General features: G+C 35.7%; 1 protein-coding gene across 1 annotated transcript; it reads left to right on the top strand.

Moving 5' to 3' along the window:
* The first annotated feature begins 40,995 nt into the window (after positions 1 to 40,995).
* On the top strand, positions 40,996 to 110,769 carry Csrnp3 (cysteine and serine rich nuclear protein 3). The gene is made up of 4 exons (XM_076866506.2): positions 40,996 to 41,143; positions 92,840 to 93,099; positions 107,152 to 107,448; positions 109,720 to 110,769. Exons 1-4 carry the CDS (start codon positions 40,996 to 40,998, stop codon positions 110,767 to 110,769), a joined length of 1,755 nt encoding a protein of 584 aa, XP_076722621.1.
* Positions 110,770 to 144,179: the final 33,410 nt, after the last annotated feature.

The raw sequence follows: 144,179 nt of genomic DNA, 5'->3' as shown, positions 1-144,179 counted from the left end.
TGTAGAATATTCTGATAAAGAGCAGTTCTGATAAATAGAGAGCAATTCAATATCTCAGTGAGCCCATGGATGAATTATGATTTGGTCCTGTGGGAGAAAGAAAAAATCAAGAGGAACACAGTGGACAATTTATTTTGAAAAGAGTGGGAATGATATTAACAGCTCAATTAAGTGCCAACAGTTTAGAATTAGCTAAGAGTCATTGTCTTCCTGGGACAAATAAATTCTAGCTGTTCTAACTTGCTTTATGTTTCACATAAATGCGAACTAAAATGTGCTTATATTGTTCCTGTTGATGACAGAACAAACCAAAGAAACCTTTATTTGCTGAGTGCAAAGGAAGATTCATTCATCCTTGTTTTCTAGAACATTGTCAAGGCATGGATTCTTTTACATTTCTATATTTTGACTAATGTAGATATATTTCCACTGGACATATTTGGCCCAGTTGGGCCAAATATCCTGAATCTTGCCCATTCCTTGCTGTCCTACTTTCTCCCTCTGTCTCTTGCACATGTTCGCTGGCTCTTCCTACTGTTGCTCCTTAGGTGAGAAATGTTTTCTGAGTATGGGCTCTAACAAGAAGAGCCATTTGATAAATGATGAAGATCAGGTTTTCCTCAGTTTCTCTGCATTGTTTGCTTTATCACATAATCTCCCTCTGTGCAACTCACCTCCTAAGCAATACTTACTTCCTTTCTGAAGGTCATACTCTCAGATCCACCCTCTCTTACCCTTGTCTATTATCTGCTTCCAGTCTGGATAGCTTTTATGGTCCCTGGCTATGCTGTCATGCTTTAATTCCAAATCTGCCTGAGCTTTAAATTTCATTCCAAGGTCATTCCTGTATGGAGTGTTGAAGTTCCTGTTTCACACCTGCTAAATCATGCCTACACCCCCTCCCCCAATCATTTCAACTCTACTCGGAGCCTAAGGGAGACACACTCCCATCCCACCCCAATAAGAGCCCTCTGAATGAATGTTGAAACAGACATCTTAAAATTCCTACTAAGAGAAAATGAAGTATCCTTCACACCTTATTTCCATGGTGCCTTATCCTAGTTCCCTGAAAATCTTTGTTTTCCTGGATACCCAAGTGAATGGGGGGATCTCCCACTGTCTGTCTGTCTGCTGCTTATCTTTCTTTCTCTGTTGTCCCTACTGCTAAATCACAAGTCGAGATGGAGAAATTTCACATTAAAAACTCTCACTTGCTTCCTATGTGAATCCAATAATGGTAGGAGGCAGTTTGATAAACCCCTGCAGATCTTGATAATAACTATTCCTTCTAATTCTAACTGTTCTTTGTGAAAATAGAAAGCTGGGAACAGGACAAAATTGTATTCTCGGAGGAATCTAAACTATGGCACTTTATAATGAAATAAAAATTATGTTCACTAAAGTGCTGGTTTGAAAACAATATGACCATGTAAAAATATTGGGTTGCTACTCTGCTTCTGGTAACAGAAATAATATGTGGATTATTTCAAAAAGAATAGCTCAGAACTTTATACAACTTTAGGCTGTGATGTCAACTTATTCTTAAATGAGTCAGATACATGGAAGAAAACCTTCAGATAGCATTTTAAGATTGCTAAATAAATACAAATTTCAAAAAATATGTGAAGTGTGAAAAGGCATTCATATGCTGTGATCATTTCATTCCTTTTCCATGTCATTTAGAAGCATGTTGGACAGTGTGGCTTAAGTGGAAATTTAATTAAAATTAAAAAAAAATCTATTAGTTTTCCAAAAACAGGTCAATCATAATTTAACTGAAAATCACCTGATTACTATGAGCTTATTATATACCAAAATAACCTCAACACAGGAATTCCACTTCCTGGTGCTCTTAAGCCTACCCTGTTCTGAGTCCAGCAAGCCATCTCACTCAATTATAAGGACAGAAAATGAACCATCCATTCCAGCAAAAAGCTCATTCTTGATCAATCAATATTAAGGTGATATTTGCTTTGGTGTTAGCAATGGAAATTAAGTTATTGTCAGCTGTGGATATGGAGAAAAATAAAAGTTGTGTTTTTTTTTTTTTCATTTCATCATGGACTCAGCTTCAGTGATCACTTTATATTCTTTTCTAGTTCAATCTTCGCCTGGAAGGTACAAATTTTAGTTCTTTTGTCACTATTATTATCTCTAACGCCATGCCTTCATAATTCTTGGTAACATCCATATATCCACATAGATGATCCTTCCAGTGGTGGATTTGTGATGACTATTACAGCGGTGTTATTTTTCACTTTCTTGTCACGTATATAGCATGAAAATTTTAAAACAGAACATTGCAGTCCTTCCCTGATCTCAATCTCAAGCAGCCTGTTCTTCAACAACCACTTCTGATCTCTGTCTCTCTCCCCTCTACTGATAATCTGATTCGTGTAATTCTTCAACCTTCTTGGGACATATCATGTGTGGATCCTACCACCTTCCTAGTCACATGGTTCCTTCTTTCCTAAAATAAGATAGATTCTTGGTCCAAAATTATAATCATTTCTGTAAATTTATCCTTCACTGCCTTTGCTCATTTCTCTTGCTTTACAGTACGTATCATGCCTGACATGACCTTACCCCAGGTTCCATCAAACATTCTACATATTGTACATCTATTTTCATATAGCTGAATATGGCTGCAGGGAAATGTACAACTTTGTTAATTTATTTCCATCTAAATTAATAACCACAAGATCAGCTAAACCTGGGTAGTAGCCATTAACTAATCTTGTCTTATTTCCCTGGTCGGCTCCATTTCTCTCTACACAAGACTTTGCCTGTCTTCTTACCACAGAACTCTAATACTCTTCCTCCAGCATCCCCATGATCAATTTATAATCTCATTTCCTATTTCATTGAGAAAGTAGAAGCAGAAAAGAGCTTTCATGTGCTCTCCACTCTAATCTCTTCCTTCCCCTTGCCATTATGAATGTAAATGCTCCTACCCAAAGCTCACTGCTCAACCTGTGCAGTAGATCTCATTCCTTGGGCCTACCCAAAGACACTGCTCAAATTCCCTTCTCTTCCACATCATATCTCCTTTATTATTTCTATCACCAGGTAAGAACATTTTTTTTTGTTTTAATTTAAGAATGAGTAGTGTTTTTTTATCCACTACATTTCACCTACTGCTTCATTTCTATCCACCTACTTAGCAAAACTCCTTGAAAGAGCTACTTAAACTCTCTAATCAGGCATTGCTCTTACAACTTTATCGAATCTGTTTGTCAAGGTCATGTTGCCCTCTGTGTTTTTGAAGCTAATTGTAAATTCTCAGTCTTCCCCTTGCTTGACCCATCCTTAACTTTTGAGAGAGCTATTCACTCCCTCATATACATGCTGCACAATGCCTTGCCTTTTTTTTTTTTTTTTTTAACTTTGCTGCCTGGAAACGACTCACTTCCTGGTTTTCCTCTGTTCAGATTTGCTGCCTCTTTCAGTTTGCTCTGTCACTTCTTCCTCAACTTCCCAACTCTAAGCGTTGGGGTACACAGGACTGTCTTCAGAGTCACTCTCTTCTCCCTCCACAGTCTAGAGGCATTAGATATTATCTGTGCACTGGAAAATCTTTATCTTGAGATCCTTCCATGATATATATATATATACATGTGTGTGTGTGTGTGTGTGTGTGTATGTGTATATATACACACACATATATACATATATGTGTATATGCTATATATATATGAGTTACTTATGAATTTTTATCTAACTCATGTGAATATGTGTGCATACACATACAATTCCAGTTACCTCCCTGACATATCCTCTTGTAATATATGAGACATCTTAAAGTTAATTTGAACTAACCTGAGCTCTTGTTCTTACCCATTCCTCAGAAAATCTTTCAAAATTTCTAGCATATAGGGTTAACCACCATCCTTGTAATTGCACAGCTTAGAGTTATCGCCTCTATTTCCTCTCTTTTTTCTCAACCAACACCCAGGATATTTCTGGGGCTTTACATTTATATATTCAGAATAAGTCTTTTTGTTTGTTTGTTTGTTTTATTTTATTTTTTTTAATTTTTATTATTGGTTGTTCAAAACATTACATAGTTCTTGGCATATCATATTTCACACATTTGATTCAAGTGGGTTATGAACTCCCATTTTTACCCCATATACAGATTGCAGAATCACATCGGTTACACATCCATTGATTTACCTATTGCCATACTAGTGTATGTTGTATTCTGCTGCCTTTCCTATTCCCTACTATCCCCCTCCCCTCCCCTCCCCTCCCATCTTCTCTGTCTACCCCATCTAGTGTAATTCATTTCTCCCCCTTGTTTTTTTTTTCCCTTTCCCCTCACTTCCTCTTGTATGTAATTTTGTATAACAATGTTTGTTTGTTTTAAACCCCCTTTTCCTTCTCCTTTTATCTGAATTAGTTCAATGGTGTCCTATACCTTGCTCTCCTATAGTACATTTTCAAGACTACAGCCAGAGTTGTCTTGGACCTCATTCCAATCATTTGCCACTCCCACAAGACACTGTGATGCCTCTTCCTTGCATTTGGGATAAAAGTCAAAATCCTTACAATGGGCTATGTACAGCTCCTCTCACTTCCCTTGTTGTATCGCCCACTTCTCTGATCTCATCTCCTCACTTCTTCACTTGTTCACTCTTTTCCAACACTCTGGCCTCCTTGTTATTCCTTGAAAATGCCAAATTCTTTGCATTTGCTATTTCTTCTTTCTGAAATTCGCTTCACCCCACATATTCTCATGGCTCACTTCCATCACCTCCTTAAGGTCTTTGCTCAAATACCATTGCTCAGTGAGAACTTTCCTAACCATCTATTTAAAGTTGGTCAACCACATCCTCACATCCTGCATCCCAGTACCCAGCTCTCTACCCACCATACACTTATCCCCATATGATATATTGTATATTTTATTCCACTTTTATAACCGGTTTAATCTTCCCTCTCTTTTCTTTTCTTCAACTTCCCTTAGAATGAAAACTCCTTGGAGGTAAGAAAACATTTTTCTGTTCCTAAGGAATGACTGAGACATAGTATGTGCCCAATTTATAGTTTTCCATGAATAAAACCATTCCTTCTTATAGATAAGAAAACAGCCATCAAAAATGAAAGTTCAGGGGCTGAGGCTGTAGCTCACTGGTAAAGTGCCTGCCTCGTATGTGTGGCACTGTGTTCAATCCTCAACACCAAATAAAAATAAATAAAGGTACTGTATTCATCTACAACTAAATAAATATTTTTAAAAATAAATAAATAAATAAACAAACAAAAAAGAAGAGTTCAAACCATGTAACAAGTAAGCTGTGCTTGAAGTAGAAGTGGGCATTCTGACTCAAAGGGCACCTTTCCTTAGCCCTTCTCTCCCAGAGGCCTCTACAGGGCTGGCTGAGTGCTCTTCACTTAGGCTTGTTTTCCAGACACTAGAGAGCTGGAGAGTGCATGACTCACCGTACTTTGTTCATGCATTGATGGCAAAGTTGGGAGAGTTACAGAAGAGAAAAAGAAGTACTTCTAGTACAATTTGGTAAATAAAATGGAAACGAGGAGAAAAGGCTCCTAGCTCAGGTTTATGAATTCAGAGGCAGAATCTTAATAGATGAATAGGCATTAGTCAGGCAAAGAAGACATTTTAGATGATAGGAACATCACGTACACTATCACAGAGGCACACCGTTACATTTTGTGTTTATTTCTCTATTATTGAGAAATAAAAAAAACAACATACGATTTGACAAAAGATTTAGACAGGCAGGAAATGGAGTCAGGTGGTGGGGACATGTTAAGTATCCTTCTTAACTCGGGAGTTAAGCAGAGGGATTCCTTGGTTTATATTTGTGTTGCAAATTGCCTGCCTGGAGGCACTGAGAAGACAGATACTGGTGGATAGTGCCGTGGTCCAGTTAGGAAAAGAAAGCCTAGACTAAGACAGTAGAAGTAAGGATGTCTGAAAGTAGAGAACTGAGAAACATTTGGAGGCAAAGTCAGTAATGACTAATCACTAATTAAGTAGAACTGAAGATAAAGCAGGGCAACAGCAAGGGTGATTCCAGGTGTCTTGATTCAGCAAGTAGGGAGGTATTTGCTGATTAAGATATGAGATGTTGGAGAAGAGGTATGTCTGATGGGAATGACTGTGTTTCACTCTTTGACACATTGACTTTGAGATGCCTAAGGCAAATCCGAGAGGGTAAAACTAGTCTGTAATCCTGTAAAGATGATGTTAAGGCAAGAGATGTAGGCATAGAAACCCTCTTCATACAATGAAAACCAGACCCTAAGAATGGCCAAGACTAGAAGAACTAAAAGAGGAAGCAGTGGGTGGAGAATTCTGGGAGATCCCAGGTTCTGGGGTACAGTTGCAGGAGAGGGTTGCATGAAGAAAGAAGGACTTGGGATAGAGCCAAGAGTCTAACATTGGAGAGATGGAAGAAAACTAGGAAAATTTGGTGTGACCAAAAGAGCATTTTCAAAACAATGAACAATTTAAGAGACAGTCTTTCCTAAAAACGTCATTTGTAAAGGAATGGTGGGTGGAGATTCATTGAAAAAAGAATGAAAGATGAAAAATTGGAATATTTCTCAAAAACCCTGAATATAAAAGAGAATTAGAGCAATGCCAAGATGGTAACGCAAGAAGAACTTAGTTCATTTTGTTGTTCAAATGAGATGCAAGGGTGGGATCTAGACTGATATTAGAGTGAACATCTTGAGATTGCCTACTCTTTATGGCTGACACCAGCTAAGACTGGCTGGCTAATCTATTCTAACTAGTTAGAATACAGAGTCATTGCTAAATATTTTAATACACTTTTAAAATGGGATTAGGTGTTAAGGGGGAATAAAAGAAGGAAGATTGAAGGTGTGCAAAAGTGGCAGTCTTTTGTGGCAAGGGTCAGCAAACTATGGTGTGACACAAATTTGACCCACGATGTGCTTTCATATGGCCTTCAAAGAACAAACAAAAAAAAAAGGTTTTATATTTTAAATAATTTTTAAAAGAACATAACAGAAAGAATACAATTACATGACAAATAAAATTTTTATGAAATTCAAATTCCAATATGTATGTATGAAGATTTATAAGAGAGCTAAAGGTGGGACTCAGTAGTAAAGTGGTTGCCTAGCATTTGCAAGGCTCTAGGTTCAATCCCTAGCACCACAAACAAAACAAAACAAAGACAGAGAGAGAAACAGAGAGAGAGAGAGAGAGAGAGAGAGAGAGAGAGAGAGATTTACTAGAACATAGACATATCCATTTGTTTATATACATTTACATATTTGTATATTTGTTTATCGACAGCTGCTTTCACATTACAACAGAGTTTAGTAGTTATGACAGCAACCATATGTCTTGCAAAGCCTAAAATATTTACTATTTGGCCTATTACAGAAAAAAGTTTGTTGACCCTGTTATATATACAATTATATTCTGTGGTAAGCAATGTATACATTCTGTAGTACAATTTCTGTGAAGAGAGAGGGAGAGGGTGTCAGAGGGGAAAAATGGGATCAAGGGGACATACGGAAGGTATAGCCTTGAACAAAGTAAAAAGGATGCTTCATCCTATGAAACTAGAGGAAAGGGTGATAGGATCGGGCAAAAATAGATGGGCTTGTAGGTCTTGGAGGAGAAAAAAGCAGGTCTCCCCCCACAGCGCACACGCCACTCTCTAAGCTAAATGTGTTGAACTGTCATTGATCATGTCATTCTAGAGGACAAAAACTGTGTCGTGCTCGTTGCTGCCTCCCGCAGCTCTCAGCACAGAGTCTTTCTTTCAGCCACTCTCACTAAATATTTAATTGAATCCCAGGTGAAACTCTATTATAAGCACATTCCTAGAAACTTCTGCCCTTAGGGCCTTGCATTTAATTCTCTTACTATCTAGGCCCACATTTATTAAAGTTTGATGTTATGTTTAGAAGTGTGAAGGAAATGGGAGCTGGATTCTATTTAGTTAATTTTCAGCTTGCTAAACAGAGTCAGTACAGTAGGAGGGAGTTAACATATCTATTAAAATCAACCAATTTTTTCATAATTTTTTTTTAAGCCCAGTTCTGTAAGTCACTGAAGGGATTTGGGAATAAGTACTACACAAAAGTAAGGTAGGATGCAGATTTTTCAAAAGGCAATAATAATATAAAAAAGAAAATAAGAACCATAAGGAGAGTTGAGAATTTAAAAGAAAAAAAAATAATTATGGAGTAGAAGATATAGGTAAACAGTCATCTTAATCGATCAGGATGTTGGGCTTTTGGAGTCCAACTTCTGATGCCCTTGGGTATGTATTGCTCAATCACAGCCTGGTCCCTGCTGGCAGTGGACCCACCTGAACCAATTTGTTGTCAGCCTGGACTTTAAAAGTATTGAAATTTATAGTTACTGATGATGGGTTACCCTAAAGCACAAAACAGTCCACATAATCTGCTTGAGGCTTACCTTTTATTGTGGCATACATATTTTCTAAAAGGCTTTACAAAAATCACTGAGCAATTTCCACTGCCTCTAGGGAGCACACTATCTATAATTTAAAATTGATATTCACATTTTAAAAGGGTTTTTAGGAAAGAAGTCCATCATTTATTCTTTAATAAGGAGGAAATTTCCAGATAAAGTAATAGAAGAGTTTGTGAGATACACACACACACACACACACACACACACACAGTCTGTGTGAACATACATATATTCACCCCAGTTTTGGCCAGATAGCTAAGCTCTCTTGTTTAATTAAAAAAGTAAACAGCATATATGTAAAAGTATCAATGATTTTGCCCATTATTCAATTTATTTTGAATGTGAAAGTTAATTTTGCAAACACTCAGTTATCTAGTGTTCTGTATTCCCCCAATAAATCTTATATCTTAAAGGGAGTTATACTGTGATGACCTGTAATGATATTCATCTTGGCATGATCATCCTCATCATTAATCTTCTAGTAAGCATAGATTGCTGGAAGGGATTCTCTAAAGTGACTGATGATAGTGGTATAGTTCCCAATGACAGAGGATATATCTATGCACAAAACACATGATATAAAAGTAACAAGGCACATTTTCATACTCCCATGTCTCAGCCTCTAATATGCAAACTCATCTATTTTATATACAATATAGCATAGACTTTGAAGTAAAGTGAAGAAAGAGAGAAATGCAAAAAGAAAAATGCAAATATATGCCTATTAATCAATTCATGAGAATTGGAATGTGGGAGTTTTAATTTCTTCTTTCTGCTTTCATTATATTTCCACATATACAAAATTTTGATTCTTTGTTGCTTTACCACTTCAAAAAATCACTCTTGATACTAGAAAAAGACAGAGATTGGTCTGTGAGGGAGGAAGAAGCAGCAATAAAAAGTAGTCAGTCCACTGTTGATCTCTACATCACTTGTTCTAACTGGTATTCGACATCTCATAGATAAAGATAAAGATAAAGAAAAATAGGATAGGGTCATCAGTTGAACATGCTTTTTACTAAGTATCCTGTTTATTTGCTAACTAAAAAAACATTTAAATATATTAGACCAAGACAAATGTCGAGAAATTGACTTTAAAAAAAATAACAAAACATGATTTACTAGCACATTGTTCTTCGAAGTAGTGTCAGTGTCATCTACAAGTAAAGAAAAGAGATGTGTGATAAACCTAGCAGTTTTTCCCATGAGGAAAATCAGATTGTCTTGTCGCAACAGTTAGCTTTGACACATTAGAATTTAAAGGAATGAAACTAAACAAAAGATCTATAGCAACAAATACAAATATATTAAATGTATATTTTATTCATTTTCATATTCTCTTATATGTCTCATGTTATGGAATAACCCTGCATGTAGCAGTATTTTTAAACTAACAGTTCATTTTTATCCTCACTCAAAGACAAAAGATTCCAATTAGGTCCTATTACTTTCCTTAGGGAACTGACAAATTATTTTAATATTTTACCTAAAAATTTCCTCCTGCTAAATGGTGGAAAGATTTTTTCCTCCTAAAAAATTTTAAGTGAGAATATCAATTTAAATGGTATATATATAGTCCTCCTCCTGGAGGTAGAAGAAACTACTCAGTGACTTCCAGAAAGTCATTTTGAATATGAGTCATGGTGCAAGTGTAATGAAACAATTGGTCCATTACTATCCTGGGCTAGCACTCACCTCTTTTACAATTTTTATAACCACAGGGGAACAATCCTTATCTATCTGTTGTTTTCCCTACATCCTCTGCCATCGTGTTACTCTGGAACTAACCTGAGCTTTATACTTTTTTCTCTCTGCCTCTAAACTATCTGGTTCCTGTTGAGTGCTCTATGTATCCCCTATAGCCTTCTCATCTCCTCTGATGCCGTACAGCAAAACTGTAGAAAGCTTGACAGCAGTTTTGCAGCATTTGCTACCAAATTGACCTTCAGTTATTCAAATCTTTCGATTTTGGATGGGAAGGATTGTTGCTTAACAGTAACCAGGTGATGAAGTTCTATTAAAAGGCAAAACTCAAAATATCAATGTATAATTTTGTTAACTATTCAATCAGATATGAAATGCAGGTCCTTATGGAAAACCAGACTTTTTCTGTTTATGTACTTGGCTTTACAGATCTGTTTCTTTAGTGATTTGTCTTTAATCTCTTTAAACTGTTTGCTTCACTAGTGTTCATGATGTGATTTGGCTCACTGAAGATTACATTCAAGAAGCACAAAATGCTATTTCTTTTATAGTTAGTTATAGCTGTCCAATTTTACATAGAGCATTTAGGGCCAAAAAAACATGCCTTAAAATATACATTTGCCTCATATAGAAGGAAATACTTTAATTCCTTTTATTAGTTAATAAGAACTACCACCTGTCAAATTCTGCATTAAATAAAATTCAAATTTCTGTCCTTAACAAAAAGCCATAACACTTCCATGAAGAGAGCCTTAGTCCAAACTAAGAAAATGGCCACTTGCAATCTCTGTGCCTTACTTTTCCCATCAGTGAAACCCAATAAAGTTACAAGTGGTCTTCCTACCTTGCTTGACTACTTAAGGATGAAAGTAAATGTTTATAACTTCTCAGGAGAAAATTTAAGTTGATCCAAAGGTTGAGTAAACTCAAGTTAGGAAGCACAAACTCCCTGAAAGGCCCATATGAAATTGGGCTCATAAAGGGAGAATGGTTGAGATTTTTTTTTTTTCTTCTGCTCTCCAAGAATAATTTCTCACTTTTTCAATTCAGTAATGATTCTTCCATGTTTTTCGTGTTCTACAAAAAGCCATTTCAATTTTGGCAGTTTATTCCCTGTATCCAAAATGGACTGTTCATTTAGATTTTATTCTCTCTGCTAATATTACAAAATTACATTTATTCTCTTTTCTGTGAATTTAATGCCAGTGTTTATACAACTGTTGCAATTCAGGTCACATTAGAATTTCTCTTGTCCTCGAAAATTTTCTACCAAAAAAAAAAAAATAATAATATTTTAATAGTTTTCCACAGCACACTATGTTGTCTTTTTCCTCTGCGGGGGTGGGGGGTGGGGTGATAGGGGCGGGGAACAGTGTGATAAACACAAAGCCAATAAGGAATTTCTATTTTGTAAAGCCACTGTACTTTTTTTTTTTCCCTTGGTTCTTCTCTTGTAAGTTTGGTTGAGGGTAAAGATTTCTTATGTTAAATATGATTAAATCCCAGTGAAATTAATTGAATGAATCTAAATAAATAACTCTATATAACAGTACTTAGCACATGGACTTAGATAGTTTTATTTGACACATGCTATGAATTTGACAGAAACTTCTGTTGATAGAAATAGTACACTTAAAAGGATACATATTGGCAGATGTGTTGATCTAAAATGTGGACATGTTTGGAAGGACGCATTTGAAAACCTTGAACAGCCCTCCATGTGCTCATATCCCTATTCAAAAGAAATCTACCTGTGACTCCAAAGATATTGCTAGATTTCCAAATGTGTGCAAATTCAAAGGGACCACTCTTGGTCATGGGAACAAGCTGAGGCCCATCTTTTCTGCATTTGAAAGAGAAGAAAGGAAGGGAGAAGCATTATTGACAGTGGGGATGGTGCTTGAGTAAAAGGCCCAAGAAATTTTATCAGTAGGAGAAATTTTTAATAAGGCTGAAAATATGTTACCAGCTGTGGAACAGCTGCATGAAGGGAGAAGTTGCAAGACATCTTGTCTGATCCAATTCTTGTAACTAATGTTGAGGAAGAAAAAGGGTTTGAGCATCTCCAACTTTTTGTCTGTTTTATTTATACAAGTTCAAGAAACACAAACTGGAAGCCAGCGTTAAACAATTTTCTGTTCTCAATCAAAAGCTTACCAGCATTGTCAAACATTCTCAAGACATCTGTCTCAAAACACATTCATAGGAACTTGCTCAGTAGGGCTGAGCATTCCTATGAGGAAAGGCTCCAGGTGATCTCTCAGGGTGTAAATATGAATAAGGAAGGGGCTTTATCCTTGAGATACCAGCTTACCTGTGTCTTTAGAACTGCAAACACATTACAGTAATAAGAGTATAGTGATTAGAGGAAGAGTTCACTTAGAGAAGGAGAGAAGAGAGTGTGAGAAATCAAAGGACAGTCTTACAGCAACTACTGTGCTATCCACTGACAATGAGCTTCTGTACCAGGCTGTCCTATTTATAGCCAAAGGTTTATTGAGCAATTCTGATTAAAAGCTGCCCCTCACAATGTTGCCTGGGAAACATTCTCCAAAGAGGTAGTGATTGGTTCTTTTTCAGTATATCAATCACTAACTGTAACAGAACTTATGATAGCATGTTCGGGTTCAGAAGTTTTCAACATGTGGCTGCCCTGGGGAAACAAGGAGCAAGAATTAACTGCTAGACTTTTGCCTCCCAGGCACACTCCAAGCATAAGGGAAACTTAATATGAAGGCACTAATTTTCTCCCAATTACATGTTGCTTTCACTCCAGGCCTTCTCTCTCTCTCTCTCTCTCTCTCTCTCTCTCTCTCTCTCTCTCTTTCCCTCTTTCTTCTTCTCTGTTTTTTTTTCCTCTATTAAATAGTAACGAGGACCTCATAGTGTACAGCTGTAAATTTTCTAAACTCTGAAGATCTTCCTCCAATTTAAACAAATACCACATCTCTCTAGTTGCCCTCACCAATTTGTATGTGAAAATACAATCTCCTCCCTGCCCAGCCAAGTAAATTAATTTATTACAATGTGGGCTTTGCAGTTGAGAAGGGTCACTCAGTGACACCTTAATGTGTCATTTTCAATGGTCCCTTTTGGTCCTCGCTATTTGAGAAACACTGGGAATATATACGTGAACCTCTTTTAATACCTGGAAAGCTAATTTAGGAAGGCGGCCTTGTATATCGCTACTTGAAGAAAGTGTTAAGAATATTCATTGATCAAAAGCAATCAGGTCTTTGGGGATCCTAGCAGACAGTGAGGTATCCATCCAGCTTCAAATCCAGCCTAAGGGTGAAGTGTGGAAGCAGAAATCAATTTCCTTGAATTCTAAAAGCTTAAACTTACAGCGGTTGAAATTATTTAAGCAGCATTGCTATTTATAAATGCTTTAATTTTAGTATTAGAGTATAGCCAATTTCAATAAAATTATAATTCTATTAAATATTGCTTTTTATTAGTAACAGAAAATAAAAACTTGGAAAATACAGAAAAAGTTAAAGTATTCTATTGCCTAATTCCAAAAGATAACTTCTTTTCTAATTTTGATTAGATTTTTTTCAATTTTTTTTTTTTTTTATGCTTCTGTATATCTGGAAAAAGGTCTTTTCTTAACATACATAGGGGATTGATTGCAGGACCTCCCTTTGACACCAAAAATCTGGTTATGTTCTAGTCTCTCATATAAAGTGATAACAATATTTTGTATACAACCTGTACACAACCTCATATTTACTTTAAAGCATCTCTAGATTATTTATAACACATAATATAATGTAAATAGTATTTAGGGAATAATTACAAGAAAAAATTCTGTACAAGTTCAGAACAGATGCAGTTTTTCTTTAAACATTTTCTATCTGTTTGAATCTGTGAATGTGAAACCCATGGATCTGAAGGGCCAATTGTACTGAGATCACAGTGTGCATGCTGTTTTGTATGCACACATAATCCCTTAATTCTTTGAATCTCTTTCCAGTCTTATTCCATACATATTATTTGTAATCATATTTGTATTTGTGATAATTGTTTTCACTAATTGTTATTTTGTAAGCATTTTTATTGTTTTTGCATAATTATGATTGTGATTTTAATAGTTGATATTTCACTACGTTGATAAACATTTCATGTATATTTAGATGATTTCAATTTTTATATCATTATATGTGATTTCTTAAAGTATCTTTGTACTTAAAAACTTCATTCTTCTTTCATTAAGCCATAAATTCATTGCTTTCACCTGACCCCACAGTGGCCATAGAGTACATAAATTGGAGCCTCATATATAATCATAGGCTTCCCTGGTCAAAGAAAGAATGTATAAATATGATGTAACAAACACATGTAGACTTTAAAGTCACCTTACTGTGAGTGGGTGAAGAACAGTAGCAATGCAATGTCCATTTTTTTCTCAGCTATCATGGTTGCATGTCTTATAGATAATAATCCTCAGTAATGAAACAGACAAAAGTCTAAATCATGTTTAGGTCAACAAACAGTGCAATTGCTATTGTAGCCATGGTTGTCGGTAAAGTTATCAGGGATCATAATATTCCAATAAAATGTGTTTACACTTCCCCCTATTCTTAATCCCACATCTTTGACTATTCACAGAAGAACTTCTTCAACTATCTAAAGAGAGTTTATTGAGACTGTGATAAACTTGTTTTTACTAGTTTTTACTAGTTTGTTTTTACTAGTTTGTTTACAAGGTTAATTGCTTTTCTTCAATGGCATATTGATGTTCTAAGCTAACACAGGTGAGAGAAGAATCTTTCAACCAGACCACTCAAATTGAATTCTAATATTGAAGAACATCTTCTAATATTGAAGAACTGATATGTACTACAATAACATATGTATATAACAATCAAACCCCAGTAAAATAAGGCTGCATGATTTCATTCCCCCCATAAATAAAACCCAGAGCTAAACATGCTTGGATCATGGTTTCGTGTAATAGTGCTCTTTGATAAAAATAGACATGAATAATGAATACTAAATAGGAACCTGCCTATATGAACAAGAAAGGAAATGCATGCTTCATATCAAAGAAGCTGCCACTAGTGGTAACAGCAAGCCCCGGAATTAAGCTCATTAATACGTTTGCCTAAAGGAGAAATCTAATTTATTTCTTGTATTTATTCATGTTGTATGATTAATATAAAGCACGGAGGTGGATTTTTTGATCAGGAGCATGATTTTAATCTGCATAGAACACTTTTATATGGTTTTCTTACATAAACACCACAATTAAATTCAACTGATGCTATGCCAAATTCAAAATTGCTTTGTGAAAAAGGCAACCACTCATTTATCTTCCTTCCTTCCTTCCTTCTTTCTCACTGGGAATTGAAATTAGAGTGTTTTACCACTTATCTATGTCCCTATCCTTCTTTATTTTTTATTTTGAGACAGAATCTTGCTAAATTTGGGATTCTCCTGCCATAGCCTCCGGAGTCTTTAGATTACAAGCATGTGTTGCCACACCCTGCTCTTAGGTTTTTCTTAATCTTTAATTAGGTCCCTAAGAGAAATTCTGTTCTCTTAAGTTAGCTGTGTTGGAGAAAATTTGTATCAGGGTAATAGATTTTGTCTATGAATTCTTCTACCAGGCAAGGTGAGGCCAATACAACTTCTCTGTACTCTTGCCTGGTACGTGGTAGGTGCTCTAAGCTAATACAGGTTAGCAATGAATGGATCCACATATGTAAGCTGCTTCTTGTATGTTTAACCTTAGTTAATGGTATCATCATCCATTCCGCATTCTGTCCCCTAAATTAAAAATTCTCTATTCAGAGTTCTCCTTCTCCTTAAGTCTAAGCATCAGTTGATATGTTCTTTTCTCAATATTTTTCTTCTCTATCCCAGGGCAACTGCTATCTTTATTCATATATATTCATATATATAAATATTTCAATGGTTTGCTAGGCCTTCTCTTCAATTCTTTCTTCACAGAAATTTCAAACCTAAAAACCACAGATATAATACAGCCATTTAAATACCCTATATGACAATGGACTCTAAGATGAGTTCCAAACAGCCTAGCATTACAAATACACAAACCCATCAAGATCAAATGAACTTACCATTTTCAAATTGAATTTTTTAGTTTTCTTCACACATAAATTAATCATGCCTCCAAATCCATATATATCCTAGACCTTCTGCCTAGAATTCTTTTTCCACAAAAGAACTCCTACTATTCCCTTAAGATTTATTTCCCATGTCACCTCTTCTGCAAAGTCCACCATGATTATTTTGACTCATATGGCCAGTGGAGCCACACTGGTTTGAATACACTCTACCTGGGTTTGAATACTGACTTTGTCAGTTGGTAAATCACTTAACTAATCCATACACTCATTTAGGTCATCAAAGAGATGGTACAAGTAGCTATCTCAGAGATGCATTGTAATGGTTATTTTATTTAATTATTTTGTGTAAAGCACTTTGGTCTTAGTAAGTGCTTGATAACCATGAGCTTTTTTTGGATAGCATAGTGTACTCCTGTTTTTATGTTCTTATATATTCTTCAATTATAGGATCTACTTCTTTATGCTATGCTTCTTTATATCTGTCTGTCTCCAGATGGAAAGTCGTTTAGTTTGTAGAATACAACATTCATATCTCTAACATGTTAGAACACCAAACTCAGTTCTAAGCATTAGTACTCAGTAAATGCAAAGTGAATGAATTAATGAATTCATATAAATAATATGAAAGCTCTTTGTATGCGTCTATTATACAAATCAAATTGTATTTATTCTGTTAGCCAAGAATTTGTGAATATTTATTGGCAAAGTAAAATATAAACTTGTCTTTTCTTATGTTTTGACCATAAAGCAGTTTTGTAACCCTTTTCGTTATGGTGCATCATTAATATTGTCATGGAAAAGCCATTGGTCCTCTTAAATTATTCTTTTATTCTATGTGCTAAACTCTGTTTGATTTTAGTTTATGCCATTTCGCACTATTATTTTATTTTGTCCCAAGTGAAATTTCTAACTTTGCATAAGAAGAAATCATTATAATTATCTTTGATGGTCACAAAGAAATAATAATATCCTTGTGTTCTCTGAGAAGTATGCTTTATTTGTGCTTTTCTCTCCTGATAGATGTTGTTTTCTAATGCTTTTGTACTGACAGAGATTGAAGAGTGGGGTGGGAGAAATCAGGATATCTTTTCCTCCAGGTTACTTTGCATAGAGACTTCTTTACAGCCACATTCAAATGATTTATGTACATATTGTACATGCTGTGGCGGTAATTATAGAGCTGTTCCTACTATTTAACCTGCATCGTTCTGAGTGGCTGTTCACTGGGTGCTAAAATTAACATCGACTGCTTTGGTAGTCTTATATTTAAATATAATGAAAAATCAAAAGAATAAACCTCTAGTAGTCTTGTTTACTTTGACAGGTAATGGTGGTGTGCATGTGTGTGTGTTCATGAGTGTCTGTGTATGTGTTTCAAGTCTTAGTTTACACTACCCAGAATTACCTGTTTTTTTTTTTAACCTTTGCATATATATTTCCTTTCTCTACACTAACCCCCTAGCTTAGAAGAAAATATAAATAGTTTCCTCCATGTTCCTTATCTAAAGAAGGTCCTCTTTTAAAGTGACAAGCCTCCCAGTCACATTAATATTTGATGATAGCTGTTTTTCCACAATATTTGAAAGTTGAGAAACTGAGACCAGTAAAACTCAAAATGCCTGTGACATTATTCAATCTAACCAAACTAGTTTAGTTGTCTCTACTTTAGATCTAAAGGGTAGCGGAATCATTGAAATCATTGACTTTTCAAGGCTGTAAGTGAGATCAGAGGCCAGTTTATTGAACTGATTTTTAAATATCCTCTCTCTCTCTTTATTCTGGTTTCCTTTCTACTCTTTCCTCAGTCATCATCTCTAGTTCGGGACTTTATCAGTACTACCCATCTTTTTATCATACATCTGCTGCTTCTCCATTGCTTTACCTGGCTATAGCCTCTCCTCCACTGCTGACATTGTCTTGAGGCATTATATTGACCATACCTCATATCTTATCCTGTGGGACCTCACACATCTTATGCATGTAGTAAAAATCTCCTCATCTTAAACTTCAGGATACTCTAAAAGCAGACTTTTTTTTTTTTTTTTTTTTTTTTTTTGCTAGTTCTATATCCCAGCATGTGGCTCGATCTCATGTCGCCCAAGTCAGAGTTCTTCTCATGATAGTTGGAAAAGCTCTTGTCCTTGTTTTTGTGTATTTCTCAAATTATCTGTTTAGAGCTAGGAATTCTCTTTTTCCCAGAGAGCACAGGTGACTTCTCAGGGAAACCAGTCCATTTACACAGTAGCTCAGGGATCCTGGAGAGGGGGTTTCAAGAGGTTCAAAGTGAAAGCCTCAGTTTTTTTTTAGGAACTATCCTTGGACTATCCAGAACATCACTTGAGCAATCTCTGATGATTAGGCAAATCATGAAGGCCAACTACAAATTAAAGGGAAAAGATATTGGACTCTAGTTTTTGAAGGAAGAGTGATACAAGAATAGCAAAATATAATAGCTACAAATATATGCTTTATTTTGAGAGAAATACTATCTCTTAGATGATAAGATTCAAAGGAAAATTTACAATTGGACATTTGATAAGTGATATTTGATTATAGCAATGATTTTTCTGACTTTAGGTGACTATAGAAAGTAGAAAGTATTGATTTTCCATAAAATGCACATACAGTTATTAAAATATTCAAACTTGAAAAAGTCTCTACATAACCACCTTCAGATAACATGCTCAGCATTTCTTTTCTTTTCTTTTCTTCTCACTGTAGAGACTGTAATCTTCTTGGGAACAGTTCATATTTTATTTTTATATCCCTAGCAACTGTTTGGTACATGGAAACGTCTCAATAAATGTTTGTGGAATCCAATTGGTTTTGAATTTTGAGGCTGATTGGGCCAGCTTACTGACTTCTCTGAATTTGTAGTGAAGGAGGATGAAACGCAGCCTGTTCTATGTTGAATCCAACAGGAGGTACTGGGATATATCAATTAATATGGCTCCAGGAAACACAGGCAATAGTGTCAATAAATATTCTTTCATGCAGTAGAATGTTGAAGAGATCATTCATTTAGTATAATTTCCATGTCTGTGTTTCTGCAGGAACAGGATAGCAAATATTTTAGTTTATTTCTGGTAAGTTTTGGCTATTTTGTAGGTAAGGGGAATGATTCTATGATGCCAATTTCCCTGTAGAGAAAAAACAAGCTAATAAACATCAAGCCTGGGGAGGTTGTTCAGTGGTAGAATACCTGTGCCTAGCATGCCCAAGGCCCTGGATTCAATCCCCTGTGCCACAAAAGAGTCAATATCAAGAGTTTAAGTATTCTATCCAATTCACATTTTCACAACATTTAATATGGTAAAGTAAATTAAAACATCTTTCAATCTTGGATGTAATTTGCTTCCTTAAACTGTGATCTGTTTCTTTGTTAATTTCAAATTTAAAGAACACTTAGCTGATGAAATTGTTATATAAATCAGAGGCCTGGTTGTTCAGTGTATAATATGAGAATCTCTGCTGCAATTCTTTTGCTGCGCTGCTGAGAGAATTCCAGAATTTTGATTGGATAGATGGGTATGTTTTGTTGTTTAATCCTGAGGCAATTTTATGAAATTTCACATTATTTACTAAATGCATTTCTCTTTTTTTTTATCACTGCATTAGAAAAAAAATAATTGTATCTTCTTTCCAAATGTTCTATCTACTATATGTTTCTGTGGTATTAACTCATTTAGAAATTATTTTAAATATTCATTAAAACTTTATATCTTTTCATTTTATTACTATTAACTGACAGTGCTTGTTTTAGCTAGTTTAGAGAATTGAGGTTTAAAAATATTGCTATATATTTCCATGAAATACTTTTCAAAGGATTTCCTCTTCTTGGTTTTCAGACATGAAATCTAAGCCTTTAGATGCTGCAATAACTCACCAAGGTCATTTAAGACAATAGTAGACCTGGGAAGATTATTACTATTTCATGATTCATTCTGCCTTTTCCTAGATCCTTCTAGTTCTGGTATCTGCCTCTAAATATATTTTTCCACATTAATGAATATAACAGACTCTTACATTTAATACTTTAATAGATACAGTCTTTCCATTGGAGATTCACTATTCAACTGGTAATTTCTTTTAATTTTATGGTCATTATATTTACGTATAGTTAGTTATTGTTAAATTGTTTTTTTCACATATATGTACATAAACTTTGCACATGTGTATTTCTTTCCAATTTTACACCCTTTGTCTCCCCAACGCACATTACTCAATAATCAGAAATCACTTGGTTTTCTCCTGATTCTTTCCTTCCATTTGGAACCATTTTATTTCACTGTTCTGAAGTGGTGCAGTAAGAAAAAAAATGGCTGCCTTTTGTTTATTTCCTTGTACATTAGCATGATGACATCATCAAGGATATTAACTAGAATGTACACGTCTTTAAGAACCCAGAGGTATGCTGTAAGCTAGAAGCACTGTTTTCTTTTTGCTTTTAATGCCCCAAGGTTTTGTAGCTTCAGCATAGCTCTTGTGTGCAGAGGGGAAAATAAATATAAGCATTTTGGAACAAATGCATTAAAGTGGTGGCATTTAAAACATATCTGAATAAATGTTTCAATGTTAAAAAAAAACCCATTGTTTGACTTCTGAGACATTCTGGGTCAATGTTAACACCTCAAATAATATTATAAAGACAACTATTAAATCATTGTGTTTCAAAACTGAGCTATTTAACCACATTTGCCTATTCTAAACTAAAATTACTTTTAAATTTTTAATTGATAAAAAGTTTATATTATAATGTTTTTCAGAAAATAATTTCTTATTGACCAAAGGCTTTAGTATGTGATGTGTATATATGTTTATAAATATATATATATATATATATATATATATATATATATATATATATACATACATATATATATATTCAGTGCTTAAAGATTAATTACTGAATTATTTAGGCACCATTAAAATGCACTGTATATCTTACTATACAGAAAATTTACTTTCTGATCATTATTTATGGAGCTTCTGACTCTTCCTTCTGTGCTCTTTATTGCACTTTGCATGTATGACATGCAAAATTTTCACTGAGACTTACATGTAACAACCTTTCAAATACCTATTCAGTTTAGGCAGATTATTAGAGTAATAAGAAATAGATGTTTTTCATTGCATTTTAATAACTAAACTTTTTTTTTTTTAATTTGGAAATTCACAATCCATTTTCAATTTTTAAGAAATTAATTTAGGTAATTTAAAATTTTTTTAGACAAATAATATGACAATACACAGAAACACACATTGTAAATTTATTAATACAATATCTATGTAACAGAAAATTCCTGTAAATGTTGAGAAGTCATCTCTGAAACTACTTGTTAGCACTGAAATCAGATAAGATAAACCAAGATGCTTTATTGAAGTAAGCTGTCTAAAATAAGTTACTGCAATTTTAAGAATTAATATGAACCATATGTCCTTTAGATCTTTAACTTGAAATTTTCATTGTTCTTTTAAGTCAGCTGTTCTAGGAATGTGTCATCTTTTGAGAAGATAAATTAGTCATCTACCTCATTTATATACATCAATAAAAAGCACTCACTCTCTCATCTACCTTATCAAAAGGAATTAGTATATCCATTTTTATTCATATATAGTGTGTTTCAATGATTGAAATTTTTATTGAGGAGATATTGAGGGAATCAGCTCTTATTCTTTTATAGGATTAAAAAAAAACCTCCAAGAAAAAGAAATGCCAGCAATCAAAAGGTTAAAATGCCTTGTCAAATCATCCATTAGAGCTAGGCTCTTCAAAAACATTTGTACAACAGTACTTTCAGAAAGCATAAGTAGGAAATAGATTTTTACAAGTTCCCCTTCTTTAAAATATTATTCAGTCTCTATTAAAATAAAATCTAGTTAACTTTTTTGAATGCTTGCTTAAACATGTTTTACAATAATAATAATAATAAATCTTCTGCAGGGATTTCCATAAGTTGTGCTACATTATTGACTTAGAGCAGCTTCTTAATCTGTTATTTCTTCCTCCTAGTAGACCTCAGCTGATAAAAATATCCATAGACACAGCGGAGTCAGTGGCACGCCTGGCTTTCTCAGACAAAACTCCATGTGATCACATATAGGCAGCCTCAGCGAGGCTGATGCTGTGCAGCAAGCAGTAGGTAATGAGTCTTTGTGCAGAGTGAAGCTCTTGTCGCTGAACAATAAAGCATATGGTACCAGCAATAAAACACAGGGCTGGGAAATTTAAGAAGATTCCGCTGAACCAGGAAGGACAGTGCCTTCTGTGATACTGGCACATATTATAAAATGATAATCAATTTATTTTGGATTCTAATGAATAAAGAGTGCAAGGACTAAGACTACAGCTATTTGAACAGGTCAGTGATTTCATCAATTTCTCCAACACTTCCTTATATTAGATTGAATTTAAATTAGGATAAGCTGATGTGTGTTTTGCCTTAAACAAGAACTTTGCAAGATATTCGTAATATGTATTATGAAGGATGCACTTGAATTGACCCAACATGCTTAAATTTTTGATGGAATTAGATAAAACAGAATAATGTCAATAGCATTATATTAAACTGAAAAGTTATTTATTCTATTTAAAAATTCATAGCTAAGGAAAAATTCATCCAATAATTTTTAATCTTCTATGTATGCAGAGATTACATAAAGCATAATACTATTAATAAATAGCTCAAGTAAAAAGCTTCAAATTAATTTTTCCAGTATTAAACATTCCTCATTGTAATAGTTTATGTCATATAAATTAGAGGATAAATCATTCAGAATTTATTGGTGTTTTTGAGTATACTGGGAAAAGGTTTAAAATATTTAATTAAAAATTTTTTAAACAAGGAAATTTTGAAATCATTAAAATTTTGCACTTTAGTAATGTTGTCTATTAATTTGTGTCTTTTATTTTCTGAGTTATGTTTCTTTGACAATTGGAAAAGATTAGTGCATTAAACCTTGTATTTCATAGACATTATTCATTCACAAATGGAAGAAAACAAATTAGCTTAATTTTAAAAACAGAAATGGATTAATTATGTGATGATGCATATTTCTATTGGTTCACCATTTAGTAATGGAGAATATATGCTTTCAAGTATATTTATCAAAATATGTACCTATGACCTTTATTTAGAAAATAACCACTTCATAGGTTATAAGCAATAGAGAAGTTTATGTTTCAGATAGAGAAATTACTGTGTGTAGGAAAACAAGGGAAGAAATAGTTCTAGCAAATAATAGCACAACACTGAAAATCTTTGCCAAAGACGGAGAAGCATTACTGTTTTGTGAATTTTTAGATTTAAATACATAAACTTTGATTTACCTTTTTACTGGTGTATTCTTTTAAAGACATCTTGGGAACTAAATTCTTTACAATTAATTTTTGAACACCATTTAGGATGATGGTCTCTAAGGCACTTAAGCATGTTTAGCATTTTGTGGAATTACTGTAGTGACTTCATGTATTTGTATGGTGCCTAACATAAATTTGTTGCTGTTAGATGCTGTTGAAACCACAACAAAAAAGAAATACCCATGGGTCTAATTGTATTCATAATACATATTTATTTTTTTTAAAAAGCTATGTCTCCAAAAGAAAAGAAGTTAATGAAAATTTTAAATTGGCCTTCTACACATATTTAAATGAAGTATTTGACTATTTGGGTTTCCTTGGTTACCACAGTAGCTGCAGACAGCTTCTTATGGTGGGGAGAGGGAAAGTAGTGAGAGCAGGACTCCAAATCAAATGCTAAATTTGTTTATCCATTAACAGAGGTGGGGGAATGAGATGCTGAAAGCCCAGTATAAACCATGCCCACTCCCCATCGCATATCCCTGTTCTCCTGTGATTCAGGTACCTTGGCAGAACTGCAGTTCCACAATCCCTTACCCAGCATTCCATTTCAGCTGCTGGAGGACTGCCTGAACCTTATGCAAATGAGACCAGCTCGCAGGCTTTGACTGCAGAAGCGAAAGGAGGGGGGGGGGCAGAAGGGAGTTCAAAGGTCACAGAGCTGGTGGAAAGCTGGATCAGTTGCCTGAAAAAAAAAAAAAAAATGTATACTAGGCTTCTCTGCAGCAGGGTTTTGCAGCAGTTAAATGAAGTGTGCTTTATTTCTGAGACTGGAGATTTTACATCGTGTGTGCCGTAGTCATTTAAAGTGCATACAGGTATGGTGACATTTCGTGATGCGCCTGATTTTACTTCTGTTGAAAACACTGATGGGGATTGGCTGTTTAAATTCATTGTGACAACTGGCTGGGTGTTGTTGGTTTCCGGGCTTTCCTTAACTAGTTTATTCTTCATTTGTCTTTTTCTTAATGTTTTCTCTATTTGAAACTTGGTATTTTTTTGTTGTAGTTTTTGCTGTTCTGATGTAATAATTTCACATGGAAAAAAAAATCGGTTTGGGGCTCCTGAATAATTCCTTTTTGGTATAAGTTTTTGATTGTAGAGAGCTGTTTGAGTTGAAACATTTAAATAAATAACAAGACTTTCAATTTTTAGTAGATTTTCACATTTTCGAAGACATGTATTTTAAATAAGAACTGAATTCTTAGCCTAAAATTCTTGTGAGGTTATCTGGAATTAAATAATGGAGTTCTTTTGTTCATATTCTACACAACATCATAAAGACAGTTTTGATAAATTATATTTTCATTTCATGTTAAGAGCAGGTTTGGTTTTGAGAGATTTTGTTCCATGTTTTTATTGCTAAACAGCTTATCAGAGAAGTATTTCTTATTTCTGGGTTGGAGACCTAAAATCCTTCTTTGCTTTTTCTAATCGTTATTAATGTTCTTTGGGACTTTTCAAACAATTCTGTTTGATTCAACATGTTCAACTTCCTATCACTTCTCTTTTCGTTTAACTCTGGATTGTAAAGTGATCCTCATAAATATCACAGACAGGACAAAAGTCCTTTTTTTCCCCCCCCAGGCACTAAATATCACACTTTTGTAAAATGTGTGATTACATCATAGTAAAGCCTGTCCTGCACCAAACAAATGTGTACTCACTTTGATTGTTCATATTACCTTTTGATTTCCAAAACATATTTTTATATAAACTTAAAGCATCATTATCCAACTATGTTTATTCATATCATTAAAAATTCAAATGTATCAATTTATCAGTTACAATGTTTATGAGAAAAAATATAATTTTCATTTGCATCAAGCAAGTGTGCACTTATCTATATTACTTGTTATATATGTATGAAAATATGTTGGAAAGATGAAAAGACAGAATAGCATTTAGTCATGAAATTATTGCTTTATGCTTTTATATTTGCACAATGTATTTAAAACTGCATTTTATGAAGAACTACTGCATATTTAGATAAACTGAACTACTTTTTTTTTTTGTACTGAAAAGAGGGAGCTGATTTTATTTTAGTGATTAAGATGTGCTAGTTTGGCAACAATATCTTGTATTTTAAATGGAAGAGCGTTCCTCAGGGGTGGAGGGTGGGGGTGGGGGGCTAAAACAGGAGGATGACCATTTAAAACAATGGAGGACAATTATTTCAAATATTTAAGAAATTCACTTTGTAATGGTTATTCATTGCCAGATTCTCACTCTTTATCACTTTAGGGGACATTATGACATTTTTCCAGGGTCTTCAGTTAACTTAGGAAAAGGAATTCAGATTTTGTGTGTTTTTTAAAAATGCAGAAACTGACATTTTTTTCTAAATTCTTTTTCTTTTGAAACTTTCAAGGAAATATATTTCTAATAAATTGTTTCCTTGTTCAGTTGATCAGAATATGTTGACCTCTGGTCCAAACAATATTTGTAGATTTTGCAATCATATATACTATTGTGATTTATATGCATATATACACATATCTGTATTTATATACTATATAATATGTATTATATGTATATTATACAATATTGCATATATATAATATTAGTCAAGTAGACAAATAAGATATTTAAGACTGTTCAATTTAACTCAACAAATTTTAATTTAATTTTTTCTTTAATTTAGGCATTGCCTATACTTTGTGTATTTTAACCTGTGTGTGTGTGTGTGTGTGTGTGTGTGTGTGTGTGTGTGTCTCGGAATAGAGGAAAGAACAGAGGTTAATAGTCATTCAGGCAGTCTAATACTTTTAATTTTGTAAATTCAACCTCTACCAGTAAGCACACCCTGAACATAGAAATAAACGGAGAAAGAGCAAGAAAAGGAGAGCCCATGAAAATTCTTAGAGAAAACGTGATAATAGATAAATGTGAAATAAAGAGAATTGTTGTGCTTCTGTGAGCCACGAGAGAGCTATATATGTCCTGCAGCTAATTTATAGCTTTGAATATCCTGGATAATTTATGTCTCTATGCAAATTCACTCAAAACTTTGAAGTCTTTTTCCATTAGCTCAAGCCATAATACTTTCATACAAATCTCAGCAGCTTGCTCATAGTAAGCTTATGGTCTGGGAAGCTAAATGTATATAGAAAATGTATTTATGTAAATACAATTCAAATCAAATTTGAAAGTAAAAGTAAATAGAGTAATCTAAAGACAAATCCTTGGGGATGTGTCATTAGCATACTTAAAGAAATAGTGTTATATCAGACTTCAAAGGAATTTTAAGGATTTTTCAAAACTGAATTCCCTGCTTTCTGATTACCAGTCTGCCTTTGTCGTCATTTAAAACTAGAGACCATATTGTAGGCTTGGAAAAGATTTTTAGGGCAAACATGTTGTACTCAGTCTAGCAGCATGGAACATAGTCGAAAATCTACAAATAACTATTGTTACCTCAAAATTGGTTGTGTAGGCCTTCAGTTGGATTATCACTCTGTTTGTCCTTCTGAACTTATGGAACCTATGAAAGAGAAAAAATTAAATGACCTGTAACATAAATAAGGAAAGGCTGGAAGTAATTATTGAGTATTCAAAATAGTCATTTTATTTACCAAGGCATTTCCTAAGAAGCAATCAAAACAAGCAATGGCCTTTTGGTTGCCTACACTAAAATTTAAGTGAAATTTTGTCAATTTTGTTGATAAATATAAATAAAATAAGACTGCCAAAATATTTTAAGGATCTGATTAGACTTATAGTGTATTATAATGATACACCTTGTCTAGTAGAGCTGGAAAAATAATTTGTACAATATAAGATAGTTTTCTAGTAGCTAAAGTTTATAACTTTAAATGCTAATAGTTTTCATGGGAGCAAGACATAGTGCACATCATTCAGCCTTGTTGAGCAAAGTGGAAATTAATTTATGGTTTTTTTGTTATGGCAGAATCATATTGTCACAATTTTATTCACCTATGCAAAATGTAAAACTCTTCTCCACTGGTTCTCCCTTCCAAATAACCTTGTACTCTTATGTTTTTTATATATAATTTGATATGCTTTCTATTATTTTATTGACTCCTTTCTCATGTGAATATTTATTAATTTTAGCATAGTAATTGTTCTTTGTCTGAAAGCAATTAAAAAACCAATTAAAAACCAATTTTGTGATCTTTGTTTTGCATTAAATTCTAAATCATTTAGACTTTGCTGGGCAAAAGGAAAAAGACAAACATGCCTTCATGCTTCTCTTATATACTGAACTTATGACTATATATATATATATATATATATATATATATATATATATATATATTCACTATATATAGTAAGCATAGGAACATAGAAAATGAGCAAAATTTATTTTTAGTTTATTTTTATGTTCTGAATACTGAAAATCATTTGAATTTCAGATAAATGAGGAATTATTCTTATTGCTATACTAAGAATCCATCATATTAAACAGTTAACACTTATTTGCAATTATATTCAATAGGGAAATGACAAATTTCTTAACGAGTATACAACTGAGAACATAGAGAACAACTCTATGGTGTCATTTGACTTATCAGTGGTTATAGATATACCTATTTTTGCCAGTTTTAGGATTGTTTGTAGTCTGTCTCATTCGCAAAGCCTGGTGTCAAATTCACTGCCTTCCCCTTGTATGCTACATAGAAAGAGTCTGCCTGGGTAATCTTATCTCTATGCAAGTTTACAAATCCACATATTCATTCAAGATGCATCTGTATGCTTATTTATTATCTCTTATCAGATTTCATACAAGAAATGAAAGCAGACAATGAACCATCAACCCTCTTTTTTTTTTGCAAATTCACTCCCCATAATGCCATGATGTCCTGTAATACATAAGGTAGCTGATACTATTTTAGAAGTTATTCTAAAGAACTTTGAAGATCTGAAGGAATGCTGGTTCCATGAACTAAGTGTTGAAGATACTGCAGAATGACACCTTGTTCAAAATTGTTGGGGGAATAGCTTCCCCTTCTGATCTTCTTTTGAAATATCAGCATGACAAAATTCCTACTTTAACAAAACTGAGTAATTTTATTTAGTAAAATAAGAAACTTGTAAGTTCCTTTCATGACAACTCATGAAACCAGAAAAATATCATATAACACTATATGTTGTTTTCTTCATAGGCAGGTCTTTTTATCATATAGTGGATTGTGTGTTGTTTAAGTCCACATTGCAGAGTGTGAAGAGCAGCTGAAAGTTTAGGGTAAATCCTAACCCTAGTGTCATTTTCAAGATGTGTTTTGTTGGTGTTCGACATAGTGTTTGAAATCTTTAAGCCTCATCTTCTTCACCTGCAAAATGATAATAATAGTCCATGAGGGGGTCTTTGTGAAAATGGAATGGTAGGATGCAGGTCTGGCACATGATTAAAGCATTTGTAAACTGTAGCTAATAATAATATTTTTCAATCCTTAGGAATTGATTCCCTGGTGCTGATATGCAAGTTCAGCCCAAGTTTATAGTCATAGAGAATCCTGATTGAACATCTTAGATTTCAGCAGATGAAGAAGAGCTCCCCCGACCGCCCCCCCCCCCCCAAAAAAATAGAAGCCTATCATGAGTTCACTGAAGGTCATATAGTCATATATAAGTAATATTGAGCAGTTGATGTCTAGAATTCACGTTAGGCAAATCAACAAGGCTCTTACCAAGGTCATCAAGGTTCAGTTTCCATGCAGCTACATTAGTTACCACGAATGTCTCCAACTAGAAGCACAATCTCCAAAAAAGTCCTCAGATACCATAGTAAAATGTAATTTTCTGAATTTTTAAAGTTTATATCCTTTATGATTTTCAAATTTCCATCTTTACACTACTACTTTTTAAAAATATTTTTCAGTTGTAGATGGACACAATACCTTTTATTTATTTATTTATTTTTATGTGGTGCTAAGGATGGAACACAGTGCCTTACACTTCCTAGGAAAGCTCTCTACCACTGAGCCACACATCCAGCTCCTGTACTACCATTTTTTTCATGTTAACTTTGTACAGCTAAGGCAGTAGTTGTTTATTTCTGCTCCACCCACAGTTTTTGTCTTATCTCTAGACAAAGAGCTTTCTCATTACAAGGGAAGCCTGGCACATATTAGGTTTTACCTAATGACATAAAATGCTGATTTGTTTGATCATGAAAGGATCTTTATGCCACAGATTAACTTCTGTTTTAAACTTCCCATGAATCATGATGTTTAGCAATATTATACATCAACTGATTTGGACACAAGGTTTCTTCAAAAGAAATTTAGACAGTGTATTTGCATTTTTTAACTTGTAAATTATTTGACAAATATACTTTGGTAATAATTTAGACAAACTGAAGGAATATCAGGACTTTGTATTTCTGGAAACTGTTTGAAGGGCAAAACTTTTTAAAATATTGGTCAGCTTTTAAAAAAGATTTTATGACTTTTGCATGACTTACTCTTATTGCAAACAAGTTTAAATTTGTGTTAGTAGGGTGTTCACTGAGACTTGAAAATCCAGAAATGTAATCTTACACTATGTGTTATTTTTATTAATTACTGCTTAATTCAGTGTCACTGCAGGTTGAATAACTATTTTCTTTGCCTAAGATAGTAAAAATTTAAGTCTTCCCATAGGTGGTGATTTATCTTAAATAATGTCCAAGGTAGATTTTCCTATTTGTTCTAAATTTTAAAATCTCAATTTCCTGTGCACTCTTTTTGGAGAGATCTCAGTGCTTAAAAGGGTGTGGTTCTAAATCTCACCGTTATTTTCTTCCTTTGTCCACTTTAAAATGCTTTATGGAGGAATTTTTTTTTTAAGTTCCCTTCTTTTATGTGAGTCTGATGATTCCGCTGAAGGAAAGGGGTCTCATATCTCTTAAATACCCTTTGATCTACACTGTTAGTCTATATTTTCATTCAACCAGAATCCTTCTAAAACACTGAACAGAAACTTTAAGTGCTGCAATAACAATAATTCTAAATTTGTCCATGTCTTTCTGGTCTTTTTTTCCCCTTAATAAGTGGTAAGTTGCCAGTTGATCAAGAGATTAGGCTAAGTACTGTTCTTTAGACTTAAATAGCAAGCATATAAATTTAATTTTTCATTGACTTCACTTGGTGCTTTCATTGTTAGAATGGGAAAAATAAGCTTAAAAGAGGCCCTTGATCAATTTTCAACAGTTTTAAAAGCCTTATCAGGTTTTGATTTGTTTTCTCAACTTTTGCTACTAAAAGGGCATCGTAAAAGTTAGCTTTAAGGGAGGACTGTTGTTGACTCATCAACCAACATGAAGTGAATTGTATTTTTTTGTGTGTGTGTGAAATATCAAATGATGATCAATGTTCAGGACCAAGAGGTATCAAAAACCAGGTTCTGATTTCCTTACATGAATGTGGATTTCAATGGCACACAAGCTCAGGTCACACAGTGAGCTTCTAAGGTGCCTAGCGAAGTCTGGGGGGAACCCTTTTACCCTTAGCAAGAAGAGTAGCCAGCCATCCCTTTGTCAGCAGGACATAAGTCAGTTTAGTTTTGCAGTGTGCATGCAGTGGAGGGAACGGGCATGAACACCATGCATCCATGCTTATACAGAAGTCATAGTTTTATTTTGTTATTTTTATTTTTGGTACCAGGGATTGAACCCAGGGGTGCTTAATGACTGAGCCTCATCCTCAGGCCTTTTTATTGTCTTGCTAAGTTGCTTAGGGCCTTGCTAACTTGCTAAGCATAATTTTATGGTTCTTCCAACAAATTCTCCCAGCAAGCATAAAGCACTTGAAAACTGTGATGACAAAGTTCTATTCCAATGACTTTGATAGGTAAGAGCATCACTTCAATCAGCAATGGGCTTAAGGCCCATGAAACACCAGTGTTGGGATGGAGCCTCAGAACAAAAACTTTTCTTCTTCAGCTTAACTCGGGATGGGAAGTAATTCTGATGCTTCTTCCAGTTGTTCCACCAAATTCAAATGCTGAGGTGAGAGCCAGAAAGACAGATTGATGAAAACACTGGAGAGCAGATCATCTGTGATAGTACGTAGGAAAAGCTTGACTGGTAATAGTGAGTGCATTTGCAATGTCAGATCATCAGCTGGCCTGTCCACTGGGCCAGACACAGGAGGCAGAGAGCAGTGGCTCAATGAATGATGGTGTGTAGGTTTTATTCCAATATTTAAGAAAGGAGAACTCAGTTAAAAGAAAAAAAAAATCAAGACACATAACATTTTATTTATTTATTTAATCTATCTATTTGTACCAGGGATTGAACCTAGGGGTGTCTAACCACTGAGGCATATCCCTAGGCCTTTTTTTATTTTTTATTTTGAGATAGGTTCTTGCTAGATTGCTGAGGCTGATTTTCAACTTGTGATCCTCTTGCCTCAGCCTTTTAAGCTGCTTGTATTACAGACATGTGCCACCACACCCAAATTATTTTTATTCCTATGGGTAATATCTTTAGTTACCCAAATGTTATTAAGTGTGTGAATAAATTTTTAACCAAGTTAGTTTATATTAAATCCTTTTAATATCCAATTTTAAACCATATTTTTGAGTAATCTATGATGTTCTACTCTTACACTATTATATTAATCAAACATTGACTACAATCAAAGTTTCTGCCAAATAAAATAATCATTGTTAAAACATTTCCCTTTTTAAAAGAAATGATTTTGGCAGATTTCATAACATCTGAACAATTCTTGATTTTTTTTCCCCCAAGGACTTTGACTCAGTTCGCTAAGCTTTTCTTTGTTCAGTACTTAAAAACATTCTTTCCCTTCTTCTGTTTATTGAACTCTCATATTTGTACAGTGGCCTACACAGTTGGGGGCTCGACAAAGTTAAAGAACACCTCTTCAATGCTGAGTATTATGTGGCATTATATTTCTCTGACATCTTCATAGTTAAAATAAACTTGATGTGTCATTTAAAAGACCCTCCCATTTGCTTTGTTCTATGATTTTTCCCAATGTTTCATTTAAAGCCATTCACATCATACTTGCATTTTTACATTGATTTTACTAGCAAAAAACCTATAAACCAGGAGAAATACAGGACAAGAGACTATAATGTAAGGGAATGGAAAAGATGAAGGCAACTTAAATTTCTCGAGATCTACTATGAGCCAGTTACTTTACAATCAATTCTCCCATTGATTTTTCACAACAATCTTGCCAATGTCATCCTCATTTTATGCTTAAAATTTCAGAGATTAATACTTCATCAAAGATTCTCAGCAAGCCGGGATTAGAACTCAGAGTATCTCTACACTATGCCCCCTCCCCTTGGAATTTTTTTTTTTTTTTTCAGAAAATCAAAAGTAACAACTGCAATGCACAATATTTTTATTAAAAGAAAAAAGTACATAAATGCGTGTGGGGGAATGCTTCTTCCAAAGCAATATTTACTGTAAATTTTTATTAGAATGTAAGCTGTCGTTTCTGGGACACTCAAACAATTACAACTGAAAGAGGGAAAAAAAAGGGCTTTAAACATTTATCACTCCACACATTCTGAGAATGCTTCTGTATTTTTCTATTAAAAAAATTTAAAAGATATCTTCTTTCACAATGATAGGGCCATTTTTGCCTAGATCCATTTGGCAAGACAGTAGCATATCTGCCGCCAAGAGGAGAGGGATTTGGCATTGATTTTACAAGGTAAAATCCTGCAAGGTATTTCCATGGGACACCACCAGCATGAAAACTGCTGCTGGTGGGTTGCCAGTGTGAGCCATGGAAGTTGCCCAAGTGCGCCTCTCTTGTCCAGGTGTCTGTTTAAGCCAAGAACCTTGGGAGCACTCCTGCCTAATAAGTAATTTTGTTGGAGAAATAATGATTGTAGGATTCCCCAGTGATGGATGAGTTCTTCATGCCAGAATTACCCGTGACTTTGAGTAAAGTTTTGAGAATGTGATGAAAGAAGAGAATGCTTTGCCCAGAAAAGAAAGTACACGTAGCACAGAACTATGTCATCTATTCATGGCTAGAAGCTTGCTCTGGCAATGAGACCATATCCCCAGCTTTAATGGATAGTCAGAGTTTGAGGAAATGATTCACTGTGAACACATTAGTTCAAAGGAACAAAGGAATTTGAGAATCTGTCGTTTCCATTCCCTTTCTCACTAGGTTCCCCTGCTTTCTAGGACATTACTTTTTGCAGCAGTTTTGTTATTTTCATTTGGCATGTGTGCCAAATGGCCTATGGTATCTCCTGGGAGCATTCCCTACCAATTTCTTCATTACTCTCTGGAGTGCCACATACTATTCTTAAAACAACTACAAAAAAAAAAAAAAAAAAAAACTGCCTGGTCTCTAACTTTGTGGTTTGAAATAGGAGTGGTTCTAGGTTGAGGTACACCTACATCTTCCCATACATTGTCTACCCTTGCTGAAAAACGGTCACTTTTGCCTCATTCCATTTATAATAATTACAAGTCAACATTTTGTGATCGGCTACTATGGGCCAAACGCTTTGTAACTAATCTCTGTAACCTTCCCTTAAATGCTGCAAGATATTTTAACAAAGCAAACTGAGCTTTCAGAAGTCTAGTTCATTTGTTCAAGAATTCAGGGCTAATCCTCTCCTTCTCTAAGAAATACTCCCTGATCGCCATACTGGGTTTTAGGTGATCTCTCTGCATCACAGAACCTGGTCCATCTGTTTATCACCACCTATTATTACAGTTGATGCTTTACCTGTTGTTTTGTTCACATTTGATTGTAAAGTTCTCTGAAGACAAAAAATATTCCAGTGTTTGTTCAGTAAATGTGTGGTTGTATCTGGGTCAGCTATTAACAAGTCACATAATTTTAAGTAAGAGGATTATTTCTCAGAGTGTCAGTTTTCTTTTTTCTTTTTTCTTTTTTTTTTTTGTACCAGGGATTGAACCCGGGGCACTTAACAAATAAACCACATTTCCAGCCCTATTTTTTCTTTTTCTAAAAAAATATTTTCTTTAGAGACAGGGTCTTGCTGAATTGCTTAGGATCTCACTAAATTGCTGAGGGTGGCTTTGACCTCTTAATCCTCCTCCTGGCTTAGTCTCCCGAGCCGCTGGGATTACAGGTATGCGCCACTATGACTGGCTTCAGTTTCTACTTCTATTATAACAAAAGACAGGCCATAACTAGTAAAATGAGACTCTGATGCAAAGTAGTCCACACCATCTGGGAATGAACAAAAAATGCCATAACCTTGCTGGGTATCATGACACACACCTGTAATCCCAGCAGCTCTGGAGGCTAAGGCAAGAGGATCAGAAGTTCAAGGCCAGCCTCAGCAATTTAGGAAATCCCTAAGCAACTTAGTGTTGTGTTGTAATAAAAGTTGTTTTTTAAGGTGCCTCTTGAGCAGATGCTATATCACAGAATTGGAAGGATGTTTGTTACTGATCTTTGCAGTCAAAAGTTACTTTTGCTTTGTTTAACTATAGTATTAGCAATGAAAAGGATAAATCATTCTCCCAGGTAAAAAGTAAATAGGGGAGGGGTTGGGCATATAACTCCATTGGTAACAGTGCTTGCCTCATACAGAAGGCCATGGGTTCAATCCCCACCACCAAAAAAATAAATAAATAAATAAAAAGAAAAGAAAATACAGGAGTTCTGAATGCCTCCCATCTTATTGAGAAAATTCTTCCTAACAATTATCCATGCACTAAAAAAGCTATATGGAATAAGGAACTACCAGATCAAATGAACCTGGATGTCTTAGTTTACCAGCTCTTCATTTATCAGGCCAGAAAAGACAGCATGTCACTAGAGGTACCATCCCATTACCATGGAAGGAATATTTACCTGGCCAAAGTTACTTCCTTTGAAGTCCATTCCTTCCTGCCTCAATGATAGGCTGGCCAGCCCTTACTCTGTTTGTTAGCCATGACTTACCCTAATGACCGACATGTTTTATTTACTGGGTTTCATCTGTTGGTAAAGGATAGACATACAGTGTTCATTTCATGACTCCCAACCAGTAGGTGGTTTATTTCTGTGTAGATGTTTTTCCTGACTGCATATTCAGTTAACAGGTTTTTTTTTTTTTTTTTTTAGGTATTGGACATTGAACCCAGGGGTGTTTTATGACCAAGCTCTACACTCCCAGTCCTTTTTGTATTTTTGTTTTGAGACAGGGTCTTGCTAAGTTGCCCTGGCTGTCCTTGAACTGAGCTTCCTTGAGTAACCGGGATTAGAGACATGTACCACTATGTCCTACTCTTGTGGTTCTTTTGCAAATCAGATAACCTGATCCTCAGAGTTGGGGGACTTATGATATTCTTTTTAGGTATACATGAGAGTAGTGGGTGTTTTTACGTATTATACATATCTGGCATGTAACCTCCAATTCATGTGGTTATACATGATGTGGAGTATCGTATTCATAAGGTGTATTTTCTCTGGTCCTTTCTTTACAATAGATAGCAAAACAGTAGGAAACAGGAAGAGATTGTGAGAAGGAAGGATTAAAGATTAGTTGAACATAGGTAGGATTGTAAGAACTTAGTGAGTTACCTGTGACAGTTCTGAAATTTTAACAAGATTCCCACATACACCCAAAGTTTAGCTTCAACCATTCTTCTAAATATGTTCAACTGTATGTTTTGTCCATCTTCTTGATTTGGTGTGTTTAGCCAACTTCTCCCTTACCTTCCCCTTACATCCTTTTGGCTTCTGATACTTTCTCCTTGGATCTCACCATTCTCTTTATTGTCTTAATATACCAGAATAAATGAAATGAAATAACTGGACACAGACTCATAGAAAACCTAGTGTTCTGAGCAGATTTTTTTTTTTTTTAATAAAACAATTCAGGAGCTTCTGAGTAGTGGTTATATCTAATACAAATATGGAATAAAATGGCATATTTGAATGAAAAACAACATTAATAAGAATATTTGTTAGTGTTTTAAGATAAAGTAGTTCTTAATCAAATTTGGCAATAAACAAGGAAGTGTTAGTGCAGAGAAAGGGGATTCCCAAGCTGAGAATCTGGTCACATGGTAAACTCATAAGCTGTAGCAAAAATGAGGAAATAAGATTTATTGGGTAAAGAGAGGATGTTGGCTTTGAAATAAAATGGAATTTGTTACAGCTTATGAGTTAGATTCTCTAGGGTCCTACCTACTCAGGGGGGGGCTCCTTGTTCCCAATGTTTCCCTGTCTGCCCTGCCCAAACAGTTGAATGATCAAGAGGCAGATGTCTGATCCACAAGAAGCCAAAATTTGCTCAGCCCTTAGAATGTTAAACTTTAGCTGAGACATCAGAGAATTTATAGGAGTACAGACATGTTAACAGCAGAGACATTTGATTAGTCAGAGGAGACAGATCAGTGAAGATCATGATTTCTGACTGCCTGGAGCTTTCAGTCTAACAGGGAAAACAGACATGATAAAATGTGAAAAATGAAATTTCATTCATTCATTGAACAAATATTTATTGAGCACTTATTATGCATAAGGGCACCATTCTAGGCAGGGAAGACAAAGATCCCTGCTATTCATCTTTCCCTACAGGATAGAAACAATAAGTAATAAACATAGAAGCACATAAAAATAATATGAACTTAAAAGATGATAGATACTATGGAAATAAAAGTTTAAAGGAGATCAGAAGGAAAATTATATGAAATGACCTAAAGGCCAGAGAAAAATGGCAGGTTGGAGAAACTGAAAGATTATTACAGCTGAAATATGAACAAGGCCAGTGGCTCCAAATGAGTGTGAAGAGGTTAGCCAAGCCAGATTGTTAAGGACTTCTTAAGGCATTTTGAGGATTTGATCTTTATCCTAAGGCAATCCAAAACCACTTAAGAATTTTAAACTATAGACTGATGTGATCACATTTGCACTTTAAATTTATCATTCTGCCTGCAACCTGGAAAACACGTTGGGAAGCCCACAACAGTGGGCAAGAGAGAATGGTTAGGAGGCTCTTGTCCTCATCCAAGCGAGACAAAAGTGTCCTTGCCTACTTTGTGTTTCCTGAGTCAGACGATGGTGGCGTTGATAAAATAGCTGCTATCTGTCATAGACATTCAGCTTCTCATGTTTAGAATAAGGTAATACCCATTGTTATGGTTTAGATTTGAGGTGTCGCCTGAAAGCGTCTATGTGAGACAATGTGGGAAATGTTCAGATGTGAATTGACTCAATTGTAAGCGCTGTAACCTAATTAGTGGATTGATCCATTTGATGGATTCATAATTTAAATGGATTAATGGTTGGTAAGTGTAGGCTGGTAGAATGTGCCTCAACCTCTGAAACCATGAGCTGAAATAAACTTCCCGTCCTTTTGGTCACAATGAAGAAAAGCTGACTAATATACCTGGCAAATTTTCTTTGGCCTTTGATGTGACATAAAGACAATTGGAAATGTCCACTCCCTTTTCATTGGTTTTATATCTAGCAAGTTTAATTATGCCTCCTCATCTTTAGGAAGAAAAATGTAATACGAGGTATTTCAGGAGCTATGGCAACCATTGTCTTTGCCGGAGTTTACCTTTACCCAGACGTGAATTGCCACTCTCAAGTTCTGAGAGAGCTAATAGAGAACACAGGTAAACAAGGCATGCATTGCTTTATTAACAGGGTCTTCGTGCTAAATCCTCATGCTTTTTCTCCTAATAAGATGGTGCAGACAGTGTAGGAGAAACCATATATTCCTTTTCCACTCTTCTATTAAGTTGATTAAAGTTATATACTGGTAAGCCGTGGGCTATTGGGCTTCTTATTTTATGATGATATTTTGATATTCTCATATAGTATTCTTAAAAGGCAGGGACACTAGGCAGGTGATTTACCTCATTGCTGCACAAGCAATTTAGCATTTTTGCAGTTTCATAAGTCCATGGAAAGGTTATCCTCCCTAGTAGTTTTCCGAGTGTTTGAGTTCTACCTTGGGTACTGCGCCCACCTTAAGAAACTAGTTTCTAATTTCATTTGTCCAGGATCTAGCACAGGTTCTTTCAGTTCTAGACAACCAGACAGAAATTACATGCAACCTTCAACTCCATTGCTTCAGATCTTGCCTCTCCCACATAACAAAGGGGGAGAAAAAGACTTTTCAGTTCTCATAACATCTCTACCAAAATTCCCCTTCATTCCTGAGGATGTGGAAAAGGGAGAGGAGGACTAAGTACCTCCTTCTGTGATGCTGGGACCTAGTTCCCTGTAGCCCAGTTGAATGTCCTTGATTCTTGAGAAATCTTCTTTTCCTAGGGATGCTGGAGGGAAGGAGAATGGAGCTTAGGAAGGACGTGGCTTTTAACTGTTCCATTGCAATATCTTATTACAAAAAATGTACTTTTTAAACATAGGTTTCCATCTTGTATTACTTTGTGTCTTGGAGTCTCTCCCTCGTGAATTACTTTGCATCTTGTTTGAAGTGAATCATTTTAAAATTTATATCCTGTCCTACTTCTATTTCAAGACTTTACTTAAAATATCTTTTTTTTTCCTCTTCACCCTGCTCAGATTTGCATGAACATTTTATGCATTTCACACTCTTTAAAATGAAGAAAATAATATGCTAATCTGAATAGTCATAAAATCAAACTCAGAATATTGGATTTGATTCCCAGCAGAGTGGACAATTCCTATTGCTATCAGCTATCTCTATTGTTTCTGTAACAATTAGGAAGAAGATATGGACTAATACAATAAAGGAGTAGAACACAGATTTGGAAATATTCTCTATTTGATGGAGCCCAGCAGAGTGGGCACCTGCTCCTTGAGGGCAGGTAACTTGCTTTAACTCCCTTTTGTATCCTCTGTTCCACTCAAGGAGTTAACCACACATATAGGAGTTACACACTGTATATAGATGAATCAAAACTAAGATAAATAGTACTATGCTTAATTTTACTAGAAATCCCATTAGGGATGGCCAAAGAAGATATCTTTGACTAGAAATTGAGTGCAGTGGTGGGATTATATGTATTTATCTAGCATTAGTGTGTGTACACAACCAGGGAAAGTGAAATCCAGGAAGGGAGGTACTGTAGAACTGACTAGAATTCAGACAAATGGTCCTCACATCCAAGTGTGCATCAATATCCCCTGATTTGGTGCTTCACAAGGTACAAAGAGTGCTAAGCCCTACTTCCTGGAAATCTCCAATTTAGTTTTTCTGGGTGGGGACTGACAATTTTCATATATCCATCTCCCTTCTGGGTAATAACTGCTGCTACTGATCGAAGGAGCATATTTTGAAAACTACTAAACCAGACCTTGAAGATTTGGCTCAGCTCATACAATGTGAAGAGGCTGCTTGCTCTGTGATTTGCTCAGAGAAGGGATGAGTTTCTAGATTTCAGAGAGCAGTACTGAGATAATGGAACTGAGTGGATAGTTTTAAGGGAATAGTTTAAGGGCCTTGCTTCCTCTTGATCTATAGGACTGAAAACTGTACTCTAGCAGCAAAAGAGAATGGCTTGGAGAATCCAGATGATAGTTAAAGTCAGCTGACAAATGAGGTGGATAAACAGAATGCATGGAATTGACCTAGTAATACTTTTAGCTAAGTTAACCTAATTTAGCAATGTAAAAGCATGTACATACATCTAAGCTAATTTATATACAGCTTTATTCCCTAAAATGTTCTTATGCTGCAAAAAAAGTTTATGCCCTTAAGCCGACTGTGCATGTCAAGAAAAAATGGAGAAGGTAGGAAAAGGGCCAGCCCAGGGAGAGGGGAAAACCTATTTATCTAAGAAAAATGATTTAAAAGGACTGTGCCCACTGGTTGCTCCCATCTCTTCCCACTCAGTTCATGCTATCTCCCAGGTAAAAAGACTTAGGAGGTTTCTGAAAAGTAACAACAGCTTCAGGAAGCAGGTGGCATGGGGACACGTTTCACCTTATTTCAGTATTGAAATGGAAACTACCTAAAATTCAGAACTGATTTCATATGCTTCATTATGCTCAGCTAATTAGGTTTTTTTGAATTTTAAATCATGAATATAAAGTTTTCAATACTGTTTTTAGTGTTTCTTCCAGATGAATGTTGTGTAATACACTAATTACTTTGGACTTTGGGGGACATCAACATTTATTTTCTTCACAGAATTTTGTGGACTCAGGTGGATTTTCTCAATTAGCCAACAAAAAACGGGAAGAGTGGTATGACATTAAATGAACTATGCCTAAAAAAGATAGAAATGTTTTAGTCATGTTTTAGTCACCAAATGGTCAAATAGCTACATTTCATTTTGTTTATGTTTTTGTTAATTTGAAAATAGAAAAAAAAATACCTACTTAGTGATCCTTTCAAGGAAAGCTATAGCTCTGCTCATGTATAAAAAGCCACATAAAAGTGACGCTGGAGACCTTGGCTACACGTTCAGCGGTCAAATATTTCAATGCTTCGCTGCTCCTGTTCCTGTTACAGGTACATGTGACAGCGCTGCAGCTATGAGTGGAATTTTAAAGAGGAAGTTTGAAGAAGTTGACGGCTCCTCTCCCTGCTCCTCTGTGCGAGAGTCGGATGATGAAGTTTCCAGCAGCGAAAGTGCTGACAGCGGGGACAGTGTCAATCCGTCCACATCTAATCATTTCACCCGTGAGTACCCAGACCGTTCCTGAAGCTGAGTGCATGGTGCTATGGTGAAGGAATGTGTCATCCTGGACACTTGTATTTTTACCTTTGTTGCTATTTTTTTTTTAATTGGCTCTTTTTAGTTATACATGACAGTAGAATGCATTTTGACATAATTATAAAATCATGAAATATATCTTGCCTCATTCAGTTCCCATTAATTTTTTTGAAACGATCAAATAGAAAAATAAAGTAAAATTGAAATATTTTTGAATGAGCTTTTATCACTCTCGGTAATTTTTGGCAGTAGAGTATTTGGTTGTGTTTTCCAACCGATCTAATGAGAATGGATATTTTATTATTACTATGTTTTTGAGGAAGCATCTAGGACCCTGAGATAAGGAGAAAATATGGAATACATCCAGATTTGAAAACATGTCTCCTCCAGAAACTGAAACCATGTTTGGGGGTGGAGTATGCTGCATTTAGGAGCCGAAGGCCTCAGTTGTGGGGAGAAAGCTTAGACAGCCATGTGTTGAAAGGAGATGGGGAAGCATCAGAACTCCCTAGTGTGCAGCCTGCAGCCTCTTCCCTGCTCATCCTTATTAGCCATAAAGAAAAAAAAAAAAATGCTTTCTCTTTGATTCATTTTTTCTACCACACTGTAAGGTAAGCCCTTCCTGTCAGACAAGGTAATGTGAAGTTGAAAGGACTAATGTGAAAAATTCTTAAGCTAAGGGACACTGACTTGTAATAGCTAAATAATCCTTTTGCATGTGTTTCCTAAGCTGGAAGGTTTTAACCTGTCACAGTATAATAATAGATAGCTTATTGGTTCCTTAATTTTCTTATTGCTTTATTTTATGAATTTATGGGTCTATAATACCAAATTTAATTTGGAAATGTGGCAACTCCCCCACCCAAAAAAAAAAAAAAAAAACCCAAGTGAATTAAAATGTGTTTTTTTTTTTATTTACTACTCAATAACTCTAGAGCATGAGCTAAATATACTAAAATCAATAGCATTTCTTTAAGCAATTAAACTAATTAGAAAATATGATGAAAGGGCAATTATAACTACTATAGCAGGAAAATCATAAACTATTTGGGGACAAAGTTATTGTGTCTTGTAGGTGATTTACAAATATGTATTTCATGATGGCATAAAATGAGCTTGTGCTTTTAAGAAAAAAAGACATATATATTTACTTCTGTGGTTTTAATACTAATAGTGACAATAATAACACTCCTCCAAGGTTTTGCAAAAATCAAGAACAGCACATGAGATGATATACATAAAGGAACTTTGTAAAATGTGAGGTACTAAGCACAAAAATTATGACATAGCTAACATTTATTGGATACATTTTATGCTCCATTGCTAACTAAGGCTCAGAGAGTCTAGGCTGCCCAGGATCACACAGGACTTGAGCCTGCATAAATGCACATGTCCTGCTCCATCGTCTTTACCTTTCCTGCTCATTCTGCTACTTAATTACATGATACTGGACCTATCTTTAAAATATTTTTTATTGTGAATTATAAAAATAAAAATTAGTAAAGAGGTAAATTATATTTCTGGTTATAAAGATATATAAAGCTATTAATGCTTTCTAGTTATTTATAAATATGAGCATACAATCTCAATAAAATCCTTAACCATATTTTCTTAGAAGATGATAGAATGAAAAAAATCTATTTGGAGAAATAAGCTAATGCTAATAAGAGGTTATTTTTTTTTAAAGGAAGGTATAAATGTTGAAAAGTCATTACAGGTATAAAATTATAGTCAAAAATTACATATATATAAATATATGTAATTTTATATATATATATATATATATATATATATATATATATATATATATATATATATATATATAACTGAAGGTTTTTTCCTTCTTCCAGTGTGTATCTTGTAGGAAACCATGGAAAATCCCAATATGTTATAAAGAGGAATTTTATATATATAAGAAAATGGTCATTATTGAGCAATGGGAAATAAAATAAATTTTTAAAATAAATGATTATACTATTGGCAAACTCAAAAAAGAAGTAATTTAGATTTTCATCTTATGATGCATGACATATTTTTTTAAATATTTATCTATTTAATCCATTCCAGATGGATTAAATAGATAAATATTTAAAAAAAAAATCATAAGGGAAGTTGCATATTTGTGAGGCATTTGGGATCACTACATGAGCTTTGAAGTAATAGGCAAATAAATCATACTGGAAAACACTTAACATATTTGATGATGTAAAAATATTTTAAACCTAACTGCTACAAAAAAATAAGTCCCAAAGAAAGAAGAGAAAAATTTATATTGGGAAAATATATTTCATATGGTCTAGGTTGATTTTTTAAATAGAATATTAAATACATATGTAAATATTTGAGATGAGAATTGAGATGCACCTTTTCAAAGATAATCCAGTAGCAGGAAATATGATTAGCATGAACTTTAAGGCATTTAACTACAATAATAAAAAAGCAGATTAATGAATAATACTGAGACTTCAGCAAGACCCTGTCTGTCTCTAAATAAAATATGAAAAAAGGGCTGGGATGTGGCTCAGTGGTTAAACACCTCTGGGTTCAATCCCCAGTACAAAAAAAAAAAAAAATCTATCTATCTATCTATCTATCTATCCATCCATCCATCTATCTTCACAAGTCTGCACTTCAGAAATTTTTGTCTGAAAGGAGAAACATCAAAAACAAGGGGGAAGTCTATAAATGAAATTTTTGATGTTTTTTTGGTAGGATTAGGGTTAAGGTTAGGATTAGGGTTAAGTTTAGGGATAGGATGTGGGCTGGGAAGGGAAAGTGGAAGAGTGGCGAAATGATCTGTTACATATGGTGACTCAGTGAGTATATTTTCATGACATTTATGAAGATTACATAGCAATATATAAAATGCTTATGAGATAATGTTGTGTAAGAAAAGAACCCAAGTTTCTTCTGTACTATTCAGCAAAGATTATAAAATGCACAAAGGCAAAGAAAGATTTAATGTATAAGAATTGGAAGCAGTTCGACTTGTTGAAGAATTAGAATGATGGATAAATTTTTATATTTACTAATTCTTATTCTTGTTAATAGTCTATGCATTCCCACACAAAACATGTTTCAAATTAAACAGCAAGAAATAACTGCAGTTCACATTGTGTTGGTGTAGGCTAAATAGCAAGGGTTTGATGAGTTGAATTATACAATACTCTAGTCAGCTCACAAAGACTTTTTTTTAATCATTTATATGCAGCAGGTATTATTTTTTCCATTGGAGTAAATAGGCTTCTTTTTATGATGCCCAATAATTTATTGAAATGTTTCAGTGCACCACATAATATCAGTGGTAGTGGCCTTGGTTAGTTTACCAAAATGCTGATTTAACTATACTAAATGGAGTCTGGTAGATACTGTCATTGATTTTTAAAGATAATTAAATAAATGCTTTACTTAGAAGTCCCCTTTTCATTGAATAGTCTTCTTTGTTCTCTGTATTATATTTTGGAGGAAATGATAAATTAGGAGAAAAAGAATCAAAATGCAGAAATTCTACCTAGAATATTTGCTCTATATAAGTGCTGAGCGTTTTAACCAATGCAAGAGGTATGGTTAGAATGGTTTCTTATTTCTAAAAATATATTTCACATTATTTGCTACTCCATAAATTCATATACATTTTAGGGACTATTTTATCTATTATATTATCTAGGTTAAGGTATGACTTTATATTCATTGTCTTTCTGATCTCAATCTATGGTCAACATCTTTCATAAATGTCGCCATCAATGAATTCTATTTCTTTACTTTTCCACTGTCAAAAATAAAGAATGTTTATTTTAGAATGAAGAATCTTTTGAAGACTATCACATTTATTTATCATTAGGAAACAATTTAGCTTCATATTGATATTTTTAAAAATGCAGTTACCTTTATTTAAATCTCACTCTTCATAGGGTTCATCTTTCAAACTAAAATATCTTATGTACTCAATGCTTTACAAGTGCTAACAGATTGTATAATGTAACATTTTGTTGTTGTTACACATATAGAAATTGATAAAATGGTTTGGAACATGTCAGCAGCTGCTGTAGTAGAAAATTCCATGCTATTCTAAGCTTTCTGTTAAAATATTCAATTTGTAGCACACCACATTATGATAATAACAGCTTCAAAATGTAAATCTGTAAGAGTATGTTGGCTTTTTACTTCATTTTTTTAATCCTGCTAGGCAACTACATACTTACCAGTTATTAACCAAGGTCATATCTTGCTCTTCCCCTGCGGTGGAAGCAGCAGATTCTGTGTGACTTTGGAATGCTTTGTTTCACCAAATCCCAGTGCTCTGTAGCCAATCAGCCTGTACTTGAGCACTGTCAGAAGGAGAGTTAAGGAGAAACTGGAGAAGGATGATTTGTTTTCTGCTTTCTCAAGGTTCTTGGCACTTCACAGGAGTAACAAGAAGCTGTATGATGAAACATGGTCCCAAAGGGAACATATTTTCCTGCAACATAGCATTTCTACAAATAAATGTATCTCAGATAGGAAGTAAAAAAAAAAAAAAAAAAAATCGAAAGCATGCGGTGGATAAGATTTTTAAATTTACAGAACAGTTTCACATTCTTGAGATATTTTAATGTTCAAAAGTTGCTGTGTGATTAGGAGTTATTACCATGTCCATTTCATATAAAAACTAGCAATCAGAGATGTATTTGTAATTTTTCCAAGAGCTGAGAGTTACAATCTATGCTCCTCTCCTTCCCTACCTCCCTGACCTTCCTTTTCTCTCTGAATACACAGCATAAGTGCACCCAGTCAGAGTGCTTCTTCACTGCTGTTTCTTACCGCTGATTCCACATTTCACAGTAGGAGTGGACATAAAGAATCAGTGGAAAACAAATTTTGATGTGAAACTTTACTGGACGTATGACTGACATCTGTCTAGCATGTTCTCTTTAACACAGGGTTAAAATACCTTGAAGATTTAGATACATTTTCAACAAATAGAATATATTATGTTACAGGCTCTATGCTAGGGTAGGACCTTTCATACGTGTCAAAGTGATAGATTCCCAATAGTAAATTGAGATACAGCGACATTTCATATCTCCTCACTATTGTGATATTATTTCAAGAACTTACTTTCGTAAAGGCAGTGGTAGCAATCTAACCCTCAATCAATGGGTGCCTAGCACCTAGTGAACACATAACATCTATTTGTGTATTTGGATGAATCCGTGCACACTTGTTAGACATTGGCCCCCTGCCATTCCCTGCACTACTACTAGGAACTGGAAGCACAGCAGTAAATAAGCATGCTCCATTTTCTGTAAAAACTCATAGTCTAGTAGCCCTTTAGCACTTTTCCAACACATCCTGTGTTGTTTTACATCATAGTTATTTGTGTAGACACCTTATCTTTTCTGGGGATTTATAGAGCTTGACTGTATTCTTCCCATTACTTAGACTAGTGCTGGTGCAATTACTGTTAGATACTTGATAAATAACATTCAGTCTTGGAAAGAACTGATTTTTTTTGGCGGGGGGTGGGGGGAGAGGGCATACAACTAAACTTTATAAAGTTGCAAAAAAAAAGATGCATTTATAGACTTCATAATGGCATGGAAATTAGTGGAAATAAATGTCAATTGAGAAGTTAATTCTGTAATTTATGATATTGATGGGTGTTCTTATGATATATCCCAATCTTGGTTTACCATTTATGATATCCAAATACATATAATGGTGAAATGTGCTTAAAATAAGGTCCCACTGTAATTATGCATTCTTAACATGAACCTTTTTGGTTTCATTTGCTTATATATAGCTTTCCCAGGCAGAAACATCACTGTTTAATTGGATGCTGTGCAGCTATTTATGCAGTAGCTATATAACACACTTGAGGGAATCCAACTTGCTTTCACCTTCACCATCCTTTGAATCAGCTAGGGAAAAAAGGCATTACTAAGTCAGATCACTAACATCATATAAATACAGTTCATTTAGCTCTTGTTTGATTTGTTTTAAATTCAGGATAGGGAACTTGCCTTAATAAATGGTAACATTAGATTTAGCTCTTTATTTCAGTCTACCGAGATTTATTCTAAAAACTCTTTTTGTCTTTTTATATATTCACTCTTTCTCCCACAGTCATATTCTTTATGGATATATCTCACATCCACTCATTTATCTCCGTTTGAGGTGTACACACAACTGTCATCTCTCCTTTGTCCTGTTGCAAAGCCTTCTAGTTGCTGTCTGCTTCTTTGCTTGTCCAAACCTCAGCCTCTTCTCTATGCAACAGTCCTTAAAACACTGCCAACCCTTAACCACTTTCAACTGGACTGCTTACTGTGGCTTGAAAAACCCTCAACAACACCATAAGATTGAACCTATGCTCTTCAGCCTTCTCTCCATCCCTAAGCTCCAGCCACACTGATCTCAGATCAATTCTTTAAACATAAAAAAAGCACCATGCTCCTGCCTGAAATAGCCTTCCCACGACTAACTCTTTATATTTCATAATACCACTTAAGATCAGCTCTTGAGTGTAACCATCCCTGGGCACCCCACCTAAAGTATGCTGGTCTGAAGTTGTTCTCTCTTAGTGATAGGTATGAAAATTATAAATATCTTAGAGCTTCTTTCATATATGCAGGAAAAAGAGACACAGATGAAAAGAGATTGGAAAAAATATGTTGAAACTGGGTATTTACAATTTTCTACCATTTTATATATTTTTTTTCCACAATGCATTAACAATATATATGTAGGTCCAATTTATTCTAAAATCCCTATAAAATAGTCAAGGGCTAAAATAGAAAAAAAATAGTCAAGTAAAATATTGAACAAAAATAAGGAAAGTGAGGAAGGGTTAGGCTTATTCTAACATTTCAATATTTAAAATTCTGAAGTAGTTAAGACCCAGGAATTAGCTCTAGTCTACACATGGAAAAAACAGCTTAAAAATAGACCCACAGTTGAATGACATCTTGGTATGCGACAGAGAAGATATTTTAATGATTTGGGAAAGAAAAGACTGTCCCAACAAAATGGCCTTTTAATTAAAAAGAGATAAAATTATATCCATGCCTCATACTATACATGAAGATAAATACCCGGTGAAGTAAAAATCTAAATGTAAAAATATTTAAACTGTAAAACTTGAAGAAAAGTATAAGAAAATGTATTTATACTGAGGTAACATGCAAAAAAGAGTAAAGCATAAATATTATATATGTACATATATATTTAGACATATTAAAATAAAACCTCATATATGAGAAAATATAGCATTAGGAAAGTAAAAAAATGGCCTATAGACTAGGTGATATTTTAAAATCATTAAATGACAAGGAATTAGTGTTTGAATATAAAAATAACTATGTAACTAAGGAACAGGTAATGCAATAAAAATAGACACAATATGAACATATAATACATGGAAAAATAGTTAATGTGATTATGAACCACTCTAGTAGGAATTGTAGAAATTAAAATGGAAAGAAGACATTATTTCATATACATCATCAGATTTAAAAAATCAGAATTTTAAAGTTTAACACCATCCTGTGTCGATCAGCTGACTGACTTGGGGACGTGGCTAACAATAACAAGAGTGTCAGAGAGATCAACCTCCTGTGAGACTCTCAGGAAGAGTTAAAAAATCAGACTAACTTTTCATTGCTAAAGGATTGCTTAGGCTGTAGTTTGATATAATGATATATTTGATACAGACTGAGTTGAATAATGAGGCTTACATGTATACACTGTTAAATAAAATACATAAGTTTTAAAATTCTACAGATGATAGTACTTAACGTTATTAATACACACATGGAATAACACTTTATTTTGCAGAATAAAGTCAACACAGGAAGGATGACACAAAACAATATAAGATGAAAAGTAGAATAATTTGCGGTGATGCTTCCATTCTGCTTTCTTTATGTTTTTTAACTTATTTTTTATTGATTTTATTTTTTTAATACATGACAGGAATGAAGAAGCAATCTGAAATAAATAGGGCAAAATATTAATGTTCATTAAATATGAGTATTAAAGTATGTGTTACTTTCTTGAAGTTTGAAATGTTTTCATGATTTTAAAATATAAAACTTAGAGTTCTTTTGTGTAAGTTTTAAAGACCTACTATGTAAGTTTTATATATAACTTTCTCTTGTAGTAAAAATCCATGTATCACCCTCACATCTCCCCATTGTTCTCTTTCTCGGTAATACCACTTTTTTATTCATCATAGTATATAATACAGTTCACAATATTTTATAGTATGTTGGTTCCTTTTGAGAACCTATCTGGTTTGTACCCATATTCCTATTAGGGAAGGGCAGACTTGTGGCACAACACTATGAACTTCCAGGCAAACTTGGTCATTAATGAGAACTAAGTTTCACAAGGTCGTTGGTAGCCTTCATCTTGTCCACAGTGAACAGTCACATGTAACATCATCAGTTATTTACTTGAAATCCTTTCACACGCATTCATTGCCTAAGTCCTAAAATGTAAGGAGCCTTACCTATTCCAGGTGTTAGACAATCAGCCCTGCAGAGACATTTCGAAAAATCACCCATAGAAGTGGCATCTGTGCTTATAAAATACATGGTACATTATCTTGCTATATGTGCAATAAGTCCCACATCTTCTCGTTCTCCACCCTATGGTGCTAAAACAGAATATTGTCTCTTTGATGATCATCAGGAAAGCATTAGTCCTTTGGGAGCTGTGATGAAGGAAAGAGATTTAGGTTTGCAATGATTTTTTTCCCCTAGTGAATCAGTTCAATGTGTGAGAATGGGATTCCACTGCAAATTTGTTTAATTTATAGTATGCCTCTGATAGTTTCTTTTGTTGGAGTTATTTATAGCGTGAGGACATCTTTCTGTTTTCAATGTTTATGCTTCCGTACTATTAGTGTTCCCACGTAGAGCCCAACTGAAAATTTTGTTTTGTGCTTTTACTTTGCAAATTCCACAAAAAGTGAAAAATCATATGAATTATTGTAATAAATTTTGTTTGCGGCTGTCTAAACGGGAAATAGACTTAAAGTTTATACAATTACAACTTTAAAAAAGTTTAATAATACAGGACAGAAAAATTGAGAGGTGATAGTTGGAGTAAAGAATTGTACGTGTATGTCATTCCCCTGGCAATGGAAAATTAGAGAAATAAGTCGAATATTCATGTATTCAATGATTTTTTAAAAACTATCTTTAAATCTAACTTTAGCTGAAATAAAAATGTCCACTCTGAAGCATCTCATAACCATAAAGGAGTACTCTGAGTTTTTCCTTAATTTTTTAAAATTTTCTATTGATTTATATTAGTTATTCACAACATTAGATTCATTTTGACATAATTTTGAATGTAGGTAATATAATTTGCTCTTATTCCCATCCCAAGTATTTTCCTTATTCTCCATTCCCTCCTCCCCCTGTAATCTTTACTCTACTGATCTTTGTGCTATTTACTTACAGTTTCTTTTTTTAATTAGTGTCTTGTGGATATGCATAATGGTGAGATTCATTCTCGAATATTTATATATGTTTATTAGAAATTTAAGCCAGATTCATTCCACTATTTCTCCTTTATCTCATCCTCCCCCCCACCTCAATCCCCTTCTTCTACTCTTCTGATCTTTCTTCTATTTTTGAATGGAATTCCTCCTCCCCTTTCTTTTCTCTTTTTTTCTTTACTTTTGAATTTTTACAAAGAAAAGCAGAGATGAATAAAGAACTAAAAAGTTCTTTTGTGTAGTTTCAAATACATAATAATTATCTGACAAGAAATATTGTTTGTAAAGCTAAATATCTACATTTGTGTCATTTATGTGCTAATTGTGTTTAAATATTGGTGGCTTGGGCTTGCTTTGTGAACAGAATATGCAGGCATTTAGGCAGTGTACTTTAAATGATTTTATCTGTCTTAAAATATCTTCTACCATATGAGTGAAATTCCCACCATTAATGTGATTCCCCTGGGGATGATCCCTGTGGGATGGCTATTAAAATTCACAGATATATAGTATCTCACTAAGTAGTTAAGTAGTTTAAAATGTAGTGTTGAAGTCAAGTTACCTGATTTCTCATAGAAGAATATCTACTTGGAGGCAAGTATTGTAATGTCTTTAATTTTAGGTTTTCTTATCTAAATATATTATAAGTGAAATTGAGTGAATGTAGGCAAAATGCTTTATATTGTACTGAATCTTTAGTAACTGCCCAAAAAGTGATAGCTGAGGTAATGATGGTGGTGTTATTAATAGCTGTTCTAAAACACAACTTGAACACAGAGTAGAACTTCAGACAGAAGTCAATAACGGTAGTCGTGGATTGGGTACAGTAGAAGAGAAGTCTGGAAGAGATCTTAGATGAGTAGTAAAACATCTTCAAATGCAGGCAGGTCATTTAACTGTGAGAAGCACAAGAGGGGATGAATCACAGCAGCTATGAAAGGAGGAATTCCAGTTTGCTCTTTCAATTCTTCCTGGCATTAGTTTTAAAAAATTATGAATTCAGAATAATTGCAGCAGTAATAACTGGCATTTATTGAACTTTCACAAGCATTCAATGGGAGTGACTGCAGTGACAGTTTACATGCATCACCTTACTTAATTAGCACAAGCTACGGGGCATCTGATGCCTAGATTTTAAGTAGCTTCCCAGAATCACACAGCTAATAAGCAATTGGGCCAGGTTTTGATCCTTACTGTGGATCCTGTACTTTATTACATTGCTTCCTGCACAGATATTGAAATCAGCCATATCAGTCATTCTTGTTCTAGATCACTTTTCAAATTTCTGGAAAAATAACATTTTACATCTAGTTCAGGAAATATAGCACAGTCTACTGCTATTTAACAAAACAGCCCATGGATCCCATTTTAAAATGAGACAGTTTCTACAATATTACATTAATTGACTTCAAACTGAATATACTGTTCAGTTTGTGCTAACTTTTCCTACATAAAACTCTTTGCAGAGGTATCATAAACCTTAATATTCAAATCAGATATTATGGCTGACATTTGAACTTTGGCCTCTTGGATTTTTCTGAAGCTGAACCGTCATTTTGTTGTTTGTTTTATTTTTTGAGTTGTATTTTTCATTTTACTCAAAGTCACAGGAAAAAAAGGAAAGAAGAGCTGCTGACAGTATTATGACTGAGGGGTAAGACTGGTGTCCTGGCCCCACTCAGCCAATCCTGTTTCCTGGCAGGAAGTGCTCCAGAGCTGCCGAGACAGGGGTGTTTTGGCAGCTGTCTCTCTCTTGATTGACCGCATCAGCCTTTAAAAATATCTATGGATTCATTAGTGTCAGCCATACGCAGAGTCTTCTTGTAGACCATCTTAATGGAAACATGTGAGAGCTTTTATGAGTGCACTCCAAGATGCGATTTATGGGAAATAGCCACAGCAAGTGTTTGCTTGATGTCTTTTAGACTCATTCCCCTGAACTCTAGCCACTATTAGAACATCAATAAAGCATGAGGTTTGTGTAAACACCAGGACAGATAAATAAGTGTTGGCACAGGTATTTCTGGAAATTTTTCTATAACTTTCAGGGAAATTTGCTAGAAGAAATAAATAGTAAGACGAAGCCCAATAAATTTGAGAGAGGGCGGTAAAGAGGAAAAGAAAAGATAATGCAGTTGATTGGATTGAAAATGAATATTTACATACTCAGATTATGGAATTAAGAAAATAAAAAGAATAGCTAAGAGGGGAAGCCTTGCAGAACAGTAACTGTGCTTGGCTCAGGTACACAGCACAGTCAGCCAACAAAGTGGGTGATAACTAGGAATTATAAAACCAATTGCTACTGTTCTACTTTGTGTAGTGTGTGTGTGTGTGTGTGTGTGTATGTGTGTGTGTGTGTGTTACTAGAGATTTGAACCCAGGACCTTGTGCCTGCTAGGCAAGAATTCTACCACTCAACTACATCTGCAGCCCTTTAAAAAACATTTTAATTTGAGACAGAATCTCGCTAAATTGCCCAGACTGGCATCAAACTTGTGATCCTTCGGTTTCAACCTCTCTTGAAGCTAGGATTGCAGGTCTGCACCATTGCTCCCAGCCAAATTAGCACCTCCTAAAGTTTCCAGTAAAAATACTGAATCTATTCATTCCAACCTCATAATAAGGGTAGGTTTTTTTTTCTCCCCCTTCAAATGGTTAAAAAAAAAAAAATGTAAGGTCTTAAAAACCCGATGCTTACTTTTATACCTTACCTATGTTAATATTCTCATTGCAATCTTATAAAATGGGTATTATTTTCAATCTTAACATTATAGATGATGAAACTATAGTTTCAAGAGATTTAATATCTTTCCCACGGTTCTGCCTGCCTCAAGTTCATCTTTTTCTTCGTTGATATGTAATTCTTAATCTAGCCTTTGTTTTAACTTTTGCAGAATTCTGTATGTGTGTAATTACATTTTCTAAGTATAAAATCAAATCATTGTTGAATTATGTAATTCAAGAAAGTCTTAATTGCATAGCTTTTATTTATATTGCCAAAAGGTTAACAAAATGTTTATGATTTAACACATTCTTTCTTTGCCTTTATTTTTTTTCTATAAAGATTACCTTTAGAATGCCCAGATAAAATATTTATAAAACCACACCAAGACACTTGCCAAAGTACAACATGTGTGGAGATTTTCTTTAAAACATTATTTTTGTGGTTATTCTTGGCAACTAGTTAGTTCTCCTGTTTTTAAAACTGTGTTGTGGGTAGGGTAGTAAAATCAATTACCCTAAAATTCCTGAATAATATAGTGTGTGTGTGTGTGTGTGTGTGTGTGTGAGTGTGTGTGTGTGTGTGTGTGTAAATTCAAATGTGAAAAAGTACTGTGGATATGGTTTGGATAAGTGTTCTCCCAAAGGACCATGTGTTAAAGGCATGCTTGTCATCCTGTGGGGCTATTTGGAGCTTGTGGAATTTTTGAGGGAAGGAGGTTACATCACGCAGGGGAGTGGGGTTAGGGGTGAAGGGAAATATCATTGGAGTGTAAACTGGAACTCCACGTCCTTGGTCCTTCTCTTTCTGCTCTCTGGCCATCATGAGATCCTCTTCCATGGGCTCCTCTACCATGGGCTCCCACTAGGGTAACTGCCTCCACAGGTCCAAAGCAACAGGGCCGTAAGACCTTGATCTGAAACTGTGAATCAAATAAAACTTTTGTCTTATTAAGTTAATTATATCAGGGTTTTTGGGGGATTTTTGGAGTGATACAAAGCTGACTAATACAAATACTATAGGACCTACATTGATTTCACTAAAGGTTTAAGGACATTTGATGAAAGTATCATTATAAAAAATATTATTTTACCCATATCAGGAATTTTGGGAGCTGGTTATTAAACATGGCCATATTAACATTAAATTAAATTTATAATTAATTTTTTGAGAGAATAATAAAAAACTCATTTATTTTATAATTATTTTAGTACATTTTACTATTATATAGTTTTGTTTATGGTTTATTTTCAGTACTGAGGATTTAGCCTCAGTAGTAGTTGTGGTCAACTAGCTCAGTTAATTAGTATCTAAAGTTCAAGTTGGAATTTGAGTTCCAAGATTAGGTTCAATCCCAGCCTGACAAGTGGACCAGCTTCATGAGCAAGCCCTAATTTTGAGAGAGTTACAAGGTCTGTTCTAATATAGAAACTGACTAAAGGATAGATAAGTTCAACTATATCACAGTAAATGAAAAATTCAGTTTAGAAAAAGAGATCTTTTTCTTTTTTCTTGTTCTTTTTTCTGGTGCATAACATTTGCACATAATGGCTAAATTTGTTGTCACATGTTTGTACGCATCACACAATATAAAATTATAATTTGGCTAATATCACTCTCCAGTGTTTCCCCTTTCCTTTCCATCCTCCCTCCCCTGGTCTCTCTTCTTTATTCTACTGATCTCGCTTCAATTTTCATGAGGCCCACCCTACGTTTTTTCCTTTTTTTATTTCTATTTTCCACATATGAGTGAAAACATATAACCTTTGACTTTCTGAGTTTGGTTTATTTCACTTAACATGATGGTCTCTAGTTTCATCCATTTTCCTATAAATGATATAATTTCATTTTTCTTTATGGCTTAATAAAACTTCTTTGTGTATATCACATTTTCTTTAGTCATTTGTCTACTGAGGGATATTCAGGCTGGTTCCAAAGTTTGGCTATTGTGAATTGTGCTGCTATATGCATGGGCATACATGTATCATTGTAGTATGATGACTTTAATTCCTTTGGATAAATACCAAGGAGATATAGCTGGGTCATATAATGATTCCATTCCTAGTCTTTTGAAGAACCTCCTTTATGATTTCCATAGTGGTCGTACTAATCTACAATCCTACCAACAGTATAAAAGTGTCCCTAACTGCTGTTTTTTTTTTTTTGTTTTTTTTTTAAAGAAAGAGTGAGAGAGAGGGAGAGAGAGAGAGAATTTTAATATTTATTTTTTAGTATTTGGCGGACACAACATCTTTGTCTGTATGTGGTGCTGAGAATCAAACCCGGGCCGCACGCATGCCAGGTGAGAGCGCTACCGCTTGAGCCACATCCCCAGCCCCACCTAACTGCTGTTGATGAACATTTTTTATATATATATTTTTTTGGCCATCTGCATTTATTCTTTTGAGAAGCATCTGTTTAGTTCATTTGCCCATTTATTAATTGGTTTATTTGGTTTTTTTAGTGTTAGGTTTTTGAGGAGACACACACACACACACACACACACACACACACACACAAACATATACTACATATTAATCCTCTGTCAGAAGAGTAGTTACCAAAGATTTTCTCCTATTCTGTGTTCTGTCTTCACATTCCTAAGGGTTTCCTTTGGTATACAGACTTTTTATTTGATGCTATCCACTTATTAAGTCTTGGAATTTTTCTTGAGCTTTAAGGTTCCTATTGATAAAGTCATTGCCTGTGTCTATATGCTGTAGTGCTGACCCTATGATTTATTCTAGGAGTCACATAGTTTCTGTTCTAATGTCTAGGTCTTTGAGCCATTTAGAGTAGATTTTTATTCTGGGTGAGAGAAAAGGGCCTAGTCTCACTCTTCTACATATGGATAACCAGTTTTCCCAGCTCCATCTGTATCTGGTTATTAGTGCTAGCAGTCTTTTGGTGAAGCTTTGGATCTTGTAAGTATTTTATTATGTCATCTGCAAACGGTAATAGCATAACTTCTTCCTTACCTCTTTCCATTCCTTTCATTTCCTTCTCCTGCCTAATTGCTCACTCAGGGATCCTTAGTAGTCCTTGTTATCATATTAGCTAATATTTACTAACCACTAATCAGCACTGACATTTAATGAGGCTCTACAAAGTTCACAAAGCTAGGCACACTTTCTATGGAGGAGTAATAACAGCAGGAAGATACTATGAACCAAGAACTAAACGATCGAACATTTTCACACATTATAGCACTTCATAGAAATGTATAGCCAGCATTAGGAAATCTTTGCTGTCTATTCACCTCTTCCACTTATCCAGGGACCACCTTAAACAAATTATATATGTAGAAAGATAATAGCCTAGAAATAGTACAGTGAAGATTAGAAATAATAACCTTCCTAAGAATGGAAAATGCTTGGAGAATTACAAAGGATATTTATAGGACATCCAAAATTTGAGTTGGTTTTGATAAAAGAATTGATAATGTATTGGAAGTTGGAAAAAAAATAAATTATACCAGGATTGTTCTCCATTATCCTTAAGAGTGTTGTTATTTATGTGGGGTGATATTTAGTAGGCTGATCAAAAGCACTGTGACGTGAGGAGCACATTCCTCTTCATTCAGGTACACTCTCCCAATTTTTCTTTAAGAGTTTTAAAATTATACAGATCTCAGTCCTACTCAAGATAGTGGGTGACTTTGTCTTTTAAGTTAGAAGGTGCACAGAGACCCCCAGTAGAGCTGAAGGTATCTAAATTTTGAAAAAAAAGAATAAAATATAGAAAAAGAACAACAAAAAGAGAAGTATACGCAAGTATCTTCTAATTCATCATTTTACCTAAACTTGTTTCTAGAAGAAGGCAGAATAACCAGGGATTTCTAAGGGCAAACCCCTCTACTCTATCCTACTTTTCCACTTATTAAGTTGTGACATTTAAAAACCACAAAGTATATTTTCCTCCTACCTAACTGCGTTTTGAATCAAATTCCACAAGCTGAAAACTACTGTGGTTCACATTGACTCTTCTCGTTACCAGAAAGTATTTCACTAGTGTGTAGATTAGGAGGCAGGCATTGCTTCTTTGTGAGTTAGGTTGTTGGTAGGTTGTTGGGGGTCACTTGTGATATTCTTTCTTTTCTTTTTCTTTCTTTCTTTCTTTTTTTTTTTTTTCTTTTTGTTGCTCCTGGGGATCAAATTTAGGGTTTCATATACGCCAAGCCAGTACTCCAGCATTGGGCCACCTCCCCAGCCCTAATATGTTATGTTTAAAAATCAATTATGACCACCCCCACACACCACACAAATCATTGTCAAAAGAAGAAGACTTAAGAGTTTATCATTTTGCCTGATATTCTAGAGTTTAGCCACTGGCCAATATCCTTGTATAAAAATAAAAAAAAAAAATGACTTGTGATTATTTCCGTACTAACTCAATTTGATAAATATTACTGAATTGCTTATACAACCTCCTAAGTCAGAAGGACTCTTTATCTTTAAAATTCTAAACTTGGACATTTTAAGAACAGAGTTTAAGAGTTCTTTCAAACTTACTAGAGAACCCATTTATTTAGTAATTAGGCTAATCTTGCTACTCTGATTGAGGAAGAGACTCTTGGAATAGTGCTTGGTAATCCAAAGACAAAGCTCAGATGAAGGGCATATAAGTGCACACCCAAAGGAAATGTACTTCTCTCTTATTTCTAGGGAATTTATTTGTCACCTGATTGGAAAACTTTTGAATACTAGAAATAAAGACAGCTTTGTAGTTTTAAAATACTTATTGGAGGTTTTCTATAAATGTTATAGAAGAAAGCATATAAGCACTATACATTTTGACAGTTTTCCCTGTTGTTAAATTTGATAAAGTCAGATCTTATGCCTATATAAATCTCACAAAATTATCTATCTAACCATCTACTGTCTAAAAATTTAAAGTGTAAAATAAGGAAGAACATCAAACTTTACAAAGTGAATAAAGACTACATTTTTTAAAAATCTGTGAAAATGCTGCTGTGATTAAATAAAACACATTTGCTTAAAATAATTCTAAGTTCAAAGTGGCTTTTTTCCATGTATTTTTCCAATTAAAAGCTAATATGAGGATAATAAATGTGACATTAAAAGCAAGCCCTTGTCTTGAAATATTGAAAAACCATTGCCCTATGTACTAAAATATAATTGACTCAGAAAATAAGAATATGTCTAACAGGGCTGGGAAGGTAGGCCATTTGGTACATATTAGCATTTCATAGATGTTTCCATCACCTACAGAATAGATTACTTTGTTAAAGTTAACGTTACATAAATGTTCATTTGGTTTAAGAATTATTTAGGATGTTAATAAAGCAGAAAACATTTAATTTTGTTACAGGATTTGTGAAATATTGCAGGCTCTCTTTTGATAAATTGAGACTGATTTTCCATTGTAACCTAAGATATCAGCTGGTGGTGAATAGTAATAGTACTGGTAGACCATGAATGCAGTAGCTAATATTTTACACTTAGTATTTGCAATATGCCTCATCATTCAATGGATCCTCACATATTTTCATAGAAGGTTATCTTAAGGATATTATATTACACGTTCTTTCTATAACCAAAAATTCAAGGTTGCCCATAGATTAAATGACTTCAAGCTTTATTTTCCATGCTCATTTTTTTATTAAATTTCTATCTTTATATATCACAATATATTTTTATCCTTTATATATAACCAATTATTTAGCTAGTCTCTTTCTTGTCTGCTTTTTCTCAAAACTATATTTTCCTGCTTGAATCAAATGTATGAAATATGATATGTCAAGAGCTTTGTAATGTTTTGAACAACTAATAATAAAAAAAAATTAGACACACACACACACACAAAAAAAAAAAACTATATTTTCCAAGAGAAAGGACCACCATATAGGTATCCTGGCCTTTTTTACCTTTTAAATTTTTTTCTTTCTCTATTGTAAAAGAATATAAGGATGTGGTCACGTAATGATATATCTTAAAACAGCTGTTCATGGTCTGCAATCCTGGATCATTATAGTCATAGTTATTGTGTTGTTTCTTGTCTGGTCACAGTTGTTCTTGGCAGCTTTTACAGTAGGTGTCCTACCAAGTATCTGCTGAACTCTTTCCTTTCTTTCTTTTTTTTTTTTTTTTTTTTTTTTGGAATATTATTGACGCCAACTCTGGCTTTTTATCTCACTTTCCTCCCAGCAGGTACAATTGTCCTCAAATATGTTTCCATTTGATATGCTCAGAATGAAAGATACAAAGAAATAAAACAGAACCTAATCCTCAAGGAACTCCTAGCCTTACTAAAGGGAAAAGGAGACACAACAGTTTCCCATAACAGCATGAAAATGAGTTAGTGAAAATAAGGCAGCACAGAGGTGAGGTATTACTTCTTAGAAGGGTTATGGGCCAGGAAGATCTTACAGAGGAGGAAATGCTGGAGCTCTTTTGTTTTTATTCAATTGCAAAAATTGATGCACCTGTATTTTAAGAAAAGTTCTCATCATTATCCCACTCTGTCTTTTTTGTTGTTGTTGTTCTTGATAAAGTTTCTCCCTTAGGGGGAAAAAGTCTAATTTTAAACAGTCTCCCCACATTTTAGTCTTATACCTGCATAGCTATGAACAGACACACACACACACACACACACACACACACACACACACACTCCATTCACACTCAAGCCGCATCCTCCTTCAATTGCCTTGGCCTTATTTACTGCTTGCTTGCCTCTTATTTTGATTTCCCACTTGCTATTTCTACCTATGTGTGCTATTAAATATTTTTACAGTTGAGAATGTTTATTTTGCTCTTTGGAGCCTTCAGCTTTGTCCTCTTTGGGAATTTTCTTCAGATCATTTAACACGCTCCTGTCCTCTCATGACCCTTGAAAGGCAGGCAGAGCTTCCATCTTTGTGCTGATCTCTCTTCTCTGTTTTGAAACATTTCCTTTCTAATAGGCATCTTACTCTATCTCTACCATATTTTCCGCATTAGAAAAATAATTCCTGAAGTTACTAAATTAGTCAAAAAAGAGGGTGTTTCTCAATTTGAATTTAAAAAGTTCTTCTTTGCAGGTGGCTGTTTTAAACCTAGCAGTCCAGTTCCCTTCTTCCGTAAGTGCATTTCACATTATGCTAATACGTATAGTATCTCAGCCTTCCTCATTCTCATTTTGCTTTGTAGATCTCTGGATGGATTTTTTCCTTAGGCCTATATATTTTTGTCAGAGTCAAAACATCTCTATTTTAAAAGATAATATACTAAAGAGAAGCACATATTTAATAATACTTTTTGGTTTTAGCATCTATGTAGTAGTTCAGCTGCTATAACAATATAATAAAAATTTTAGCTACATTATGGAATGTGGCTAAATCATTACGTATCCTGTGTAGCTTGAACAAAATAAGTATATTTCCTTCAACATAAGGGTCTAATCATAAGCAGTGCAGTGCTCATATGGAAGCTCAGTGGTTTTGGAAACTCATATTAACTTCTATCCTGTTGATCTGCCATCCTTAACACGTAGTTTCCATCTCATGTTTGAGGGTGGCTATTGGAGTGCCTGCCTCCACTTTAACCTTCCTCCAGCAGGTAGGCTATAGGAAGAAACTTAGAGAAAGGCACTTCTTTTAAAAATAAAGACCCAGAAGTTTCCATGTGCTGTTGTTTTTTTTCATAGGCCATTATTCAGAAGCTAGTTATTTTTCCCACCTAACCACAAGGGAGGCTGGGGGATTCTCTTAAAATTATATTAATAGAGAGTAAGTGTAGACATAAAGAAAAAATCTCTACGACAATGAATTCTCATACATGCCACTTTCTTCTACAGCCCGACACCACAGTTTTAGGTATTTATACTACAGCTTTGTGAAGCAGCTCCATACCCAGGCCTTCCAATATAATGAGTTTTTCAGTCACGTTTACCTATTGATCTTTATATGTCTCTTGGCAGCAATGTTTCCAGCCTTACGGTATTTGATGGTGTATGGTCATTGATTGTTTCTCTCCTGCCTGAGTTCCTACTTCTGAGCATCGGATTCTACTTAAAGATGGCTATTGCCCAGGCTTTCTGTCTCCTCGCTTTACCTTTCCTATTTTTTTCCCTTCTCTTTTAGAGCAAACACAAGTGAGGCGACTTGCCTCCTCTTTCTCTCCACACAGCCTATTATCTCTTTGCTGCCTTTTCTTGCCCTATCAGCACACAAAGTCCATTAGCTTCATTTTTTCCATCCTTCTCAGGAGCCTTCTTTTACTGCTCCCCACCCCTACAAGCAATAATGAAAGAGCCGAACTATCTAATAAACTGTTACTCCAACTCAACTACTGTTTCTCCTTTCATCCAGGTCCCTGTGGAAGACTCAGGAAAAGCAGCCTAGAATTCTGGGTGGAAGAGAGCCAAACAGTTATTATTTTATATAATTTTTAGAGGAACATTACTAAATATTTTATTGGTTTTTTTTCTATTCAGACACTAGAGGTGGATGCTCTTTATCAAAATACAAGTCCAGAACATGAATTTTGAATATACACAGACTGCCCCTTCCTGAAAGGCAGAGGATTCTGAATATATACACACTGCCCAGGTTACATGGGACATCCTGATAGGTAGAGACAAAAATTGTAGTATCAAGCCAATTCTTTCTCCAAAGTCAGTCTCCCCCATCCTTGACGCAAGCTCACAATTTCTTCACTTTAAATGACTACAAATGTCCTGTGAGATGTCATTTTGAGGTATACGGCACCTACATGGTCCCTTAATGACCAGCTGCTCTTGTCCACTGTTATACTGGCACCTGGTGGATTTCCCCCAGAGATTCTCCTTCTACACAAAAGCTTCATGTTTTATTTTTTCTTTCTCTTGACTAAGATTTCTTTTCTTACATGTATGAAGACACGAATGGTATAACTACTTTGTGTACAACCAGAGAAATGAAAAATTGTGCTCCATTTGTGTACTATGAATCGAAATCTACTTAATTCTGCTGTCATGTATAACAAATTAGAACAAACAAATAATAATTTTTTTAAGTTTTTTTTTTTTTCCTTTTTGTAGCCCGTGAGGAAAGCAAAATGTACTGAGGATCTCAGCTTTCCTTCCCTGCCTCTCCTCATTTCCTCCTCCTCCCTATCACCTCATTGCTTTTTCTATTCTTCCACCCAAGTAGACTCAGCTGTCATTCACTAGGATTCTCCTAGGTGCTGGAGGTCATGCTTGTTAACCTCTACAACCCAGTCAGGTGGATACTCTGATGTTACAAGGATAAAACAGGCATAAAGAGGTAATGAAGTCTAGAGAAAGCAGGAAACTAAATAGTGACTGAAATTCCATTTTAACATGAAACCAATACTATGTCACACTGCCCCCAGATGTATTTGTCACATTACATTTTTTTTTTTTTAAGTGATGCACACCAATTAAATAGTGCTAGAACCCGAAAGGTCCAGTTACAAATCCTGATGGCATCATTTTGGTTGTTTGCTCAGCAAGGTCCCAAATTTCTGAATTTATTTCCTTATCTATGAAATGGTGCCATCAATACATTCTTTCATTCAACAAATATTTACTGAGTGCCTGCTGTATGCCAGGCACAGAGTTATGGGAAGGAATGAGATAGACATTCTCCTTCTCAGGGAACCAACGTTTTAGCAGGACAGGTAACAAAATATACATATCATGCAGCTGTATGTGCCCTGAAGTAAAATGAAGGAATGAGGAGAGGGTGAGAGAAAGAAGGGTAAGAAAATGCTTTTCTAACCAGGTGAAAGTTAAGTAGAGACCTAAATGAAGTAAGAAAAGGAACAAAATGGATATCTAGGATAAGATTATTATAGCCCCTTCATTTTCCTGTGATGCATGCAGCTTATTAGGCAAAAGGAAAAGTGCAAAGATCCAAAGGCTGGATTTAATAGTAACTAATTTAAAAAGTTTGCAACACTTATATTAAACCTTACAGTGTATTAATTGGGAAATTGAAGGTATATGGACCTCTTATTTCCTCCTTCAAAGCGTTGCTAACACTCAGTAGTTTCTTTGTCCAAAGCGTGGGGATAAGTTTTTGAGAGCTGAGCATGTTTAAAACCTTATTCACTTGCCTCAATGCTGTGCTATAGTTTCTTTCACCACCCTCCAAGACAGTCATCTCCAATTGCCTGTCACTGTCCCCTTCATGATCTCCCAGTATGCATTGCTACTGCTCTCTGCTCTTTGTACCCAGTGACCAAGTGGCTTCGTCCCAGGGTGGACCACCCTCTGTTATAGGCAAAAGTCCTTGATATTTCCATACTTTTTATGGAAGAATAAAGTTACGTTTGTTCTTCCCAAACCAGGGGAAGTCCTCATACCAGCCTCTCATTTTCCATACCACCAATTACATTCTGCTTCCCCCTGGACACAATGAACAGATTGGCTTTTCCTCTGTCCAGCTGTATATCCATCATGTAGCCTGCATCAGTAGCCCCTTCATTCTCCTGTGATGCTTGCAGCTTAGTCTGGCTTTATGCTTTCATTTACTGTAGTGCTTGGTTTTCATGTCTTCCATTGAACACCGACACTTCCCATTTGATTATTCTCTTTTAGTTCCTGCTGGTTATGTTGGAGACTCTACTAATGAGTCCTCTTCTTTTCCTACCCAATGTGACTACTCTAGAGAGGTTGTGGGAAGCTGTATAACTGGGCTTGTGTTCTCTCCTCAATGCTTTCCTTTTCCTTCCAGCCTAAGAGGACCTTGACCTCTCAAACGTATCCATTTTGTATCTTCTTTTTAGCTGATGCAAAAATTTTCCTGCTGTATTCTTGATTTCTCTAGTATCTGTGCCAGATAGTTTGGTTCTTACTTCTTTTTTGTCCTTCCATTACCTGAAATTCTTTACCATTTCCTCTGGAAGCTCTTTTGCACAGACTCCTCTTTCCATTATAGCTATAGATAGCTTTCCTGACTTATTTTCTTTTTGATCTGGGTCCTTGAAGTAGACATAACCTACCTTTACAGAGAAATGATTTGTGGCAGTCTGCTAGAAATAGCCCTTTTTGCTTCTTTAAAGAATTCACTGATGTTCCCTGTTCTTTGAAACCTATCTTCCCCCTTCACCTTGCACTGATTACTTGAGCTACATGCAACCATGGTTTTGGTGTACTTCACTATTAAAATAACCTTTCCTCCTTTTAAAAAAATTCTCTGTCCAGTGAACAATGGTTTCCTCCTCTGCCTTAGGACCTTATTTTACAAACATCTCCCCAACCTGTCAGTAAATGTGCCTCTACATTCCTCACCTTCCAGAGATGTGAAGTCAGGGTCAGGGCGTGTTTTATTCTCATTCATAGATGAGAAACTGTGCTCAGAGAGGCTGTGTCCCTTCTCCCAGGGCACACAGTCATGAATGGAGCAGTGCTGCTTGAACCTGTTCTCTCTCTGGTGCCTCACTCTACTGGGGATGTGAATGTTCCAAAATGTTCATTAACACAAACAAAAAACCCTGTGAAAGGTGATGTTGAATTCTTCAAGAAAATGAACATTTTTTTTTTTTAGCCTCATTCTGTTTGATGGACTCACCACAAAGTTATCCTAGCAATCCTACTCTGCATGTTATACCAGATCAAAATCAAGCCATATTCTTTACCTCTTGTTCTTGTTTTTGTATATTTTCATTAAAAATATATACTGCCTGGTATGGTGGTACACACCTGTAACCCCAGCAGCTCAGGAAGCTGAGACAGGATCACAAGTTCAAGGCCAGCCTCAGCAACTTAGTAAGGCCCTAAGCAACTTAGCTAGACTCTGTTTCAAAATAAAAAAATAAAAAGGGCTGGGATGTGGCTCAGTAGTTAAGTGCCCCAAGGTTCCACACTGGTACACACACACACACACATACACACACACACACACACACACACACACACACACACAAAGGAATAGGTCCTGAGATATCGATATAGTCTTCAGGGATTTCCCAGTGCAGCCACAAACACATTTCTCTCAGGTTCACTGTGTTTTCTGATATTTTGTGCCTTTCCCCCCTTTTCTATTTGTACTGACCAATGTGTCACAGCATTTCAGTTTATTTCTATACTTATTACTCCCAAAGTTTCTCCTCATAAACCACTCATAAACTAGTGGTTCTTAAAGAGTAGCCCCTGAAATAGACATGGCAGTCATGTGGGAACTACCAAATCAAAAATACTAGGCATAGGACTCAAAATTCTATTATTTCTAACAAGCCCTTGCAGGTAGAATTATATTGGAACCAGCTGGTCCAGGCTTCTTTTATCTCCCTCAAATCTGTATTCAGTGATTCTATGTCGGTAGCTTAAAATTGGTCAAAGTGGGAATATTTACACTACAGAAATTGGCAAACACTGTAAATCAAGACTTTTTATCCTAAGAGCCATTTGTTAAACATTTCCTAAAACACAACTACTGCCAGATGATTCTGATATAAAATTGGGGAACATTTTCATAGATCATCTTAACACCCTACTCATGGGAAATAGTCTGTGCTTTGCTTCTCTGGGTTCCATCTATGTTATTCTGACATTCTTCTGTCCTTCATAATGAGAGTTCTGGGGACAGATAGAGGACAATAGTTTGTGCTCACTGTTTGCCTCTCCCTGCCTTATTACACAGAGTGCAAAAATAGCAGAAAAGCTCTGAATTTCTCTCACATCCGTTTTACCTGCAGGGGTCATGACTTCTCATGCTCTGGTTCATACATCTCTCTCACGTGTGTAAAGCTCTCATGATTTCCCCTGCAATGCAGTGAATTCCAGAGTGCACTTAGGATTCCCCTTTTTCTGTGAATGGCTGAAGCATTTCAGGCATGAAACATATTCAAGGTCATTTGATTCCTTGGCAGGTCAGGAGAGAAGGCAAAATCAGAAACAGAGTAAAATCTCCTTCTAGCATCATTCATGAAATACAGTTTCAAGTGAGAAATGAAGATATCCAGACATCAAATTAATATTTGAAGATATTCAAAAATCAAATTAATAAATATTAAAAGCCAGAACCAGCACATCACTGTTTGTGAAAATCCAAACTAGTGGCCTGATATGAATCCTCTTCCATCACCCTGTCTTTTTTTCCTTTTAAAAGTCCGCCTTTCTCTTCATGTTGCACTCTACCTTTCATTGATTCTCCTCTTTATTTCCAGCTACCCTGCCCGCTGCATTCAGCAAGCTGTCCTACAACCTGATTTCCTGTGGCTCAGTTCTAACCACTTAAAAGAAAGGTTGCAGCTTTTTCCTTTGTATTTGGGAGAATTTGTTTAAAACAATCTTTTCTTTCAAAGACTCTCAACAGACTATAAAAAAGCTTACCTCGTATCTATATGAAGACTACATTAAGACCTGGGGTACCCCCTCCAAGGATGTCTGTTCTTTGATTTTTTGCAGAAAAAAAAAAAAAAAAAAAACTCCTTTTTTTTTTTTTGTCTCTTTTTCTGCCTGAAAATTACATTCCAGTGTTCTTAGTGAACAATGCTTCAATCCTGAAGCATGCATGCATATTTCGAATCCTCTTTTTGGTTTCCACTAAGACAACCTTTCGAATTGCAGTTTTTTTCTTCTGTGCCTAAAGCTGACTCCCTTTCTCCAAAGTTACACCCCTACTTTATTGTCCTTTCCTCTTTACCCTGTGGTGCCATCTGTATATAGTGCCTTTCTTTGATCACTTTGACCTCCATCATATTTTCCGTTTCTTAGTCCCAAATCCCTATGCTGTTAACTACAGTGAGTGGTGGTCGTATTTGGGGCACCGTGGCAGTCTGCCATGCATCTTTGTCACTTTCAGTGGACAACAACAACTTCTCCAACCTGTGCCTCCAGGATCCTGTATGCTACTATTTCGTCACTTTCTGTATCTCTTTCTCTCCTGGGTACCAAGTGAAAGACAAGGTAGTCTTTCCACACTTAACTCTGTATGTGGCTATATTTCTCACAGTGAATTTCAATACCATTGTAGTAAACATTGACCTTGTATAACTGTCCTTAGTGGGAATTCTATCAGAAATTCTTTTTTTTCTCATATTATAAAATTGATGATATTCAACAATTTCAAAGTCAACTCTTTGATTCTTTAGAACTAGTGGAACAAAGACCTATTGTCTTTATTCATTCAACAAACATTTATGAAAAGCCTACCAAGAGAATTTCAGAGATATGTAAGTGCCCCACGGAGCCTAATGATTTGCTCAACATTTTTTATTAAGGCCAGGGTTTTCAATTATACGTATACCTTTTTTCATTATGTTCAAAATAAGAGAGTTATTACCTGCACTAAACGTTATATAACATTATGACTTAATCATAATTGCCTTGCTATGGTAATTTTCAGAGCCAGATAACTTCTGAGGAAGCATATTAGAAGGCTTTAAATTTAAATGATAAAATAAATCACTTATTTCTGGTAAATAGCAGTCATTCCAGGTTTTATGCACTGTCAAAATTTTACCTCCCAGTGCCTGGGACTTCAGGCAACTGCCCAGAAGTTGGGGACAGTGTGTGTGTGTGCAGAAAATGGGCTCTGTCTGTAAGTTGAAAGGGGAAGCTTTATGTGCACACCATAAGTATCCTCACAGAGAGGAGAAACGCCAGAGAAAAATTTATTTTATATTCTCACTCAAGGGAGCTGTTTATGTTGATTGGAACAAGACCAATTGACACATTGCTCATCTTCTGTGGAAATTCAATTTTATTGACACATATATTTTATTTGTCCCACTGATGTTCTAGTTATAGAACACCTTATGTATGCCCTTATAGGAAGTAGCCCCTGGCAGCTACCCAGCTGGCCTACCCTTAATATAATAAGGATATTAAGAAAAAGGGCTTGGAGTCTAGCTCAGTGTAGGACATGTGCTTAGTATGTGTGAGGCCCTGGGTTCATTCCCCACTAAAAAGGAAAGACACACTCATGCTTCAAAAGACCTCCATCTAGCAAAGAGGTAACAGTATGGACAGGTAAATTATGTACATTAGTAATCTGACAATCAGAATATGCTACTGTTTTTAAAGTCTGCTTTTAAAGCCGTCATATATTCTAAGTCAGGGTTAAGCAAACTACTGCTTTTGTAGGCCAACCCCATTTTGTCATTAGTTTGTGTAAACAAAGTTTTCTTGGAACACACAAAGTTTCATTCATTCATATATGGTCTGTGTCTACTTTTACACTATAATGGTAAAGTTTAATAGTTTCAAGAAACCGAAATAACCCATAAATCTAAAATGCTTAATATATAGCCCATTAAAGAAAAGATTTGTTGGGGCTGGGGTTGTAGCTCAAGGGTAGAGAGCTTGCTTAGCATGTGTGAGGCACTGGGTTTGAGCATCAGCACCACATAAAAATAAATAAAAAAAAGTTATTGTGTCCATCTACAACTGAAAAAAAATATTTTAAAAAATTTTAAAAGATTTGTTGGTCCCTGCACACACACACACACACACACACACACACACACACACACACACACACGTATATACACACATGCACACACACACATAATCTGTTTAAAAGGGAAGGTTTAAAATACGATTGGCATTTTAAGTAATAACTCAAGACTTGCTTATAGTATTTTCACAATTTCTGTACTGCATAGCTAGGCCAGAAATGATAAGAAAATATGACCAGCATCACACTAAAGATAATAGAAAACCACTAAGCATTTTATTAATGCTTAGAATAGAGCCTGAGTATCAATTCTGAATTTAGAGAGAAAATGTTCTTTTTATTCGTTATGAGTCGATCATACTATTAAAAAACAAAAGTGAAATAAGAAATGTTCTTTCTTCCCATTAATGGTCTGTCCTTCCAATGGGATCTTAGAGTCTTAGATTTACATTTCAAAGTCAACATATCAACTGTTTAAGTAGATTTTCCACCAGCATATCTTAGTTTGATTCATTAAAAAAAACTTTGATTAAGTGAATATTCATGATGGGATATTTTCAATAAGAGTAGCAGGCCCCTTGATTTACCCATGTCTTTATTTTTCCACTCTTTTTATCAGAACGTGCATAATCAAGTTTAGTTGACACAATAGGGGCTAAGTAACTTACAAGCTATAAGTTTCTCTTCCTTCTGAAGATAGAAATGATTATACTATGTATAGGGCTGTTCTAAGAATTTAAAAAACACCTGAAAAACTTTTAGCCCTATGGTAGAAATGTAAAAAGTATTATACTCCTTTTATTTGTTATATGTTCTGTAGTATTTCAACATTTTCTCATATCATATTTACTGCAAATATTTCAGTCATCTGAAACTCAGCAAAGAATCACCTGAGTGAAACAGATACTGACTATACAGTTAAGCTTATTTACTGTCATCTAAAACACTCATCCCAGTCATTACCTGATAATACCAATTTAAGTGATTTAAACCTGGGGATGCCCTATTTCAAAGAATTTAGTAATGCAATAATGTTGTTATTGTTTTTTTTTAAAGCAGTCAAGACCAGCTTTTATTTTTTTCTTCTGTCTCCTCTAACTATATCGGAATATGGTTCATGAGCCTCCTGGAGTCTGCAAATATTGAGTCTCTACCTTTAAGAAAGAATGTAATATGGGGGAAGGGAAGAGGGATGGGAATAGGAAAGAAAGAAGAACGAATCAGATATAACTTTCCTGTGTTCATATATGATTTCACAACCATTGTAACTCCACATCATGTACAACTACAAAAATGGGAAGTTACACTCCACATACGTATGATGTGTCAAAATACATTCTACTGTCACATATAACCAAAAAGAACAAATAAAAATTAAAGAAAAAAAAAAAGAAAGAATGTACAGGTTTATTGTGAAGCCTGAAATTCTGGCATCAATAATATTTTGATCTTATTGTTTTTCTAGGATTTCTTGTGAGCCTGCATGGGAAATATTTAGGTACTTTTTAATTAACAAAAGAAAGGAGTCTCTTGTGAGAAATGCAGATTCTCTAGTCTTGCTTTGTTCAATATTCTAATGCTTTGTTTTCCACATAATAACTTTAGTTCCCAAGCTCAAAACTCTTTGGGACTCCTCACTGAGTACAGAATAAAATTCATTCTCCTGATCCCAAGACTTAAGATCAAATCTAAGCTAACCTATCACGTGGTACATGTTGAACATTAGGTGTTTGCCATACTTCTTTGTTCATTTCTCAGTGCACTGTAGATGCTCAATAAACATCTACAAATTTTAACTAGGAACTGAAACATAAGCAGAATCTCCTCTGCACCTACTTATTGTGGCTTCCTGAATGTGTTTCATCACTAAAAATCTCTGAGTACTTTCAGGAAATGCTGAAATCTTATCAACACTGCCAGGGCCTGTTCCACAGAATCTCTCCTGCTCCTTCAGGAACAGAAAATAAATTTCTCCTTCTGGTTCTTTTGTCATAGCACACCCTCTTTCTGTTATGCTACTAATCCAGTTCATTCTGTAAGTATTTGTAGAATATTATGTAAATTGTTATTTGAAAAGTACATTTTGAACACCTGTTCTGTCTGCAGGGTCTTATTCTCGACACTCAGGATACAGTGGTGAACAAGATTGATACACACTCGGCTCTTACAAAGCTGATATTCTGAAGGCCAGAATGGCTAATAAACAGACAAATTCACATCAAGTGGTAATATGAGCTCTGGAAGAAGAATAAGTGAGGAAAAGAAAATAGAGAATGATGGTTCAGTGATTGTTCTGAACAGGGAAATTAGAGAAGGCCTCACAGAGGAAGGGAGTAGAGACCTGGATTCTGTGAGGAAGTCCCAGGCCTGCATTAAGTGCTGAGAACACAAAAGACCAGGGAAGAACATTCCTGGCTCACAGCCTAGTGAAGAAATGTACTTGTGACAAAAATCACACTGTCATTTCTGGAAAGTGCTCTAATACAATCTGTGGAGGAAAGCCGTTCTAACACGGGTAGGGTTGTCTTGCTGGTTTATGTGCTTCTGTTTTATGTGCTCCTGTAATCTCTTCCAGGAAGGAGAATGTGTGGCTCACATTGGGATCCCCAGAGTGCTTAATAGTCCCTGATGCACTGAGGCCCAGCAGGCTACAGAGTCCAGCAGTGAGTCCTGAGGAGAGACCTCCCAGGCTTACACTGGGGCCAGGAGGAGCCAGCCTGCAGCTCCTGTCTTGGTGTTCTCAGCCAGCGAGCTGATTGCTCTCCCCCTGTGAATTGCTGTACACACTGAGAAGCCCCACAGCAGCAGATCTGATGAATGGGAAAGCTGCCAAAGCCTTGTGGCAGCTGGCCCCTGGGGTGCCTGTGAGGTCATTCTTTGCCCTTCTGTTTGAAAAGCTTGTGTGATCACAGTGGAGATGAGTTGGCAGAACCTGGACACACTCATTCCCTTTTCTCCCTATCTATTAAAAATGTATCCAACCACCACACAGGACAATGTGATTCATCTTCATCACAACAGCATGCCCCCATTTTCCTCCCAGGAAAAGAAGAAATTGCAAATGTGGGAATTTTAAATTCTGAAGTCATTGGAAACCTTCCCCCTCATTCTCAGAAGCACACCTGAGACGATGCTGTCTGGGATAATCAGAAGCTTTAATAAAAGAGTCAGGCGTTTGGAGAGAGCAAGTGAGAAACAGGATAATTGTGTTCAAGTAGGAACATGATGGCATAGAATATTCATGCACACAGGACAAATACCAATTTAGACTTCCCAATTTTATTAATGATAGCATTTACATATGAGACAATATCGTCTTAACTAGAAGGCAGTATCTTACCTGATGGGAAGATTTGTCCAGACTGTGTTCAAGAGACTGTATTGTGTAGATGCTTTGGTCCCAGCCAATGCTACTCACTGGGGAGGCAGCCCAGATTTACATAATTCTGTAGAATTGAAAATCTATTTTGGAGTCTGAGGTAGTCGCTGCATGATGAAAGGTGCAACCTTCCTCCGGCTCCTTCACTCTGATCTTCCTCACTTCACACCAAGGTCTTTTTCCTTCCTGAGTTATGCAGAGCCCTTCCAGTCTCTTCGATTTCTGCCCCCAAACTCATGCATCCAAATACAACATGGGGAGTAGCAGACTCAAGGGTAAAGAGACCTGGTTTTGTGTGTATCCCAGTTTGCTGAACTTATGTGAATGCATGATGACACTGTTCTAAGAGCAATTTCTATAAACACCAAGGGAAATGATGCCTTCCGTTGGCTCACATGAACTTTCTTGTTGTTAGCTGTGGCCAGTGACAAATTAGTATGTATGAAAATTAGTGACTTTTACAAAAGTCACTTAGAAATTGCCTGGGTTGAAGGGGCTTAACATATATTTATTCCATGAATGAATACATATACATGCATAATTGAACCTGTGAATGAATGGATAAGTTAGGAGTATGTACTCGAGGAAACTTTTCAAGGCCTGAATAACATTGGATGAACTGTGTTTTTAGAGATCTGTATATAAACATAACTGTTCTTATACCATTGATGAGACATGCATCTTGCAATGTTTTCCTGCTATTATTGATGTTTAGTGTTCTAATTCATCCTCTCTCACTCAGTTTTCATAACCAACAGCATTAATGTGGAAGACTGGACAGGTGATCAGTATTATCACGAGTGACCTTGGTTTCAGTAGAACCAAATTAACAATTAAGATTCATATGCTTATCCTAGGTAGATGTATCACTGCAAAAACATGCATATATGGTACATGTCCATGCGTATTTCAATCCTAACAACTGAATTCTAGTAAAAATTTGGATAGTTTTTTTAATCCCTTCCAAAATTTCACCATGTTCATGCTACTACATTTTTGCTCTTTTTAAAACAATTAGAATAATAGGCATTAATTGGCTCATTAGCTAAAAGTCCTTTTTTTTTTTTTTCAATGCTGGAGCAGAGCACATAGATTTATGACTGGTGACTTGGGGTTAAAGGCAGTCTCTGAGCAATGGGACTGACTATAAAGAAGAAAACCCATCAGGCCTTTTCATAGTACCACAAATATCATGGCATATTTGGTTCTGGTCTAGACCAGGTCTTGATTATTTGTTTGGTTTGGACTATATTTTCTTTATTAAAGCTAAATATCTGATGTGATAGCATGAAGTATGGCAAAAGTATTGCTGAATCAGGGTAAGTAACAGAGCTATGATTCTGGGTTGATTCAACACACAGTAAGAACACAAAAAGAGATTGGAATTAAAGGAACAAACCTAAATCTTACTGGAGGAAAGAGCTTCAAAATGTTAGTGCTCTCATTACAAAAGTTTGAATTCTAAAAACAGAAATAATGTAAGAACCCAGAATCAAGCATGAGGCATTCATTTATCTATCTGGGTGTCTATATAGAGATTGGGTGGAAACACTGATTCCCAGCATGTATGAGCGTGACCCTGAAATGGAGAAAGAGATTATTGTATACCTGGCATTGCTAATGGAGTTGGAGCTATTAATATTTTCCAGATGATTCTCAATGGCTCAGAATTAGGTGGGATTAGTACTTACAGCTGGTCATGTTTGGGACAGGAAGACAATGACACATTCATGACTATTATTGAGTGGTTTCTGTTCTTGAACATATTTTTTGGATTTCTATGAATAAGTGCTAGTGCTTATGCTTAGTGGAATTTGGAAAATGTAAAACATATGGCCTTAAGTGCTAGGGTATAGCATTCATTTGTAGTAATGCCATTTCACGAGCACATTAAACGTTTTTATTATCTTAAATTCAGAAAACAATAGAAGTGTTTCTTAATGTGCAAAATAGGAAATTAATAATATTTATAAATCTGCTTTTTTATGATATTCATTGTTTAAGAGTTGGAAAGATCAATACAGAGTGAAAAAATAGATTGTTATAACTACAGTTTTATCACCCAAAATAAGCAATACTGATATTGTGGGGTGTTGTTCCAGTATTAGGGTACAGCTGCTATGTATCATTAAACACTTTTTTCTCATATACCTTTGCTTTCACTGAACACTATGCCAGTTCAGTATAATGTTCAAAAAACACATTTTCTAATTTCATTAAAGCATCTGTAAAAAATCTTACTAATGTTATTGGCCACAAAAATATAAACATTTATAGTGAGAGAGCCATTTTACTCAATTATTTCCATAATATGAATTTAGATGGTTTTTACTTTGTCTTTTTTTTTTTAAAGAGAGAGTGAGAGAGGAGGGAGAGAGAGAGAGAGAGAGAGAGAGAGAGAGAATTTTTTTTTTAATATTTATTTTTTAGTTCTCGGCGGACACAACATCTTTGTTGGTATGTGGTGCTGAGAATCGAACCCGGGCCGCACGCATGCCAGGCGAGCGCGCTACCACTTGAGCCACATCCCCAGCCCTACTTTGTCTTTATTACACATAAATTAATGAGGAACACATTTGAATGCAAATATTTTTAAAATTTCTGATTATAGTCTTAATATTGATTCCTAGATTTAGAATTATTTATTCAAAAAAAGATGATTTTCTAAAGTTTTTGTTATGCATTGAGAAATTCCTTTCAGAATATCATCATTTAATATACCATTAGTAGTATAGAAAAGACCCATCTCTTTACTTTTGTCACAACTGAAGAAAATTATAATTTTTTTTATTATTTGCTAATTACAACAGAAGAAAATTACATTTTGTTATTGTTTTGATTTTTATTTCTTTGATTACTTGAGGGATTGAATGCTTCTTTATGTACCTTAAGCATTTGGGCATAATTTTTATGTCATGTATCTACTTAAGAACTCTTAAAATCAATCTATTGGGAAAATGTTCCATGAACAGAGTAAAATACAGTCCATTTTCTTTATTCATTGTAGTTTTTTTTTTCTATAAAGTCACAGTGAACTTGCATAGACAATTTAAATTTGTTGTCATTTTGTGATATCTGTGAATGAGTATTCACTTGATGTTATGAATAAATTCAGAGACTATGAAGAATAAGTATTGACTCTACCTTCATAGCTTAGTGATCTGGCCACAAAGTAAATGATGATATATGTGGTAAGTAAAGAAATGTTTGAATGGCCACGTAGTGATGCACCCCTATAATCCCTGCTACTCTGAATGCTGAGGCAGGAGGATTGCAAACCAGTCTAGGCAACTTGGTAAGAAACCCTATCTCAAAGTAATAATAGTTAGGGGTGTAGCTCGGTGGGTCAGCACTTGGCCTAGCATGTGTGCACCCCTGGATTCAATCCCTGATACCACAAAAAGAGAGAGAAGGAAAATAAGAAATGAATTAATTAATACACACCTATTCATTTTAAATGGAACAAATCAAAAGAAAAGTGTCCTTTATCTTTTATAAATTTTAAATTATAGGCAGAAGTTGCCATAACCTAAGGTGAGAAAAGGGCAAAGCAAGAATGATGAAGGCATTATTCTGGCACCTGAGGAAAAAGAGCAGACAGGGATATGGGAAGAAAGGATGTTGCTGTGAAGGCAGGCAGAGCTGAACTTGAGTCTCATTCACCCTATTTGTGGCTTTGGAAGGGAATCACTTTGCCCTCCATTTTTTCTTTATAATATCAAGATCGAATACCCTTCTTTGACTAAATATCTATTGCAGGTACATTTTTTTTCTCCTATTGGTAGTTATAACCCTATGATGTAACATAATTCCTGATTGTGTTACACTAGTCCCCTCTTATCCATCATTTTAATTTCTGCCATTTCAGTTATTTGAGGTCAACTAAGTTTCAAAAATATTTTAAAACTTCAGAAATAAACTATTCATAAATTTTAAATTTCACATCATTTTGAGTAGTGTGATAAAATCTTGCACTATCCTTCTCTGTCCTACCTGAGACATTAATCATCAGTTGTCCAATGTATCCATGCTGTATATGCTATCTGCCCATTAGTCACTTAGTAGCCAGCTGTCTAGGTTATCAGATCACCTGTCATGGTGTCTCAGTGCTTGTGTTCAAGTAAACCTTATTTAATTAAAAATGGCCTCAAAGCACAAAGAGTAGTGATGCAAAGGAGGCATGAGGTGCGGGTCAGGCAGGATCCAGGAAAAACTGATTAATTTTAGTTCTATGGGGCAACATTGCAGGGTATATCAGAAAAAAACAGAATATATAAGTTTCAGTACTATCTCTAGTTGCAGCTTTCAGGCATCTACCAGGTATGTTGGAATGTATCCCCCTGTGCCAGTCAGATAAATAAATATATCAGTTACTCAATACCCATGTACCACAAGCAAACATGATAACAAAAAGAAATATATTTTAACTCCAAAATAAAATACAGAGTAAGGCTTTTTATTTATAAAGCCCTTCCCAGATGAGAATAGTCACTACCAATAAGTAATTAACACATATTGATTGTTCCATGTAAGAATTATAATACTTTGTATACATGATTTATGTGAATTCACATTACAGGAATGATTTATTGATTTCTTTATTTTTATTTAGTAAATAACACTTATATAGTACTTACTGTATGCAAAGATTATTCAGTGTTTTGCAAATATTATGTATCTTCATAACAGCATTTATATGGTAAGCATTATTAAAATTGTTCTGGACATGGGACAACTGAGGCATTGAGATATTAAGTAATTTGTCTAAGATGGTAAAGCAAATAAAAGGCACAGTCAGGATTTGCATTAAGGCCCTTGGCTCCAGAGTTCATGTTCATAATCATTACTTCTGGGATGGGAGGGATAGGGAAGGGGCAGGGGATTAGCAAGGAAGGTGGTATGTGATAGACATCATTATTCAAAGTACATGTATGAAGACACGAATTGGTGTCAACATACTTTATATACAACCAGAGATATGAAAAATTGTGCTGTATACATGTAATAAGAATTGCAATGCATTCTGCTGTCATTTATTTTTTTAAACCAATAAAAAAAAATCATTACTTCTTCATAAAAGTCCTGGGAGAGTCTACATAAGGAATAGGGTAAAGTAGCTGAACTAGGTTGGTAAGGAACCTATTGGCACGTCTGACTCCAAAGCCTGTGCCATTCTGATTTATAGCTCCAAGCCACTTGCAGTCTGGTAAAGCAGTAGAGGCTTCCAGTGACTTACCATTTTTTGGTTCTTCGAGCTGTTTCTAAGACTTAGGCAACTTGCTCTGATTTCTTAATAATGCAATTAGACTGCCATTGCCTAATTCTAGAGTTTGCCTGGGTCCTGGGAGCAGGTGTTCATGGCTTGCAAGAAGTAGAATATTAGACTTTTCCAAAACTAAGAACGAGAGGCCGTATAATGTGGAGCTTAACCACTTAAGCTATGGACTGACACACTCTGTATTTAAATCAGGATGTTCTGCTACCAGCTGTGAAGTTTTGATAAATAACTTTACCTCTCTGCCTCTCAGTGTCATTTATAAAATTGGTATAGCTCTACCTCTTTAAACCATGATCATATTGTTGAGGATTCAATGAATTAAAACCCAGAAAGCACTAAAATAAGTCTGAGGCATATGGCAAGCAGACAAATGGAAACATCACTAGATTGTTCAAGTTTGTCTTTTAATCCAGATCTATCTCTTACAAACTTGTAAGTTCCAAACCTCTATCTTTAAAATTTTTGAGCAAGCATACCAATGTCCTTTTTGTGTATGAAATAATGGAGGTGTGTTTCTGAAGTAATAAATTACATGCAAATTTAAACCAGACCACAACCACAATTCACTAAGTTCTCATTTACCTTTCCCAGGTACCCCTGAGGTACCCTGGCAAACTCCTGAATTATTGACACTCAGGTTGCTCCTCTCAGAAGAGTTCTTTACTCACAAATATGAGTTACTTCCTCTATCCTTCTCAAATCCAATGTCTTACTAAAAAGAGGGATAACTTATTTTAAAAGAATATAATTAAATTCATTACCATCAGGGAACAGTAATACAGTCCCTTAACACTCCCAAGATTATTCACATCCTCTCAAAAGTATTCTTGTACTATCCCTACTGAATCCTTAATCAAAGGCCAGGCATCTGGGGACTTCGGCAAGGTCTTCCTTAAATTAATTCCACTTCTCTTTTTTTTTTTTTTTTCCCCTTTTCCTTACTCTAAAGTCTAAGAGATCTTTTGGTGGGTGGATTGTTCTCTGACAAGGGTCAGACATGAAAATGTTGCCTGTGTAAATCACTTCAATATTGAATTTGGAGACGTCGAAGATTGTATACATGAGAGGGAGGTCAGAGGAATTGATTAATAGAGAATATTAAAAAAAAAAACAAAATTTGGGAATTTTAGTTTGTACCAGATGATAAAATGGAAACTGTTGAAAAGTGATGCTCTTCAAAGATAAATAAGATTGAATCCTGCTCTTATAAAGTGCAGTAGTCATTATTCTACTCAGTTTTTCTCTTGTCTTCCAAAGAACATAAGCTCCTACGAGGTATACAGAAAAGAAACTGTTAATACCTTCCCTTCTCTTTTGTACGGTCCAAGCTTGAGGTTACCATTGGCTTGTGGGGCGGGGACATAGTTCTTGTAACAAATAGTTAGTATATCTTAAGAGGAGCATAGCTCAAGGCAATCATAGATCCTTTGGGATTGTTCCTATGCATCCCATAGTACCTGAAGGGATGGGGTGGAATATATATAATATATATTATATATATTTATATATATAATGTCTCATAGCTGTGATTGAAGATCTGTAGTTAATACCATTCTCAGAGCTGCCAAAATCATTCCCAAGATCTTTGAACTGATTACTAATGCTCACAAAGGGAAATATTTGTGAGACATACGGAGATCTAGAGGAAAAATACTATTCTTCACATGCTTAAAAACACTTCATTAAGTATTCTTTAGGAATTCTTTAGTTTGTAGATTCTCTGCTGGGGAAGATTGTTTCTTTAGGTGTTTTGAGTGTTGTTTTCACATATTACATGATGATGGATAGTTATGTGCTTCTGACATTATTGTTTTGTAAGACTTACGGTGCTTAATAAGAGTAAAAGTGGCACTAATAAAAATTGCAGCAAAATTTATATTAAGGTCATATATGTTTAAAAGAGATACTATTTTTGGAAATTCAAACAAATATCATTAATTTGACTTAGACATATACACTTCAGGGAAAGTTCTATTTCTTAGTTTTCTAGAAGATTTAAAATTATTATGCATATTCTTTATGACATTAATAACATGAAAGAGCCTTTTTCTTCAAATTTGTAATGTGCTGAATTCTTTTAGAAACTTCCATAAACATTGTTGGAGTTACTTGCAGAAATTAAAAAGAGGATTACAGAGAGTAGTTCTCTCTTTCCATGGGGGTTTTCACTATTCAACAAATCTGTTTCAAATACTGTATGCTAGATGCTATTCTGGGTGCTTGGGACCCTGCATGAATGAAGTTAATCAAAATCCCCTTAGAACACCCTCCTCTATAGGTTTCTTGTACTTCTGCATGTCATTCTGAAAATATCAAGAATGCCCTGCCCTGACTTCTCTTTACTTGGGCCATTTCTCAGAGTTTTGTTTGTAGCAAGCAGCCTTAAGAGATGAGAGAATGTCTCCATGTGAGACAAAGAACAGGCATGCGTACTACTTGCTCTAACCAATAGATGATGAAGCTCCTACTGTGTTGTAGCATCTATTTGTTCTCTTATACATTGTCCCTGTAGCCCCTGTAGAATTGAGAGAACAAGAAGTAACAAGAAAAACATGATACTCATGCAGTTTGCTATGCTGAGTAATAAATACTTTTTTTTTTTGACCCAGGGGGTCTTATATCTTTTGTTACCATCCATGAAGGATAACTTTTTAGTTTTATGGTAAAATGAGACCCAGACAACAAATTCCTCCCCTTATTTAACTTATATTCCTGACTGTGGTGTTTCAGTTTTATCTTGCTTTCAAAATTTGAAATTCTCCTTGCTTATTTCTGGCCTTTGCTCAGGATTTCATCCACTAGGTCTCATATCTTATCACCTGTATCACTACAACAAGAAAAATGATCTGTCTTCGAACATGACTAGGTATTATAAAATTCCATAGAGAATTAATAAATCTTAAGCAACATGACATTTTTTACATGACAGTCACTGCTTTAAGGCACAGATGACAATTTAAATACCGAGAGGCAAAATCATTTTGTTTATCCATCACTAATGGACCACTAAAGGCAGAAGCCTTAGTCATGTTTTTGCTGGAGGTCAATACCAATTAGTGATACATTATCAGCAGGATTTCTCTTTCAAAATCATTTTATAACATTCAGGTAACTCTTTCCCCTACCAGCAACTTGCTTTTTAGAGATGGGTTTACAAGCTCATTACCGATGGATTGTTTAGAGGTTAATTATGGTGACAGGGTTGGTTTTGTTACGTTAGATCTTCTGATATGTAAAATATAGCATATTTCAAATGGTTCCTAATGCAAAAGTTATGTGTGTCCTCCAGCTATGAGGGCAATGTGTCCTCTCTCCAATACTTTTTTTTTTCTTTTTATCCCCCTTTGAAAAGTTCCCCAGGAAAATAGGTGAACTAAAAATTAATGAGGAAGAAAGATATGTTGCCCATGAGGATTCCAGGGGAACTGTTGGATAATATCTTATCTAAAATTAAAGAAAGGAAGTTCAGGAGATTTAATTGTTTGCTTATTTAGCATATTGTTCAATTGTTCATTCACTTAGTATACTTAAACCAGCGTTTACCAAGTGACTCCCAGTGCCTATTAGCATGCTATACGCTGAGGGTTCCACTGAGACACAGTCTTCCTTTCCAAAGTCCTCACTGAGGAGTGGCCAAGACACACACACACACACACACACACACACATATATATGTATGTATATATATTTTATCATTATTAAGGCAGGGATCCTTTGGAGACGAGTGGAAAGAACATCTTTCTCATTCTAGGGATTCTTGCTTAGAGGTGACATTTGGCTGAGGTTCAATTTCATTTTTCTAGTAGATTACTGAGTAATAATTCTATGCCAGATATTGGGTGCAGGCAGTTCCTTTATCATCATTTTGAAGAGTTAGACACTGACTTAGTTCATTTTTACTGCTATAACAAAATACCATAAACTAGGTAGTTTCTACACAACAGATTTTTTTTTCCCTCATAGTTCTGGAGGCTGCCAATTTTTTGATCAAGGCATCTGCAAATTCACTGTCTAATGAGTCCCTTTCCTCATACACAGCACCTTCTTGCTATGTCCTCAAGTGTGAGAGAGGTAAGGGTCTTTTGTGGGTCTAGTTCATAAAGGGCTCTAATCCCACTCGTGAGGGTGACAAATAACCTAACCTCTTTCCAACGTCTCACCAGATACTACCATCACCCTAGGGGTTGGATTTCTACAAAGATACATTTTTTTTAAAAGTTGTAAGTAAATGCAATTCTTTATTTAATATAGTGCTGAGGATTGAATCCAGTGCCTCACATGTGCAAGACAAGTGCTCCACCACAATCCAGCCCTCTATAAATGACTTTTAGAAGGACACAATCATTCAGACCGTAACAGGTACTGGGGGGATTATGAAAACTGGAAGCATATGCTCATTCAAAATATATGACATGTTGTAGAAAAATCTGTTAAAAGTTCTCTCTCTCTCTCTCTCTCTCTCTCTCTCTCTCTCTCTCCAGTACTGGGGAATGAACCTAGGCATTCACTATCACTCTCCTGCATGCCTAGAACATTTTATGTTGAGAAAAGTTGCCCAGGCTAGGATTGAACTGCAGTTCTCCTGCCTCAGCCTCCTGAGAAGCTGGGATTACAGGCAGTGCATCATCTCACTGCCTTCCTTTTGTTTATCATGTTTGCAACTCTTCCAAATCACTCATTGACAGCCAGAAAACAAACAGTACGCCCTATAACCCCAGCTGTCCTACCAGATGCCTTCTAAACTCCACTTTAACTTTGCAGCTTTGGATCTAGGTTTTAAATTTAGAGTTTCTGACATATGGAACCAGTAAATTAGCACTGATTAATTTCTTTTAGTTTTTTAATCATTTAGATTTTTATCTGGGATAAATACACTAAAAGGCTTTTTTAGGCTTAATGATTTTTTTTTTTTTAAATCATGCTTCCAGATTTTATCCTTCCTGCCAAAATTCAAAATTCAAGTCTATAGTCTTTGATCCAGTCTTACTCTCCAGAATAGCTTCCAAGAAATCTTAAAAGACTTATGTTGCTGTGGAGGATTATTTTGTTTTGTTTTGATGTTTTTTAGCTATGATATGACCTAGATTATTATGATATATTAGTCTTGACAGGACTATATTGTTGGACCAGATGAAATACTGTTTGGGAAGTCTTTGAGCAGGTGGAAAATGCTTATTAATCCCTCTAACAGGAGAGGATCAGGGAGGTATTGAGAAAATGTAAAAAGCAGCAAAGCAGGTTAGGAGAGCTGAAGAATAGCAAATGTCTCCTCCTGTCATTGTGTGAGAATGCCTCATGTGGCTTTATTTTACACTGAGATATTCCATGTCCCCCAAATATTTCTCCAGTGGTGGTAATGAATTGCATTGCCCTCTTGGTTGTAAGAGCGCGGGTATTCTGCTGAGGAGCCATATGGTTCCCATTTATTTTAATGTGTCTTTGACATCGGGAGAATTGCTGAGACAGCAGAGGAAAGTGCTTACACCCTGGACTGCAGCCAGAACTGCGGTTATTTATATGTAGTAACGACTACCTTTTTTTCCCCCACAAAGAAACGACAAGGTCTTAAGATACTTTCCTTGTTGGGATTTTAATAAAACTAGACTATAGGTTTGTATACTTTGGAATAACTGTTACTTTAGTGGCAATGAAATTCGTTTCTTGAACATGAAGTTTTAGTGTTTAATTGTTCATGTGAGAGATTAAGGAAATAAGCTGGGAAGTAGGTGGTACTTATTTTCTCGCTGATAATAGAGGAACATACTTTTTATCTGGTTTAACAGCATCACCAAGATAGTACTCTGCATATGTAATGCTTTCCATCTTCGATTCATAAGTTTTTTTACAAAGGTAATCATTTCTTTTAATATTCCTGTGAGGTAGATAAACACAATTCTAAAACTATATTAATAGAGAAAACTGAGAAATGCAGATGCTTATTAATGTAAAGTGTATGGATCATAGCAAGTATTAGAATTAAAATTTCATTGATTATATAATTTGATATTTTATTATTTTCCAGGTATTGGGACAGAAAAATATTTTCTCTAATTTATTAGTGATACCATGTGCTTATAATAAAGAAGACTTTTAAAAAACAGAAGACAAATATCTCAATGATATATGTTCTACATGTAAATGTTAACAAAGCTCTGAGAAATCTTAAAGATTCTTCAGGAAATTTTTAATATTATCTAAATAAATACAGTGTGAAAAGAGGTGGTAACATTGACCAAAATTACATGAAACAGTTCTCAATAGTAATTTTTTCTGCTGGCTTGTTCATTATTTGGAACAGGAGAGAGAGAGAAAAAAAAAAAATCCCAGCTTCTGGTCTGTTTTGGGCATTGCTGAGCAGAATGCAGTTTACAGATTTAGCAAAACCTTTTAATATTATACTGTGTTTCACCTATTTTGTTTGAGTATTTTAATGTATCAACTTAAATGGTGCCGAGGACTATAAATATGATGGATGGATTGATGCAAATGGAAAGTCATATATCTAAATGAGAGTGAAAATCGGTGGATCAGTCAGTTAGTGGTACAATTTTAATCTATAGGTTGATCTAAACTTGTTCTAGTTTAACAATTCACCATCCTCAATATTTATGGTGTTTTAATGTCAGGGCTTTTTGCAGTCACATCACATTTTCAGGAGGATGTCAGTTCTATGTAAGGGGGGGGGTCAGTGTCAGGTCAATTGTATATAAAGTAGAATGCAATTTCCTTTTTATAAAAAAAAAATTGTCCCCTTTGTTTCACATTTATAACTTTAAAGTGTAATATTTATTTCTCTTGTTCTAACAAGCATGATTATGAAATACCTTCCTGACTTTTGTTAAGACTACTCATAAGGATTAGGAGAAAGGAGGTGGCATCTTTAATAAATAGAAATGTGTGGATGAAAAATAGCTAGTCCTGAAAAGTGATCATCTTTTGTGACTTAATCACCTTAATTTTTTATGGCATCAAGGCTAGAAGATCAAAGTTTCAATTTAATTTTTATACACAGCTTTCAGAATTTGCATCAGCAAACCTTATATTTTTCCAAGATGAGAATACCAAGTAGGTGATTGGGCTACCCCTCTACAGGCAAATTCGGCTTGTAGAACACTGAACAGCTCGGTCTGTGCCTGTCAGGGGAGACAGAAGAGAGCTGGTTCCCTCCATGTGGATCTCTTGCTGGCTCACGTGGATATAGCCGGCAGACTGAATAGATGACAACGTGACATGCATGTTCATGATCCAAAACAAAGCCTTAGTCATTCAGCCTCAAGAGTCATCTTATATTATTTCTTTCTGTACTTGCTGTTTTGTTGTCATTTACATGCATATGCAGTATCTGCCCCAATCTTATACAGTACCTATTCTTTCACATAGTCTTATGTGAGAATTTTATTTTTATTAAGTCGTGATTTAAACAAAGGGTTTCATCTTGAATTACTCCACTTAGAAGCTGCAATGCACAAAAAGACATTATTGGTCTCAAGGGTAATCCATTGTGAATATTTTCAACTTAATGCTAGAATGGAAAAAAACTTATGATTTTTAAGTGGTTAAACTACCTAATCCTATCTGTGAATTTTAAACTTAATCCTTCACTGGGATTGAAATCAAAATGACAACTGTTTCTTATGTGTGCTTATAATTTATTTTGTCTTGATTTATTAGTTCCTAGATTGGTAGGTGGGTTTGTGATGGGGAAAATGGAATTTAGAAACCAAGGGAAGAGATTCATCATACTCTTAAAAACATTGTGAGAAATCACTCAGAACATAAGAGACCAAATATATCAGTAAGAAATGGACATGAACTTAAAATTACGAGCATCGTATAAGTGGGAGCTGCTTTTTCTTGATTTTTATTTTTGAATGCTGTTTTCTCAGTAATAAGGGCAGTAGTTTTTTTTGTTTTGTTTTTTTTTTAAATGCCCTAATTTGCCATCCATTTTGTTGGATGATTTCCATGATGCTTTCTTACTGCCTCTGTCTCAGTTCTGATGATCTCTTTGAAAAGGTGAAGCTCTTCAATTTCAAAACATTGAGTAGATAATGAACTCTGGCCTGTCTGATGCCCAGTATTTGTGATGGTTTTCATTATTTGATTCTGTGTTTTATATTTTTCAGAACTCAGTGTAAAATAACATAACATTGACTTGGCCATAGGTGGTAGATTAATTTGCATTGCATACTATTATGCTTTCTTTATGAGTGGCTCCCCAAAAGCTCACATGCTCACGTTAAAGGTTTAGTCCCCAAAAATGTGGATTTGGGGAAGTAATTGGATCAATGAGTGTTCTTAGCTCATCAATATATTAATTCATTGACGAATTCATGGCCAAATAGCTTTTGCAAGGTGGTGGAAACTGCAGGAGTTGGAACCTACTTGCAAGGACTGGGTCCTTGGGGTTGATATCTTGTCCCTGGCCCTTCCTCCTCTCTTTCTGCTTCAGGGATGCCATGAGGTCAGAAGCTTGCCTCTGCCACACTCTTGCACCATGATGCTTTGCCTCAGACCCAGAGCAATGAAGCCAGCCCAGCAGGAGCTAATATCCCTGAACTATGAGCTAAAATAAATCACTCCTCCCTTAACTTGTTTTTCTTAGGTATTTATCACAACAATGAAAAGCTAACACATACACTTAAGATAATTTGGATTTTATTCATGGTTGGAAAGAAATCATTCTCAATTAGTCTATTTTTGCTTTGCCTTTCATTCACTCATGCCTCATGACAGTTCCTTGGTGTGGTTTCTGCGTTTTGAAGTTTTTTTTTTTTCACTTAAATGATGTACTGCCCTGAATAACTTGAGCAAAAATAACTTTAAAGAGATGACTGGGGCAAATACATTAGGGAAACTTTGAAATATGACTCATTGGAATAAAGGGGGACAATTAGAACAAGGAAAGTTTGCTTTTGATACCAAACTAGATTTCATTTTCAAAGGAATCACTCCCTGTGTTTCTTGGTTGCTAGACCCATTTTCACTCCCTACTTGCAGTTAAGACTTGGTACCATGTAGGTGACACCCTGATCAAGAGAGGCCAACCATGACAATTATGTCAGGTTGAGAAAGATGAGAAAATATGATCAAGGAAATTTTCAGAAGACATTTATTTTTATTTTTATTTTTTAACTGGTTTTATTTTTTTAAATACACAACAGCAGAATGCATTACAATTCTTATTACACATATAGAGCACAATTTTTCATATCTTGGTATATAATGTATGTTCATGCCAATTCATGTCTTTATACATGTACTTTTTTTCATTACAATTCTTATTACAGATATATACCACAATTTTTCATATCTCTGTATATAAAGTATGCTGACACCCTATTGGTGTCTTCATACATGTACTTTGGATAATGATGTCCATCACATTCCACCATCCTTGCTAATCTCCTACCCCCTCCCTTTCCCTCCCTCCCCTCTTCCCTATCTAGAGTTCATCTATTCCTCCCATGCTCCCCCTCCCTACCCCACTATGAGTCAGCCTCCTTATATCAGAGAAAAATTCTCTGCATTTGTTTTTTTTTTTGGGGGGGGATTGGCTACCTTCACTTAGCATTATCTTCTCCAATGCCATCCATTTACCTGCAAATGCCATGATTTTATTCTCTTTTATTGCTGAGTAAAATTCCTTTGTGTATATATGCCACGTTTTTTATTCATTCATCCACTGAAGGGCATCTAGGTTGACTCCACAGTTTAGCTATTGTGAATTATGCTATTATAAACATTGATGTGGCTGTGTCCCTATAGTATGCTGTTTTTAAGTTCTTTGGGTATAGTCCTAGGAGAGGGATAGCTGGGTCAAATGGTGGTTCCATTCCCAGATTTCAAAGGAATCTCCATACTGCTTTCCATGTTGGCTGCACCAATTTTCAGTCCCACCAGCAATGTATGAGTGTACCTTTTCCCCCACATCTTCACCAACACATATTGTTATTTGTGTTCATAATAGCTGCCACTCTGACTGGAGTGAGATGATATCTTAGAGTAGTTTTGATTTGCATTTCTGTAATTGCTAGAGATGATGAGAAGACATTTATAAAGATTCAATTCATCTTAATATCAACCACTGAAAATTTATTTAATATCTAATTTGTTAATTTATGTATAACATAGTTTCTGATGAATCTGGATTTTCTGTTTGTAAGCTAAGCTTCCTGACTTGAACATTGATTCAATCTGAATTTGTTCTTCATTAAGCAAGAAATAGCAGGCACACCTTTGGGTCTGATTAATTTGGTCTGTATAATTTTAAAACACAAATTTTTATCAACCAAGATTTACCAAGAAAACAAGTTTAGTTCAGCCATCTCACTATGCTTGCACTAAATTTTTCCCAAATTGAAAAATAAACTCCATCCATAGACTTAACAAATCATCTGGCTTTTTCCTTTTGAGCTTAAGACATAGGAGACAAAAGTTGTTTTGTTTTGTTTTTTAATTGATTTTTGACCCAAATAGTAAAATTGAAAATTTTCACCATTCTTCGGTTGTTTGACATGAGCTTTCAACCTCCACGTGCCAAATTCAGTATCAAAATACATAGCTTTCTTCTACTAATTTCTTCTTTTCCATCTCTAACAGGACTTTTGCTGATAGTTGTTGATACTGATGAGAGCAAGTGTGTCTAAAGAGGGTGCTCAGCTTGCTGCTCAAACACTTGCTCCAGATTGGCTGCTATTTGGTGGGATTAGTGTTAGAGAATCTGGTCTTCAGTTTTACAGGCCCAGATACGTGAATGTCACTGGGCATGCAGAGATCACCAAGCTCAGCAGAATCATACATATGAATGATGTTCACAAATGACTGAGGTATAAATCAGAAAGAAATTTTGATTATTTTCAATAAGAAAATCTTATTTTAAGAGAATCTTGTAGAATCAAAGATGTCTTCCAACCTTTATGAACAAGTGGTTTATGAATGTGAAAATGGAACGAAGTTGGTTGTAATTTCTTAGAAGCTAGTATGGTTCAACTTTGACACCTTGGTGTACTCATCTTCTGTATGGGATCAGAGTATGTAGAACATGTGTCTCTTCAGAGTGCTTGCTTTCTTGGGTTGTACTAGAAATATTGTGCAATTCCTATTTTTTGGTTTGCAGATTTGTCATCCACTCTGTTCAGGAATCCTTTCTTTGTATAATTTATAGTATGGATCACTTTACCTTATTTTGCTACATTCTTATCCTGGCACTGTGAATTAGTCCATTTTGCAAATCTTTTATCCATTCATTTTTCAAGCATTTATTAGAATAAATAGTTTTTGCAGATAGCTAATAGGAATAACTTTGCCATTTATTCCTTTATTGCAAAGATCAATATTACCTCTATAATAGGTGATCATTTTATCATAACATCAGTTTGTCCTGATATGCTGACCATGTGGTTGTTCCTAAGAACTGTGTCCAGGCAATATGTATAGTACCTTTGCACCTAGACTCTTTTTCTTCAGTGGTAACTATGGTTCCATTGAAAGAAAAGGAATTGAAAGGCACTTAAAAATTGGTATAGAATATGGAACACTAATTATTTTTCAAAGCAGTAATGAAAGCCATATTCTCCTCTGTTTTTTTTTTTTTTTTTTCCTTGCTCTTGACCTCACAGTAGTGAAGCTCACACTGAACTTTATAGATACACAAATTAGAGTTCATTCATTCTGTAAAGGGCACAAATTACTAGGTAGGTATTTTATCAGGGAGGTTTCAGATTCCCTAAGGCAGATGTGCTGACTGAATTCAGTCTATTTTTCCCAGGCTTGAAGAACACAGACTCTTTGTGTGTGTGTGTGTGTGTGTGTGTGTGTGTGTGTGTGTGTGTGATTTCATTTTGTGATGTTAGTCAAAGTGGAGCCTGGAGGCAAGAGATATCTCAGAATGTCCCATTCCAGTGATCTGATTCAATCATCAGAGGAGAGCTGTGGGAGTTGTGGGTGGCTCCTAAGTTCAAGAAAGCCACACTTTAAGTCCCCTCAGTTAGGCTGATTTTATAGTTTTTGAAAACCTCTTCTTTGAATATGTTCCACAGTCTTTGGGATCATTGTTTTTACAGTGTTATTTATAATATGCAAATGTTAAAATTAGCACAGAGAAGCATGTTTGAATGCTAAATCTTAGCAGATCGGAGGAAGCCCTATTCCTGTACACTTCAGTAATGTAAGCCCTGCCAAGGAAGCAGCTAAAGGGCTCCTGCTTTCTGCCACTACTGTCATCCTCAAAGACTCAGAGAATCACCTCTGCATTCTGGCTTTTGGGGAAAGGATCATTTGACATTTTGGGATAGGGTAGAGATACTTATCCAAAAGGATGAAGAATTCTTACAATATAAAAGTAAACATATAGATCTTATTAAATTATTTAAAAATAAATTTGTCTACAATGTCCACCAATGGTCTAAACAATAAGTAATAATATCATCAGAGATGTTTAAAAATAACTGTCTTAAGTGAGAGCGTTAAAAGCTGTTTCTTTATCTGTACATTTATGGCTTTGAAAGATAATGGCTTAAGGCCATCCTTTTTATGATATCAAGAACAACAAAGATGGAAGGTTATCACCTAAACACCAGAGGCTCTTCTTAGTCTCCTGTACATTAGTGACAGATGAGGTTGTCAGATCTGGTGGTAGATTACTGGACAGATTGTTGAATTTTGCTTCCCGTAGTGATCTTTTTACATTTTGACAAATTCTTCTCTGTTTCAACATGACTTAAACATAGTTATGAAGCAGATCAGAGCTTTTAAATCAAATTCAAAAATTGTGCTGCCAGGAGTATAAGTATTTTATAATGAATATATACACAAATGAATGGATAAATTATGTACGTATTTGAAAGCATTTGTTTTCTGTCAATTTCTTCTGGGGAACTCAAACAGTAGAAAAGGAGAGAATGTTAGGAGAGCTGAATTTTTATGCTAATGTCACAATTCTATTCTAATCTGCTGAGTCTCTGCATTCTGAGTTTCTCATTCCTGGAATGGTAGCTACAGGCAGGAAGGCATCTCTACCTGATTTTTTTAGCAATGTATTCCAACCATCTAGAAAGGATCTGACATATGGTAGATGCTCAATTTATATTTATTGTATTAACAAATCCACAAAATGAGATTGATCATAGTAACCTCTCTTATATTTGCCTTGATTGTTATGGTTCAAAAATGAGACAAAGGAAATTGTAGCTGCTTGAAGAATATTCTTAGGTTAAATTCTAAGTGCTACTGTAGTGACTTTTATTCCACTGCTTATACACTGTCTAAATCAAGGTCATCTTTGAAATAAGCAGCAGGTAGTATCTACCAGAGGCCATATGCAGCCAGGTATCCATCTACTAATCAACAGTAGGGTGGCTTCAAATCTCACAGTGACATGGTGCCTGTGACCTATGCCTGGGCTCTGGGCTAGCGAATCCCAAATTCACCACTAAATAATCTTGGCCATGTTATTCAACTTTTAGTGATTTAATGTCCTAAAAATGCAACCATAAAAAATATCAACTCAAAGAGTTGTAAGGATAAAGTGAAACAATTCATGTAAAGTCTTTGCATGGTAAAACACATGAGAAGTACTCCATAAACCATAATGTATTAATTACTTTGGCATCCAGGAATTGCTTCTCCGTTCCTGGCTTCTTTCTGTTTTTCTGATTGAGCACAGGTATTAGTTTCCTGAGGCTGCCATTAAAACTGTACCACAAACTGAGTGGCTTAAAATAAAGAAAAGTCTTTTCTCACAATTCTGGGGGCTGGAAAACCAAAATGATCGTATTAGCAGGGTGGTCATGCTCTCTCTGAAACCTGAAAGGGAAGGGCTTTCCCTTTCATAGTCTAGCTTCTGGTAGCTACAGACACTCCTTGTCTTATGGCAGCTCTGTGTCCCTCTCCTAATGACATTCTTTCTGTGTCCCTTCATATCATCTTCCCTCTCTCCACATCTGTGTCCATATTTTACCTTTTTATAAGGCCACCAGTCATATTGGCTGAGTTTTTACCCAAATGACCCCATTTTAACTCAGTTTCACCTTAAAGGCCTGTTTCCTAAGGAGATTACATCCAGAGGTACTGGGGCTTAGGACTTGAACATATGGGGGTGGGTAGGGTAGGAGAATCAGCCCATTATAGCATGATTTTATTCTTAATTAAATATGCCTTTCCTTTCCCAGTGGGAAAGTCTCTGATAATATGGCACCAGATTTGGAATTTTGGAATTTAATTCTGAAACAAATTATATAAAGGAATCACTCAAAGGCCCTAGCCTAGGTTACTTCACTATAAAATAAAAGTAGTGACCCCGTTAATATCTACCATGTCTTTCAATTCCAAAGGTTATGTGGATAATATGACTGTTTCTCAACTGTACTGTGTACCTCAACTCTCACTGATGCTCTGTATATTCTGTGTATTTTGCTAATGTCACAAAAATAACTAATAATAAAGATTCTGATTCTTACCACATACAAAAAAAGTATGGAAGTTAATGGATATGTTCATTAGCTTGATTTAGCCATTCCACAATGTGCACATATATCAGAACACCATTGTTGCACACCATAAATATATGTAATTTTTGTTACTTAAAGAATAAAAGATAAAAAATATAAGAGTTCTGAAATATCTTGTGGCATTTGCAATTTTCTCAGTCCTTGGATTAAAATCCCATTTTCTATAATGCTGTTTAATGGGATGTTATTTTTGTGAAATGAAAGTTTTGTTAGTTTAGGTTATTAGTATATCTAAGTAGTAACAGTGAGTCATTTTGTGAATTTTTATTGATTTTTAGAATTTTCTTTTTTTTAAGTATTGCAAGCACTATATCTTTATTTACACATAATGATTGTGCATATTTATGGGATGCAGTGTGACTTTTCAATACATGCATACAATGTGTGGATTTTCAGATTATGGTAATTAACATTTTTATCTCCTTAAGCATTTATCATTTCTTTGCCTTGGGAAATTTCCAACTTCTTTCTGCTAGTTCTGTAGAAAATATATTGTTGTTGTCAACAATAATCACTGTACTATGCTGTCGAACATTAGAACTTATTCCTCTCATGTAACTATATTTTCTTTCGTAATTAGCCAAATTTTTTTTTTTAAGGCCGAACATCATTTTCTGGAAATGAGATTAAAGGTATGAAAGTTTGTATTATGTCTATCCTTATTATCATACAATACGACTTGTGTAAAAATCATAAAACCAAATTGCAAGGAATTAGGGGAAATGAGAAGTTTACTCTGCCATAGCTATAAAAAAAAAGTATACAAAAGGAAATTAAAAGGTCTTTTCTTCAACTCTGGGATACAAGAGTTTTAGAATCTTTAAGGACCCAGAAGTGTTGAGCATACATAGACACAAGACCAAGGGGCATTTTCTTCACCTCATCTGAGAAACGCTACCCTTGGTGTTGACCAGATTTTTTCTTTTCCTTCCAGCTTCCTCCATTCTCAAAAGGGAGAAGCGGCTGAGGACCAAGAATGTGCATTTTAGTTGTGTCACTGTGTACTACTTCACCCGGAGGCAAGGCTTCACAAGCGTGCCCAGCCAAGGGGGCAGCACCCTGGGGATGTCCAGCCGCCACAACAGCGTGCGCCAGTACACCCTTGGCGAGTTTGCCAGGGAGCAGGAGAGGCTTCACCGGGAGATGCTGAGGGAGCACCTCAGGGAGGAGAAGCTGAACTCTTTAAAACTAAAGGTAAGAAGTATAAACTCACTTTCTGCAAAACTCCATATCCTTATAACAATATGAGTCAATCTTTTTAACAGTCATAGCTGGAACTGCATTTTACATGACAGACTGCTTGCTGAGTCTTTTTTTTTTTTTTTTTTTAAGCAAAACAATATAATCTTTCATGGGAAACGTACCTGACATCATTTTTTCATTTATTTTACAAATATTTACTACTGAACATTGCTTGCTCATATAGCCTGTGCTGGGGGGCTAATGAATAACCAAAAATAGATGTAGTCTCCTCTCTACAGGAACTTACAGATTAATAGAAAAGAAAAATATTAATCAAGGTGTCAAACAAAATAAAATCTTGATTTGTTTTTTCCTTCAGTGCTATAAAGGAAAGATGTAAAGCACTGTGAAAATGTAAAACAGGAAATTCATGTGGCACAAGAAGTCAAGAAATGCTTCCTTGAGGAAGTGAGATGAAAATCTGAAGAGGTAACCAGGCAAAGAGAATTGGCAGGAGTTTCAGGCTTTAGGAAAGCCAGAGATGCCTTATGCTGGGAGGGATCAGTGAGCACACAAGGTTTATTTGACTGGAGCAGAGGTGAGAATGGTCAATCATCATGAAGGAGAAGGGCTTAGGCTTTGTAAAACACATTAAGGTAATTTTTTCTCATCGTCTTAAGGACATCAAAAGTCAATAGTTTTAAAATCAGGGTTAGGGTGCTAAAATAATGCAATCCAGTTCTTGTAATGTGTGAGAACAGTTTGGGGGTAGGGAAGGCCATGTTGGGACAAGAGGGTACCTAGGCAATTAGGCCAGGTAGAAGGCATCCCATAGTGTAGAAGACAGGTGATGGCCAATTAGGTTAGTCTGAAGCAGGGGAGACAAAGAGAAAGGGAAGAGGAGAAAATTAGTAAAATCAATGGTGCTTAATGATGGGCTGAATTTGGAAGGAAGAGAGAGATAATCAGGAATGACAGTTACGTTTCTGGGTTGCAAAATGGAATGGGCGGCGTAGGTAATAGTATTGTTTGCTGTGACAGGAAATGACAAGCAACAGAGGAAGATGCACAGATAGTGGGTGGGGTGGATAATGAGAGCTCTCTTGGACATACTGAGTTTGAGAGGCTTTTGAGTTTTCAAGAGGTGTTGGGAAGGCATCTAGGTAGGGATTCTTGTTGTTGAGCCCCTTCAGAGATTAAGTGGAGAGAAGTACAGAAATTGAGAAAATGTCTTCTGTCAACTCAGAGCTCTTTATGTTTGTGTGGGTCCAACACCCTATCAATACATAGGAATATTCTATCATCATTATCTAGTGAGAAAGGAAATATTTTCAGGTAATCCAACATACTTAAAAAAGGGTATTCATTAAATGCCTGAAGTACCATAAGCCACCTGTGCTACCTAAATTTTTTTATGAAATCAATCAGCAGAGGTGTGATATGTGTTTTGAAACATGTTATTGTAAATATTTTGCAAGTTATGCTTGTGCCTTGTTCCCAGTTGCATTACAAGGCAATCACTTAAACTGGGCACAACTTAGCCCAGAGAGTGACTTATATTTCCTTTGTCAGTATTTTTGGCATATTTCAGTGAAAATCCCTCAGTTTTTCCAGTAGCAATACACCATTATTTTGTGACTTATGATAGCATGTCATGTAGTAATTTAGTAATAGTTACCAAGTTTGCTTCTGAAATCCATTCTCTACCTTTGTAACCTATTACAAACCAACTCTACCCCCCCACACACAAAGAGTGAAGTCTTTCTTCAAATTCAAATTTTGGTAGAAAAATAGTAAAGGTTGACAATCACTAATGAATTTTATTTACCAGGCATTTTACAAACAATGTTTAGTTTGATCCCCACAGAGACCCAGTAGAATAGATAAGTTATCAAAATATGTTTGCAACTGAGGAAAAAGAAAAACAAAAGATATTAAGTAACAGGTTCACTTAGAAAACTGATTGTGTTATCTTGTTTTTTCCTATTCTTAAATTAATTGATTATCTCCTATAGGCATTGGGGGAAAATATCTGTGTACTTGTGGGGGGTTATCCTTTTCTGGGTTTTTAGGGAGAATATAATGTTATCTGAGAACCAAAAGATTTACTGTGGTGAACTTCTTATATACGCATGGTACATGTGATGGACATGAGGGAAAGCCACAAACCTACAGCAGCCTTCCTCCATATCAGGCAGTGATATATCAGGTGCTGATATATTTGTACACAGATACTCCCGTGTCTTTTTTTAAAGAAGCTAAAGAAGAAAATAAGAAACAAAAAGAACACTGTAGTATTGATTTATTTTTAAAATAGTGCTTAGTGTTGGAAGTTGGAGAGGCAGCCATCTGAGTGGATGTCATATGTCAGTTTTTTATTAATAAGGGGAAACATGCAGTTTGTCTCTTTGGCAAAGATGTAAACAAAACACATTTGGCTTTCATTTCTATTTCCAGATGAATACCAAGCTGAAGGATAACAGGATTCTGAAGTGACTGAGCTTAGCCTCAATGCATTTGAAATATTCAGAAACACATGGTACATGAAGTTAAAATATCACAGCAATGTGGACCAGTTGTCTCAAAAATCTGAGATGAATTAATGGAGAAAAACTTGTATATTTTAATTGAAATTCTTCTAGCATATTAACTTTTATGATTTAAAAAATATCATTGACTATACTTGTCTAGGTCTAATTGTACAAAATCTAAAATTAGTTATCCAAAACATTAGGAATCTAAAAATTTCACTCTGATATTTAAAATTTCACTCTTATTGAAAATGACATTTGTTTTGAAGTATGAATTCCTCTGGGATAAGTAAGAAAACAAATGTGTCTACATTGATTCCGTTATTTTGAGTTGGGCAACAGAAGATCAGTAGTACAGAGGAGGGGTCCAAAGAGTAACTAAAGGATTGTGAGAGCCAAACTTTGCTCCCTTGCATTTTTGCCTGAGATGGTCCTCTGGGAGTTACTGTCTGTTAAGTTAGGGCAGAGGGGAGGTAGCATCTGACAAGTCAAACATTCCCAATTCCTCATTAAGGAGCCCAGGCAAAATGCCAAGGGACACTCATTGGAGTTGGAACTGGGTAGCTTTCCTGCCACTTACCAACAATCTTAAAAAATAAAGACAGATTTCTCTTCTACCGTTTCTTCCTGTTTTTCTAGGAAATCTTTGCTGAGTTCCAATTAGGGGAATTATTTATTCAATGACTCTTTTCCCAATGATGCTTTAATAGAGAAAAAGGACTAAAAAGAAAAATACAGGGGCTGGGGCTATGGCTCAGTGGTAGAGCGCTTGTCTCACATGTGTGAGGCCCTGGGTTCGATCCTCAGCACCACATAAATAAACAACTAAACAAACATATACATACACACTTGAAGACTTACCTCACAATAAATATTTTGGTAACAAAATAAGAATAGACATGTAGATTTTGATTATAAAATTGGTTCTCATTTAGTAAATCAGCCTCCTAAGTTATACGGTATATAAATAGAGAAAAATAATATATACAATTATTTTTGTAGAACAAATACAATTTTATGGAAGGATGCTCAAGTATGTTTTTTTTATTCGTGGTGTTGATGTTTTAAACATTGTCTATAAACAACTGTGGGGGGGAAAGCTGAATGAATAAAATGCATGTTCCTAGAAGAAATAAGTAGCTGTGGATTTCTAAATTACAGAGCACAGTTTTCTTTCTCTGTCAAGCCCATTCACACATGTCATATACTTCACAGTAATCAATGCAGTCATCTTAATTCTATACTCTTTTCCAAATTAAGTGCTTAGATTTCATCATCTGCACCACATTGTCGAACAATTAAATTAGCTTTTACTTCCATTTCTCATGTATCTGTAAAATGCATTAGGCAGCCATTTGTAAGTAGGAGACTTGGCATTCTGATCGCCTCTGGGTTCTATCTTACTGGATTCTACTGCCTTATTCTAGGAAATTTAATTTAGCTTCCACAGCTTGGACTTGACTCTATTTCTCAAAGATTTTGCAACCCAGGTTTTTCTTCTTTTTCTTTCTGAGATTAAGGATCTAACCCCACTCCTGTTACCACATCCAATCACTTCTCAGCATTGTCCTTTTTTTTTTTTTTCAATTTCTCAGCCATATATTTCTTGAATAATGTTTGGTTGCTGTCTCCCTTTCCTAACTAAAAATAAATGAATAAAACCAGACTTTAACTCATACTTTAATGACTAAACTCTTACAATATCCCTATGTAAATCTTCAACCCCTATCTCAGATTTAATCTATGACTATTTTATTCTTAAGTACTTCACCCATGCAGCATTGTAATTTTCTACTCCACCTCCAGCCCTCCCTTTGTATCTCTTCAAAAGCTCCGTGATTAATCCTCCAGGTAAAGATTTTAAATGTGCTGGGAGATGAAAGGGAATAGGGGCTTGTGTGAGATGCTTGAATAGTATCTTGGACCCATAGTTTGAACACTTTGGGATTTGTATTTTAAGAACCTAATCTGTAATTCTTTCCTAGACATGTCTTTGTCTGGGGTCAGGATATTTTAGAACTCCATTTATCCCTACATAATTTCTCTGTTAGACTCTGTAGCAATCACTTCAGAGCATACTTATTGTCAAAGCTTCCAGAATGAATTCCTAAGTAGAGGCCTGCTTCAATACCAAGCAGAAAACTTTGCTGTTTCAAGTATTTGCACTATTGTATGTACAACCTTTTCTGAAAAGTACACAAAAAATATACCTAACCAAAGTGATAGAGACTGGTAGGGTGGAATTCATCCTGATACATATGAAATACATTTAAGAATATGCTCTTTCAGCACATCACTGGCATTTTATTTGAAAAAGTACAATTAGACATATGTAATCAAATCATCACATTCTTCCTGTATAAAAAACATTGTTTTTGTTGTTGTTGTTGTTGTTTTTTACTTTTTAGTTTAGGAAAATCAATTGCATTGATTCTCCTGGTTTAAATGTAGGGACATCCAGTGGTGTATTGGAGCCAGCTCACTGAATTGGCTCATTACTGTGGATTTATATACATCTCTTCCCAACAAAAGTTTGAAATTGACTATGAAGGGAGTATGTGAACCATGAAACTTGTCAATCACAACAAACTATAATATTTTTATAAGTATAGATTTTTAAATATTTAGCAGCAGGCTACTGGATTCATCCTGATTTATTATCCACCAATGAAAGAGGAATTGTTGGTCTAAACCAAAAGGAAGGATAAAGGAATTTATAGCTTATGGTTTTTTTTTTTTTTCCCAAGTTGTTTTGTCTTATATGTTAATATTATCCTTTCTGGTGACTTTTTTCAATAATGTATTTTCCAAGGAGTTCTTATGACTTCATATTGTTGGAATTAATATTTTTGTTTTGTTTGTTTGAGATGGGGGTCTTTCTTCATGTCCCAAGCTGACCTCAAACTATTGGGTTTAAGAGTTTGATTTTACTTTCTTAGCTTCCCAAGTAGCCAGAACTACAGAGGCATGTCACTGTGCCCATTTCACGTTGAAAAGAATAAAAGTTAACAAAACAAGCAAATATTCCTGGCTTTTCAAAGACATAAATAAACGGATGCAAATTTGCCACCTACAATTAACAGTTAATGAAATATGAAATTATACTGTAAGATTTCACTGAATATTTAAGTAACATAAATGTTTTTCTTAGATTGTCAGAGACCTTAGAGACTAGGTCATCTGTTCAGCTCATACCACACTACCAAGAATTCCTTTTATTAAATATATATCTTGTACTTTCAGCAGGTAATTCCACATCTTAGATGACCCGGAGCACACTGCTCTTTTGAAGTAGCACGTTTCATTCATGCCTTTAATCATTAGAAAACTCTTCCTTACACTGAGCAACCTGCTGCTATCTTACCACTTCTTTTGACCCCAATTCTGCCTTCTAAGTACATGGAATAATTCTTTATATTCGACATTCCAAGGGTTTGAATGTGGTGTTGATACACATGCAAATATTTGAAGATAGTCTATGGGATTTATGTGTTTCTCTTCTGTAGAATGAAGCATCCTTCATTCTTTCTATTAACCCTTTAGGGCATGGATTTCAGTTTTTTTTTTTTTTTCTTTCTTTCTTTCTTTCTTTTTTTTTTTTTTTTTTTTACTTTTTTGTTTTAATTCATAGTTGGACATAATACTTTTATTTTATTTTATTTATTTTTATATGGTGCTGAGGATCAAACCCAGGGCCTCGCATATGCTAGGTGAGCGCTCTACCTCTGAGCCACAACCCCAGCCCTTTCAGTTTTTGTTGCCCTGGTTTTCCTCCTGTGGATATATTAGTATTTATTAATGTCTACTTCATAATAAGGTACTTGATCTGGGACTCTGGATGGGATCTATTCAGTGCCCAGAAATGTGTTACATTAATTCAAATTGTGGATGCCTTTTCCATGGATATAACTAAAGTTACAGTAGTGTTTGGTAGCTTGATCAGTTTGTTTGTTTATATTACACTGGTATGGAATAAAAAAGCAAACAAACAAAAAATAAAGCAACAAACAAAAATAATGAATAAACCTAACTCCCTGCTTTTAAACCAAGTCTGCATTATGATATAAATTGAAATTTTATAACACCTCCAGGGCTAGAACCATGTTTAGTGCTGGACATGGTCTGTAGGGAGCAATCAATAGTTTTTTGGGTTTTTTTTTTTTTTTTTAATTTAACTTCAATGAATGTGATCTTGTCATCTGCCTATGTGATAAGCTTGCCTTTTAGGTTCTCATCCAAGTTATAGATTTAAAACTGTTCATACCATGGGGTCAAGTTTGGGATATCCTGTCCTAGTAGTGACCTTAAGAGGGCCCACCATGACCTTTACTGGAAAACATTGCTGGGATGGACCACTGATACTGATAGAACGTAGAGCTGCCACACCCTCATACCTGACTTCAATAGTGGTACAAAATAGGATGAGCATCACTGATCTTAGAGATATTTTCACTGTTGAACTAACTAAAAATTTATGCATCCATTCATAGTTTTATTAATTGGTTTATATTCCGTCTTTGTATGAGAAGAGCAAAGCAATCTTGTTAGAAGTCTAAAGTGAGAAATTCTCAGGACTAGATTTTCGTCTCAGAGATAAGAATAAGAAATTCTCAGTAGCAAAGCACTGATTTTCCAACTGTAATCCATGAGGTCTGAAGTCAGGGAACAGGGCAGCAGGCCCAGGACACTGTGCACCTCATCCCACTTTTATCTTTTATATGTCAAGGTTCTGCATAAAGATGAAGTTCATTTACAAAAAGGATATTTTCTCTGCAGTGAACCTAGACAATAGTTTCTTATTCACTGTTTTCCTCTATCCCATGTACTGAAACCATCTGTTTAAATAATTCTTTCTAGAATATTGTTATCCAGAATTAGCCTTTTTTTTAAAAAACAATTCATTCCCATTTTGATCATCATTTATTTCCTTTCCCCATGAGTCTTCACAGATGTTAGACTGAGCAATCATAACTTCAATCTTCTCCATTGTTCTAAAGCATAAATTGTCTGGGCCTGGGGATTCTTATATAAAACAGCTGAGTGCACTTTCATTGTCTCCCCCCCCCCCCAATTTTTGCTTTAAATCCTTCCTGACATGTCTCTTCTCCCATTTCTGGCTTGAATGTTTTCTTCCTTGTTAGAGAGTATGGAATCAGAATAGAAAATAAGTAATTCTGCTTTGTGTCTTTGTATGCAGTCTTCTTTTTTATCTGCCTATTCTGTCTTCCTCCTGCTACTTCTGTAAACTGCATGTATATTTTTTTTGCACTTACTATACTAGGTCATATCTGTTACATGACCTCCAGAGTAGACTGGAAGTTCTTTAGATGGTAGAACAGTCATGCGTTTATAAACCCTGATACCTAGTACAGTATTTGGCAGTATAGTGTAGTGGTTAAGAAAATTCATTCATTCCAAAATATTTGTTAACCAATTACTGTGAGACTGGCAATTATCAAGGTGCCAGAGAGACATTAGTGGACAAGACAGACTGTCTCTGTTCTCAATATGTTCATAGCATGGATAGGAGAACGACACATGAAATCAACTAATATATTATGGCAAAATTAGAGAATGAGCAATAGCAATTAAATGCAATCCAAGATCAATGAGTCAGGTAAGAAAATCAAAAGAATAGCACATTGTTTCAGCCAGCTTTGACCAGCTTCGCCTGACAACATCTCCATTAGAAGAGCCACCTCCATATGGTCCAAATCCAACGCTGACTGAAGAGGTGCCATTTTTTTTCAGCTCCGTCTGTCTTCCCCTCTTCTGAGCTCTTGTTCTCTATGACTGAATCATATCTTTTATTTCTGAATTCTAAGGTAATGTGCACTGGTCTTCATCTCCTACCGATTGCACTGAGATCAGCTTTTGGAGTGTGGCTGGAATCTAATCTATTTTTCTTCCATCATTTTTTTTTTTTTTTTTTACTATAATGTCGCCAGCTGGCCAGGCTGGCTAGATGAGCTGGGTTCAAAGGAGCTGGCTGCAGCAATAGACTGAGAAAATGGCAAAGAAACAATCTGTATTTGGGGTAAAAAAATGGGAGCTCATAACCCACTTGAATCTAATGTATGAAATATGATATGTCAAGAGCTTTGTAATGTTTTGAACAACCAATAAAAAAAAAAAAAGAAACCATGAAAAACACAAACATGAGTTTGAGGGTGGGACTGATCAGTGACCCGTAGGGTTAACTCCACGCTGGATAGTGCTGAAAGGAGCTACAGAGCAAGTGTACCCGAACCCCCCTCCCCTTTCATTTATTGGGGAAGACATTCAATAGAATATTCCACCCAAATGAGGCAAGGGATAGGATTTCAAAAGGTTGGAGTCTTGCTTGGTAATGTCTTGTGGTCAGCAGATTGATTGACATCTTGGCAAGTCATACCCATCTCAGGTGCTGTGAGGGATCACAGGCAGAGCAAGAGGAGAGGCACACTTACATGGCATAGCCTAATCAGCTCTCAAAGCCAAACCAGTCCCCTCATATGCTCAAGTGCACATAGCTCTCACACACAGCTCATGGATGGCTTGTGACACTGTAACTCTTAATACTTTTTACTCCAAACTGATCTTGACAATCAGCTTCATGCTTTGAAGTTGAATAAACCTGAGTTTGATGCTCAGTACCATCATGAATTAGCTAATTTAGATAGACTTTGGTAAATTACCTTCCCCATGCTCCAGTTTTCCCAAGTACCAAAAAACAAAACAAAACAAACAAACAAACAAACAAAAAAAAACATAAGATCATTGTACAAATTACATGAGATAATTTGTACAAAGTATGACACTCAGCACCTGGTATTCAATATATGGTGGCTCAGGTCTTCCTCAACATCATCATCTTTGTTACAATAGGGAGTAATCGGTGTTTGTGGAACTGAATTCATTTGCACATTCTTATATCCACTCTCATTTTTACACGTGCTTATATTTTTTTAAGAAACAGGAGACTTTACTACTAAATATACAATTTCACTGATGAAAGGAACTGGATCTATTTTTGTGTTTTGCTTTGTTTCTTCTTTTAGCATTTTAGTCAATCTACATTTTCAGTATTGTTACCCATTTTGCATTGAATTGGTTATTTGATAGTCTTGGAGTCATTCCACTGATTCTTACAATAATACATCCTATTCCTCAGGTGTGTATACGTGGGCAAAACTGTGTTTTCAGAAATTGCTTTCTCATGCTTATTAGTGGGTACAATTTTTCAAAAGTAAGATGTTAAGATTCTGTCTAAAACAAGTTATAATATTTTAATATGTGGAGAGAGTCCAGACAAGTTTACCCAGTAGCCCAAGAAACAATTGCCATCTTCAGAGTTGTCATTGGATCAAGGACACACACACACACACACACACACCTCTTAAGATCCTCCCAGTACAATATAGATAAATGTATACACATACAGGAAAAATATAAGATGAGATAAAGATCATTAGATCAAACCATGAGTCAAGTTATCACTTACCACCTTTCATTGGCTAAGACAGATAAACAGGAGCTACTCTGAAGAACTGCTATTTCTTTCTCTCTAGTTCTTTCTTTATGGAGAGTGATTCCACCAAAGTCCAATCATGTATGCTCTGTAGGTCAAAGAATCCATCATGTTCTGTCCCAGAGCAGGCCTCCTTGTTGCTGGGGGAGTGAGGCCTTCTGTCTCCACTGTTCTTCTGACTGCCCGTCCACCTTCAGATTTAAGCTTCATCTGGAAGTTTTCCCTTTTCACTCCACTGCCAGCCCTACCTGTAGGTGCTCCTCAAATGCTGTATTCACCATAAGCTAGGAAATCCTTTCAAGCTGGGTTGAAATTGCCAGATTCCTTGACTCATTATTTCACTCTGTTGAGATTAAGGTCTTTGTCATATATACCTATACCTAGTGGCTCATACAAAATAATCACTAACTACTATTTAACTATTCAATAAATATTAATTATATAAAAGAATATTTATATATATATATATATATATATATATATATATATATATATATATATATATATATTCTCAATGCTGTTAGGGAGCACAAGCTTTAAAGTCAAATATCTCAGATCATGACTTTAATGTATACTCTATTTGTGATGTTGGGCATGTTTAACATTCCTGTACCTTGATTTCCTCATCAGTTAAACGGATATAATAATAGTATATATCACATAAGATTTTTGTGTTGCTATATGAGCTAATCAGGTTAAGTGTTTGGAACAGTTTCTGGCACACAAAATTAAAACTGTTATTAATATTATTATATGCCATACCTTTTTCTTCCACCTCTTTCATCTCTACCTTCAGTTTCTCTTTCTTTCATATGCATATATATGAAGACAAGAGCAAATTTAAAGGCCATAATTATTTGATAGTGTTCCTAAACCACATTTTTTAATAGTAAATTTTTTTTTTTTGAGCTACTGGGAGGCAACCTTATTTCTGGAGAAAGAACACAAAGTGAGAAATGGTCCGAGTCCTAGATTGAAGATTTCTACCTCAAAAGTAGGCATGCATTTGAAAATGCAGGTTACAGGGTATGTTATTTTATAAATGAAATAGCTTTTTAGATACAGTTTGTTTGACTCCATGTTAGACTCCCAGCATTGTGTTAGGTACCAATAAGAAACTTATAATTTATGACATGTAGGGAGAAGCATATTAAAATAGGAAACAGGGAATTATGTCCTATAAGTACGTCCTGGAGAGATCAAAATGACTCTGAGTGAGCTTCATTGATGCTTAAAATAAGGAGGCTGCTTTTGATGAATTAAAATCTGAAATTTTAATAATTCTATTTTGAGATGGTAAAAAAAAAAAAAAAACATTTAAAGGTAGCATTCATGTCAGGAGAGAACCAATGTTGTACAACATGAATGTTCTTATGCATGACGATAGACATGGATAAAGAGTCTGGCATAGTAAATGAGTCAATCCTGGAAGACTTCCTGGATTCCTTTACACCAGATCTTTAAAGAATAACAAATGTGAATTGGTAGACAAGAATAGGGAGCTCTTTGACTTTTTTTCCTATTGATCCCATATGGGAAGATACATTTGGAAATACTATTTTAGTACTCTAATACTGAAGACCATTTAAACTCAATAGTCTAGTCTGGATTTTAATGAAACCAGCAGGCACAATCGTTCTATGCAAGGTCATAGTAGGGAATGTCTCAGAAGCAACACCAACCAGGAACCATAAGAAGAGGAAGACAAGTCAATTGACCAGACTGAGATAGAATATTCCCAGTCTTCATTAGAAATGATGCTGAAGAGGTGAGGAGACAACCTTGCCAGAGCACATCAACATTAACATGAGATTTTAAAAATCTAGGTTTAAATTCCTGTAGGTTATTGAACAAGAGTGAAAATAGTATATAGCTGTATGTGAAGGACTTTTAGATTCTTACTTGAATCTTTATTTTAAAATGAAATTATAATAAGTGAATAATTCTAGAACTTGTAAATAAGAGATGCAGATTTTTATTTCTAAAGACATTTATATTTGGAGTAAACTGTATCTGTAGTTAAATTTGAGATACATTTGTTTGTTTCTTAGTTCTGAGATGCCAATTCATGGTCTATGTTGCCTTAAATTTTTATATGTTTTTACATATTGACAAAATTCTTACTTTGTCTTGATTTTTAGATTTCATGTGTTGTCTGATAACAACCATTGTTATTTTGTACATCCAAATCCATTGTTATAAGTTGGAGATTTCATTGGTGTTATAATATTACCAATTGCACAAGAAAGCCTAAATATTATAGAACACGGAGATGAAGTGGGGAGGAAGGATTGAAATGAGTCATGCTAGCCAAGTGCTTAGTGTCTACATGTGCCATGAACTGAGAAGCTTGCTGAGGTTCACATAAGCAAGCCAAGAATTAATTAAAATAAATCTATTGCCACAGAGTGACAAGATGGGAAAGGGAACACTCCCTACTTGTTCATGCAGCTTTGCCTGTCACAGAAGATTGGACATGTGAGGCAATTATACACTTGAATTTCTTAGAAAATTAGATCTTTACACATAGAAATGTGCAACTTGTTAGTAAGAATTAACAAAAGTGATAACCACCACCAATCCAAGTAATATCTTAGTAATGCATGTCATAGTTTAACCAATACACAATGCCAACTGAAGAAATGAACTGAGGATCATACTAACAACATAGCCTGCTAAAGGGGAACGCTCATCTTGGTAAGATCATAGATTTAAGTAATTTAGTAGTTTTTGCAAATACATCTCAGGGACCCTTTTTAATATATTGGAATATGCACTTACTACTGTGGTGATTCTTTGGTGAAAATTTCTCCACCTGAGGGCAAAGTCCAATATTCTGTTTGTTCTTTAATACATTCACAGTTGTCCATCTTGGGGGGTTTTTATAGTAATAAATATTCTTGTCTAAATATTGGACATTTTCTTTTGAGGATGAGAATGGTGTCTAATGTCACCAGGGTATTTTAACTGTTTAATGGATGAACTGTGAAGATTACTAAGCAAGGTAATAGTTACAATGAATGAAGTTTAGAAAGTAATAAATTTAAAAATTAATCCAAATAGCTTCCTTATTTAGTTATCCCATGCTTTATCTCTTATGGATTTTCTACATTTTTTTTCTTGCACTGCTCCTAAGAATAAATATCTTGATCATATTCAGAGAAAACTTTTCTTTCTAAATCCTTTTTTATGAAGGAAACAATATGTTGTGGTGTAATACTCAGAAATGAAATACTGATTCAGGACTTACTGATGGATGAGATTAATTTACAAAAGAAATATAAATAGCATCAGAACAACTCCTGGGTATGTGAGGCATGGCCGTTCACATGAGCTGTTAAGCAGAAGGTATGGCTTTGGGCAAACTCCTTTGGGAACCTGGTTTGTCATTTCAGTTGTCAGTTGATGAGCATGCGCCCGCACTGTTCTCTGAGAGCATACTGACCTGACTGATTGCTTCATATCAATTCCTTGGAATGTTCTGTAGCGTAATCATGTTTATAATCCCAATAGCATAGCACAGCACAACTTTATTTCCTGAGTGCATAGTTTTGCTGAAATCCCAAAGTTAAGAGTGGTTATCTCAAGGAAAAGATATTTACTGACTTGGTTGGTGATGGCTTCCACTAAGATGCTCTCACTTCTGAACCAGAACATTCTTTCTCCAACATCAGAGCTACCCATTTTGAACTGAATCTAAAGACAGCATCTGGAACCTCTGGTCTTTTTCTTATCATTCTGGTTCAGGCTCTAACAGTAACTACTGACCATAGGAGACTGACAGTTCCAGTTGTCCATCTTTTGTAACCTGTACATTTTTAAAAGCACACAATTTCCATGCCTCGGTCTTCCTTTTTGTGACTTCTCCTAATGAGAAAAATAAAAGCAATCGATTGAACTCACACACACTTACTGATTGTGGGGGCATGATGATATATACTAGCTCGCTCTTCCCAAGTGCTGAGGTGGGGACTTTGGACCCTTCTTGAACTCCATCTCTTATGTACTTCCCTGTGTTTCTAGATGACTAAGAATGGCACAGTAGAGTCTGAGGAAGCTAGCACTCTTACAGTGGATGACATTTCCGATGATGATATTGATTTGGACAACACAGAAGTAGATGAGTACTTCTTTCTACAACCCCTGCCAACAAAAAAACGAAGAGCACTGCTGCGAGCCTCTGGAGTGAAGAAGATTGATGTGGAAGAAAAGCACGAGCTGAGAGCCATCCGCCTGTCACGGGAGGACTGTGGCTGCGACTGCAGAGTGTTCTGTGATCCGGAAACATGTACCTGCAGCTTGGCAGGCATTAAGTGTCAGGTAAGGGTGTGGATGTCAGGGCATCCAAAGACAAAGCATTATACACCACCCGGTAAAGAAGTAGTGTTGCAAATAACGTTTTGCATGTGGAAAAGAAAAATTGTGGAAAGGCAAGATGTGTAGTTCAGGGAATGAGAAATGTCAATTCCAGGACATTTGCAAAGTGCATATATATATATGAAGTACAATATAAAGGTAACCCAGCTCATTCTGGAAACTATTGGCATCCTAATATTTGAGTTAATGTTTTCTGATCTATGTATGGGGTGTGAAGTGAATGATGGATTAAAGGTGGTATGGACCAGTGCAAGCATGAATAGACTGTTTTTGCTATTTGTCGATTATAGGAAAGTGTCCAGTCAGGTTAATTCTCTGTGCTATTTCTTCATCTTTAAAATGAATGGACTGGACTATGTTGGGTTGGCCAACTATCAACTCACAGACCAAATCCAGCCAACTACATGTTTTCATAAACAAAGTTTTATTGGAACACTGCCATTTTATTTGTTTATTTACCCTATTATTTATGACTAATTTCAAGCTTCTGCTGCAGAACTGAGTAGTAGCACAGAGACCATATGGCCAAGGAAGACTAAAATATTTAAACTCCTGAGGGAAAGAAAAGTTATTACAGTTACTCCCAGCTGTTAAGGTTTCTTTAGCAAAACAACAACAACAACAAAAAGTGTCCAAGTGTCCTTATGCTGCAAGATAAGAGAGTTTTTTTTTTTTTTTTTTTTTTTTGCAACTTGGGAATACAGCAGTGAAAAGCCTATTTTACTCCCAAGAAGAGACTAAAATTTAAGTTTATATAAGTGTTGGAAAATATCCCCTACCAATCTCACCTAGTTGGTTACACTCCTAAAAACTTAAAGGTTAAAACTAATTAAAAGTGGGAGAAAAGGTTTACAACCTCTGAACTAGATAATTCTCAGGTCCCATTTATCTCTAACATCATTGGTGGTCTATGGTTACTTGCTATTATTTTATGCAGACACAGCTTTTTCAATAAAGAGAGTCCTTCCTGCAAGTAAAATAGAACAGTTCCCTTTAAGTGAATATAGCTTAGGATGGATCCACAGAAAAGAGGTTCATAAGAAAATGGCTACAGATTCTGCCACTGACATTTGCTACTGCTTTTCATTGGGACTGAGATAACTACACTAAGTTGGCAATCTCCTCTGTAGCATAGTATATTCCCTGTATTTGGATAAGGTGGGAAGCAGAGCAAGCTTTTTTCTTGTCTGTACTTTGGTTTGCACACAGGTTGATTTGTAGAATCCGAGACAGTTGGCAAATATCTTAGGAGTACCTATGGGTTTCCCAGATTTCCATTTTACCACCTGAATAAAGAAATCAGTCCAAAATCCTTGGTTAATGCAATCACTCTTTCCTTAGAGCCCATCACTCAAGTAATTCTGAGATACTGATGTAATGTATATACATCCCCTTCCCTCAAAAAGCCTGTAGTCTGACGGAATGGGAAAGAAAAGGGGAGACCAGGACCAGACCATTTGCCAGTGTGTATACCCACTGCATCTCTGCAGTACGCTCACATTCACCCATGCACCAAGTTGAACCAATGAGAATGAATTATAATATTGCATGATGCTAAGTGGTGTCAACCTGGACATCTTTGAGAGTGAAGTTCATTTCACAATGAGCAAAGGGAAAAGAATATAGGTAGCATGAGGAACATCATGTAGGTTAGATTAAAAATAGCTGGTGTGGGCTGGGGTTATAGCTCAGTTGGTAGAGTAATTGCCTGGCATGCACAAGGCCCTGGGTTTAATCCCAGCACTATGAAAAAAAAAAAAAATAGCAGGTGGGAAGAAGTACTATAAGTTTGTGTGTTTAAAATTGGTAGGTGACCTGGAATCCAGCAGGAAAAAAAAAAAAAAAAAGGGAGATTATAGGAAGAATAGAAGCATTGAAAAATGAGAGCAAAATTAAAGGCATAAAGAGAAAAGAAATGTAGGGAATGGAGAAAGAAGTAAAGAAGGCACTAGAGGTGACAAGATCAAAGAAATAAAAATGCCCCCATATACCAAATTTCTACTTTTATCTTAAATATGGGTTTAGAAACTACTTAACTCTTATGATTTAAGACTTCACTTCCCCTTCTCATATCTATTTGCAGTTTTATTAGTATTTGCTCTGACATAGTGGAATTAAGTGGATTACTTTATTCAAAGGGGTTGCTGGAAGGAAGCAAATTTTTATTTGGCTTGTAATAGTTCCATGGTGCTAATCTGTGTTCTTCCTTCTAAGGTGGATCGTATGTCTTTCCCGTGTGGCTGCACTAAAGAAGGTTGTAGTAACACAGCAGGTAGAATTGAATTTAATCCTATCCGTGTCCGGACTCACTTTTTGCACACAATAATGAAACTTGAACTGGAGAAAAACCGAGAGCAGCAAATCCCCACGCTGAACGGCTGCCACGGTGAGATAAGTGCTCACAGTAGTTCCATGGGCCCCGTCGCTCACTCCGTAGAATATTCTATCGCAGAAAATTTTGAGATTGAAACTGAACCCCAGGCTGCAGTGCTGCACCTGCAGTCTGCGGAGGAATTAGATTGCCAAGCGGAGGAGGACGAAGAGGAGGAGGATGGGAGCAGCTTTTGCAGTGGAGTCACCGATTCCAGCACCCAAAGCCTGGCGCCTAGCGAGTCAGACGAGGAGGAGGAGGAGGAGGAAGAGGAGGAGGAGGAAGATGACGACGATGATAAAGGAGACGGCTTCGTGGAAGGTCTGGGCACTCACGCTGAAGTGGTCCCTCTTCCTTCGGTCCTTTGTTATTCCGATGGCACTGCTGTTCACGAAAGCCACGCAAAAAATGCTTCTTTTTATGCCAACTCTTCAACTCTGTATTACCAAATCGATAGCCACATTCCAGGAACTGCTAGCCAGATCGCTGAGAACTACTCAGAACGAGATACTGTCAAAAACGGTACCCTTTCGCTGGTGCCTTACACCATGACCCCAGAGCAATTCGTTGACTATGCCCGACAAGCGGAAGAGGCCTACGGTGCCTCCCACTACCCAGCTGCCAACCCCTCTGTCATCGTTTGCTGCTCCTCTTCCGAAAATGATAGCGGGGTGCCCTGCAATAGCTTATATCCCGAACACAGGTCTAATCATCCTCAAGTGGAATTTCACTCATACTTGAAAGGCCCTTCCCAGGAAGGGTTTGTCCCCACCTTGAATGGTGATAGTCACCTCTCGGAGCATCCTGCTGAAAATTCTTTGAGCCTTGCAGAAAAGAGCAGATTGCACGAAGAGTGTATCAAATCTCCCGTGGTTGAGACTGTCCCTGTTTAGTAGAGCTTAAATTATTCTATTCCAGGACCAACTCTTCTCCTATTTAAGGCACTGTATTTAATTGGATTTCCTGGGCTCATCGTTGTTTAAACTGAAGACCAAGAAAACTTGGACTGTGATTAATCTTCCAGACTGTATTTTGTTTTCTCCTTTCTAGCTACATGACTGTGGCATTGCACAAATACAGTCACTATGGGGATTTTAAGATTTCAGACTGTTTTGATAGAAAATGCTAAAATTTTAAAAATGCATATCTCACAGTTGCCTACCTGTCAAACTGTGTGAAACCTGCCAAGCTGTGCAGAACAGAGCTCCAAGTTTTGGATTATCGGGCCTGTGCAAGATTGTTAACTAAGACTGGAAAATAATAAGATTTAGAGTCCTAATTTTCGATATATCTGAAGATGATGGTGACTTTTTAATGTAAAAGTAATTATTGTAAGAAAAAAAATTTTAATTGTTTCATGTGTATTTTATTTATGGTAGTTCAGAAGTCATGTTTTGATGAAAAGGAACAGCAGCATGTTCATTCAAGCTGAAGATGCATAGCTAGCGCCACAGAGCATGCCCACGTGGATTGCATCTGGAATCCACTCACGTTTTTATGATCCTGACTCATCAGATTTGCAAATACTTTCTTAAGGGTGAAATAGGCCTATTTTTGCTATTTTGGACAAATAAATGAGTCTATATGTGCAGGTCCTTACACAGTTTTCTCTAACGTTCAGAGTTAGGACAATCCTCTGGTGAGGGTACAGTTCACTGCCCTCCCTCAGCTGACTCCTAAGACAGAGGTAGAAGGAATTGCCTTTCTTTTCTAAACAGCATCATCTTGTTTCTTAGCTTGGACAGCACCTTTAAACTCTACCATCCCCTACATCAAAATGCACTTTAGTGCCCCTTCACGGTCCCTCGTGTGGGGTGGGGACTGAGAACTCTTTGAAACGAAAAAAAAAAAAAAAATTAAGTTAAAAAAAAAATCTGTAAGTATTCTAAGGTTCATACAATTAATATAGAGGAATCTTCCAATGATACTTATGAAGGAAAATGGCTTATTTTCCTTCACCACTCTGAGGACCTAACTTGGTAAATGCAGAGAAGGCTGAGTAAAGGTGGAAGAGACACAGCCTCAGCAAACCAGCCTTTTCTACAGCGCGATCCATCCATCTCTACAGAATAAGTGTATAGTGGGACTTCCACTTAGCAACTAGCTGATCAAAGGGGGGCCTCTACCCAAACACTCAACTAGGCCTTACTTTTCTGAAGCATTTTGATTTGACTTGCCTGGGACACTTAGCAGAACAGTTCAGAATGCATTGCCTATTCTCTGATTACCTCATATTCTCTTATTCAAGGGAATAGATAGAAATAAGACATGCACTCCCCACCTGCAGATTATCTGCACTTGGTTCATCGGAGGACTTCTAGGAAACCCCTTTCCTGTAAATCAATTTAGGTAACTAAATAGCGTGTTATGCTTTTTTTTTTTCCCCAATGCAATATGATTATGATAAACCTGCTTCATATTTTTGACCTTCTATTGTTATATCATTACATATGATTTATGACTATTTGAAATGTGGACATGCCTTGCTATCCAGTGATTGCATCACTACTTTTTTTATGTCTTTTAGAGTTGAGTATTTAGAAATATGAATAGAAATATATTGTAGAACTCAGTTCCTTAAAATTTTATTTAATTGAACTTTAAAAATGCTTGATCTAGAGAAAGTCCTCCAAATGGAAAATTTTCTATGAGAACTTGATGTGGGGAAAACATGTTTACTTGGCAGCTCTTCCACAGTGCAGTTGGTTCCTGCCCCTTCCCTACCCCCACCACTGGGCTATTTAAAACCATTATCATTAACTTTGAAGGAGCTTTGGGTTTGTTCTAGTATAGGTAGCAGTAATGAAGGCAGGGAGGTTCCATTTGAATGATTAGCCAGGGTTAATCAGATGGGGTGGGGTGCTCAAATCTTGGTGGTATATACTGAGTTATATTCAAGGTTACAGTTTTTTAGTGATTGATTTTTAATTTTTCCCCCTACTGATACAATCTAAAGAGCACAGGCCCAAAGAGAAAATGAGAAGAGGCTATTGTTTCTTCATATAAACACATAAAAGAAGTATGTGTTCCATGTTTACTGGACCATTAAAAGCTCTGGAAGTGTCTACATGTGAAGCACGCTGAGGTTATTCTTAAAACACTGGAGTATGGGATAGTAAGAAAAAGCCACCTCTGGCTGGGACAAAATTGAAGGGTAGGATGATAATCCAATTTCTGAATATTTTACCTTCAATTCAGCTTTATTTTTGCAAGAAGGTTTTTGGGGGGTTTTTGTTTGGTACTAGGGATTGAAACCAGGATGCTTTAATACTGAGCTCTATCCCCAGCTCTTTTTATTTCTTTTTTAGTTTGAGACAGGTCCTTGCAGAATTTCTGAGGGGCTCACTAAATTGTTGATACTGGCCTTGAACTGCCTATCCTCCTGACTCAGCCTCCCTAGTTGCTGGGATTATAGGCATGTACCATTGTGCCCAGCAAAAGGTTGCTTTTTTATTTTTGGATGGGTCTTTGTTTTGTAGCTTTGTTCCCAAAGGATGCCTACAAGAAAGAGCTTTTTTCTTCTGTCTGTTCAATTGGTGTACAAAGTAACTGCCCTACTAAGAAGAATTAGCCCTCCAACCATGACAACTTCAATTCTGAATTTCCACACACCTAAACAACCCCTAAATATTTTCCACAAACTACATATACAGGTTACATATTTTAAAAAATAATAATAACTCCTATATTCTCTCATGCCCACACACTAAACACAAGCTTACCACGTACTAGAGAATAGCAGATTCTAGGAAAGGATCAGTATTGGGTATTCAATTTTCCAACCCTAAAATCTGAAATGGTTTTATGATCTTAAGATGTGGTCTATAAAAAAAGAATAATTTTTAAAACTGTAGTTTGAAAATATTAGATCAAAATTGCAAATACTACTAATGATGGAATCATTTTATTGTTACTTCCTTTCCCAGAAAAGCTGAAAGGGAGCACAGTGTTACCATCTGAAAAATTTTCCCCAATAATAGCCCTTCTGTTCAATAAAAACTGCTCATATACCAGGAAAGTGCTATGGTTATTCTAAACTTTTAGAAGTGGGTATCAAGTCAGATGCAGCCAGTGGGATACTTAAGATCTTTGTACCACACACAATAACCTGACCTTCAGCTGTTGTATCACTCCATAATATACCTAACCAAATAAATGAGAGTTTTTGACACACAGCTCTTACTTATTCACTTTCGATTGCAAAGCTTCCTGCTCCACACCCTGTTGTTTTAGCTTCAGTCTTATACCTTTAAATGGGGCTTAATTCCCAGTTCTAATCCAGGTCAAACTGATTTGCAAGACAAGTGTTTGGAGCATCTTGCACATGTCCTTGGTCATCCTTGATTTCCTTTTGGAGAGGAAAGTCAAAGAAAATTTTACTTAAGTTTTTCTCATTCCTTGATCCCCAATCATTAAGACATCGATAAAACCCGTTTGTCTCATGTCTTTTGGTTGGTTGAATTATATAGTTACTTGTTGAAGGTCTTTTCTTTGTGATGAAATTAGATTTTTCTAATTTTTCCAGCCACATATAAAATGTGAAACTACTATTTCTTCAAGTGATAAAATCTTCACAATCATATATGTTACAGTGTAATCATATATGTTACACACTCCAGGTGACACTGTTCACAAATTAATCAAGAAGCAAAGAGATTGTTGTTATGTCCTTTGAAATTTTTACACTCTAGTAGATGACTTCTAGGCAAAATCTGACTTAGTTTTCATTAAGCAGAAAAATATATCATGATTTATTTCCTATAGATTAATAAGTTGGTTTTTAGATTTTTCAATATATTTTCAAATATATATTATTGGTCTTGATATTCAGAATTTATTAAAATTCAATTTTTCAACAAACATTTATTCAATACCTGCTATGTTAGAGCAATAGTACTTGTTAGTAAAAATACTGGGGGGTGAGGAGCCATACATTCTAAGAGTGATGAAGGGTGAAATGAATTAGTCAAGTCTATTCAAATTATTTTAATATGATTTTATAACATGTTATTAAAAAACTGTCCAATTATATGCAAACTGCAAGTAAAAGAATGCTTCTTTTTTTCTTAAATTAATGAACTCACTAGATCTTCCTTCCTTTTCCCCATCTGCAATTGGTAAATTGTATGTGGACTTTGCTAGAACCAAAATCCTAGAAAGAGATTTTGGCAAATTGCTTCTTTGGTGTAGACTATATCAGTGATGCTGAGTTTATACCTGTAAAATCCCTACCACACACTTTCAAAGGGGTTTAATTCCTGCATAATCCAGCAAACATGTCAGGAAATTTTTGAAACAAAATGTGAAGCATGGTCACTCTTACTTCTTTATAAATAGGCTATCAAAACAGGCTCCTGTTCCAAATTCCAAAGGCCTTGCCTTGAAGCAGGTAGAAAAAGGAGTCACAAGATGCCCCTCACTTTTAGCTTGGAGTTACAAACCCCAAATGATCAGGTGGAAGACTGACATCCTTAGAAGTCAACAGAACTTCTGTTTTTAAAAGGTGTTTTGAATCCCTTTGTTTCTCAAATATAACTTCATAATATAACTGTAAGATGTCATATGCTTCTTATTCTCTCAAAGACAGTGTAGTCCTTGTCACTGGATAAAATACCAAGATTAATTGAGAAGTACCTTTATGCTTTCAAAAGCAAGCCTTCACTGTGATTTGAAATTGGAGCTATTTGTGGTATTTTTACCACAACCAACACCAGAAGTTTTTCCGCTTGAGCACTCTAGTTCTAATACAATTTTGCAACTTCTGATTGCATTCTTTTTCTGAGATCTGCTCATTTGTGCTGGAGTAACTTAGAAACTTAAGCCAAAAAAGAAAAAAAAAAAACCACAGCTTGGCACATACAGCACATCTTATAAATGTTTTCTGTGGCATTAAATAATATAATTGATTTCATTAATTGAATACCAGCAATTTGAAATCTCACAAGAGTTATAGAAGTGTCAAGAAGCAGGTGAGGAATGGAGTCTAAGTCTAATAGTTAGTGATGTCCCATAGAAACTATAAAAAGGTTTCAGCAGGGCCAGGCTAGGTCTTATGATACCAGAAAGTTCATAAGTAACAGGTGATCTGAAACCTAGAAGATCTAGTTATGACATGGCCTTCCTCTTAGTGCACTTGGTCCTTATATCTGCTGATCAACATCCACATTGATTATATAAACCATATTTATTTAATTTGATGCTTTAGGTAATAAAAACAGATCAACACAATTGTATAGAAACCATTTTTAAAGAAATTTAAACATTAAAATGACTGATGAGTGACTTATTGTCAAAAGTGTGGATATCTAGAAATAAAGAAGCTCTTTGGTATTTTACCTGCCAAAAATATAAATTCAATGTCACTTTTAGAATAGTCATTTTTAAACTGTACTTCGACTTCTCTTTTGGTTTTTCAAGCTAGACCATGAGACCCACTTCCTCAACAATGCAGTTGTTTTCTTATCTTATGGAAAATTCAAAACAAAAATGTGATATCACCTGGGTGCTAGCTATTGATCAGTCCTGGGGCTAGTTTGTCTACATACTGACTGGAATTCTATTCTGAGAGTAGTGAGTCAGAATGATGGGAATCAGGAGAGTATATGTAACCAGATTCAAAGCCTAATCCAGTGTTTATTTTCAGTTTATCTTTTTATATGTGGATTTTAAAATATATTATTAATGTACAACCTGGAATTTTAGAAATTCAGATACTTGTTACATCCATGGGAAATGAAATCATTTCAAAGATTTAAGTCATAGTGTTAGTGATTTCCTTTCCCTTGTGATAAATGTATCATTACACAGGGCAATTGTTTTTTATTTAATCATCTATGCTTGTTTATAATTCAAGAAAAGTCAACTCTACTGTCATTTTATTGATCACAAAAGTTTCTGACAAGACTACAATTTCAAAGGAATCTGACAGATTTTACTTTAGGGTAGCATTTGTATTCAACGTGCTCATAAGGTAATTCTTCCCTGCATTATACCGTACCATGTGGATTTTAAAGTCCATTCAGTAATTCTGATTCTAGAGTCATGTGTAAGGTCATTTAAATATATTTAAGATAATGTAAATTAACTAGATTTAGGAGGAGGCAAATTTACAGTAAAAATTAGCCTTGCTTTTATCGAAGCTAATTCATATGACTTGATTTAATGACTTTAGTTGCAATTTTGGTGTAGTTTCACATTTAAATATTTCTTTCTCTGTTGATTTCTTATTCAGTGGTTTTATCGGACTTGGGATTATCTTAAAAAGGCATTTATTAGTGAGTATTTGGAAGAAACTGAATTGAAAATGATTCTTTAAAATTATCTAGGGCGGGGGCTGTAGCTCAGTGGCAGACCACTTGCCTAGCATGTGTGAGGCACTGGGTTCGATCCTTAGCACCACATAAAAATAAGTAAGTAAAATAAAGACATTCTGTCCATCTACAACTAAATTTGTTTTTTAATTATCTGGGAATTTCTATGTCCAGGGATCTACATCACCTCCTACTGCTACACTGAGTAAGACTAGCCACCTCTTGCCTGGGTTATGCCTTCCTAATGTAGTATTATTGTTGTCTCTATATATGAGAAACACACACACACACACACACACACACAAAAAAAAAAAAAAAAAAAACAGTTTGAAAATTCTAGCTTTGTACCCCATTTTATCCAATTTTATTTTGCTCTTCCTTTTTCGTATTGCCCACCAAGCTTTCCCCTTAGCCTTCAGAAAATAACCAGTTTTGAAAAGATCAGTATGTATTTTGCAAGCTTATTTAAATATGGAAGAAAAGGAAGGGACGAAATCCAAATCTGAATTCTCCTGAAGAGGAAAAAACGTAAATATCTACTCTAGGAAATAAATGATTGACTATATTCATTCTTTTGATATCATGTTTAACCTTGAGTGATTTAATGATAGCTAAAAGATATCTAAACTTGAAAGATTTTTAAATTTAACAATTGGGAAAGTCACTTTGTTTGTATCACAATCAAACAGGGTCCACTGCCAAAGGTTACTGTCTGAAATATAATTTATTAGGTACTAGTCATGCCAAATGGTTGTCTCAGAAGGGTTTAATCTTTTAAGATAGTCACAATGGCTAACTGTGTGTGAATAATGAAAAGTTTGAAATTCTTCAGTATTCTTCAGATTTTATAGTCCTGAGACAAGGAGAGATCTCCAGAGGTCATTTGGCTCATCCATCTACCCCCAGGGAGGACTGTCACTCAGGCATGCCCAACGGGATAGATACCCATCTATTCTTAACATCTCTGGGGAAGGTGGTTTCCTTAGCAACACAATTCAGCTCTTTTGGTTTTTTTCACAATAAGAAAATATCTTGGCTAGTCTTTGTGGGCTAGGCACCTGGCAACAGTTGTGGTAATTTGGGCTATTGTAGCAAGAGATTCAAAGAAAGTTGGTTTGATAAGTATTTGATTTGATAAGTATTTGATAAGTATTATATATGATGGTTTCATTAATTTAAGAAATCAGATGTTTTAAAAAAGATGTAGGTACTAAAACAATACCAGTAATGTGACCTGCATTTGACAAATATAGTTACATATATTTATTTCTGTTTGTGTTTTTTTTTTTTTAATTGCTGTTATTTCTGGAAGTAATGTTAAGAAAGGTGACTATTCAAATCCCCAGTGACAAACAGAACCTGAATCAAGTGACTCAACTTTTAAAATGCTCAACTTTCTGAGAAGTTACAATTATTAAAAAAAAAAGTAAGCTTTCTTATGTTCTTGCTTCTAAATAAGTATCTTCTCATTAATCTTTCCTTAACCTAAAATGACAAATAAGAATCTAAAGTTTTTCTACTCCTCTTGGAGAAGATGTGACTAGCTGTGAAGAATCTAATCTGGAATAAAATGACTCCAGAGAGTTACTCAGCCACCATTTGATCCCAGCCTTTGTACAGGTGTTACTTAAACAATGACTGCTTACTTTCTCAGGGATCAGGAAAATGATTTAAAAATGCGTCATCTTGACAGAGTCTGAAAATGAAGGGAGGAGTCCTAGGGGATGGTGATTTTTTTCTGATTATATCACTTGACCCAAGTACTTCTTGCAGCTTTCAGAACCTTTTCTGACTGCTCAGAGTTGACTCCAACTCAGAAGCAGAACTAACCAGAAGATAAGGAGCACCCCTGAAATCAATGGTTTCTTTCTCCATGGGATTTTTTTTCAACCTAGGTACAGCTACTTATCTCCTCCAACTCGGATGCTCTTGGGAAATGACAGCCACATAAATGTGGTTGCTCCCCACAAATAACATTATGGGGATTTACCCTTAAAAAAAAATGCTGTAGAATGCTCATGTAAAATTTGGCCCATGTTTTAATTGACTCTAGGCAACTCTAAGGAAATAAGTCTGAGGCGTAGTTTGTGAAACATGTTTCAAAAGTGTTTGATGTATAATAAATGCTAGACATTTACAGTACAGAAATAGTGAATAAAAATAAAAATAAAAAAATAAACCTGTAGATTACAACTCTGTTCTTAAGAACCTCAGCCTTTATTGTGTCTTAGTAAAGTTGATCTGCTTTCTTTTTAATTTATTGCATTTCTGGTGTAATAGCCTCTTAAGATAGAACTATTAATACATATGTACTGGTTAATGCCTGTTAATGCAGAAAATGGCACTTTGTTATTTTAATGTATTTCCCTCAATGTCACAGGGTATATCAATTTGATAAGAAAGGTCATTGATTTTGGTCAAAAATACATTTCCCCATTAAAACGTATATATATAATTGGTTGCATAGATAAATATCACCTTTTGCAGTGTCTTGATCATACTCTTAGACTTCAACTGTGTCTCCATTTTCCAGCAGCCATCAAAATTTGGTATCTTTGCAAATTCTGGTGAAATCTAGTGAGCTGAATGTATTGGTAGATTAAACGATCCAAAGGATTTTGGGGGTTATTCTTTGTCTATGTTGAACCATTCCAATCTTAGAAATGGTTCTTACACAAGGGAAGTCTTTTAAAGGTATTTTTTTAATGTGTTTTTTTTTTTTTATTTGTCTGATGCTAGGAAAAAAACAATGTAACTTTAAAAACTCAGAAAAGCCACTGTGCTATCCATTATATTTTGATGTTAAAAGTAGTTTTATCTTTTCATTGACTTTTTATTATTAATTAACATCCTCAGAACTTCAGTAGATATTTAATTACTGCTGTGTACCATCTAGTGACTTATAAAGGTTGAAAGGGAAGAGAATCCAACTACAATCCATATATACAGTTATTTTACACTAAGATGTCATGTTGTGTGTCGCAGGTTCTAGATTGATTTCTCTTGTGTATAAGTTATAACATCAAAGATGCCAAAGGGTATATAAAATAAGCTACAATAATGTTCAACAAAATTTAACTTGGACCTTATGTTGTAATAATTTATTCATATTAGCTGTAGTCTTCTGTATTTATATTTTCAGTATTTATTATGAATGACATGGAAATTCGTGTATTTATTGTGGCTTTTTATTGCAGTGTGTATATATATATATATATATATTACAAATACGCATTTTTAAGTCTTATCCTTAAGTTTCTTCTATTAGTGGCACTTGTATTATGCTGTACTTTTTATTATATATTGTAAAATATCTTGTCCATTTGTTTGCAGCAGAGTAAAACCAGTTTCTAAGTTGTATCTATTGTAGCATTTTTGTCGCATTTTTTTGTAATTCTCTGTTCTTCTGTCTTGAGCTGCAATCTCTTATGTCCTCTGCCACAGTGTAAACAAGGATATCTCCTTTCCTGTGTCTAACAGATAACATTTTTGAAAAGTTGCCTGTGAAGCCAGTTTCTTCGAAATGGCTCATTACATTATCATTTCAAAGATGTGTTAACTTTACTATGATGGATCCCTAAGTGGAGATGCTTACAACACTTTCCTTTCTCAGCTTTTCAACCCATTCGTCAAGTAATGAGGTGTAAATAAACATGAGGGCCAAAGGGGAACACTATGTAAATGAAATTTCAGAGGATATTTTTATAAAAACAAATCCGCTCTCTTATAAATAGTATACTCTAATTCAACTACTTAATAATACTTTTTGCTTTGCTTAAAGCAGAATCTTTGATTTTATGTTTAGAATATAAATGTACAATAAGTCCTATCTGCTTAAAGATGTCTTAAGATTTATCCAAACTCACTTTTATTAGCAATAGAAGGAAGAGAAATAAATTACATTCTTCTTAATCTCCTATTATATGCAGGACATTGTTCTCACATAACTTGTTTTCTTATATCTTGGAGACTAGTTCTATACTTTTGAAAGTTAAATATTAACATGAAATAATTTTGAAAGTTAACTAATCATCCCAAAACTCAAATTTGGTCATGTTACTGACTTCAAAATCTCCTGCCCGATTTTTTCTTCACTGCCAACAAAATAAAACCCAAACTCTCTGGAATGCCTTATGAGGTTGCCTTAGATCTGGATCCAAACAATTTCTTAAGCCTTTTCCCTCATTGAGCTGCTTCTCCTTACCTCCCTCTCCCCTTGCCCATTGGATAGATTAAGTAATTTTAACCTATTTCCCCTGTGACTCAGCTTTCTCCTGCCTTGTGCAACTTGCCTTTTCTATTCAAGAATACCCTCCCGAACACCCATTATGGCAGCACAGTTCCATGACCATTCACTTATTTTTCAAGAGAAAGCTCAAATAGCCCTTCCTTTATGTTGCTTTTCTGATTCTCTTGAAAATTGGTTATCTACTCTTTTATACCTATTGTAGACATTTATTAGAGACTCTTCAAATCTCATTCCCTTCATTTATGTGTCTGCTTCCTCCTCAGAACTCCCTGAGATCAGAGAACTAGGCACATTGCTCTCTATGTTCTCAGCATCCAGTTTAGTGTCTGAAACATAGATGGTGCTCAAAACATGTCCACTGATCATGTTCTGTACAATAGCTCAGATGGGAGAAGGTGGCTGGCTGAAAGGGTGGGGGAAATGTCAGATTCAGGATAAGAGTGTATTCCAGATGGAAGGGGCATTCTACAGCCCACATTGTGGAGCAATTTCAGGAAAGCAGATCTTTCTGTTTTGCACAAGTCACCCTCTTTTGTGCAAGATGGAGAACTAAGAAAAGAGGATTTGCCTGCAGAAACAAATGGCAAACAGATAAGAAGGATAAATTCAGATATTGTATAGGTTTAAGGATCAGTCCAAAGTCTGACTTACATCCTTACGAAATTGGAAAATCCTGAAAATACTGGAAGAGGCAGTTCAACCAAATAAGGATTTTGGCAATGTGGAATGTCATTATGGTTACAGTACACACTTTGGAAAGATAGAAATGCCAAAGTGAAAAATATTCCTCATAGCTATTACAGTCACTATTAATTTTTTTTTAAAGTAGCAGCTAAAGACCTACTCTGATCAAGACACTGTGCTAGAGAATGAGGAGGCAACAGGGGAAAAGTACCAAAGTCCCTACAAACAAGCAAGGATAAGAAGAGTCTACCTAATTATGGCAGAGAAGAGTACAATTGTTTGAAGGATCATTTAACACGTAAGAGATTAAGGTAACAAGACTATGAGCTACTGTCGGTAAAATATGGAGTAGGACAGACCGACATCACTAACAGAAATTAAGAAGATATAAAGAGAAAGACAGTTTTGACAGGTTGAATGGATTTTGGGACACTTAAAGAAAATAACACATGGACAGAAGTAAACATGACTCCAGAGTTTGGATAAAGATGTTAGATTTGGAAGGAATAAGGGTTTTAAGAGGACAGTATACTTAGAAGTGAATAGCAGACCTGAAAAGCTATGTTTCAGGTGGAGATTAGCATACAGCATTTTTATTAGGGATCAATACCCATGGTGGAGGCTAAGGGGAAGAAGCAGATTAGGAAAAGGGAGAAATAAATAAATCTGTGATTCCAACACACACAAAAAAAAGCCTCAGCAGGCTCACCCCACTGGAGTGCCCTGCAGCAAGAGGGCTCCTTTGTGTTCTCCCTGGTGGGCTCACATGCAATCCACCTCAGTCAGTCCTTGGATGCAGTGCAGCTTAGAAAGAGAGTGCTCTTGAATGAATTAGCACTCTACTGTGGAGGAAAAGCTTGAGCAGAAAGCTGGAGAATGTGGACAGCATTCTCAAAAGCAGGACAAGTACTTGCTTGAAGGGGAATCTTTGAATCAGGAATAATTGTTTTTCACGCCCATTCCCTCAGATACACTTAAATCTCAGGGCTCAATCTGCCCAGGATCCTAGAAGGCCTCTTATCTTGGGAAAAACAAGGTTAGAACAAATTACAGTCCCTGCCATTCCAGCTATTCCTAGAACCACAACTGATGCTAGTCATCTCCCCCTTTCACTATTGGTTCTGCATCTTCAGCCTCAGCAATCTCTTCTGCTGGTCTTAATGGCTTACTTGGTACAATCCAGACACATGAAGTACCTAAGTGAGTATTCCTATGATACAATAGAAGACCCATCTCATTCTGATGACCAAAGTCAACTGCCTCCGCCAAAATGGTGACTCTTCACCTTGCTTAAAATGCCTAGGCAGCTGCAGTAATTGAAGTTCTATGGGGCTCTTTAGTACCATGATTAAAGTGTGTTTGCTTTGGGACGGATACTTTTTATCCTGCGAAGTTGTTTGATAAGAAGCACATTCCCCCCCCCCCCCAGTGAGTCATGTTAAAGGAACCACTCCTGCTTCTACCCATTGTTGCAGGACCCATGTGTTCTTCACAGGGAACATACAATTATCTTTCAGTATCTGTGGGAAATCATTTCCAGAATCTCTGCATATATCAAAATGTGTGGTTGTATAAAAGAATAACATTTGCATATAACCATGAACATACTCCCATATGCTTGGAATCTTTAGGTTCCTTATGATACCTACTACAATGTATATGCTATACAGGGAGTTGTTATACTGTATTGCTTAGGAAATAAAGAAGAAAAAAGTCTAATCCACATTCAGCACAGAACCAATTTTTCCAAATATTTTTGATCCACACTTGGCTGTGGATCAAAATGTGCAGATATGGAGAGCTGACTAAAATACTATACAAAGATTTTTGATTCAATTTAAATACTGGAGATGTTACCCACTTCATGCAGAGTATCACTTTCTTTCCTATCAATAGTTCTTACGCTCTGCTGTAATGTTACATGGAAACATATATGGATTTATCACATACACAGTAAGCCATTCAATAATGCTGTCAGTGGAGGTCCTGCAGGTAGGAAAGGTAAATGCATACTCAGAATATATGGTGGTGTTATTTGAAATAAAAAAAAAAAAAACAAACATAAAATTTTCTGGTGTTTCTGGGAGAGAAAACACCCAATGTAATCAGCCAAGCATCTGGTTTGACTCTAGAAGTATAGCGCCATATTAACAGCTCCACATCAGTCTCTGTGGCTGATGATTTATTATACATAAATGTATAATAAAATTCATTTAAACTAATGTAAAAATTCAATAAGCAATTAACATAAAATCATTAGTAATATTTTACATATATAGTCTTATTAAACCTTTGAAATCCAGTGTCCATTCTGTAGTTGCAACACATGTCAATTTGGATTTGCCACATGTGACTAGAGGGTGCCCCATTGGATGGTGCAGGTCCATACTGTCATGCACCTTCCATGGTTTTAATACAAATACCTTTACTCTTTGTGCCCACTCCACAGTCTGTCCACAAGCCAGTACACAGACTTCCTTTTCAACAATCATCTAATCTCCCTCCATTCAGGTCCCTGACAGTCAGTGAGGCCATTCACCTCTGCCCAGGAGCTTATGCAGTATATTCTAAAAAAGCCACTCTCCTTCTACCTGAAGATAGTGATCAGGTATCCACCAAAGCTCTGTCTATTTTAAGGGTTTTCCCTAGCCACTGTCTTCCAGGCCTGCTAGTAAATAAGGCAGCAGTGTAGCATCCATCTTTGGCTTGCATTGCATCTAATTATTAAACTAGCTCATCTATAAACTGTATTCAACTATTCCTCCTCCTCTATCAATTGGTCACTTGGATCCTGGAGCATGAACTGACAGAGAGGTGCTTGTGCAGTAATAGTGAATCACATAGAAGATACGGCCACCTATTCATATGTCTTCCTGTGCTTTACAGTCCTATTCATGCTTGATACCAGTTTTCTGCTTCTAGAATGTATCTTACAATGGATTGCATGTAGTTCTGCCTTTTTCTTTGAGTTTCTGGCTTTGTGAGAGCTCGTGATAGACAGTTCCGAGAGCGTGGTCACTTGGTATCCTAAAGTTAGACACCTAGTTTTCTATGAGGCCTCAGGAATATGGAGGAATTATTTTTCAAAAGGCACATAAATGGCAATACCTCCATACCAAGGCCTATGTTGTGATTCTCCCACAGGCACTTACAACAACTTCCACAAAAAATGTGTTCCCACTACTAACACTATTGTGTCTGCTTGGTTACATGGCCTCCACATCAGGGCTTGGTACACTGCAACAGATGCCAGCAACACAGATCTTTTCTGCCATATGTCCCACTCAAACTGGCAACATTCCACACTGCCTGATATATGGGTCAGAACAGTGTTCCTGGATATGGAACATGTCACATCCAGAACCTAAAGAGGCTTACCAAGTATTGTGCTCCCCAGTGTATGGTCAGAGTTTCATTGTGAAGATGTTCCAGAACTCCCCATGTTACAGAATTCCTAAAGATTATACTGGAGGGGCAGAGTCCATCTTCAAATTGAATTTGTTGTCCCCCATAGTGCATATGTTTTACCAAGGCCATTAGTATGCTGGCAACTTATTACTCACCTGACTTTATTAGCATTATATGATGAAATAATGGAATTCTGTGGAGTACCCAGGAAGTTTAGATCTCTTTCTACTATATTACAAAGTAAATTCATATGTGGGCAATTTCTGATCCTCTTTTTCTAATTGAAATGGAAAGCAACACATTTACCTGAACAATGGCCTTATCTAAATACCTGAGGTTGGCTAACCTGCTCTAGTAAAGATGCCATATGTGGGACAGCAACAGCAATTAAAGCTACCACTGTGTTGTATGCGGGAAAGTCACCACACCAAGATTACTTAAATAGGGGAATCATAAGAATCAACACCTCTACATCTTTTAAATCCTTAAGGGTCTATTTTTCACTATTTCCCTATGATGCAAACTTAATTTTTAAAAATTTATTGTTCTTAATTGGGGGCCAAAACAGTTATGGCCTTCCTCACTATTATGATCTTTGTCCCGTAATCAAGAGTTCTAATATGCTGGGCATGATGATGTATGCCTGTAAGCCCAGCTCAAGAGGCTGAGGCAGGAGAATTGCAAGTCCAAAACAAACCAGTGTAAGCAACTTAGCAAGGCCCTAAGCAACTTAGCTAAGCCTGCCTCAAAATAAAAAAAAAAAATAAAAAGGACTGGGGATGTGGTTCAGTGGTTAAGCACCCCTAAGTTCAATCTCTGATACAAAAAAAAAAAAAAAAGTTCCAATGTAAAGACTATGTAACAAATATTCCAACCCCCAGTATGTCCTTGGAGCCAGGAGAAATGACCACTATGTAGGTCCAAAAACCCAGTGGACTTACTGTAAGCCAGATCTTTACCAGGACTCTATTTACTATCTGATTCATATATGGCACTAGGGTGGTGATGATGATGATGATAAGTCTTCAGTTCTCCAGAAATCAATGGTAACTTTGACACTGGGTCAAACAATTTAAATTTTTGAGTGTTCTCCTTTCCTTTATACAGAATCAACCTAGCAAATGTAGGTTCTTTTAAGAAGGACTTGTATGTATATTTGCATAATATAAAAGGTACTTCCTCCTAGGAAGATGGCCTCTTTTTTAGTCAATAGGTCCTGGATCTGAAAACTAACTCCTTTCTATAAAGTGGGCCTGAGTTTATGATATCTCAATGGGGTGAACTTCAGACTCCTGTTTATTTATCCTAATTTCTTATGTTGGTACAAACTGAGAAGTATCCTTGTCCACCCATATATTTTATTCCTAGGAGAACCAGGTTCCAAAATCTCTGTGGGTCAGGACCCATTGGCTCTCATTCTGACTCTGCTTCTTATTATGATAATTGCATCCACTTGGCTTTTAGCAGTGAAGTGCTACCACCTGTCCTCTATGGCATTAGGTTCTTTTCACTACCATGCTTCACATCAGTAATGGGATTCATGTTACTTGACAAGTAGTAAGTGATGTAGCTTCAAAAATCCATCCTATCAATTGCTTTTTTTCACATTCAATTTTCTAGAGACTCTGAGAGGAGTTTGACTTGCAGGATACTCACTAGGTTTCAATACCTGTAGGAGCATGAAGGAAGAAACAATTTAACAGAGAGATAAATTGACAGGTCTGACAGAGCCTCAGTTCAACCCTCAGGGAGCTTGAAGGCCTTATCATCCACTGAAATCCTTCCCTAAATTAGAGTCAAAACTGTGAGGTCTGCCTCACGTGATAGACCACCATGAGCAGCAATTGGATGTGGGCATCCCAAGAAAGTTGTGTTTTTGAATTAGACATCTCTCTTCAGCTAGAGCCATTCTTGAAAGAAATGAGTCAGAGAGGAATCTGGGTGTTGCACCTCCAAGATCATCGCAGCCATATATGGAAGTTAAATAAAGTTAATAAAGGTGTGATTATGTTTTTTAGTCCAGGAGATCCAGTGTAAGAGTTAAGAGAAAAGTGAAAAGTCTTGAACTTGGGTTTAAAAAAATGAACAAGTACATTTTATCAGTAGAAGGTTTGTCTTTCGTGCTACTCAGACCCCACATGGAGTACCCAGTTCAATTCTGGTTAATGTAGTTTAAGAGAAATGCCATTTACCATTTTGTGACAGTGTTTAACATTACTGTAATGGTAAGAGTTTATTGGAATGTGTTCACATCACTGTGACAAAGTACCTGAGGAAAAAAATCTTAAAGATGGAAAGATTTATTTTGGCTCATGTTTACAGAGAGTTCAATCCATGGTTGGCCAGATCCATTACTATCGGCCTGTAAAGCACCAGCGTCATAGAAGAGAGGGCATGATGGGACAGAGATGCTGTCCTCATGGCAAGAGAGAGAGAGAGAGTGCTAGAGAGGAAGAGGCCAGGGACCTTTCAAAGGCATACCCACATGACCTGCCTCCTCCACCTGGGCCCCATCTCCCAATAGCCCCAATCACATATGAATTCATCTACCATCCAATCACTTCCCAATAGCCTGATTTCTGAACATTGCTGCATTAAAGATCAAGTCTTCAACACATGAAGCTTGGGGGAACATTCTAGATCCAAAGTACAGCAGTGTTCAAAGTATTCGATCAGACTAAAAAAGGGGCTACAAACCATGTCAAAATAAGATTGGTTAAAAAACTGAGGTGTATATGGAATAGTTTAAGTACCTAAAAGGACTTGGAGTTATTCCATGTGGAATCAAGAAATGAAAGTCTGGGAAGACAGAAGTTGCCCTAATGCTAGGATAATGATTTTAATAAGTAAAACCAAATGAAAAGGTAATGCAGGTGTAAGTTATATGAAGGGATAAGGAGGCAATTTTGATCAAAGTAGCTATCACAGGCAACTTTGGAAACTTCCAGTTGACTAGATACAAGACCATAAGAGGGTGGCAAGAAGAAAGAATGAATACAAAGTCCATGAAATACCATCAAAATCCTTGTAAGCCATCCTTACGTAGGACTTTAGCTGTTACATAGCTATGTGGCGGATGGCTTGGCATTCTAAAGGGCTATGTCAGCAGCAAAGTAGAGAATGGAATAGAGGACAGGTTCAAGACAAGAAGCAGAGATATCAATTAGGAGTACCATGATCAATGGAGTCATGTTTGTCTGAGCTATCACTGCTGCAGTACCTGGCATTATACCTGCACATGGAAGACCCTCAGAAAATATCAAATGATTGGTAATACAATGGGGTCAATCTGTTCAAAAGATAAGTAAAAGGTTACCTGGAGGAAAAAAAATCAGAGATGATAGATTGATTTTTTTTTTCATTTGATCTTAGTGATATTCTTGCTAGGAGGAGGATTGGTGTTGAGGGGAAGGGAAGGAAAGAAAGACTGTGCTCTAAATCCCACTAATCATCTACGATGAGGAGCTATCTATTGTTGAAATTTTTCAACAAAAGTAGGGGATATAGCTCTGTGGTTAGAGGGCTTTTTGGCCTGTGCAAGATCTGAGTTCAATTTCTGATGCCATAGTTTAAAAAAAAAAAAAAGAAAGAAAGAAAAGAAAAAAAGGAAGAAAGAAATTTCTTAAAGTCTCCACTAATGTGCTTCCTCATAGACATTTTTTTTTGCACACGTTCCTCGTGATTACCACCATCCTGTCAGTATGGAACAGCCTCTGTTTCTTTGTCAAGTTCTCTCTGGTAGAGCAAAGCAGCAAGCCAATTACTCTGATCATTCAGATGAAAATTTTACTTTTGCCTGAATTAGCCAGAGAATTGAAGCATAAATGGACCTTTTCACTTGACTGATTGAGATAATTGCCTCACTTTTCTAGGGGAGACCTATAGCTGGGAGACTTGTTTGGTCACCAAAACATGTTTGTAATATGCATTATTGACTTTTCTTGAAACAACTATGCTTGGCTGGGAGCCACACTCAAACCCTTGCCCTCATCTATTTAAGTATCTGAAACAATGAAGAGAAATACCATCTCTGGAAAACACAAAGCATGAATTCTTTCATTTGGGGCCAGCCCTAAAACATGTCATCTAAGCCTGCAAAAGAGGCAAAATGGCATCTAGGGGAGCCGGAGGAGGCGGCAGAGCAGGAGGTTGGTTCAGTGAAGGAGATGCAAGAAGTGAGAATTAGCTCCAGGTGCATGGGAACAAATGGCTTTCCATGAAAGAAGCGGGTAGGTGGACTTGAAAGAAACATGTAATTTACATTTATTACTGGGGGGATGAGAGGAGTTAATAAAGAGACCTGAGTAGGAGCAGACAATTAAAGCACCAGCAGGGCTCAGAACAGAGCCCTTGGCCTGCATCCTATGTAATGGAAGCTTTTTCTAACAGCATGGGATGCAGGGAAAGAAGGAATCTAAAAAAACAGCACAGCATCTTTTTGCTAGCTGGAAGCCTGCTATGAGAGCCTGGGAGTGTGGTCAGCGATGGCCTAGGAATTCACTGAAAAGCAGAATGTACCTTAGAAAACCCTCACAAACTTTAAGTCTGTGAGGAAAGGCATGTAAATGTGGCTGTAATTATTTTGTGATGGCTCCCCTTACTGGCCAACTAGCAGAACATCCTAGTTAGATACTGCAGAGGAGTGATCTCTGGGGCAGCCTACATTTCCAGGCTTCCTGCATTTAAAAAAAATATGTATTGCTAAAATTGTTTTTTTTTTTCCTCCTGAGTTTCACAGCAAAGAAGAGAAATGTCAGTCATGGCATTTATACAACTCACAAGCATTATTCTTTAATTTCTGTATTAAAGTACATATTTGAAGAGTTTAATATTTGGTTTTGTGATTACAAAATGCTATGATTGCTTTAAGGTTTTTAAATTCTAAGACTTTTATATCACATAGAAATTCAAAAGCTCTTGGAGGTGGTGAATGATACTCACACATCACAATTGATATATCTTTAGGATTTTTTTTTTTTAAAGAGAGAGAGAGAGAATTGTTTTTAATATTTATTTATTTATTTTAGTTTTCAGTGGACACAACATTTTTATTTTATGTGGTGTTGAGGATCGAACCCAGTGCCCTGTGCGTGCCAGGCGATCGTGCTACTGCTTGAGCCACATCCCTAGCCCTATCTTTAGGATTTTTTTTAAGGCAACTATATGCTCATAATAAGGTTACCATTGTTTAAAGCACCCCTGAATTTTTTTATTGTCTTGAACACTGCTTTAATTGTGGCAAATATTAATACTTTAAAAGTATATTTTACATTTTGTAATATTCACAAGTTATTCAGAATCAACTATGTTAAAAAAAGAATGAACTAGTAAAGGTAAACTATTGTATCTAAAATAGTAAAAACTAAGTATTAATCTTCCAAATTTATGTCAAGTTTTTACTCAAAGTAATCTTTAGAAAGCCAAATAATGTACTAATATATGTCACCCACCTTTCCCACAAACTACATATATTGACTTCTACTTAAATATAATGAATGGAATATTTTCCTTAAAACTTTAAAAATATCTTTATACAGACATTATCAAATATTTTCATGTGCATTTTTTCATCAAGAAGTACAAAACGGCTGGGATTGTGGCTCAGCAGTAGAGTGCTCACCTAACACTTGTGAGACCCTGGGTTCGATCCTCAGCACCACATAAAAATAAATAAAGATATTGTGTCCAACTAAAAAATAAATATTAAAAAAAGAAGCACAAAAACCAAATGAGTTTCTGGTACCAAAATTAAGTTTTACTTTAATATAAACCAAAATTAATAAATTGTGTTTGCAAGACAAATAATATTGGCATGGAAAAAAAGTCACACTATTAAACTGATTTTTAAGTTGAGTTGGTTCTGCATTAAATGAACAATTTACATTGAAATAGTTTATTGTTTTCATTCCTTCTTATTATTTTTATATATGCAGTGTATCAGGAAATTCAAAATTGGATTACAGAAATGAACAGGTTCCGAAACCTCTATGGCTTAAAACTACCTCACTCTAGGTGCATTTTAAATGCAGAGGTGTATTCCTCCAAGTCATTCTCACTCAAGTGCTGAGACTGATGGAGGCTCTGCCACCTAAGACATGGGGAGCAGGAGAAGGGACATTTATGGGTTGCTGCTTAAAGGTTTTTAACTGGAAGTAATGCACATTGTGTCCACTCACATTGCATTGGCCCAAACAAGTCACGTGGACAGAAACAGACCTGGATTTTACTTAATGTTTCAGATGATTTCCTACAAATATGCTTTGATCTTTCATAGAAGAAAAAGGGGGTGGGTCATGCTGCCCCACTATGTGCTTGGAAGGAGAACAGAAACATCAGTGAACAACACCAATAATTCCCACATTACCTCTGAATGAGGAACTTAATCCCAATTCAGAGAAAAGGGACCTGCTTATTAGCTAAGAATCAAATACAGTGACAGGATATAGTGAAATTTATATTTGGAAATTTTCATTCAAATGAAAGGAGACTAACAATTTATATGCTGGCTAGGTTGATTGTCTAAACTTCTTTCCAAGTCTTACTTTTTACTGAAATAAATTGTTCTTAAATTGAGCTCTCAGGGGATTTCACACTGATGGATTGATTAGACTGTTAGGGCTACTCAGGATGGATGTGAGGTGTGGGGCAATGGCATGAGAGCAGCTGCTTTCAGGGCTCTGGCCTCATCTCCAGCGTTGTCATGGTGACAGCTGCCAGCAGAAACCTACTGGGAGCCCAGTAGGAGACTGGCTGCCAGAGCTTTGTATTAGACACTGTGCCATCCACAGCCTTTCAGAAATAAAGAAGAATGAACTCTTTAGCCAGGGTGTTTCTGCTTACTAACCTAAGGGACAGTTTATTCTTGCTTGAACTGTCAACTGCCAGATGTCAGTTCAGATAGAACAAATCTATATTTTCTCTTTTCTCCTGTATTATTCTTCTCAGCTTATTTTCATGTCACACCCTATTTTTTCCTAATTTTATACATATACAGTTAAAAGCTATTGATAAAGCAACCTCAATTCATAAATTCAGATGTAATAGAGAATTCAAAAAATAAATAAGTCCTTTAGCACAGTGCTGCCCAAAAGAACTTTCTGTAATGATGGATATAAATTTTTTCTATCTATGCTGCTCAGTACAGAAGCCATTGGCTACTCATTATTTATCAAGTAGAAAGTCAAACCCAGTAATGCTTTTAAACTGATGTAATTCTAGTTTATTCTACCTATAAGTAGCTACATATGTCTAGGACTACTGTATCAAGTAGGATAGTTTCAAAATTCTATCAAGCCAAGGGAATAGTGGCAGCTACAGCTGGCCAGGGAGGAAACATACTTAGTAGCATCTCCTCATTGAAAGTAGCATGTTTATTATCTGCTCTGAAGCACATTATTATTATTGCTATATAAGGTGTGCTTTGGTCTGCACTAACTGGCTCTTGTAAATTTAATTATGCAGCTAAAGAGGAAGAAAAAGAGGCATGATGATCTGGGCAGTTCTAAGCAATAATCCCCTACAAGCCTTTTCTTAAAGGGGAAGGATGTTGCTGTTTCTAAATAATTCATTAGCTCCTTTGCTGTGTTCTGCAAAAGAACTAAATCTTAACTAGATGTCATTAGTTTTAGTCCAAGATTTTATGCTTATCATCTGTTTTACTTATGGAGGACACTCAACAGGGTAAGGTTTTTGTTTTGTTTTGTTTTTCTTCTGTGTTTTGTTTGTTTTTCCTAAAATTCTTCCATTAAAAAAAATATTATTTATTATGGCCCCTATATAAATTTCATTTTTGCTTTCTACCAAATCTATAAAATAGAGATTATTATGCACATTATACAGGTGGGAAGCTGAAGTTCAAGAGAGTTAAATGGCTAAGATTTCTCAATTAATAATTGGGAAAACCGAAGTTTATTGAAACCCATGTCTGTCTGTCTCTCAGGACCAAGTTTTCCCTACCAAATCCTATTCAGTTATTACTAACATCCCTTCCAACTCTTAATCAACAATAAAGTGAATGCCATGTATTTAAACATATAAAATAAACTGTCATACAACCAAATAAGTAATTCTTAACTGTGTTTTTAAAAAAAAAATGATAAAAACTTTTAACTATTGACATTTCCAAACCTGGACCTACCTAAGATGCCTTAGTTCAGTGGCTTTCAACTCTAGCTTTGTTATAGTCATTTGGAGAGATCTTTTTAAAAAATTAAATAAATAAACAATGCCAAGGACCTTTTAAAGTGGATTAAGTAACAATCTCTAGGAATAGGGCCAAAGGACAATTTGTTCTTATGTCCTTCATGTGATTACAGAACAACTGCTCTAATGGAAGCTTCAGAAACCTGCCTCTATCCAGCCACCTGCTATAACTTCAGGAATTTGCCTCCAGGAAAAAAGCCCCTTGACCTAGGTTGATCTGTTTTATATTGTGGATTCATACTGGGGGAAATTGCCAAATTTAGGTGAGGAAGCCATCCAGTACAAAGGAGACTCCCCCTGAAGACTGACTACACATGGTGCAAGGGGAATTTTTCATTTCCTTTCAGGGCTCAAAAGTCCCTGCCCCACAAAAAAAAAAAAAAAAAAAAAAAAAAAAAAACAAAACTGGAAAGAAAGTAATATAAAGAAAAAATAGTCTGATGGAGAGGGAAGGACTTTGAAACTCCACTCTGAAATCCTTTCCATGAGCATGGGTGCTGCAGCAGAGAATGTCCTTGCTCCTGTTGCAATGGGGTTCAAAAAGTTCCCTGACAAGCAGGCAGCACCATAGGAAAGTAGATTTTATGAAGCAGGAATTTCCCCCAGGAGAAAAGGAGTTGAATAACTTGGTGATTCATAGACTAGAAGGGCAAGTTTGCTCACACTCTTACACCTAACCAACTCTTTTGCTTTTTTGATTGTGATACAAATTCTTTTATTAAGAAAAGAAAAACTGCAGACCAAAAACTCAGTAGCCCCAACACAACTTAACTCTTACTTGTTACTAAAGATATCAGTGCTTATCTTAAAACACCATTGTATATTGACTCTTACATTCATCCTCAAAAAATCTGTAGTGACATGCAGTGTTACTTACAGCAGTGCCTCTCAAACATGGTCAAGTTTGTATGAATTAAATATTCCTGCTGGACTTGGTGGCACCTGCCTGTAATACCAGAGACTCAGGAGGCTGAGGCAGGAGGATCACAAGTTCAAGGCCAGCCTGCACAATTTAGTGAGACTCTGTCTCAAACTTAAAAAAAAAAAAAAAAAAAGAACCGGGGATATAGCTTAGTGGTCAAGTTCCCCCGGATTTGATTCTCAGTACTGCCAAAGGAAAAGAGAGAGAGAGAGAGAGTAAGTATTCTTGAACTCCACTCCTGGAGGTCTAGAATGTGACCTATTCAAAATCTATACTTTTAAGAATTTAGTAAATCTATTAAAATGGTAGGCTGAGTAATGGGCCCTCAAGGATTCCACACCATAATCCAGAGAATCTGTGAATATATTATCTTAAACAACCAAAAGGACTTGGGTAATGTGATTACACAAAGGACCTTGAGAGGGGAGTTTGTCCTGGTCATTCAGGTGGGCCCACTGTAATAATAAGGATCTTTGCAAAAGGAAGACAAAAAGTCAGTATTGGAAAAAGAGATGTGACGATGGAATGAGAGGTGGGTGAGATGCATCTTGCAAATGTGTGTAAACCCCCAAATCAAGGAATGCAGAGGACCTCTGGAGGCCGGAAAAAGCAAGAAAGAAGGTCCTCAGATTATCTCCAAAAGACCTCAGAAGGAATGCTGCTCTGCTATAAACCTCACTCTAGACTTCTGACCCCTCAAACTATAAAATAGTACATCTGTGGCTTTAAGTCACTGAATAGTTGATAATTTTAACAGAAGTAATAGGAAATGAATACAGTGATCATTAAAACAGAGAACTACCCCAAACGAAACACTTGCTGAAGAAACTGAGCTCAACCCAAATCATTATGCAGAGCACAAAGGGTGCAGTCAATTATCCGACTCCATTCGAGGACTTGAGAAAAATCCAGGACAAAAGTGAAATTCTCACAGTTTGGTTTTCTCACAATACTGGCATTCAAATTTTCTTCCTCCAGTCTAGCACAACCTCTCCCATGTTTTTGTATTATCCCAATGTCTTTAACTAGAGGACAAATAACACACACATTTTCCCCTTGCATAAGCTCCACCAATTTCTGTTTCTCTTTCTTAGTAAATATACTTCCCTCCTCCCCGACTCCTTACATTCTTTGATAAGTTTCATTGAAGACCAAGTTCTCCTCTTTCTCAGCTCCCTAGCCTCAAGGCACTGGCCCTGGAATTCCTGTGGTGTCAGTGCAACTGGCCTCCAAAGCTCATGATGAAGAACCCCCAGTCTATCCAATGCTCAGTGTGATTATTCAATAAAGTCTATGGCTTGCAGATTCTCCCTAATGTAATAGGGATGGATGACTAAAGACCTAAATCTAAGTCAAGTGGATTTTCACTTTTTTCAAAAATTTTTCAAAAATAAATACCAAATGAAGTTTATTTACTTGCTTTATTAGTATAGATAATATGTTAGTCAGTATTCTATTATTGCAATGAAACATTTGAGGCAACTAACTTACAAAGAAAACGGTATATTTTGGTTCACAGTTTTGGAAGTTCCAGTTGATGATTGAGTGGCCCCATGCTTTGGGCCTCTGCTAGGCAATATATTATAGCAGGAGTGCATGGTAGAGCACACTGCTCATATGGTGGCCAGAAGCAAAGAGCAAAGCAACAGGAAGAGACCAAAGTCCCACTATCGATCAAGGCATACCTCCAATAAATTAAGCATCTCCTATGAGGTCTCACCTCCTAAAGCCTCCATCACCACCAACAAATAGTTCCTTCTTGGGAACCAAACACATGAGCGTTTGGTAGACTTTCAACACCCAAATTATGGCAGAGACATCTTCTTTGTTCAACAGTTAAAATTTTCTGTTACTTTGCATATAATTGTAGCATTTGTACCTCAATGCAGTATACAACCTTTTAAAACATATTTCTTATTGACGTATAATTCACATACCATAAAATTCATCATTTTCACAATTTATTTTTGGTTGTTTTTAGTACATCCATAGAGTTGCCCAAGCATCATCATTATCTACTTCCAAATACTTTCATTACCCTAAAAAGAAAGTCATCCACTATTAGTAGACTCTTCTCATTCTTTCTCTTTGCCTAAGCCACTGGCAGGTATTAATCCACTTTCTCACTCTATGGATTTGCCTATCCTGAACACTGCCTCTAAACAAAATTATCTTATAGTTTTTTTTTTTTTTTAGGTGGTGCTGGGGATTGAACCCCAGGCCTTTTGTATGCGAAGCAAGCTCTCTGTCAACCGAGCTATATCCCCAGCCCCCAACTTCCTTTGTTTAGTGCATGTTTTCAAAGTTCATCCATGCTGTAGCATGTACCAGAATCTCAATCCTTTTTGTGGCTAAAAGATATTACATTGTATGAATATAACACATTATTCTTTATTCATTCATTAGTTGAAGAACATTTGGGTTGTTTCTACTTCTTAGTTATTATCAATAATGTTGTTATGAATATCTCTGCAACCATTTTTATTTGTTGTTTGCATATAAATACATTTCCAATTCTATTGGGTATGTACCTGGGAGTAGAATTGTGAAATAATATAAAGATAACTGTCCAACTGCTTTCTACTGTTTCAGTGCTTGCATCATTTTATATTCTCACAAGCAACATATAAGGATTATAATTTATGTGCATTTTGTCAACACTTGTTATTTTAATTTATTATAACCATCCAAGTGGATATAAAATGTTAGTCTCAATATAGTTTTAATTTGCATTTTTCTAATGGATAACAATGCTGAATGTCTTCTCGTATGCATTATTGGTCATTTGTAACCTATTTTGGAGAAATGTCTATCTAATTTTTTAATCAAGTTTCAAAAATTATTATTGTAGAGAGTACTGCCTGTTAAAGTAAGAGTCCAGAAATTAGTGCAAACTGTAAGGCACTAGCCAGTATCTTGTTCCCTTTTCATAGAGTATTCCATGTTATCAGCCCCACTATTGCATCCCCTCCTTTTTGGTAGTCAAACTTAAGATTTCAATAGGAAATGTGTAGAGAAACCAATTTATCAGGTTGAAAAAGTTTTGGGGTATGGTCCTCTGGCCGTTCCTTCCACTCAGATCTTGAGATTTAATCCATAGCACCCACTTACTTTCTATTTACTTCCCCTGCTACTTTGTTTCATATTTTCATAAAGCTCATTATCAGATGTTTCTCCTTTGTCTGGTGATTATCTCTTTCATTTGAGAATGTAAATCTCATGAAGCTAAGACATTTCCTGTTACTATTGCACAACAAATGTTGAACTAGTGTAGACTGGGGCTGCACTTCCCTCGGGAAGTGGGATTGGCCAAAGAAAGATGTGTGATATAGGTAAGAACATTCTAGAGGGATTGCCAAGTCTTCCAATGTCAGATTTCTTTATTTTATCTTGTTGTTTTATGTCTTAATGTTAAAATCATTAATATATTTTCTGATTTTTATGGCACATTACACATCTATTTAGGGGGGGAAAAGCAATGGAAGAATATTTCCAATAAACTTATCTTAGGTTCTGGAAATAGGTCATAAGTAAAAGGAAGAAAGAGGGCACCAAGAGATGAGAAGATAAGAAACAAAGGAACTCTGAATTTTCTGAATTCAGGGCTGCTTATCTTAGGGGAAACAATTTTTACACCTTTCACTGTCTTTTCTGTACATTTCTCCTTTGCCCTGTACTATCCTCAGAACTGTAGCACAGTCGCTCAGCCTCACCCTAGCCAAAATACATTTCCACAAGGGGCTTATTCCTTCAGCATTGAGGAAACCTCAGCCAAGTTCAGCAGAAAGCCTTGGTCTCATTCATAACCTTTTACCATCTAAATGAAACCTACCTTTAATAGAGTCTGCCACCCAGGATTAGACAAATAGGTAGATAGGTGATAGATAAACAGATAATAGCTATAATTTAAGGAATATTAGGAAATGTTAAAAAATGAAGATGACAATATGCTGGGCATGATGGCACATGTCCTTAATCTCAGAGATTTGAGAGACTGAAGCAGGAGAACAGCAAGTTCAAGTTCAGCTTGTGATGTAGCTCAGTGACAAAGCACCCCTGGGTTCAATCCCCAATACTGAAAAAAAGAAAAAAGACAGAAAGAAAGAGAAAGGAAGGAAGGAAGGGAGAAAAGAAGGAAGGAAGGAGGGAAATGAAATCAGACTATATGCAGGGATACCAGGGCAGAGGCTTATCCCACTTTTCAAAAAAAATAAAACTTGACTTATAGTATCTGTGGTTGTTTGCAATGTAAAATTGTCTATCAAGACTGAAAGATTTGAATTCATTTTATTCACATACAGTCCCAGATCTCTTAAGTAGGCATCATTTAAAATAATTTGTTTCAAAAATGCTCAGCTTTCCTATATACACAAGGTAAAGATAGATGGATCCAATTCTTCATTTAAATTTTGTGCCACAATATCTTTATTATACTAAGGAAAAACTTGGGTGAAAAAAATAGATATCCAGAGTTCATTTGTTCTTTAGTTCTGTTTTTACTTTGTTGTCTCTATTGTTTTCTTCGAGTGTTTCATTTTAAAACTAGTTTTGAGTTATAAAACATTTGCAAAAGTGGTGTCATGAGTTGAGTATTTGTATCTCTCTCAAACTCTTAGTTGGACTCCTATCCCACCATGTGACTATGTTGGAGGGGGGCCTTCCAGAGGTGAATGTGAATGAGTCACAAGGGTGGAGTCTTGGTGAAATGGGATCAGTGCCCTGACAACAGGGACCCCAAGAGTTCCCTTCACCTCTTTTCACCCTATATGATGAATAAGATGAAAGTCTGCAACCCACAGATGGCTCCCAGTTGAACCTAACTATACTGGCACCCTGATCTCAAAATTTCAGCCTTCAAAGCTTGAGAAATAAATTTCTGTTATTTAAAAGCTCCCAAGTCTGTGGTTTGTTAAAATAGTCCAAACTTATTAAGTATTTTGCAGAAAACTTCCTTATATCCTTCACCCAGAAACCTCTAATATTAAATTTTATCATGCTTGCTTATCTCTGAAATATTTTCCCCCAGATAATTAGAACATAAGTAGCAGAAATGATGCCTTCTCATCACTAAATTCTGCAATGTTTCATAATGATTGGGAGCCACTCTGCCAACTGGGTGAGTCTCCAAATTCTCTGAAATGTGAAGGATGGAGGCGCATAACATCTCTTCCTGCGCTTTCAGATAAACATTAGGTTCAAATTGCCAGTCGCTGTTACATCTCCTCAGAAATTCAGAGAGGCTTCTGGACTCCCTTGCAAAAAAAAAAAAAAAAAAAAAAAAGGAAGCAGGAACTACTGTCCACCCAGCCACATCCTTTGCTTTCTAATGCTTTTCAATATTCAAAGCTGTTCCAGTATGAAAAAAGTACAGTTCCCCTCCTACCTTAGCTGCTGACCTAATTCAGCTGAGCACGCCTATTAAATATTTATTAAACATCAGTTCATGGAAGCACTATATCAAATGGGCATACAAGGGCAATGCCCACTGGGCAGCTTTCCAGTTCATCAAAAAGCACAGCTCTGAATAAAAAGGGTGGCTGATGCTCTGAAAGAAATAAGTGCAAGACGCACTTGACTATTTGGAAAAATGCTCCACACAATATCAGGGAATATAAAAACATGGGTTAAAAGCTAGAACCAGAAACATCGTAAACACAGCATAAGCTATATTTCATTTTATTATGTCTTTATGGGAACAGTATTCCTGCACTTATCGTTCATCTTTCACATTTACAATTCTGCAATTTTTTTTTTTTTTTTTTTGGACAACAAAAGTCAGGTCCAAGTGCTGGGAATGCTGAAGCTTATGTAATTTGCAAGGTTTTTCAGTAAGAAAATCAATATAAAATTATAAACACAAAATTAACTAAAATGTAAAATATATTTATAATGAGAATTTAAATTTCAACATATAAATTTCAAAAAGCTAAAAATATCACATCACAAAATCAACAAAAACATACTAGTTAATTAACTCTCATGCCTCTATAATATTTTTCTTGGATTTTAGCTGAATGGTCTCTTCAGATGACATCATTTTCTACACAGAGAAAAAAAATAATTCCATCTCACCTGTAACATAATTGACTAAAATGTATGTCAATAATAAATAAATTAACTCCTTTCTTGGACCAATTTGAAAGTAAGTGGTTTAAATCGCCCCCTTATAATTATGAACCTCATTTTCTATACAGTGTGAGCAAAATTTTCCTGTGAAATAACAGGGGGAGTGATTGATATGTCAAGTCTTCTCTTGGAGGAATTTGCATCAGAGTCCTCAAAATGTGGAATATTTGCTAGAGAAGAACAAAAGGACATAGGACATGGGGGAAGAAAGACAAAGAAAATGAACAAGAGCATTAAAAGGGGGTGTGAGGGGTTGGGAATTTAGGTCCAATAGGATGCTTGCCTAGTATGTGCCAGGCCCTGGGTTCAAGGCCCAGTATTTGAAAAGAAAGAGGGAGAGAGAGGGAAGGGGGGTGGGCAGCACAGAACACAGTTGAGTGAGAGGATGCTGGAATCATCTGTACTGGACATTGACTCATACGATCGTTAATATTTTTTTTTCCCCTTTTCCCATCACAAAATAAATGTAAATGCCAAAGGGCAGATATACTTTCACTGTTGGAGAAACAGATCTAAAAATAAGCAGCAGGAAGGCAAGAATAGGTGATAAACAGTGAGCATCATGGTGCCTACTTTTAAGTTAACTATGGACCAAAGCATAGCACAGAGGGAAGAAGTTAGTTTATCGTCTGTTCATGTAAAAAACAAAAACCAGAAAATATAAATGCCATCAAAATGTTGACTCGTCTCAAACCAAAATTTTTGGTTTCATATTTAAGGCCGTGCCCATTTAGAACAAAAACACATTCATTTGGGTTTTGTGGTTTGGGGAAAGGACAGCCAGAGAGGAGGTGAAAGCTACAGTGGTACATTCTTAGACCATCCATCGCAGGCCTGGGGAGATCACCATGAAGGCAGCTCCCTCACCATAATAGTCAAAATAGCAACATGACCACAAATAATTCAAAGCCTGAAACATTTTCTTCCAGCCAGTTCAAATTCTCCTACTTCTATCAAATGGCTGCTGCAATCCTGCCTCTTTGGCAAGGCCTTTCCTCACTGAAGCAGTGGCAACTTCCTTTCCACTCTACTTGATATAAACACACAATTCCCATGGTTCCCTTATTACTCCATTAAATGCACTTACTCTCTGGTTAGAGCACAATGGAAATCCTTTTATGCTACATTTGTTCAATGCTTGTTGCTTTAGCTGTTAGCATTAACATCCGGTAGCCCTTCTAACTTATTGTAAGTTCCAGATCTAGTTCACAAAGCATGTTGTTTAGCTAAGCCCTTTGCACAAATCAAAAAATATTTATCAATAATGCTATAGGACAAATTAGAAACAGAAGGTTAATTTAGAGAAGATGAGAATAAAATAATGGTAAGCCGAAGCAAGTGATCCTTGTGGTGTATCTACCCTCTCCCCCTACATTTCCTCTTTTCCTCCTCTTTGGCAGGTCATTTTTGTCTGGCCTCCATTGTGCAGATGAAACTTGTTCCTCCTGCATTCAATGTTCTTCCTGACTTCATCTCCTAGCTGTATTTATTTTAACTATGAATTGCTTCATATATGCAGGACATTGTATAAACTGCATCTTCACTTTTGAAGAATAATAAAATACACACCTGTGCACCCTCTTTAAGAAACAGAATGTACCACAGATGGTCCTTGTGTGTCCCCTCCCTATCACATCCCTATCTTCCACATCCTGAGCTAACCATTACCCCTTCTTTGTATTAACCTTAATTTTTGCTATTTAGAATTTTTCTACCTATGATTTTCCTGAAAATAGGTTCATTTTATTTTATTTATCTTTTATTGATAAAAAAATGACAGCAGAATGCATTACAATTCTTATTATACTATATATACCACAATTTTTCATATCTCGTTTGTATATAAAGTATGTTGATACCCAATTTGTGTCTTCATACATGAACTTTGGATAATGATGTCTAAAAACACAGAGTAATCACAAGCCTAGTGCAGTAAGAAAAAAAGTCCATTTTTCTACTGAGAGAGGACATATTCTAGAAGACAATAAGCAGAAAGAGGTGCTTCATCTTAGTGGCTTTGTTTCCCTGGGAGTTAACAAAAGCCATGTATATAGGGAGGTCAGAGGGGAGGAAGCTGGGAACTGAGCAGGTCTGTGGAGCTAGGGCACTGAGAAGGTGTGTGGCGTGTGAGCCTGGAGTTGGAGTACTGACTGTTGAGGATCAAGAAGGAGACAGTTTCTGAGTCCACTATGGCCTACTTCCTGCTGTCAAGAGCCAGATAGAATATCATCCCTTCTATCCTTATCCAAAGAACAAGCTCCTTATAACTGGAAGCTGAGGGGCAGTCACCCAGCTGTCTCTAACCTGTCTTTCAAAATACAGCCCAAGGTGTCATTTTCCAGTAAACCTCCCTAACACCCACACACCCAATGCCATGGTGAGTCATCCTTTCAGCACCCTTTGCACTCAGGGATAGCCTCTACCACACCTCTCACCCTACCATGGTCATCTCTTCAGCCGTCTCTGTTTCTAAAGAAGTTTCTAACTAAGGTGAGTTTTGTTTCTTAAGGGAATAGATTATATCTAATTCATTTTTTATAAGTCATCTACTATTTGTTTATTTTATAAATGTGTACAAACCTCATTAGCATGAAATACAAAATTTAAAAAAAAGTCAGAAAGTAGACTCCACATGTATCCTTGGTACTCTTAATTTATTAGAAATTAAAAAAAAAAAATCTGTGTCTCTTTTGTCACAGTGATTCTGTGAGTTTCCGTTGTCTCCTCGGAGCTTCAGGAACACCTCCCTTTGAAACATTTGTGTTACTGTGCAGTCTGTGCAGTCAGGAGACCTTTTCACAGTGATGCATATGAAATGAATGCAGTACAAAAATAACATTTTTCATTTTAATTTCTGCCTATAAATGAACACATGTATGCTGTACTAAATGAATTAAAATATGATTTAATCATGACCTTCTACCTTTTATAACACAGCTAGTAATTGTTTTTACTTTTATAATTAGGAACTGAACAGCAGGAGAACTAAGTACGAACAGGAAAATCTACCACATTTCAACTAATCTGTTCTAACTATAGCTTTCTTCTAAATAAATAACTTTACTGTTTGAAACTAAGCTATGAAATCAAAGTTAGCAAAAAGAAGATATTAAAATATCATACGTTACCACACTATCCAGAATTCACCATCTTATACTATTGTGTATCTTATTTTTAAAGTTGGAATCATCTTGAATATGCTGGGGTTTTTTGTGTTTGTTTTGTTTTTGTTTGGTGGTGTTGGTGCCAGGGTTGAAGCCAGGGTCTTGTGCATGCTAAGCATACACTCTACCTCTGAGCTATACCCTCTAGCCTTATGCTGGTTTGTATTGGGGATTATACCCAGAAGTCCTCTACAACTAAGCTACATTCCTCATGCTTTTTTAAAAACTTAATTAATTT

Source organism: Callospermophilus lateralis, chromosome 9 (assembly GCF_048772815.1).
Source record: "Callospermophilus lateralis isolate mCalLat2 chromosome 9, mCalLat2.hap1, whole genome shotgun sequence".
NCBI classification, from domain to species: domain Eukaryota; kingdom Metazoa; phylum Chordata; class Mammalia; order Rodentia; family Sciuridae; genus Callospermophilus; species Callospermophilus lateralis.
Note: the sequence above shows the minus strand (reverse complement) of the source record. Positions and strands in the feature narration are given on the sequence as shown.

What these genes read in the sequence shown, in the direction of transcription:
- Csrnp3 (XM_076866506.2), top strand. Translation starts at nt 40,996, where the DNA reads ATGAGTGGAATTTTAAAGAGGAAGTTTGAAGAAGTTGACGGCTCCTCT. An exon ending in TGAACTCTTTAAAACTAAAG is followed by an intron (nt 93,100 to 107,151) that starts GTAAGAAGTATA and finishes CTGTGTTTCTAG; the next exon opens with ATGACTAAGAATGGCACAGT. An exon ending in TGGCAGGCATTAAGTGTCAG is followed by an intron (nt 107,449 to 109,719) that starts GTAAGGGTGTGG and finishes CTTCCTTCTAAG; the next exon opens with GTGGATCGTATGTCTTTCCC.